This window comes from Colobus angolensis, unplaced genomic scaffold, assembly GCF_000951035.1.
Source record: "Colobus angolensis palliatus isolate OR3802 unplaced genomic scaffold, Cang.pa_1.0 Scaffold7, whole genome shotgun sequence".
NCBI classification, from domain to species: Eukaryota; Metazoa; Chordata; class Mammalia; order Primates; family Cercopithecidae; genus Colobus; species Colobus angolensis.
In genome coordinates, this window is record NW_012120709.1 from 24,630,333 (window position 1) to 24,736,020 (window position 105,688).

General features: G+C 42.5%; 3 protein-coding genes and 2 pseudogenes across 8 annotated transcripts; 1 reads left to right on the forward strand and 4 right to left on the reverse strand.

The window, feature by feature from the left end:
* The first annotated feature begins 10,374 nt into the window (after positions 1-10,374).
* Positions 10,375-10,823, forward strand: LOC105501086 (annotated as a pseudogene). Its single transcript, XR_001000133.1, has one exon. The product of XR_001000133.1 is annotated as a 40S ribosomal protein S15a pseudogene (transcript).
* A 2,926-nt stretch (positions 10,824-13,749) lies between these two features.
* Positions 13,750-47,810, reverse strand: AMICA1 (adhesion molecule, interacts with CXADR antigen 1). 3 transcript variants are annotated; one of them, XM_011926873.1, is made up of 10 exons: positions 47,657-47,810; positions 34,945-35,007; positions 32,212-32,366; positions 30,295-30,520; positions 25,823-25,932; positions 23,212-23,449; positions 20,227-20,365; positions 17,794-17,887; positions 16,529-16,615; positions 13,750-14,210 (listed from the first exon to the last, which is right to left on the reverse strand). In XM_011926873.1, the coding sequence occupies exons 2-10, from the start codon at positions 34,985-34,987 to the stop codon at positions 14,118-14,120; spliced, it is 1,185 nt and encodes a 394-aa protein (XP_011782263.1). In that variant the 5' UTR covers positions 34,988-35,007; positions 47,657-47,810; the 3' UTR covers positions 13,750-14,117. The 3 variants fall into 3 exon arrangements, with proteins under 3 accessions (XP_011782263.1, XP_011782264.1, XP_011782266.1); XM_011926874.1 differs by lacking the exon at positions 34,945-35,007; XM_011926876.1 differs by lacking the exons at positions 34,945-35,007; positions 47,657-47,810 and adding an exon at positions 32,710-33,165.
* Positions 47,811-49,404: 1,594 nt separating this feature from the next.
* MPZL3 (myelin protein zero-like 3) lies at positions 49,405-75,739 on the reverse strand. Of its 2 annotated transcripts, none has more exons than XM_011926878.1 (6): positions 75,593-75,739; positions 64,459-64,589; positions 60,986-61,196; positions 59,360-59,525; positions 57,100-57,163; positions 49,405-52,633 (listed from the first exon to the last, which is right to left on the reverse strand). In XM_011926878.1, the coding sequence occupies exons 1-6, from the start codon at positions 75,663-75,665 to the stop codon at positions 52,607-52,609; spliced, it is 672 nt and encodes a 223-aa protein (XP_011782268.1). In that variant the 5' UTR covers positions 75,666-75,739; the 3' UTR covers positions 49,405-52,606. The 2 variants fall into 2 exon arrangements, with proteins under 2 accessions (XP_011782268.1, XP_011782267.1); XM_011926877.1 differs by having other exon boundaries at positions 64,459-64,625.
* On the reverse strand, positions 54,034-54,911 carry LOC105501088 (annotated as a pseudogene). The gene has a single exon (XR_001000134.1). The product of XR_001000134.1 is annotated as a superoxide dismutase [Cu-Zn] pseudogene (transcript).
* Positions 75,740-77,747: 2,008 nt separating the features above from the next.
* MPZL2 (myelin protein zero-like 2) lies at positions 77,748-87,968 on the reverse strand. Its single transcript, XM_011926879.1, has 6 exons — positions 87,535-87,968; positions 86,367-86,533; positions 85,873-86,083; positions 83,520-83,667; positions 80,626-80,701; positions 77,748-78,620 (listed from the first exon to the last, which is right to left on the reverse strand). The coding sequence occupies exons 1-5, from the start codon at positions 87,590-87,592 to the stop codon at positions 80,638-80,640; spliced, it is 648 nt and encodes a 215-aa protein (XP_011782269.1). The 5' UTR covers positions 87,593-87,968; the 3' UTR covers positions 77,748-78,620; positions 80,626-80,637.
* Positions 87,969-105,688: the final 17,720 nt, after the last annotated feature.

Consider the following 105,688-nt stretch of genomic DNA (forward strand, 5'->3'; position numbering starts at 1 on the left):
TTCAAACTGAGGTCTTCATGAAACCCTGGGTGTCTCCAGCATCCCACACTGCTTAGCACCAAGGGAAGGAGACATGGAGCTACCCCCAGGTTGTCTAGAAAGGCACCGGGAAGAGAAGACCAGCAAGACATATGAAGCAGTTAGCCTCTGCAGGTGACATAAAAGCAAGGGCTAAGAGGCAGGCTATGGAGGAAGAGTGAGGATCCAGCACAGTGCCTGGCTCAGGGCAGAAACTCCATCAGCAGGCGGTGAGTGACTGCACAGGGGCACACCTGAATGAATTAATGAATCTGGAGAGGGAAGGGGGAAAGTCGACATTGTGGAGGAAATGAAATCCTGCCACAGCCTCTCAAGCTATTCTGGGCTGGGGAGGAGCAAGGGGGCCAGGGCTTTGAGGCACTGTTGCCAGAAGGCAGAAGGGTGGGTAGTCTAAAAGTCCTTTATGGTTGTCCCTGCCCAGATCACTCACAGACTTTGTCCCCAAGTGCCTCTGTCCCATCCCTAGGGTCTGGCTCTGGCTGGCCCATTCACAGAACACAGGGCCCACAGGGCAGAATTGCAGGGAAGGAGAGGTGGGGCAGCATGGGAAGAAAAGTGGCCTTCAGTGGCCACACCTGGCCCCATCCCCAGTGCCCTCCGGCCTTGAGGTCCACCCCGCTGTCAGCAGCTCACAGCTGTGCCCCGAGGGGTGGACTGACACAAGCCGGGCCGCAGCTCCCGCTTCGGCGTGCACTGCCAAGTCCTACTCTGCAGCACAGCCATCCATGCTGCCGCAGACACATGTCAGCCCTGCCCTGTTGCCAGAAATTTTTGGTTTGACGTAGCCGGCCTCCTCTTTTTTTCTTAATGCAGCAGAGGGTGCCCGTGAGGCCCAGAAACTGAAGGAAGCTGCTTGCCTGTCTCACTTGGTCTCACATTAGCTCCAGAAGCTTCTATTTTGGAGGCATCTGAGGCAAGAAGTGGATCCAGAAGATCTGTTTCTATCCAGAATTCAGCAAAGAGAAACTAGATGTCCAGACTTAGAACAGTCTTCATCCAACTCAGCTCCCCAGGACCAAGGGTCAGGAAGAGCCAGATCAAGGGCGAGGGGCAGTAGCAGGCAGAGCCAAGGGGGGAGAGGAGGAGAGCTACCTCGGAACTTCCCCACAACCCATTTGGGCCTCCAGACGCCCATTTGCTCCGAAAGAGTAAGCCTGCCCGAGGAGCCAGTGAAAGTCTGGGAAGCAGCAGCTCTAAGCGGTGTTTTGCCGAATGAAGACACCAGTGTCAAAGATGCACTTTTTTAGGAGTGAAACCCTGTGGTTTTGGCATTTGTGCCCAGGGTTATTTATCAGTGAAGGTTTTATTAGACAGCACTCAGTTACCTACCCTGTTGGCAGAAGCAGTGTTACAAATAAATCAAAGAAAAGTAGTTTCCTTTTACCTTTGGAATGCCTCGTTGAGGCTATAGAGAGCCTCCTTAGTTATTTACCGTAGAGCCTTACTTTTCAAAGTGTGGTCCCCAGGCCAGCATCATGGGTGTCACCTGGAAGTTTGTGAGAAAGGCAGCACTACAGGCCCCACCCTAGTCCTGAGGAATCCAAATCTGCACTTTTTTTTTTTTTTTTGAGACAGAGTCTGCGTCTGTCGCCCAGGCTGGAGTGTAGTGGCGCAATCTGAACTACAGGCGACCGCCACCACGCCTGGCTAATTTTTTTGCGTTTTTAGTAGAGACCGGGTTTCACCGTGTTAGCCAAGATGGTCTCGATCTCCTGACCTCGTGATCTGCCTGCCTCGGCCTCCCAAAGTGCTGGGATTACAGGTGTGAGCCACTACGACTGCCCCGAATCTACACTTTTAACAAGATCTCCAGGTGATTCTTGAGCATATTAAAGCTTGAGAAGCACTGCCTTCAGCCAATATCAAAAGGTTTGCATACCATGAGCAAGGGGCCATGAGAAGCCAGGTTTGGGGGTTCAGGGAGAGGGGAGTAGGAAGCAGGAACAAGCCTCGGATGAAATGCTGGCCTCGGTGATCTGCAGAGCACTCCGCAGTCTGTTCATGAGCTACGAGGTAGGGATCCATGTCACTCACCTTTCTTCTCTGCCCCACACGCCTCTGAAGCCCTTCCTTAACAGGCAAGGTTTCTCTAACCCCGCATGCACCTCACATCTCTGTATTTGCCTTCACCATTTTCTCTTATAGGAATGCCCTTTGTCTCCTGCCTGCAAGCTCATGGTCTCTCTTTAAAAGTGTGCTCCAAAGTCACCTACTCCTGCTCTTCTAAATACCTCTTCTCTCTGCTCCTGTGACCCTGGGTACATTCACTCATTTGTCAATCAGATCTCTCAGTGAACAAACTCATATATCTATGGAACAGCCCCTATATGCTAGACACTCAGCTAGGAACTAGAGACCAAGACATGAATGAGATACAGCTCGCCCTTAGAGAGTTCACATTCTAGATAGGGAGATAAATGCATACACTCGCAATACAGCATGGTGAGTGCAGTCCCATCTACCGGAGACATGGGGACCTAGGGACACCTTATATTGAACTAACGGGAGTCAAAGAGTACTTTTATTAGTTACTTACCCATCTGACCTCCCCAACTAGACTGTAGTTCTTTAAGTACTGAGATTGCATCTTATTCTTCTGAGTATGCACTGGGCCTCTACTGGTCCTTGAGCAGATGAAAATGAGTGAATATCTACTTCACATGTGGGGAAGGGGCAGAAATTCCATCAGCCTGACCTCCCCAGTCAAGGTATGGTAGAACTGGGAAAGGGAGCCAGGTCCAGCTGCTCCCTGCGCATGCTGTTCCCCTCCACTCCCTAGGAATTTCATTCGACAAGGGATTGTCCTCCTTGGGGTCAAATGCTACAAGGATCACAGAAAAGACCTAAAGCAGAATTTTTTTTCCCCCTCAAACAGGGTCTCACTCTGTCGCGCAGGCTGGAGTGCAGTGGCGAGATCACGGTTTACTGCAACCTTCACCTCCCAGGCTCAAGTGATTCTTATGCCTCAGCCTCCAGGGTAGCTGAGACTACAGGTCTGTGCCACCACGCCTGACTAATTTTTGTATTTTTAGTGGAGACAGGATTTCACTATGTTGGCCAGGCTGTTCTCAATCTCCTGGCCTCAAGTGATCCCCCTGCATCGGCCTCCCACAGCGTTGGGATTACAGGCATGAGCCACCGTGCCTGGCCTAAAGCAGAATTTCTAAGAGTTTGAGATTTCTAAGAGAAAATGAAGTATCACACCCATGAAACAATTAGAAGACAAGGAAAGACAATAGTAGATCAAGTGCAGAGACATCTAGGAAGAGCTGAGAAGTAGATCACCCAGGTGGATGATCTAAAGCAGGGCCCTGAAGGAATGTTGATGTAGGGAGGCAAGAAGGAAAGGAAAGGGGCATCCCAGGCGAGAGTACACCAACAGCAGGAAAGACAACAATGCATGGAGCACAGGGTTCCTGTTATGGAAAAAAATGAGGGATGCAACATCACTAATCATCAGGGAAATGAGATATGAGAAACCACAATGAGATATCACCTTACTCCTGCAAGAATGGCCTTAATTAAAAACTTAAAAAACAGTAGATATTGGTGTGAACGCAGTGAAAAGGGAATACTTTTACACTGCTGGTGGGAATATAAATTAGTACAACCACTATAGAAAACAGTGTGGATATTCCTTAAAGAACTAAAAGTAGGCCGCGTGCAGTGGCTCACACCTGTAATCCTAGCACTTTGGGAGGCCGAGGCATGTGGATCACCGGGGGTCAGGAGTTCAAGTCCAGCCTGCCCAGCATGGCAAAACCCCATTTCTACTAAAAATACAAAAAATTAGCCAAGCGTGGTGACAGGCACCTGTAATCCCAGCTACTCAAGAGTCTGAGGCAGGAGAATCGCTTGAACCCAGGAGGCGGAGGTTGCAGTGAGTCAAGATCATGCCACTGCACTTCAGTCTGGGTGACAAGAGTGGAACTCCGTCTCAAAAAAAAAAAAAAAACAAGAACTAAAAGTAGAACTACCGTTCAATCCAGCATCCCACTGCTGGATATCTACCCAAAGGAAAGGAAATCATTATATGGAAAAGACACATGAACATGTATGTTTATAGTAGCACAATTCACAACTGCAAAGATACAGAACCAACAGCAGTGCCCATCCACCAATGAGTGGATAAAGAAAATGTGGTGTATATATACACCATGGAATACTACTCAGCCATAGAAAGGGACGAAATAATGTCTTTTGCAGCAACTTGGATGGAGCTGGAGGCCGTTATTCTAACTGAAGTAACTCAGGAATGGAAAACCAAACATGGTATGCTCTCCCTTATAAGAGGGAGCTAAGCTATGAGGACTCAAAGGTGTAGAAGTGATGTAATGGACTTTGGGCACTCCGGAGGGAGGCTGTGAGGAGGTGGAGGATAAAAGACTGCATGCTGGATACAGTGTACACTGCTCAGGTGATGGGTGCACTAAAATCTCAGAAATCACTGCTAAATAACTTATCCATGTAACCGAAAACCACTTCTTCCACAAAATCTATTGAAATAAAAAATATATATATCATTAAAACTTTTTTTTTTTTTGAGATGGAGTTTCACTCTTGTTGCCCAGGCTGGAGTGCAATGGCATGCCCTCAGCTTTCTGCAACCTCTGCCTCCCAGGTTCAAGCAACTCTCCTGCCTCAGCCTCCAGAGTAGCTGGGATTACAGTCGCTCACCATCATGCCCAACTAATTTTTTGTATTTTTATTAGAGACGGGGGGGTTTCACCATGTTGGCCAGGCTGGTCTCGAATTCCTGACCTCAGGTGATCCACCAGCCTGGGCTTCCCAAATTGCTGGGATTACAGGCATGAGCCACTGCACCTGGCCTAAAACTTTTTTTTTAATGAAGTATAGATGGGCAGACAAGATGGCACCAACACACAGAATGCCATGAACATACAAGGCAGAGTTCATCCAGCTTTGAAAGTTCTCAGATGGGTAAATCACTATGGCTCGCACCATCTATGAAATGAGAAAGGTCTCAGCTTTCTGAGAAAACTTTAAGTTCCCTTATTTTTTGAAGAAGAGATGTTTTGGTAGTTGGGTTTTACAGAAGTGGTCATGGATTGCCTGACCTCCCTAGACCACATCTGCAAACTAGCTGGCCAGAACATAAGGTCAGTGGTCCTGGGAAACTTTGTTTATGCTGAATTAAGAGGATAACTGCAACCTAAGGTTCTGCAGCTCTAAATAACTGAGCTAACTCAGTGGCTGCCTCCAACCACACACACAGAGAGCTAGTGTTTTATGAAGGAAAATGGCCAATTACCAACAGACAGGTGAGAATACCGACTAGTCAAAAGGGAGAAAAGAACACTGGTGGAGGACAAACCAGGAACAGATAACTAAAGGTCTGGCAGAAGGCTGCAGCCCTTTTATTTATTTATTTATTTATTTAGAGACTGAGTTTTGCTATTGTTGCCCAGGCTGAAGTACAACGGCGCAATCTCAGCTCACCACAACCTCTGCCTCGAAAGTTAAAGCAATTCTTCTGCCTCAGTCTCCCAAGTGGCTGGGATTACAGGCATGCGCCACCACGCCCAGCTAATTTTGTATTTTTAGTAGAGATGGGGTTTCTCCATGTTGGTCAGGCTGGTCTCGAACTCCCAACCCCAGTGATCCTCCCGCCTCAGCCTCCCAAAGTGCTGGGATTACAGGCGTGAGCCACCACGCCTTGCCAACAAAAGGCTGCAGCCTTTTAAAGGAGACTTAGCTCATCTTCTACCAATCCCCAGTGGACAGGCAGAACTGTTTTCAGTCGCAATAGCCAAATTCTGAAGTTGCTAGGTTCTCCATTATTCATGAGTAGCTCCACTCCCTCCACCCTTGGGGCTGCTTTCTGTTGGCAAAGGCCTGTGTACTTCTGCAAACCTTCAAATAGGAGAGCATCTGGTGTTCCAGGGATCTAAAATACTGCAAAGTCAGGTAACAAAACTGCTTTCCAAAGACTCTACTACAAGGATCTTCAGTAGCTTTATGATCCTTCAAAATCTGTCTCCTCAGAGCTATACAAAGCCTTGGCCTAAGCTCAGCTTCCTAACTCAGTCTTTCTTTGAATAGGAAGAGGGATTTAGGGATTTTGGTAAAGGGTCTTTTGCCCATAGAAATCAAAATTAAGAGATGGGGACTGAATCACCAGAAGATATTGTCATCCCTACTGTTAATTGTGTTATTAAGATTGAATAGCAAAGACTGACTAGCATTAAATAGAAGATAAAAGAACCCATTGCTGAGTGGGTTATTCCTTTCTGAGTGATGTTAAGAAGATACGTCTACCTGGGAAAACACATTTGAAGGAGATGAAGGGCTCAGGCCAGGCACTATCCCCTATACTAACTCATTCAGTCCTTGCAAAAACAAACAAACCTCGGTGAGTCTCCATTTTACATACTGGGAAAACAGCCTCAAAGGATTTAAATACACTTTGCAATACTGAAGAGTAACAGGCAGCCAGGATTTGAACCAGAATTATTTGATATTGAAGCCCATTCCCTACACAATTTCCCTTCATGTTCCTGGGTGTAACGGACAAACCACCTCTAGCAGAAGGGGTGAGAGAGAAGCAGGTCTCTTTCCCAGTCCCCTGTAAGGCTGCTTTGGCTTTAGGTGAAATTAGTGTTTGACAGTTGTGGACTTCCACCCTCGACCTTGGCTCCATGCCTGTGGAGAAGAAGGTTTATGGGGAAGAAGCCTTGGAGCAGAGATGTGGGCTTCCTCTTCCTCCCCCTCAGCCACAACTGCCGAACCCGGAATGGAAGCCAAACTCTGAATGAATCAAATGTGAATTTGGGCACACCTACACTTTCGCTGTCCAAGTGCCTGCTGGGGATCACATGGATAAGTTGTCCAGCCCACCCTCCTGCTCTTATCCGAATTATTTTCTTAGACCCTGATCAACAGATGTAAAATCACCATCCACCCACCTAACTCTGTATCCTGAAGTCCATCTTCCAAAGCACACAATATTTGAGGAAGTGGAAAAGGGTCCCTTATTCCAGGAGAGAATGTTACTTAATAGCTCAGAAATGAAACCACTTCCTCTCCATGAACACTCCGGATATAAGAGAGCCCTCTTCCCCCTCTACTCGTCTCACCAATCTGCGTCCCTAGTATGTCTGGGACAGGATACTGCCTTCAATACCCATATGGAAAACCCTGACATACTCCTCCTCGAGAGCTGGCAGATAGGAAGGAAGCATTTAATGATGCTTATTCATTTCTAAACTAGAACATAATGGGTGTGTTATGAGAGGATCCTAATATTTGGATAGTTGGGGGAATCATTAAAAAATGTAGCCTCACCACGCGCAGTGGCTCACACTTGTAATCCTAGCACTTTGGGAGGCCGAGGCGGGTGGATTGCCTGAGCTCGGGAGTTCAAGACCAGCCTGGGGAGCATGGTGAAACCCCATCTCTACTAAAAATACAAAAAACATTAGCCAGGCATGGCAGCGTGCACCTGTAATCCCTGTAATCACCTGTAATACTTGGGAGGCTGAAACAAGAGGATCGCTTGAACCCAGGAGGCGTACGTTGCAGTGAGCCGTAGTAGCGCCATTGCATTCCAGCCTGGGCAACAGAGCGAGACTCCGTCTCAAAAAAAGAAAAAAAAAAGTAACCCCATTTAAGACTGGATCAGAAATCAGAAAAACAGAAAAGACCTCCTCTTTATCTGGCCCTGCATGGATAAATGAGAAGAAAGGTTTGCAGAGTATGAGAAAGGGTCTGTGGCAGTCAAGGAAAGGAGACCGGAGCTGAACCCAGGCTGATCCCCAGAGGCTGGAAGTTGTTCAGAACCAAAGGATTTTCTTTTGTTTCTTCTTTTCCTTCCTCTTCCCTTTCCCTTCCTTTCCTCTCTTATTTTGAGACAGGATCTCAGCTTGTTGCCCAGGCCAGAGTGGAGTGCAGTGGTGCAATCATATCTCAGTGTAGCTTCTAACTCCTGGGCTCGAGCAATCTTCCTACCTCAGCCTTCGGAGTAGCTGGGACCAAAGGAATGCACCTCCACACCTAGCTAATCGATTTTATTTATTTTATTGAGATGGGGTCTCACTATGTTGCCCAGACTGGTCTTGAACTCCTGGCCTCAAGTGATCCTCCCCTCAGCCTCCCAAAGTGCTGGGATTACAAGCATGAGACACTGCAACCAACCCCAAAGGATTTTTTTTTTTCAATAGGTTTTTGGGGAACAGGTGGTGTTTGGTTACATGAATAAGTTCTTCAGTGGGGATTTCTGAGATACTGATGCACCCATCACCTGAGCAGCGTACACTGTACCCAGTGTGTAGTCTTTTATCCCTCACCTCTCCACCCTTTCTGAGCCCCCAGAGTTTATTGTATCATTCTTATGCCTTTGCATCCTCATAGCTTAGCTCCCACTTATAAGTGAGAACATACGATGTTTAGTTTTCCATTCCTGAGTTACTTGACTTAGAATAGTGTTCTCCAGTTCCATCCAGGTTGCTGCAAATGGCATTATTTCATTCCTTTTCATGGCTGAGTAGTATTCCATGGCGTACATATATATATATACACATATATACTATATTTATTTACTTTATCCACTCATTGATTGATGGCCAATTGGGCTGATTCCATGTCTTTGCAATTGCGAATTGTGCTGCTATAAACATGCATGTGCAGGTATCTTTTCTTTCTTTTTCTTTTTTCAAGACAGAGTCTTGATCTGGTACCCAGGCTGGGGTGCAGTGGTGCGATCTCAGATCACAGCCTCCATCTGCCAGGTTCAAGCAATTCTCCTGCCTCAGCCTCTCGAGTAGCTAGGATTACAGGCATGGGCCACCAGCTAATTTTTGTATTTTTAGTAGAGACAGGGTTTCACCATGTTGGCCAGGCTGGTCTTGAACTCCTGACCTCGTGATCCACCTGCCTCAGCCTCCCAAAATGCTGAGATTACAGGCATGAGCCACCATGCCCAGCCTATCTTTTTCGTATAATGACTTCTTTTCCTCTGGGTAAATACCCAGCAGTAGGATTGCTCGATCAAATGGTAAATCTATTTTTAGTTCTTTAAGGAATCTCCACACTGTTTTCCATCGTGATTGTACTAGTTTGCATTCCCACCAACCGTGTAAAAATGTTCCCTTTTCACCACATTCATGCCAACAACTATTTTTAAAAAAATTTTTTTTATTGTGGCTGTTCTTGCAGGAGTGAGGTGGTATTGCACTGTGGTTTTGATTTGCATTTCCTGATAATTAGTGATGCTGAGCATTTTTACATATGTTTCTCGGCCATTTGTGTATCTTCTTTTGAGAATTGTCTATTCATGTCCTTAGCCCACCTACTTATGGGATTGTTTTATTCTTGCTGATTTATTTGAGTTCCTTGTAGATTCTGGATATTACAATAGTCCTTTGTCAGATATATAGATTGCAAAGATTTTCTCCCACTCTGTGGGTTGTCTGTTTACTCTGCTGATTATTTCTTTTGCTGTGCAAAAGCTTTTTAGTTTAATTAAATCTCATCTATTTATCTTTGTTTTTGTTGCATTTGCTTTTGGGTTCTTGAGCATGACGTCTTTGCCTAACCCAATGTCTAGAAGGGTTTTTCCAATGTTACCTTCTAGAATTTTTATGGTGTCAGGTCTTAGATTTAAGTCTTTGATCTATCTGAAGTTGATTTTTGTATAGAGGAGAGATGAGGATCCAGCTTCATTCATTCATGTGGCTTGCCATTTATCCCAGCACCATTTGTTGAATAGGGTGTCCTTTCCCCACTTTATATGTTTGTTTGCTTTATCAAACATCAGTTGACTTGTAAGTATTTGGCTTTATTTCTGGGTTTTCTATTCTGTTCCCTTGGTCTACATGCCTATTTGTATACTGGTACCATGCTGTTTTGGTGACTGACTTTATAGTATAGTTTGAAGTCCGGGAATGTAATGCCTCCAGATTTGCTCTTTTTGCTTACTCTTGCTTTGGCTATGCAAGCTCTTTTTTGGTTTCATATGAATTTGGGGATTTTTTTTATTTCTATGAAGAAGGGTGGTGGTATCTTGACGGGAGCTGCATTGAATTTGTAGATTGCTCTTGGCAGTGGTATTGTTTGGCTCTGTGTACCCACCCAAATCTCATCTTGAATCGTACTCCCATAATTCCCACATGTTGCGTGAGGGACGCAGTGAAAGCTAATTTGAATTGTGGGGGCAGTTTCCCCCATACTGTTCTCATGGTAGTGAATAAATCTCATGAGATCTGATGGTTGTATCAGGGGTTTCTGCTCTTGCAACTTCCTCATTTCCCCTTGCTGTCCCCATGTAAGAAGTGCCTTTTGATAACTCCGTGCGCTCTCCCCTCCCGTTCTCTTTCTGCCATCTTTCTGCGCTGCCACAATGGTGCGCACGAATGTCCTGGCTGATGCTCTCAAGAGCATCAACAATGCCGAAAAGAGAGGCAAACACCAGGTGCTTATTAGGCCGTGCTCCAAAGTCATCGTCCGGTTTCTCACTGTGATGATGAAGCATGGTTACACTGGCGAATTTGAAATCATTGATGATCACAGAGCTGGGAAAATTGTTGTGAACCTTACAGGCAGGCTAAACAAGTGTGGAGTGATCAGCCCAAGATTTGATGTGCAACTCAAAGATCTAGAAAAATGGCAGAATAACCTGCTTCCATCCCGCCAGTTTGGTTTCATTGTACTGACAACCTCAGCTGGCATCATGGACCATGAAGAAGCAAGATGAAAACACACACGAGGGAAAATCCTGGGATTCTTTTTCTAGGGATGTAATACATACATTTACAAATAAAATGCCTCATGGAAAAAAAAAAAAAGAAGTGCCTTTTGCCTCCCATCATGATTCTGAGGCCTTTCCAGCCATGTGGAACTGTAGCTTCGATCTTTCTTCCCAGTCTCAGGTATGTCTTTATCAGCAGTGTGAAAACAAACTAATACAGTAAACTGGTACCAGTAGAGGGGGGCATTGCTGAAAAGATACCCAAAAAGCAACTTTGGAACTTGGTAACAGGCAGAGTTGGAAACACTTTGGAGGGCTCAGAAGAAGACAGGAAAATGTGGGAAAGTTTGGAACTTCCTAGAGACTTGTTGAATGGCTTTGACCAAAAACCTGATAACAATATGGACAGTAAGGTCCAGGCTGAGGTCGTCTCAGATGGAGATGAGGAACTTGTTGGGAACCGGGGCAAAGATGACTCTTGTTATGTTTTAGCAAACAGACTGGTGGCATTTTGCCCCTGCCCTAGAGATTTGTGGAACTTTGAACTTAAGAGAGGTGATTTAGGGCATCTGGCAGAAGAAATTTCTAAGCAGCAAAGCATTCAAGACGTGACTTGGGTGCTGCTAAAGGTATTAGTTTTGTAGGGGAAGCAGAGCATAAAAGTTCAGAAAATTTGCAGCCTGATAATATGATAGAAAAGAAAAACCCATTTTCTGAGAAGAAATTCAAGCTGGCTGCAGAAATCTGCATAAGTCACAAGGAGCTGAATGTTAATCCCTAAGACAATGGGGAAAATGTCTCCAGGGCATGTCAGAGGTCTTCATGGCAGCCCCTCCCATCACAGGCCAGGAGACCTAGGAGAAAATGGTTTCGTGGGCCAGGCCCAGTGTCCCTCTTCTGTGTGCCGCCTAGGGACTTGGAGCCCTGCATCCCAGCCACTCCAGCCATGGCTGAATGGGGCCAACATAGAGCTCAGGCCATGACTTCAGAGGTTGCAAGCCCCAAGCTTTGGCAACTTCCACGTGGTGTTGAGCCTGCGAGTGCACAGAAGTCAAGAACTGGGGTTTGGAAACCTCTGACTAGATTTTAGAAGATGTGTGGAAATGCCTGGATGCCCAGGCAAAAGTTTGCTACAGGGGTGGGGCCTTCATGGAGAACCTTTGCTAGAGCAGTGCAGAAAGGAAACGTGGGGTCAGAATCCCCACACAGAGTCCCTACTGGGGCACTGCCTAGTGGAGCTGTGAGAAGAGAGCTACCGTCCTCCAGACCCCAGAATGGTAGATCCACCAACAGCTTGCACCGTTCGCCTGGAAAAGCTGCAAACACTCAATGCCAGCCCATGAAAACAGCCAGGAAGGAAGCTGTACCCTGCAAAGCCACGGGGCAGAGCTGCCCAAGACCATGGGAACCCACTTCTTGCGTCAGTGTGACCTGGATGTGAGACCTGGAATCAAAGGACATCATTTTTGGAGCTCTAAATTTTGACTGCCTCACTGGATTTCAGATTTGCATGGGTCCTGTAACCACTTTGTTTTGGCTTTGGCCAATTTTTCCCATTTGGAATGGCTGTATTTACCCAATACCTGTACCCCCATTGTATGTAGGAAGTAACCAGCTTGCTTTTGATTTTACAGGCTCATAAGTGGAAGGGGTTTGCCTGGTCTCAGATGAGACTTTGGACTGTGGACTTTTGGGTTAATGCTGAAATGAGTTAAGACTTTGGGGGGCTATTGGGAAGGCATGATTTGTTTTGAAATGTAAGGATATGAGATTTGGAGGGGCCAGAGGTGGAATTATATGGTTTGGTTCTGTGTCCGCACCCAAATATCATCTTAAATTGTACTCCCAAAATTCCCACATATTGTGGGAGGGACCCAGTGGGAGATAATTTGAATCATTGAGGCAGTTTCCCCCATACTGTTCTCATGGTAGTGAATAAGTCTCATGAGATTTGATGGTTTTATCAGGGGTTTCTACTTTTGCATCTTCCTCATTTTCTCTTGCCACCACCATGGAAGAAGTGCCTTTCACCTCCTGCCATGATTCTGAGACCTCCCCAGCCATGTGGAACTGTAAGTCCAATTAAACCTCTTTTTCTTCCCAGTCTCAGATATGTCTTTATCAGGAACAGGAAAACAAACTAAATACAGGTAGTACGGCCATTTTCACAATGTTGATTCTACCCGTGCATGAGCATGGGATGTGTTTCCATTTGTGCTGTCTATGATTTCTTTCAGCAGTGTTTTGTAGTTTTCATTGTAGAGGTATTTCACCTCCTTGGTTAAGTATATTCCTAAGTATTTTAATTTTTTTGCAGCTATTATAAAAGAGATTGAGTTCTTGATTTGATTCTCAGCTTGGTTGCTATTGGTATATAGCAAAGCTACTGATTTGTATACATTAATTTTGTATCCTGAAGCTTTGCTGAATTCATTTACCAGTTCTAGGAGCTTTTTGGATGAGTGTTTAGGGTTTTCAAAGTTTATGATTATGTCATCAGCAAACAGACAGTTTGACTTCCTAATTACCAACTCGGATGCTGCCCCCAAAGGATTTTTAAGACTAACTTTATCAAATCTTACAATAGCAACCAAAAGTATAGGAACTGCACATTTCAGACCAAGAATTAAATCTGTGACTGTCCATCGTGGCAACCCATCAGTATCAAGAAAGACAAATGCCTAAGCTTCACTGAGAAATTTCAAATTCGGAGGCCTGTGGTGAGGCCCTGTAAGGAGCCACCAGCAATGCCCAGCAGGAATGAAGAACCACTGAGTTAAATCCCAAAGCTGTATTCATACCCCACTTCCAACCCATTCACCGCAAACCTTTCCCAGGACCAAAACCAGCCTCTAGTGTGTTGGCATGGTTTGGCTTTCCTCCAGGAACTTCAGTTTTTCCAGAAGTTTCTAACTGTAAATTCCTCACCAGGACTTTACTTCCCCCATCAACCGAGGCATAAAAAAAGGACGATTTCCACAAACCACCCTTATTTAGAAATAATGTGCCAGAGGAATGATTTAGGTTGGTTTTTATCTCTGATTCTTCCCAGTAACTCATCCACTAAGAACACTGCCCACAGGAGGGTCTGATCCAGTGGGGGGCTTGAGGCCACTCAGCTCAGCCTGGTTCCTAGGGCCAGTGTCCCACTCTGGAGGCCAAGTCCATGCTCCCCTCCCCTCACCAGAGCCTGTTCCTCCAGAGCTGTCCAGTCTCTCTGCCAGGCTCCAAACTCTCCACCTTCAGTGCATTGACGAAACAACGAGACAGGAGGACAGCTGGGAGGGCGGGAGTCTGAAATCACTGGTAGAGTGGCCCAGGACACACAGGGGAGTCTCCACTGCTGCTGAGATGAAGGGACTCTCCATTCTTCTCAAAAGGTTTGTTGTGTTTTTGACATTCCCCCACCTGACTTTTTTTCAAGTGAGTTTTTCCGATCTGACCTCAGAGAAGGCCAAACTGGGTGCTGTTGGGGAAGGGCAGAAAGAAACAAAACATGCTTGTAAGAAGTAGTTCGTAATCATAGCAGCTGCCATTCATTGAGCTCTTCTCATGAGCCCAGCCCAATACTGAATTTCATATGCATCATCTCATGTGATCCTTACCACCAGGAGGTAGGTATTATGATTCCCATTCTAAGGATAAGGAAACTGAGGCTCAGACAGACCAAGTCACCTGCCCAAGACCATCTGGCTGCAACACAGAGTTAGAATTTGGACCCAGGTCTGTCCAACTCCACAGCTTGCAACCTTAACCACTGTGTGTACAGCCTCAGAAACAGAAAACAGCAAGGTGCCACTACATTTACATGAATTTCATCAATTCAACAACACAATACAAAGGCTCTTTGTTACCTCTGCTCCCTATCAGAGAACACCTTTATAAATGAAGTCTCAAACAAGTGGCCTGCAGTCCCAAATTCACCAACAGGCTTATTTAACTTGGCACACCATATTTTAAAATAACTTGACCGGCCCCTGCCGGCCTTTGAGTTTGCAGCCCAGGCCTCTCCTCTTACTCTATTGGATCTGGATCAAGAGGAGAGGAATGGTGTTTTCCACAAAATCGAAACCATAATCGCCTAGCATTAAACCTGGAGAAGGTAGCTGTGAAGACAATTGTTCCTCCTGCATCGTCTCCACCTCGGAGACTTTCTGCAAACAGTGCCACCCTGGCTGGTGACGCACTCAGCAGTAGCCACAAGGCAGCTATATCGGCAGGTCTCCAGGAGCCAGGATGAGGCCTCGCAAGTTACTGCAGCATCACATAACAAAATGGGAGAAAAATACAGGGGGAAAATGATTCCATTCAGCTGCAACTTCAGAGTGGAGTTAATGTTTCACTCGGTGGATCCAGGCCAGGCCTCTGATCTCACACTTCCCTGGCAGACCTCTCTCTGCTGCAGTCAGCTGGGAGTCATGTGTCCTCAGGGCTGGTGCGACAGGAACAAACAAAGCCCATCATTCCACAAGCAGAGGAGGCCAGCCTTCCCAAACCCAGCAGAACACTGCTCCTTAATGGGCTGGGTTCCTATAATTAGTCTACAAATAGCACCATGCTCATCGCCAGCTCACTCCTTTTGTTCCTACCCCTACTCACTGCACGCCCTGCAGTGCCTTTTCCAGGTGCTGTAGTTCTCTAAGGGCCTAAAGTCTAAGCAATGGGAAAGTAGGAATCAGACTCCAAAATATTGTATGAGATCCAGCATGTAGCCTGCCTGGCAGTTAGATTATGAGAAGGTACAATAAGTCACAAAATTAAGAAACAAAATCTAAGCAGTGGGAGGAACCCTACTTTGAGTTTTTGATAGCAAGGAAAACAACTCACTGCAACACGATACTTGACCACAATACTATTTGTCCTATTTTCTTTCTCTCTCTCTCTCTCTCTTTGATGGGAATCTCGCTCCATCTCCCAGGCTGGAGTGCAGTGGCGCGATCTTAGCTCACTGCAACCTCCACCTCCCAAGTTCAAGCAATTCTCCTGCCTCAGCCTCCCAAGTAGCTGGGATTACAAGTAGCCCGCCACCATGCTTGGCTAATTTTTTGTATTTTTAATAAGACAGGGTTTCACCATGTTGGCCAGGCTGGTCTCGAACTCCTGACCTCAAGTAATCCACCTGCCTCAGCCTCCCAAAGTGCTAGGATTACAGGTGTGAGCCACCGCACTCAGCCTTTCTTTTCTTTTTTTTTTTTTTTGAGACAGAGTCTCACTCTGTCGCCAAGACTGGAGCGTAGTGGTGGATCTCGGGTCACATAACCACCACCTCCTATGTTCAAGCAATTCTTGTGCCTCAGCCTCCCAAGTAGCTGGGATTACAGGCACACATCTCCACACCTGGCTAATTTCTGTATTTTTAGTAGAGAGGGGGTTTTGCCACATTGGCCAGGCTGGTCTTGAACTCCTGGCCTCAAGCAATCCACCCACCTCGGCCTCCCAAAGTGCTGGGATTTCAGGCATAAGCCACCACACCCAACCGTGTTTTCTTTATTAGATTGAACTGATGAGGCAAAAGACATTCTCCCTGCCCCCAGTAAAGGCCACTCTTCACTTCTTTTCACCACTAATATAAATAATTTCTGGTGATAATCTTTAATCCTTGAGCTTGGGTAAGAAAGTTTGATATCACTCTTCTATCCAGCAGAACTTCAGTTTCTCAGACTTTCCTGCTACTTAGAAAAATCACTGCCCTCAGCAGCCTCCCTGGGCAACCCAGCCACACCCACCACCACCACCACCTGAGCCTCTGACACCTGGCTCAGCCGGGGCCAGAATCATTCTCACCATGGTCATGTAGGTGGCCTCTGATTTTTCACTTGGTTCTTCTTCCTCGATCACCTCCCGTATAATTATTGAGGAGTAAATGTTTTTCTAGAGGGGGAAAATGGTACAAAAATTCCTAAAAATTAGATGAATCTTATACACCAGAGAAAAGGCCACCTATTCCTATTTGCTGGGCATCGACCACCCAAACTGGGAGGTTCAAAGGTTACTGAGAGCTAGAGAATTCCCAATAATGATAAGTCAGTCTTCAGTCTTCTTGAAAAATAACTGTCAAAGAACACAGTCTTAAGAACCAAAGTCTTTGCTTCAAAAGCCAAACATCTTTGTTTAGATGGATGTTTAGGTAGCAGCAGGGGTTCCTTATCTTGCTAAATTCCTTGTATTCTGGGGTTATTTCCTTCTAATTACCGTAAAGGCAGAATGGCATTAATCAACAGTGAATTGTTATCGTTTCCTTCAGAGGGTTTATGTGGCAGGGCCAGCCCTCATTGAGCCTCACAACTGTGCGGTTCATGGTCCTGTCACTCGTTGGGAAAGCAGTATCATCCAGTGGCCCATTCTTGGACTACTGTACTCTACTGGGAGAAAATCCTACTCTTGGGACAAAAACAGCCCAAAACAGAGAAAGGTAACTATTCAAAGAGCATTTTAAAAATTAAAGAAAGAAAAGAAAAGAAAATAGGAGTTAAAGAAAACCAATCCATTTCTCAGTCTCTAGAAGCAATTATTTATAACTTCATTACTAATCAATAAGGAGAGAAAAATCCTTCTTAATCCTTTCTTGCTAAGGTCTTAGACTATTTCATTTTAAGCATTAGAACTCCTTAACTCCTGAATGTATAACAATTCCCCATTAGACTTTAGATAAATAGCACCTCCTAGATTACAAAGCATTTGCATATCATCATCTTATGTGAACCTTACAACAACCCTGTCAAGCAGGCCGGGTAACTATAATATCTTTATCCTTATCCTCATTTTGCTGGTGAGACTAGGGGAGGTGGCAGAGCTTTCTGACTCCAAGCGCAGTGCTCTTTCCTCAGCCCAATACCAGAAACTGCTGCCCGAGGCTGGCCCAGCCAGCCCCATGCACTGTACTCCTCAGAGGCTCTTATTCTAGTAACAAAGGCTTCCTGAATCCCTGCTCTGTGCCAAGCACTGGCCTGCAAGCTGGGACATACAATGGGTAAGACATGGTTCCCGGGGGAATGAGAACGGCCCAGGCCTGCATCTGCTTAGTGTTTTAGGCTGAAGCGTGTGTTCACCTCCCCTTCACAGCTTTCAAAATAGCAGGGTTCTTCTTTTATCCCTGGATTAGTCTTCTTCGTGTTCTTCACCAAGACTGTAGAATTCACTAAACTGCAAGACATAAAGAGCATGTGGAATTAACCAGCTGGCATGGTTTATTCAAGGATCCCTACATGAGACCCCCTCTTGGCTTTGTGAAGAGAGAGACCCCAGAGAAGAAACCATTCTCTCTGGACTCCTACAGCCAGGGCTACCCGGCTCACCTGGAAACCTGAGAAGCGCATCTCTTCTAATGAAGAACAAGAAGCCGTTCTGGAGATAATTTAGGCTGAAAAACGGCTTCGACTTCTCTATTATCACTCAAGCCACTTTCAGTCCTTATGGGAGAGGTAATTTTAAGTGAATGAAGAGAGACAGGGGAGATAGGATTCCACTTGACCATCGTCTCTACATTTCTGAGGACCAGGGAGTGCCGCGGAACCAGCAGGGGGCAGCAGGAGCTCAGCAAGACGCCAATCCAAAGGGCTCCTGGCCTCTCCAGGGGGCGGAGCGGAATAATCCCCACAAACACCCCACCCAAGCCCCAAGCCCCACGCCCCAAGCCTGGAGCTCCGCGCCTGCCTTGTTGGGCCCAGCCCCTTGGCCTTTGATCTTATGACCATTTGCCTTCTGAATATACTTTCTTTTTTTCTATTTTGGCCCAAGGCAGAACTAAAAAAAAAAAAAAAAAAATCAAGGTTTAAGCTAAAAAAGAAACCATATGTTTTGGTCTCAGTGGAAATACTTTCTTTTTTTTTTTTTTTTTTTTTGAGACAGAGCCTCGATCTGTCGCCCAGCCTGGAGTGCAGTGGCCGGATCTCAGCTCACTGCAAGCTCCGCCTCCCGGGTTTACGCCATTCTCTTGCCTCAGCCTCCCGAGTAGCTGCTGGGACTACAGGCGCCAGCCACCTCGCCCGGCTAGGTTTTTCTTTTTTTTTTTTTTTAGTAGAGACGGGGTTTCCCCGGGTTAGCCAGGATGGTCTTGATCTCCTGACCTCGTGATCTGCCCGTCTCGGCCTCCCAAAGTGCTGGGATTACAGGCTTGAGCCACCGCGCCTGGCCGGAAATACTTTCATTGTATTTTCTGCTTTTAAAGTTGTATCTTCTCATTGTAAAATAATTCAGATAATACAGAAACGTAAACAGTTGGAAGTGGAAGTTCCCTGCAACCCCTCACCCCATGGGATCCACCTTCTCCTTCATCTCAAATTCCACGCCATTACCCACATTTTACAACTATCCTTCCCAGCCTCTCTCAGTGTAAGCATAAGCTCACATAAAATGTATTTAGTACATATGCTGCTGGAGTGAGCATCATATTATTTTCTCTTTTATAAAAATGAGGTAATACCATAAATTCTGCATTTTTACCCCTTGGATATCTTTCCATGTCATTACATAGAGGGATCTGGAGTATTTCATTGAGTGAAACACTGGTTCACTGAATCACTGCCTTTCTGACAGACACTGGCAATGATCCCTATTTTTAATTATAAGCATGACTGCAGTTTTGCACAAATCTCAGCATATCCATCTAATTATTTCTTTAGAATAAACGACTAGACATGGAAGTGCTACCTTTCCTTTGGGGGGGAAACTGAGGCTCAGACAGGAGAAGTAAGCTGAGAGTGGAACCCAGGTTGTCTAGCTCAGTGCTCCAAGCATGCCCAGAGCAAAGACCTTCAGAGAGGCCAGCCAAGTTCAAAACCAAATCAGGAAACCCTAGGGAGTGGAAGTGAAAACTTAGCAGGTACAAGTGTTTTCTGCACAATCAAAGACCCACTGGGAGAGAACACTCAAAAGTCAGGATTATTCATGAGGCCCTTTCCCACTGACACTATTTCAACAAGAGAGTCAATCTGCGCCCCTCATCGATAGTTGGATAAACTGAGGGGCATGGATCTGCCAAAGAGCCAGTGAAACACTAGTGTCCCTGTTGGAGCATCTGGGCACTTCTGAGACCCTGGGAGAACTACTAATGAAATCCAGGCCTTTGAAAGCACTTTTTTTTTTTTTAGACAGTCTTTTATCTTTTAGATAAAACCACTGGCAACCCTTAAGATCTTAGCTTCTATGCGGAACGTACAGTATGGATAATTTTAAAAGCATCTCTTAGGCAGTGAATGGTACCATGATAGTTCTTGTGTAAGATTTATGCTCTGAATTATGCCCTACTGAGACCCCCATTTCTAAGGGAATTTGTAGTCTTTACATAATACCAACGTGAATGAGGAGAGTGTAGGAACATTAAATTCTTTTCCAGGCACAGTGAGCAAAGTGGGCAGGGTTACCACAGTGGATTCCATTTAAAAATACCCCCTTCTGTAGGACCCTATCACCTCTTCCACTTTGGGTAGAGGCAGCCTTGCACCCCCAGCCTCCCAACCCAAGGGGCGGCGGCAGCCCTGTACCTCTTATTCCCACAGGTCCTCTTCACGATCAATATCAGAACAGGGAGCAGCAAGATTGTGGCGCAGACAGTTCCCACAATGATCACCAGCTGATTACCCCCCAGGACCAGAGGCCTCAGGGCTGCCGGGGTCACCAGTGCTGGGAAAGGAGAAAAGCAAGGAGAGGGTCTCAATAACTTTAGCAAAGAGCCAAGAGCCCCACAGCCCTGTACAAAGTAGCACCAGCCAGGCCAGGAAGTGGAGGGAAGGCCAGACTCTACCCCATATCTGGACACTAGGGACACTGTCTCTGTGAGATTGAGAACCAAAGTCTAACCCCCTTGTTTACCCTAAAATGTAGATTAAGGTGGGTGGGAGAAGAGGCTAGCACTTCACCTGTAGTAAAGTTTCCTTTCACGTCAACAATTTTGTTCTAAAATTTGGCTTAACAAGTGACTGAGAAATAACAGACATCTTAGAGGCTGCTGATCTTCCCCAGGGCAAGTGGTTCTCTTCAAAAGAACACATGCCGCAAGACTCAGCCCCACAGCGACGATACCAAGGAAAGCCTCCGGAGGTACTTCTGCCCATACGGTACCTTCTACTCATCTGCATGGTTCTTTCTAAATACATAAAGCAAGCACCTCCTCAGGGCCAGACAGCACTAGGTACAGGGGATTCAGAGACAAATGGATGTGTGGTCCCTACTTCCAAGGAAGGAGACAAACACATCAACAGAAAACCACAGGCTGCTGTAGGCGGTACAACAGAAGTCTGTATGGGGAACAGAGGGGCACAGAAAAAAGGGTGCCCAATTCTATGGGCAGCAAATGAGAATTTGCCAGCAAAAGTTCTAAAGTTTAACCTGAGACTTACAGGAAACATCCAGTTTCTTGGGCAGACAATCTGGGGAAGGACAGAGGGGATGTTCTGCACGGGATCTGAAGGCCTGACAGGATGGTGATTTTAGAAACTAGAAAGAGTTCAATGGGTCTGGCACAAAAGTGGCATCTGTGAGTGTGCTGGAGAATTTGGCTGGAGAGATGACAGGGTCCAACTCAAGAAGGACCTTGACTATCTCAACCAAGAATTGGGTATTTTTCTGCAGGCAATGAAAAAACCATTGAAAGATTATTAGCCGTGGAAGAGAAAGTTCTTAATGTGATTTAGAAAGATGGCACCAAGAGCCGTGTGAAGAATGAGGAGCAGTGGCTGAGAGAGAAAGCAGAGACTGGTTAGAGGCCTACAGTTCAAGACAGAGATGAAGACAGCCAGAACTAAGGTGGCAGTGACAGACTGGAAGGAAGACAACTTCAAGAGTCTGTAGTAGGAGTCAAGGACTTGTTGACCTGACCTGTTAGATTGGGGTCTAGGAAAGGGAAAGAATCAAGCACATCCCCAGGCATCTAGTTAGACAACTGAGGTTGGGGAGATGGGCTGAGGAGGGGTGTGCAGGAGTAGGTTAGACATGTCACATATGAAGGATTTGTGGAAAACTTGTGTAGAGTTTACTATGTATATCCATGAGTGTGTGTGGAATTGGGTCCAACATAGAGTGCATACAAAATATAGTGTCCAACGCTACTGAGGGAGAGAAGGCTAAGGATGGATAGTTGCAGTGCCATTGGTGGTCTAAGCTGGAGTAGAGGTAGAATAAGCCAGAATGCAGTGCACTGAAGAGTTAATGGGAGATGAGACAGTAGTATTCCAAACACAGACCTTTAGCAAGCTATTTGGCTATGTTGAGAAAGAAATACATGATTGTGGTGGTGGTTGTACAACTCTGAATGTACTAAAACCATTGAGCTGAACACTTTAAATGGGCAAATTGTATGGTATGTGAATTGTATCTCAGGAAAGCAATCTTAAGAAAAAGAAAGACATAGAATGGAGCTGAAGAAAAAAAGACATAGAAGGGAGTTGGAGTAGGTAAGTGGTAGAATTGAGCAAATTTGAATGGTAGAAGCCAACAGAAAGTGAGAGTTCAAAGAGCCATGATGTGAGGCTCCTGAGAAGGATGCCACCTGGGCACAGGGGGTTAGATAAGCCCAGAGCAGAAGGGACCCTCCTCTGTCTCAGGATGGCAGGGCAGAGATAAGGATGGGGAGACATAGATATGTTTGTGGGTAGAGAAGCTGCATGAGCCCCCATAATAGCTCGATTTTCTCTGTGAATTGGACTTCTGAGAAGGAAGCACACAGAGAGATGATGGTTCTTTAAGAAACCCATCTGCCCTGCTCCCCTCTCCAGCTGGAGACAAGGTGCCTCCACAGACTTAAATCTCTGGCCTGAGGTATGAGGTATGTTCCATCCTCACCCCATCTTCCCCACCCCCAGTCAACCACAACCAACTCCTGAAGGCCCTAGCAAGGGGCAAAGTCCACAGGCCACATCCTGATTGCTAACTGGGTTATGGTTTAACTTCAACCCCTCACTTATCAACCTCTCTCTGTCAACACAATCGAGTCTTTCCTCTCCTACACCCCACTGGCCTTGATGCACACTGTTTGCCAGAATCGAGAACCTCTGATCAGAAAACCCCTCCATTTTTGGTTCTAGTGCCTGCATGTTCCTCTCTGTTCCTGGCTGTCTCTCACTAGCTTAGGATCACTTCCTGCTCCACTCTAGTGCATACAGCACCTCCCTTGAAACCAAGGAAGCTGACTTTGGACATCAACGCAGATCCTTCCCTGAGCTTCTGTATCTTTACATCAATAGATGACCCTGGCAATGAGTGGGGTCTGGCAGAGGATTGGTATTCACTAAATTAGCTCCCCTGTCCTTGGCCTAGCAGTGGGGCCAGAACTAGGGTGAGGCAAGTCAGGCACCTGAGGAGCCACCTCTGAGGAGGCATCATTCTCAGGGTTGTGCAAGGCCAGAGTCAGCACCTGAGAGGGATGCCTCCTTCAATTTTGCATCCCAGGAACCTCTCCAGCCTCACTCTAGTCCTGGCCCCATGCACCAGCCAGGAGGTCCCTCAATGCCCCCCAGCCAAATGTTAGATACCTCGAGGCTCTTCTGGGCTGACATGCAGCACAATAGTTTTCTTGAACACCAGGTTCCCTAGGTGGATACTGCAGGTGTAGTTTCCTCCATCTGACTCCCTCACTCCTTGAAGCATGATGGAACCATCATTGCGGAAAATGTCCCCCACCAGGTTCACACGATTCTGGAAGTGGCCCCAGCTCTGGGAGTACCCCACGGACATCTTGAGTTTGTGGTAGTAACGAAACACAATCTCCTCCTAGAAGGGGAAGGCAAAAAGTATGAGATTGTGAGGACTGGAGTGGAGGGGGGAGCGGAGAAAATGGGGCAGGGAAGATCTCAGGACTCCCAAGGCCCTGCTAGCTGAAGGCAGTAAGGGTATTATCAGAAAGCTTTAAATAACACAAAGTCACGTACACACACGTACACATGTGCATGTGTCTGTGCTTGTGAAGGACATCACCAACCCATGAACAGTTGTTCCATCTGAACAGAAGGATGAGAAAAGGAGGACTTTCATTTTGTGTACCTTTCCAATAAAAAAAGCAAAAGTATACTTTTATTCTTGATGACATTTCTAGTTGGATTTCCAATAGGAACCCGAAACATGTCTAAAACGGAACTCTTCATCTTTCCCCCAAACCAGTTCTTTCCAGTCCATCCCATTTTGGTACATGGCAATGCCAGATACTCAGGCTAAAAATCTTGGAGTCATCCTTAATTTCTTTCTGGAAAAAATCACATCAAATCCCTCAGCAAATCCTATCACCTCAGCCTTCAAAATATATCCCCAATCCAGCCAGTCCTCACCTCCTCCACTGATACCATTCTGATCCAGCTCATCTCTCACCTGGGTTCCTGCAACAGCTTTCTTACTTGTCTCCCTGCTTATTCACTATGACAATCTATTTTCAGCAGATAAGCCTTTAAAAATATGAGTTAAATCATGTTACTCCTGTGCTCAAAACCCTTCATTGCCCGTACTCCCATTTATACCAAAATGCAAGGCCCTGCATGACCCAGCCCATCTCCCTTTTCCTCTGACTTCAACTTCTACTTGCTCTTCCCTCACCTACTTAGGTCACTGCACTCCAGCCACGTGGACCTCTTGGCTGCTCCTTGCATACTGGCTGCAGGGCCTTTGCACTTGCTACTGTCTATGACTGCAAGAACATTCTTCCCCCTACACACACGCAGGATTCACTCCCCGACTTCCTTCACACCTCTCCTCAAATGTCATCTCAGTATGGCCTCCCCAAGCACCCACATAACAAAAACCACAAAGTCCTGCTTCATTGTTCCCCATAGGCTCTTACTATTGCCTGATGTATTATATACTTCTTTATTATTTTATGTGTATCTCCCTCATCTTAGTTGTAAGTTTCCCATCAGGTCAGGGGTTTTGAGTATTCTTCATATAGCAGATGCTTTAAAAACAACTTGTTAAATGAATATTGGCATTTAAAGAAAAGGCATGTAGATTGCTTTTTTAAAGCTTTTAAGAAAAGTTAACGGGTATGTAGACACAAACGTGAATGAAGTGACCTGGCCCCTAACATTTGTCTCTCGTGATTCAAATTCAAAACCTCAAAATGTCAACTCTCATCCTATTTTCTCCTGTGAATCACTCAATGGATGACATCTAAATGCATGGCAAGCTCTCAGGGGTGAACCTGGGACCAGATGTAATTCCCCTTACTCCATCATGATGTCACCCACTGTGACCCACTCAGATAGTACAGAGGAATCAAGTGCAAATGACTTTGTTAGAGAGATGACCTGGAATATGTTTTAATTTATAAAAGTTAATCTTTAATAAATTTTGCACCTTAACTTTTATTAATAACAAGTTACTTGGGATATCCCCACAATACATGTTGACCCATAAATATACGACCACATCATGGTTGAGAGCTACTGGTCTAATGAATGAACTTGCTGTTTACTGCTTTATAGATCTCCCAAGAAATACCCCTCACCCTGGCCCCCAGGATCGATCAATCCCAGCACGTGAAGTACCCATGAAAACTCCTTCCATCACATAAATGGTGCAATGGAGCACAGATGAAAAGTCACAGAACTAACCCCAGTAAGAATAAAAGTGTAATCAGTTTTATGCCTAGCCCATTGCTTTCCTGGCTGGGCCACAAAAATCATCTCCCTCATTCTCCCACAGACTCTACACAAAGGAAAAGGGAGAAAGAAGGAAACTAAAATGTAGGGGCCAAGTCATGTACAAAATGCTTTACATGTACAATTTCACATTGGCATCTAAAAGTTAAGCTTCTTCTTCTCCTTCTCCTTCTCCTTCTCCTTCTCCTTCTCCTTCTCCTTCTCCTTCTCCTTCTCCTTCTCCTTCTCCTTCTTCTTCTTCTTCTTCTTCTTCTTCTTCTCCTTCTCCTTCTCCTTCTCCTTCTCCTTCTCCTTCTCCTTCTTCTTCTTCTTCTTCTTCTTCTTCTTCATTAGAGTTATCTTTCCCACCAGAAAGCTGAAATTGCTAGGAGAAGATCCAGTTCTGATAAGCCCCAAAGCCCAGGCTCTTGCAACACCTCCTCATGTGCCTGATTCTACCTCTGTCCTGACACCATTAGCCAGAGCCTTCTCTAACACAGTGATGTTTCCTCCTTGTTACCTTTGCGCGCCGTCCTGAAAATATCCATTCTACCTTGGTCACGTGTTTCACTTCTGTGCTCTGGAAAACACATCCCATCCGAATCATTTCACCCACGCGGACCATGAGCTCTGAGGATAAAATAGTAAATCAAGTCAGACTCAAGTTATAATCTATAGAAGTCAAAGACTTTCTAGAAGAGATCATGGTTAGCCAAAGACCCTCAGCAGCAAAAATCACTGTCACCACCAAACACTATATATATTCCCTCTGTAGATGATCCAGAGGATTCCATGTGGGCAAAGTACTCAGAGCCTCTTCCCTCAGACCAGCACAGTAGCATCCCCAAGATGAGAATACCCTCTAGCTGCCCACAGGTACCAAGCCTGAGAGTTTCTGCTGTCTCCATACCGCCATAAACACGTTCTGGTCCTCTTTAATTCCTTTCTCTTTCCCCTTTTTCAGAATTCCTCCCATGAACTCTAATTTCACATCAAGTTTGTACTAAAGGAAGTATGGAAAATCTCAAAGCCCCTACTTTATGTTCATCGTCTTAGATACCAACATCTGCTTAGCATAAACAGGAAGTGGAAAGTTATAGAACTCTCATTCTTATATTTAACCCACTGACTCTCCCAACTAAAAAAATGAACCATGGGTAACTTTCTTCAACTTCTTTTATTCTTTTTCTTTTATTCTAGGACCTAGTTCTGGCCTTGGTACAAGTCACAGGACTTCTTGCTAATTAGGCCAAGACAAAAGACAGCTTTCTCCTTGACTTTTCTTTCTGTTTTAATCCTGCTCTCTCCTGCCCCCACTGTCCCCTCTTCCCCTGCTTCTGGCTTTCCAACTCCTAGGCTCTTCCTTCTGCCTATTGTACAAGCAGCTGACCCACCATATGTTTATTACATAAGTCATTTTAAGTGGCCCGTGAAAAAGAAAAGAAGTGGAAAGATATTTCTGATTTTTCAGTAATGCTCTATACAAATCAACCACAAAGTTGATTAAGCAATGAAAGGCAGGGCGGTGTATAAGGAAGACACAAGTCTAGGTCTTAAGTGCACAGAATTCCTTCAAAAGAGTGTTAAGCAAAGATCACGAGGGAACAGAGTGCATAAGCCACCCTTTTATCCAAATTGTTTCCCTGGGAGAAGAGTAACTTCCTGCCCAGCAGGAGAAATGCACAATAGGAGGAAAGCAAAAGAAAATATTATGAACTCTAAAATCTATGGAAGGAATTATTTTGAAAGCGATAAAAAATTTACTCCAAAGAATACCAGCAAGGAAGCAAACTCCCTTTAAATCTATCAGCACATTAAGAATTAAACTCTATTTTTAAAATGCAATAATAACAACTGAACATTCTGAGTCATTTCAATGCACCAGCCATGTGCTAGACACCCTGTACGCGGTAGATCAGTTAGTCATTACAATATTTTGAGGTTTGTATGACTACTCTCCCATTTTACAGAGAAGGAAAGTAAAGGAGCCCAACGCCACATGGCCAGTAAAAGGTAAAGCCAACATTTAAGCTCAGGCCTTAGTGAAGGCAAAGCCCAAGTTTTCTCACTCACTCTACTGTGGCACGCCACATAAGTAGAAGGATGGCTGATTCTAGAGCAAAAGTAGAGGATATTAATCTAATTATTATTTTCATCTATAGTATTTAAATTAAGAACTATGAAAAAAAGAATTGAAGTGGTAGAATCATAGACTGTCAACTGAAGGGTAAACTTTGTAGAGAAAATTATAGATGACTGCAAAAAATGGAGTTGCCACGTTGGTGGACGCAACTTACGTAAAGCAAGTTGGAGCACTTTCCACTAGGCAAAATTGTTAGGGGTTGGATCTATTCCCATTCTAGCTGGAATTAAAAAAAAAAACACAAAAATACAGTTTGCTCCCCTAGCCACTGGGGAAATATCTGACTACCTCTAACATTGCCCTAGCCTGTTTCCATGGATTCCTCAGCTCTTGAAATTGACTCCTTGTAATACCAGCAATTTGGGGAGGCTGAGGCAGGAGGATCACTTGAGCCCAGGGATTTGAGACCAGCCTGGGCAAGGTAGGGAGACCCCGTCTCTACTTAAACAAACAAACAAAGTCAGGCATGTTGATGCATACCTATGGACCTAGCTACTAGGGAGATTGAGGCAGAAGGATCACTTGAACCCAGGAGTTCAAGACTATAGTGAGCCGTGATTGTACCACTGCAACTCCAGAGCCTGGGTGACAGAGCAAGACCCTACCTCAAAAAAAAAAAAAGAAGAAGAGAGAATCCTTGGGCACAGGCATCTGATTTGCTGCTTCTTCCAGGAGAACCAGAGCTTTGGAATTAAGAGAAAAATGACAATAAGGATAATTAGGAGAGGGGCCAGAGGCCACCTCCTACAACTCCATTTTTTAGAAATTGGATTCAAGCAAGGGATGCTAACTCAATAACTTCATTCATTCCACAAATGCTTATTAATTGCTTACTCTGTACCAGGGGCTGTGCCCAGGCAAGCAGGGAAGACACAAGTGAATGGGTGTGATGAGTGTCATAAGAGAGGAAGGAAGGGTGCACTGGAGGAGCTCATGAATAAAGCTGGGAGGCTAAGGACCTAAGATAGCTGCAGGTGGGAAATGGCCCCAGATTCTAGTTCCCTAACTACATTGCAAAGTTTCCTGGGGTCACAGACTGTTCCTTCTATTTCACAATCTTAAAGAATGCATCTAGTTCTGCAGCTTGCAAACTTTTACTTTCATTTATGTATTTTTATTTGTAAGTGTTTGTATCAATAAGCAAAACTAAATTTTAGAGACACTGGCTGACATTAGTTTGGATATCATTAGTTTATTATAAAAGAGAGACATGGAAATTATTTACACGATGAAAGATTTCAGAACTCCAGTGGAATGAGTGGCTTCACATGAGACTTTTTCAATAGTGATTTATTTCAATATATATGCTTTCCAAGAATCCACCATCTCTAAATAAGGAATGATCCCTGTCATCCAGAACTACTTTGGTGCCTCCATATTCTAGATTCTGGGGGAAGAATTTTATCTCCAGCTTTTGGGCTAACTGGTTGAATCTCTCCACCCTTTCCTTTGGAGCCCAATACAACAGCTTCTACAGTTGCTTGCAATACTTTCGAGATTTTTCTGGAAGCATAATGCCTCCTTTGGTTACAGTCTCAGCTGCATTCCTTTCAACTAATATCCAAAGAGGCAAAAAAAAAAACTTTCTAAATGACTCGGGCCACCGTAGCTTATACTCTCCCTTTCAAACTGCTTGAAAGCAGCAGAATCCTTATTCAAACTAAATCTTACCTGGTAGCTCAACGAATACAACAGGAAAAAGGAAAAGGACTTTGGTTGCAATGCAGGTGGGAGCCTGGGGTCCTATCTGAGCAGATATGTCTGCTACCAACCCCCTGCCCCACTTTTACCCTTCATGTTCTTTGGAACTTAAGGTTTTACAGAGCACAAATTTTAAAACCACCCATCTACCACTCCCTCCACTTATAAATGGAAAAATAAAGTGCAAAGAGTTAGAAAGATCTGTTCCTTTCTTCTTTTTTTTTTTTTCTTTTTTAAGAGTCAGGGTCTCAGCTCTGTCACCCAGGCTGGATTGCAGTGGTGCAATCACAGCTCACTGCAGCCTCCACCTACTGGGCTCCAGTGATCCTCTCACCACAGTCTCCCTAGTACCTGAAACCATCACAGTCATGTGCCATCACGCCCAGCTTTTTTTTTTTTTTTTTTTTTTTTTAGACATAGGGTCTCGCCCAAGCTAGTCTCAAACTGGCCTCAAGTGATCCTCCCACCTCAGGCTCAGGCTCCCAAAGTGTTAGGATTACAGGTGTGAGCCATCACACCCAGCCTTTTTTTTTTTTCTTTTTTTAAATAGAGTCTTGCTCTGTCACCCAGGCTAGAATGCAGAGGTAGCATCATAGCTCACTGCAGCCTTGAACCCCCGGGCTCAAGAAATCCTTCTGCCTCAGTCTCCCAAAATGCTAGGATTACAGGCATGAGCCACTGAGCCTGGCCTGCTCATTTCTTTTCTATCCTCCAGAACCCCTAACATAGGGTACCTATAAAATACAGATGTAGCATCAATGTGGATAACTGATGAAAGGTATTAGGGCATAGTAAAAAAGAACATGGACTCTGTTGTCAGAGATGCCAGGGATCAAGTACTAGTTATGCCATTTAATAAATATGTGTCCAAAACATATTTGGACACATATGTGAACAAAACATCCTTCACAGGGCTTTTGGGAGGGGGAAATGTGTTTAAAGTAATAATACAATAATTATCAATATTTTATTTAATAAAATAACTATATTTTTGTTGACTGAAATAATTATGATCATTTTTTGAAGATTCACTCTGTGGTAAGTACTTAGCCCAAAGGCTGGCATTTGCTCAAGATAATCAGTTTCCTTGCCTCTTGCACATGAAATCTCTTGCCCCTTGGCGCCTCTTTAAGTAAGCGTTTGCGTACCTTTAGGCTCCTCTGGTAGCACATGCAGTACCACCGCCTTCTTGAACACCTGGCTTTCCCCTTTGAGGCGGATTTCACAGGTATAGGTTCCCTGGTCAGCCTCTTGCACATCTTGGAGCAGGAGAGAGCCATCATTGCTTAAGATGTCCCCCAGCAACTGTACGCGGTTCTGGAAGCGCCCTATAGGCACACTGAGATTGGAGTAATAGTATAGCACATATTCATCCTGAAGGGCAAAACAGTGTTGGAGAAGATCAAAAGAGGTGCCAGACCGAGGATCCTGGATCCCAGAGACTCTGTTATGTGGGGGTAGCAGAGCTATCATCATGATCATGATCCAAAAGCATTTGGTACCCAGTTAATAAAAATAATGTGCCAGGCAACAGTCCAACTTGCACAAGCTCTGTGGCTCACTTTCTACAAGGACAAATGGAGAAATGTGGTCCACATTTTATTTCTTACAGTTTAAGGTAAAATATAGCACCCACTCTGAAGATCACTCTACGGTTTTAAACTTACAACTTTTGAAAACCATCTCTCATTTTCACCCTCGTCTCTACCACGGCCCCAGATTAGATGGCATTCAGATGCATGATCTATTTTCACTAGTGCTGTGGGTGGTGTTGGCGTGAGAATTCCAGGCATGGCCGGCTGGCTGCCACTTCTCTCATCTCTACCCTCCTCCCGGCAGCAGTATCGTAACACAAAAGGAGTCAACCACAGGCAATGGTTCCAGGCTGGGCCCTGGGGAATTCTTTTGTTTTTGGTTTTGGTTTCGTATTGTTTTCCTCCGTCACCCAGGCTGGAGTGCAGTGCACAATCACAGCTCACTGCAGCCTTCACCTCCTAGGCTCAGGTGATCCTCCCACCTCAGTCTCCCAAGTAGCTGGGACTACAGGTACATGCCACTGCAGCCAGCTAATTTTGTGTTTGTTTTTTTGTAGAGATGGGGTTTTGCCATGTTGCCCAGGCTGGTCTCGAACTCTTGAGCTCAAGTGATCCCCCGCCTCAGCCTCCCAAAGTGCTGGGATTACAGGCATGAGTTACCACACCCAGCAGAAATTCTTATTCTACTTACACCATGGACCTATCCCTCTTGTAAAAATAAAGGCCAATAAAAATTTGAGTGAGAGTAGTGTTATAGGGACAACAGGGACTGTGCTCTGAGCTACAAAAACAATATTTTATTTGCAAACATTGGGAGTTTCTTGTTAGTAACAAACTACTTGGGATGTTTTTCACAAATGATCCTGATGTACGAGTATCTATACAGACTCTCTGATGAGGCTTAATACACTGTTCCTCACTCCGAAGAGCTCCATGAAAGACCCTCACCCAGCCATGCTGCATCTGCTAATCCCAACACTTTAAGCAGCCACAAAGGAGAAAAGGATGATTCCCCAGCACATAAATGGAGCAGTGAAACACTGAAATAATCTGTCCTCCTCCCCACCCCAAAAAAGATCACTGTGGTATAGTTCTTATGCCTAGGTCAGAGCTCTCCTTTCTAGAACCTTGGAATTTACCCCTCTCACCCGCTTCTGCTACTTAACAAAGGGTAAAGATAAAGGAAGGAAACTAAAAGAATTTCATGTGCAAGAACAAGGAACCTCTCATTTCATGTGTGTGTCTCCCATTAGCCCCTTAACTACTTGAAAGGTAAGCATTACCATTATTGTAATTGCCTTCCTCTTCACAGCTCAGGAAGCTAAGATCAGCAAAGTTGAGTAACTTACTTACCCAGCTGATAACATAGCCAAGTTCCTGAGCTAGTGCGAGGCCCAGTTCTGATCATCTCCAAAGCCCTGGCTCTTGCAACACCTCCTGGTGGCACCTGATGCCTGACTCTCACACCACTCTGTCCTGACACCAGCAGTCAGGGGCTTCTATTACATAATGATGTTTCCCCCGCGTTACCTTGGCATGCTCTCCTGATGAGAGAATCCAGTCTATCTTGAATATGCATTTGTCTTCTGTGCTCTGGAAAACACATCCCATCAGAGCTGAATCACCCACATGGACTGTTAACTCAGCGGGGGAAACATTCAAGTCATTCAGGCCCAAGGAATAATCTATGGAAGTCAAAGGCAAGAGGACACATCATTTAGACAAATACTCTCAACAACAAAAATCAATTTCAATCATGGAGTATTAAACACCCCTCTCCCTGGATGATCCAACATAGACAAAGTCCTCAGAGGCGTGTTCAAAGGCAGCATGGCATCCCTGTCCTCTAGTTACCTGTATGGCTCATCAGAAGGGTTCTGCAATCTTCATACTACAACACATGCTGTCTGGTTCCCTCCTCCTATCTAGTCCCTTACGCTTTTCTGGAATTCTTCCTCCCAACCATTCTAAAGAAATAAGGGAAACCCTGGAAGTCTCTCCTTTCTGATCATCAATTTAGACACCCACCTCCACTCACCAGGAAATGGGATGTTCCTTGCTCTTAAGTCTCCCACTGGTCCCCTCACTGAAAAAAAGGACCTTTTGTCTACTTCCTCTTTGTCTTTTAGTTCCTTTACAAAAGCTTATTTCTGCATTTGCTGGCTGATTCTGGCTGTAGGGCAGGTCCTTATAATTAGGCCACCACAGAGCATAGCTTTCCTCCTGCATTTCCACTGTGTTTGTCCTCTCCCTGCCTCACCCCTCCAGCTTTGCCATCAGCTTTCCAGCCTCTAGGTGCTTCACACAGGGACCCCTGTCCATTATCTCTATGTTGCTCTAGCAATTTCAAGAGGTCACTACAAGAAAAAAACACTGCATGGATATTTCTGTTTTCACATGATATGCTCTATGCAAAGAGACAACAAAATCAAGAAAGATACATTTAGATGCTGCCCAGTTCATATCAGAGAAGAGCCAAGTGATGGAAATGAACAGAAAATGTGCCAGTCTTTTCATGCAAGCTGTTTCCCTGAGAGAAGAGTGTTAACTTCCTGCCCAGCAGCAGGCTCACACAGCAGCGAGGACACAAAAGAAAACATCAACTCTAAACCCTTCAGAGGGAACTATTTTGAAAGAAATCAAAATTAGCTCCAACAAATATTTGGAATTTTCCTGTAAGGAAGAATTGAGCAACTCCACGTGTGGTTGAAAGTGTAATAAGCGAATTTAATACTAAGAACACTGTGCGTAGAATTAAATGAAGAACCGCTAGGAAGCAACAACAGCAACCAAAGCAAACAGAAACTGATGTTTGAAGGGCAATCTTAGTAGAGAAACAGCTGAAGAAGATGAGATTTTCTGCAAGAAAAGAAAACCTCTCCACAAAAACTACAAAACCCCCAGTGCCACCAAGTCACCACATACAGGGGTTGCACTAGTGGCTTTCTGGATTGGAGGGCAAAAACCTGCAGGCTGCTCCACAGATCTCTGGGAAAATGTCTATATACCTTCTGAGATCATTATAACCCTGCTTCTTTGAGAAAAATTCTCTAATGGGCCAGGCGCGGTGGCTCAAGCCTATAATCCCAGAACTTTGGGAGGCCGAGACAGGCGGATCACGAGGTCAGGAGATCGAGACCATCCTGGCTTACACGGTGGAACCCCGTCTCTACTAAAAAATACAAAAACGAGCAGGGCGAGGTGGCGGGTGCCTGTAGTCCCAGCTACTCGGAGGGCTGAGGTAGGAGAATGGCCTAAACCCGGGAGGCGGAGCTTGCAGTGAGCTGAGATCCGGCCACTGCACTCCAGCCTGGGCAACAGAGCGAGACTCTGTCTCAAAAAAAAAAAAAAAAAGAAAAGAAAAATTCTCTAATGAACACCATTTTGGTGTGCGTGCATTTGTGCATGTTTGTACACACTCTGTATTGCCTAGAATAGGAACAAAGGCAACCCTGTTATATACTTTGCTGAGGCAGGGTTTACATCACTGTCCAAAGTTCAAAAAATGATGATAAAGAGAAAAAGAAAAGGCTATGAGAGCAAAGCACCTGATTAATTTCTTCTCCTTCCAGCACTACACCCATGGGATAAAGAAAAAAGCATGGGGGAAAGTATGAAAACCTGGAAACCAGTGGAGATGAGCAACAAGAAGCCCAGCACTTAGGTGGAGGCGTAAAGAGGAGACTAATCTGGTCCGAGGAGATGGCCAGGTCAGGCTCCTCAGAAGTAAGTGGAGCATAAGGGGAAACCTGAAGGGTAAGGAAGCCTTGGGCGGGCTTGCTAGAGTGAAGTGTTAGGAGGAAGGTTCCAGGCAAAGGAAACCACCACAAATTGGGAAAGAGCTCAGTGAATTTGAGGAACCACAAGAACCCTAGCATGGCTGTAGCATGAAAACAGCTCTGGGTCTCTCTTTGGTAATTTCAGTTCCTGATTCAAGGCAAACTGTGGTTTTAAAGAAAACAATTTAAAGTGCAGGAATGCCACAGAGAAACTTTCTTTTTGTCACGTAAGAGGGTCCCAGAACACCCTTTAGGACCCAAAGCCATTCTGTTTCTAATGGAAACAGGAAGATTCAGCTTCCCAAGAAACCATAAGCTAGCTGGCTTCAAAAACAGCTGCTTCAACAAAACTGTGAAGTTCCACATTAGGATTTCCATCTTCAAGAAACCCAGGGGAATTGAAAATATATAAAATTGGCTTTTAATAATGCACAGAACTTAGGAGAAATCAAATACCCCACACAGTCCCTTAGCTTCTACTTACCCAGTAACACTGGCAGCAGGATGAGTTTCAGTAGGCAAAACATGCTGCTCTCAACTTTCAGACCTTAAGATAAAAGAACAAAAATCAGAAAATCATGTCAAGAGAAGTTCATTAACTTAAAAAACCAATAGTGAAGGACTATATGGAGCAGCCTCTGTTTGAGACACTGGTATGCAGCATTGAACAAGAAAAACAAGACGAGGTCCCAGCTCATTTGCAGTTTGCTTGTAGCAGGAGGTGGGGAAAAAAGAAGCAAATGAATGAATGAATAAGAAAATACCAGATGTCAATAAGTGCTATGATGCAACAAAACAGAGTAGTGTTTGAAGAGTCACTTGGGGGCTGCTTTAGATTGGCCGTAAGGCAAGATTAGATGAAAGTTGCTTTTATAGAGGAAAAAAAAGCAAATGATTGCAGGATGCCCTTGAGATGACAACCCTAGACCTTCCACTACCCGTGTGTTTCACACAAACAAAAAATTACAGGATATCCAGTCTGAAATTTTCCCCCATCTCTCCACCTAAATTAGAATTACTGCTTTTTTGGGAGGAAGAGGTGGGGGGGCAGGAACAGAGTCTCACTGTGTTGCCCAGGCTGGGGTGCAGTGACGTGATCTCCAGGGCTCAAGCAACCTTCTTATCTCAGCCCCCCGAGTAGCTGGGACTACAGGCATGTTACACCACGCTTGCTAATTTTTTTTTTGTTGTTTTTTGTTTGTTTTTTTGTTTTCTTGTTAGCAGTAGAGAGGTCTCTCTGTGTTGCCCAAGCTGGTCTCAAACTCCTGGGCTTAAGTGATCCTCCACCTCAGCCTCCCAAAGTGTTGGGATTATAGGCATGGGCCACTGCGCCTGGCCCACGGTGAACTTTTTATCTTTTTTTTTTTTTAACTTTTTAAAGGCAGGGCAGTGTGGCTAGAATGAGAATTGGGCTGTGCATTGGACAAAAGTATGTGTTTTATATGCATGTTATCTCTGTAGTATTCATTTCATTGCATTCACCAGTCCCTGGAAAGGGATTCACCGTTCTACAAACTACCCCCAGATTTTCTCAGCTAAACAGAAGAACCCTGACTCTCAGGAGTTACAGTGCAACCAGTGTTCGCTTCCCACCTACTACTGCGCCTGGTCTCTGCCGCAGTCTTTACCCCCGGCCACCCGGCCACTGGCGAGATTCCACCTCAGGATCTGCTAAGAGGAACGATGTGTTTTTTGCAATAACAGCAAAGTACCCCGCCCAGCTCTGCTGGGACATCTGGCACATATGGTAGCCATTTTAATTAATAAAAATTGATTACTTAAGACCTTCCTTAATCGTATTTTCCAATCAACAAAATCCTCTACCTGGAAAATTAGAATTAAGTTATTCAAGGAAGTTCCTACCTTAGGTCCCACTTACACAGAGAGGTCAGCTGATCTTGCTGAACCTGTTTCCTTGCCATTAAAAAGGATTGATAACAAAAGGATCTAATAGGATAATGTAGATAACAGTGCTTTGAAAATGGGAAGCATTACCATGGAAGATTCTTTATATAGATAAGAGTCAGAAACAGAGTTTGTAGCTTTAGGGGAGATTTCAGGTTCTGAGCTTCTACCTTCTTAAGAATGGCAAATGATGAATCAGAATGAACTGAAAACTTAAGTTTCCATTTTTGAACCTTGTTGTAACAATGTGGATAATAATTACACTGAGCGAGATATACCAGGAGTCACATAGATTCCCCTAAACGAAAGAAGCTCTAATGAAAACACAGACCTCTCTCAACATAACCAAAACCCCATTCCTGCTCCATGCCACCCACCTTGCCCCATACATACATGGATGAGGGTCATAAGAGGCTTCCTTTATGGTATGTCCTAACGTTAGTTCATCACATCTGGGACATCTGTTGCCTTCCCCAGGGAGTTGGTTGTGCTCCCTCCTCTGCCCAGAAAACAGCACTTAGCAGTGGGACATTCCCCCAGCAGCTCACCAACTGCAAGGAGGAGTAATGATGAATTTATGTGTCTGCCACCAACTCAAGTCTGCAGACTCTAAAAGGTAGCACCATACATGCCTTGTTTATACGTGTATCCTGGTACCGTGTTACAGTGCCGGTAAAATGCCTGGCATATACTGAATAAATGCTCATAGCTGACAATGTGACCATTAAGTTGAAATCAACTTAAAGGCATCTTGCAGCAGCCCCCGCTCCACTCTATTCTAAGAGGAAGCCAGCGACTCTAAAAAGATTCTGAATCTCGGCACTAAACCTGAGTAACTCAGAGCCACACCCAAACCATCTTCAAACAAATTCTAAGAAACATAAGTATCATGAATAGAAGACACTCATTGTCAGTCCTACATACTCAAACGCACCATTAGAACTCGGTGAAGAGAGAAGCAATGATTTTAGCGGAAAAATTACTAAGAGTTTTTTTTAAACGCTCTTCTGGGCTCAGAACTTCCTTTAACTAACTCTTTGATCTTTGGGGAAATCACTGGGCCTTGTTTTCAATATTAAAAGATCAGACCTTTTTCTTATTAGAGCAGCACACTAGTAATCAGTAGTTGATATGTAATAAAGCAGAGAAGGTTAATGCCAGGCCCTGGGTGCTTTACACATTAACTGATTTAATCCTCACAACAACCCCATGAGGTTTTACAGATGAGGAAATGAGGCAGAGAATGGCAACGTGACTTGCCTGAGAACACAGAGCAAGTGGCAGAGCGAGGATTCAAACCCAGGCATCCTGGATCCGAGCCTGTGTCTTTGCTACACTATGCTGTTCCTCCACATTTGAGAAAGTAACCAATATTTTAGAGCAAAGCTTTTCTGAACTTTATTTGTCAAAAGAAGATTAATCTGTTCCGCCTGACTGAATGGTCTTCCAATCTGCCTTGCTCAGGCCTTCACCCAGTTAACACCTGCTCATCGCTCACATCTCAAGTTAAATGTCATCTCCTCGGGAAACCTCTCCTCAACCATCCATCCCAGGACGGGTCCCCAAGCCACATGTCTTTTTTTTTTTGAGATGGAGTTTCAGTTTGTTGCGTAGGCTGGAGTGCAATGGCGTGATCTGGGCTCACTGCAACCTCTGCCTTCCAGGTTCAAGTGATTCTTCTGCCTCAGCCTCCTGAGTAGCTGGGATTACAGGCATGTGCCACCATGCCCGGCTAACTTTGTATTTTTAGTAGAGACAGGGTTTCACCATGCTGGCCATGCTGGTCTCAAACTCTCCACCTCAGGTGATCTGCCCACCTCAACCTACCAAAGTGCTGGGACTACAGGTGTAAGCTACCACGCCCAGCAGCCACATGTCTTAATAGTACCTCTACCTTTCCTTTAGGGTATGAGCCACTATGTCTATTTATTTGGGTGCTCATTTAATTAAGACCTGCTCTCTACCTCCACTCCCAACACTATAAGCTCCATGAAGCCAAGAGCCATGCCCATGAGCCACCACCCTTCCAGGGCCAGCGTGGTGTGACGTACAGGGACATGCTCAGTAACTACTTGTCAAATGAGTTCATAACACCTTGGACATTTACCAAGAACACTATCTGAGTTTGAATTTCCTAGTTAGTTGACAGATATTTGCAAATTCCTCTCTATATATTCACCAACACACACAAATTCTGAATTTTTGTACACATTTAGCTGAATAACAAAATTCCGATTTCACATATAGATAAATAAAATGAATCTCCATTTTTTAAAAAATCCAGCAAAAATATTCAGAAGCACCTTAAGCATCTTGATAAGAGACATCATTGAAATTCTCAGCTTCTACCCTACTTCCTTCTCTTTCCAGATACTAATTTATCTCCTCAGCAGATGTTTTGAGATAATTCTCCATAGTAAGTTACCTCATCTGTTGGCCAAATATTTTGACCTGAGCTCATGGTTCTTTCACAATATAAATTCTGGCAAATACCTTCTGTCTTTCTAGGGGGTTATGACTATCAGGATCTTCTTTTCTATTACTAATAGTGTAGGGGGGTTAAAAATGGGCAAATGGTCTGAACAGACATTTCTCAAAAGAAGACATACAAATGGCCAACATATATATGAAAAAAAATTCTCAATATCAGTAATCACGGAAATGCAGATGAAACCCACAATGAGTTATCGTTTCACTCCAGTTAGGGTGGTTATTATCAAAAAGACAAACACACACACGCACACAAATGCTGGTGAGGATGCAGAGAAAAGGGGACTGTTACACATTGTTGGTAGGAATGCAAAGTAGCACAGCCACTATGGAGAACAGTATGTGTGTAGTCCTGATAAGTAAGCAACAATGAGGAGGGGCCCCGGTTCGGGGAGGGCCCAAGTGCAGAAGAACAATGAACGACTGTTCTGAGACACAGCTAATCAACCTGAGGGCATAATGACTTCTATGGGCAAAATGACCTCTTTCACAGGTAGCCCCCTCCAGCACCACCCTATAAAACTTCCCTTCAGCCTCTGCCTCTTTGCAGACAGCGCTTTCTCTGCTGTGCTGCCCATTACAACCTTGCAACGTATTTTCATACCTTCTCTAATAAATCTGCCTTCTTTCCTATGACTGTCTTGGTAAATACATTTGCTGCCAGTGACGTCGGCTCTAGCTAGTCACTACCCACAACATTTTGGTGATCCAAAAGGGGATTGCTTGGGGACCTCTCCCCTACTCTCTCCCTTGCCTCTCCTCCAACTCCAATGTCTCGGTGCACAGCATCCAAGTTTGGAGACAACTGAAGGTCCTGGCCAGGGCCACTCCCCAGTGGACCAGAAGGTCCTGGTGAGAAGTCGTCACCCAACCAGAGTTTGCTTTTCTTTTCAGTTTTCAATGGAAACAAACTCTAGTATCCCTCTGGCAACTTATGACAACTGGCCAGGGCCACTTCCTGGTGTGGCCTGAAGGCCAGGGGCTGAAGAGTCTTGTCTGCCTTGCCCGGGAGAGAGGAAAACCCTCTTCTACCTTTTCTGGTCAAAAGTCCCTCTATGTGTCACAATTGGCACACGTGGTTTGGGGGACTCACACCCCCCTCTTTCTCACTCTAAATTCTCACCCTGAAGACAGGCAGACCTCCTGCTCTGGATGTTCCCAAACTAGGTGAGCTCAAGCAACCTCAGAGCAGTGAGTCTCCCCATTCCCCTCCCGTCCTCATACCTGAACCAATCATCCGGTGCAAGGCCCCAGTGCCGAGAGGTCTTTCTGATAGCTGGGATGCCCTTTAGAAAGTGCACCCAAGTCCATCAGTGGATGTGAGTGGAACACGTTTCCTCAGCGAGAAGCCCCGAGAGAAAGCAGTTTGTGTCCCCAGCAGACACTAGCCCCCAGAGGCTGGCTGATCATTTTCCAGTCCCAGCATGGGACAAATCCCGCCTGTTCCTTCAGACTCACCTCTGCATTGCATCCTAAAACATTGAGACAAATTTAACCCTCAGACTCTCAAAAAGAAACACCTAACTTTCTTGTGTAATACAGCATGGCCCCTATGCAAAAAAATCCTCAACTTAGCCTCATCAGTCTTTTACAACCAAGAGCAGAATGAGGAGGGCAGGGCTAAGGAGAAAGAAAAATGCAGGGACGAAAGGCAGGCTCAATTGTTGGCTGATTTAGAAGCCCTTAGCCCCCTCCAGTTGCCCTAAGGACACTCCTCCAGGTAAGTGCCCTCAGTGCAGATGGCCAGGCCACTGGAAGGCAAACTGCCCCAGTGGGATACATGGGAAAAAGCCCTTCACAGCTTGCCCCCTCTGCCACAAGCTCAGCTGCTGAAAATGGGACTGTTCTGAGGGCTGAAAGGCCCTGAGGACAGAATTCTAGCCCCTGAAGGCCTTAAACTGAAGTGGGCTTGCTGCCCCGGCTGAATTCCAAATCACAACAAAACAAAGCCAAGGGTGACTCTGGAAGTGGCAAGTAAAATTGTCCATTTCCCCTTTGAGTTCAAGAGCTGCCTGACATGGAGACGCCTCCTCTCCCCCTTTCTGGGACTACCTTTTGCCTATATGGTAAAAATCTGGAAAATCACTATCTGGAGTTTAACAGGCTTTAAGACTGAGTCACTGTTGGAATTGAGTACAACATTTAAAGGAAAAGGCTAAATTAAAAGAAAGTGTGTAATAATATGGCTAGTCCTAGAAAGTTCTCTTGAGCAGTTAAAATTCTTTGCAAGCTTGTAAATGCTCTAAACTCCTCCTGGAAAAAACAACAGCAGTCACCTTGCACTATAGGTCACTGGTCCCCAATCTTTTTGGCACCAGGGACCCGTTTCATGGAAGACAATTTTTCCACAGACCAGGGAGGGTGGAGGATGATTTGGGGATGAAACTGTTCCACCTCAGATCACCAGGCATTAGATTATCATAAGAAGCATGAAACCTAGATCCCTCACATGTGCAGTTCAAAATAGGGTTCACACTCCTATGAGAATCTAATACCGTTGCTAATCTGAAAGGAGGCAGAGCTCAGGCAGTAATGCTTGCTTGTCTGCCTGCCACTTACCTCCTGCTAAGCGGTTCGGTTCCTAACAGGCCATGGACCAGTGCCAGTCTACTGCCCAGGGATTGGGGACCCCTGCTGTAGCTCAACTACTAGGGCTTTGCCCTCTCAGAGTGGTGCTCTGGGTTCAATTCCTGGCTTCAAAAGTGAGTCTTTTGTGGTTTAATCATTTATTGATTCTTTTCCCTTCCATGGACAGCAACTAATTTCCTGTCTTGAAATTTTTTTCTCTGAGTTACCTTTGGGGCAATTCTAGATCTCGTAAATTGCTTACCATCTCTTTGGAGACACCTTGTGTCTCCAGACATACATGGACCTTGTGTGTCCGTATTTAAGTTATCCCCTTACTTAAGGTTTATTAATTTCACATAGGAGGTTACCTTTAGGTAAAGATTCAAAAGCCAGAAATATTGGCCGTTTGTCTTGGCTAAAATCTGGTAACAAAAGATTTTTAAGAGATTTTTATTTTGAGAACTCCATAGTCAGAAATCAATTTAATTAAAGATGATATTTGGGCTGTATGTATACAGATATTGTTTTAAAAGCCCCTGCTAGCCAGGCACAGTGGCTCACGCCTATAATCCTAGCACTTTGAGAGGCCGAAGTGGACAGATCACTTGAGCCCAGGAGTTTGACACCAGCCTGGGCAACTTAGCGAAACCCCGTCTATATATATATATAAAAAAAATTAGCTGGGCATAGTGGCAGGCACCTGTAGTCCTAGCTACTCAGGAGGCTGAAGTGGGAGGATCACTTGAGCTCAGGAGGTTGAGGCTGCAGTGAGTTGTGATTGCACGACTGCATTCCAACCTGGCAACAGAGCAAGACTCCGTCTAAATAAACAAACAAAAAGCCCCTGCTCTCCCTCTAAGAACTTCTCAGTCAATGGAATTTTGTCTTGATTCTCCATTTCTGTCTGTGTGTTTATATGTGTTGTGTGTGTAGTATTTATATAAAAGAGCTCTAATTAATTGGTTTAAAGAAACTAAAATCAAACATACTATCAGAAAAAATTGAAGCTTTAATCCCTTTTAGGTCACATGACTCTAATGATTTTAAAAAATAAATACAGTGTAAATAAAGAATGTGTTTTGGTGGGAGGTTATTAATAAGTCATGTGAATAGGGTTTCTGTTAAAGAGAATGTAATTTTGTCTAGCTCAGAGGGTTTTAACTATTGGCCTCACCTAAAAGAGTAATGGGACAGCTGGGCATGGTGGCTCACGCCTGTAATGCCAGAACTTTGGGAGGCTGAGGTGGGCAGATCACTTGAGGTCAGGAGTTTGAGACCAGCCTGGCCAACATGGCAAAACCCCATCTCTACTAAAACTACAACAATTAGTCACGTGTGGTGTTGAGTGCCTGTAATCCCAGTTACTTGGGAGGCTGAGGCAGGAGAATCACTTGAACTTGGGAGGCAGAGGTTGCAGTGAGCTGAGATTGTGGCACTGCATGCCAGCCTAGGTGACGGAGTGAGACTCTGTCTCAAAAGAAAAAAAAAAAGAGTAATGGGACAAAACTGATGGTTTAAGCAAGTTGAAAAGGGTTTGTGAAGGGTTAATCTTGAGAAAAGTTCTGTAGGTACAAGCAAGTTGGCTAAGATTTAAAGGGGATTACATAGCTTTTCCGTAGGTCGAACACTGAAATAAAAGCACACTGATGTAGGGCCAGAATCTGGGCCCATGTGTCTGAATAATGGTTTTCCAGAGAATTTATTTGTTTAACAGGAAATTGTAAAGAATTATGAGAGGTGTGTGGACATTTTACCTTATGGTCAAACTAACTATGATTGTATAGATTTGTATATAAGGTTTTATTATGAATTGGATATAACATTAATAATATACTAATGCAAAGGTGAAATTTTGCTTTCTCTCTTAGACAAGATTTTTGCATAATATTTTAAAATAATGAGAGATTTTTGTTTACCTTTCAATAAACAACAGAAAAAGGAGGGGAGAGGAGACAGATTCAGTTGGTGTCATGCTGTCTTTATTGCGACCTGCTTGGAAAGTTGACTCTCCCCTCTATCAGCAAGTAAAGATTTTTGCCTTTTAGAAATTTTGGGGTTATCATTTTGGCTACATAAATGACTTGTAGTGACTCTATACTAATCTTCTCTGAGCAACTCTCCTCCAAATCCTGTTGGGTAATGAGAACAAGTGGCACCCCCCCCCAAAATCCATACCCCTTTATATTATTTAAGGGACCAATGACCAATCTCCCACCAGTCCCTGGTAATATCCAAATACCCCACACCCCTTTGGGGCAAAAATATCCTTTCCAAGATGGGTGCCTGCTTAATGTTTACCCAACTTGTGAATTCATCTTTCCCTCTAATATCCCCCTTTCTCCCAGGAAAGCTACCTAAATCTTTAACCAATAGCTTCAACCTGGATAGTCCTATCTCGGGGGTTTAAAAATAGCCCACACTTATACAGACACACCCTAGCAAGAAATTCAACCTAGAAATCTCTTGAGGGGGGATAATGTCCTCACATGTGGCCCCTTCACAGAACTTGCACAGCAACACACAGTATAAACCTTAACTTGCTAACAAAAGGAAAATTTTTTTTTGTCTAATTCAAAGATTACATATAGGCCAGACGTGGTAACTCACGCCCGTAATCCCAGCACTCTGGAAGGCCAAGGCATGTAGATCACCTGTGGTCAGGAGTTCAAGATCAGCCTGGCCAACATGGCAAAGCCCTGTCTCTACTAAAAAAATACAAAAATTAGCTGGGTGTGGTGGCACACACCTGTAGTCCCAGCTACTTGGGAGGCTGAGGCAGGAGAATCGCTTGAACCCACGAGGTGGAGATTGTAGTGAGCTAAGATGATGCCACTGCACTCTAGCCTGGATGATAGAGTGAGACTCCATCTCAAAAAAAAAAAAAGGTTACATATAAAACAAGGTAAAAGGAATGAGGAAATAAGAGAGACATAAAGCCAGTTATAAAGGTGAAGACCAGGTGTGGTGGCTCATGCCTGTAATCTTAGCACTTTGGGAGGCCAAGGTGGTGGGTCACTTGAGGTCAGGAGTTCAAGACAAGCCTGGTCAACAGGGTGAAACCCCATCTCTACTAAAAATACAAACATTAGCCAGGCATAGTGGCTTGTACCTGTAGTCCCAGCTACCTGGGAGGCTGAGGCACAAGAATCACTTGAACTCAGGAAGCAGAGGTTACAGTGAGCCGAGATCACACCACTGCACTCCAGCCTGGGTGATAGAGTGAGACTCTGTCTCAAAAAAATAAAAATAAAAATAATAAAACAAAAAAGAAAAAGAAAGTTATAAAGGTGAAGAGGTATTTTTGATAAGGAGAGTTATAAAGAAAGAAATTTTATATAAGAATGGATCTTGTGTGGTAAATTCTTGTCATAAAGTAAAATGACTGATTGTTAAGAAAGAGGGAAGTTTAGGACAAGTCAGAAAGTCCAAGCCTATCATAGATAGTCATGACCGGTGTAAGTCATGAGAAAATTCATGAAAGAAATTTATAAAAGGAATGTTGTATGTAATTAAGGTATAATAATCTGTCTAAAATCGGTTCCCTATGCTGTGTTTAAATTCAAACATTTTTTCATCAAGTAACTTCCAGGTTATCTAAATGGGCTTTCAATAAGGAAAAATAGTCAGACTGCAAAAGGTTTTTCTTCGCCTTTTCAGTAACTGGCTTAAGAAATAAAATTGTATCTTCTAAAATTCAGCAGTTTCACCTTCAAATGATGCTGTGAATGGGGTATCAGTCTCTCCCCAATGATGCCTGCTACCTTTACCAGTCTCCCCTGAATTCAGTTGGACACCAGTTTTGCCTTGACATGCTCCCCCTCTCTGATGAGACCCTTCCTCCAGCAAAATCCAATATCCTAGGTCCCACAATCCAGGATGGGTCTCTTGACAGATCAACAATCGTAGGTAGGGAGAACTCTATGCCCCTGGTCAGCAGGAAGTAGTTGGAAGAGGAGACCTCTGCCCAGTGCCAAAGATTTGTCATTGTTGTTCTGCCAAGGGTGGAATGTAGAGTCCTGATAAGCAAGCAACAATGAGGAAGGGGCCCCAAGTTGGGGAGGGTCCCAGGTGGGGAAGAACAATGAACAATTGTTCTGAGAGTAGCTAACCAAACTACCCAAGGGCACAATGACCTCTGTGGGCACAGTGACCTCATTCCACAGGTAGCCCCCTCCAGCACAACCCTATAAAACATCTCTCTAGTCCCTGCCTCTTTGCAGACAGCCCTTTCCCTGCTGTGCTGCCCAGCAACCTTGCAAGGTATTTTCATACCTTCTCTAATATGTCTGCCTTTCTTTACTTATGGCTGTCTTGGTAAATACCCTTACCACCCATGACACCAGCCCTGGCTAGTCACTAGCCAGGAAAATATGGAGGTCCCTCAAAAAACTACAAATAAACTACTATATGATCTAGCAATCCCACCACTGGACCTTTATCCAAAGGAAAGGAAATCAGTATATTGAAGAGACATCTGCACTCCTATGTTTATTGCAGCACTTATTACAATAGCCAAAATATAGAATCAATCTAGGTGTTCAACAATAGATAAATGGGTAAAGAAAATGTGATATATGTACACAATGAAATATTATTTGAGCATTAAAAAGAATGAAATCTATGATTCACAGTAACATAGATGGAACTGGAAGACATTCTGTAAAGTGAGATAAGCCGGGAACAGAAACTTAAACACTGAATGTATTCACTCATATGTAGAAGCTAAAAACATTGCTCTCACAGAAGTAAAAAGTAGAACAGAGGATACTAGAGGGGAAGGGACATAGGGAGAGATTTGTCAACAGAAACAAAATTACAGCTAGATAGGAAGAATAAATTCTAGTGTCCTATACCACTTTAAGATGGCTATGGTTAACAACAATGCATAGTTTCCAAGAGGTAGAAGGAGGATACTGAGTGTTCCTAACACAAATAAATGAAAAAAAGTTTGAGATGATGGATATGCTAATTAGTCTGATCCGATCACTATACACTGTATGTATCAAAACACCCCTGTGTACCCCATAAATATGTGTAATTATTATGTGTCAATTTTTAAAGTTACTAAACAGTGTAGGGGAATTGTTCTCCTTGGCAGTTACTACAGAAAAAACATCTTCGGAAAAGAGACATGCCACAATGAGACTACCATACAAGATGCCAAAGTTACCCCCCAAATGACAACATCATGAGACAAAATAAGGGAGAGCTGCGGTCTCTCAGTGTTTGTCCCTAGTAAGGACAACTAACCACTGAGCAAACAGACAACTGCACAGCCTTCTTTCACTCACAGAGTGTTGCCCACCTGCAGTGCCGAGTCCTCTCAATCCATCTGCATACTGCTGTGCACTTTTGGGTTCTCAGCTGTTTTTAGGTCTACAAATCTATATAACCACGCTAAGCCATGCCTCTTAAAATGTGCCCTCATTTTCCATTGTTAAGCCATTGAATACAGACTGGTAGGTCACATGGCTTCTGTAACACAGTCTAGGTCATATCGGTTAACTCTCTACACGAATGGGACCCTGGAGGTCCTTACTCCTGCTCCCTCCTTCAGAGTAGGTTATACCTAAACCATCCTGTATGAGCCTTTCCCAAGGTCAGGGCTGTGCTGAGGGTGTAACAAGTATGGACAGTAGTCTAGCTCTCTTGGGAGATTTAAGTCTCGGGCTTCTAAAGGTTAAATATTGGCATGTCTATAATGGGGAGAAGAAAAACAGTGGTTTAACTATGTAAAATGATGGATATATTAATCTGCTTCACCACAGTAAACTTTTTACTATCTACATGTATCCCACAACATCATGTTGTTTAACCTTAAATATACACAATGAAATTTGTTTAAAAATAAAATTAAAAACTGTCTTCTAAAAAGAAAAATAGTGAAGAAAGAGCTCTGCTGTGACCTCAAGAACAGCCAGTCACAGCTCTACCTAAACGCATGGGTGACTTAAAGCTGAAGCCTTGTCATCATCACTGTCACATACTCTTATTATGAGGAAACTTTGCTCCTCTTTTTGCTGAGGAGATTCACCTAAGTTACTCTACACGACAGTAACTGAAACAGCACCCACTAGACTACTTTATGACATCCCCCTCCAGAGATCAAGAGTTCTGCAATCACGGCTTCACAATCCTGAGAGACTACCAATTCAACCAGCCTTCAGGACTGGCACACTTCTGCATGAGAAAAGTTCAAATAATGGCTTAAGAAATTCAAAGCAACTGCTTACCCAAGATGAAGAGCACCCAGGAGAGGCAGTGCACTGAAATCTCCCCACAGCTGCAGTTCCCAAACTCAACTGAAAGACTGCTGCGAGCACTCTAGGTTAGGCTCAGAGCAAACCAAACACGTGCCTTCTGGAGTGGCTGCAGAGATGCAAACAGGAACCTCTAACTCAAGGTTCTCATTTCAGTCATCATTACCCAATTTTTATGTATACTTTCATTCTAAAAAGAGGTGACAAATTCAACCTACTGAAGTGAACCTCACACTCAGACTTCTTCAGGTGCCATCTTCCCTTTTAGATGACAAGCCCTCTGAGGGTAGGAGCTTGAATGGCACCAGGCAAGTAGGTGCTGAGAAAGAAATCCATTTCATGCAAACAAAATACAATAAATGTAATATTAACACAAAACATTCTGTCTTAAAGATATGCAACCTCTTTTATTTTTCCTCTCGAAACAGAGGTGCAACCTCGCCAGGCAATCACCCAATCCCTGCTTCCAAAGATATGCCTGCCCAGTCCTCCAACCTGCTACGTAGACATGAGTTTCCTCTGGCCGTGTGATATCAGCATTTCCAGAATACAGGCAGCCATTGATTCCCATAGAGAACCTCTTGGGTGACTTGGACATCCTAGATTAGAACTCAAGGTTTCTTCACTTCAAGATACCTCTCAGTCTTAGTCACCACTTCAAAAATAGATGTTCTCAATGTATGCACCTTCAACCTCGGCCAGATTGGCTTGACCTAGGCATGGGCAGACTCATCTTATGGAACTTGTCCTGTATCATCTGAAAAGCTGTTGAACGTTTGCTCCCAAGCACTATGCTGCATGGTACTTTAGAAGTGATGTGCTGGAGAGCCAGCAATCTCCACAGTATAAATATTCCCATCATGGCCTATTTCAAGCTACCAACAGTTTAACAACTGGCTCGCAAAATTCCTTAAAAATGTAATACAGGTTGAGTATCCCTTATCCAATATGCTTGGGACCAGAAGTGTTTCAGATTTCACATTTTTTTTCAGATTTTAGAATATTTGCCGAATACATACCAGTTGAACATCCCTAATCTGAAAATCCAAAATGCTCCAATCAGCATTTCTTTGGAGCATCATGTTGGCACTCAAAGTTTCAGATTTTGGAGTATTTCAGGTTTTGTATTTTCAGATTAGGGATACTCAGCCTGTAATCAGCTCTTGCTTATGTGAGCTGGTTCCAGCATACCACGGAATCTCTGCAGGTTCTTGCGGGGCTACAGCTCAGACATGACTGGTTGCACAATGCTGAAAACCACTGTTAAATCAAGTTCAGCCTAAGCTGCCTCCTTACATATCTTAAGTTTGGTCTAAAGGTTTCTCTGTACATCATGAACTATAACCTAAATGGAATAGTATACAGACTGTAGTCTACTCTTGTGCCAATCACTGAGTTTGGCCAATCAAAGATGACCAGTGATTCAAACTGTTCAAATAAGGCAAACACTGAGCTGTAACCAATCTGGCTGTTTCTGTACCTCACTTCTGTTTTCAGTACATCACTTTCCTTTTGCTATCCATAAATCTTCCATCACGTGGCTGCGCTGAGTCTCTGGGCCTACTCTGGCTCACGAGACTGCCCGATTCATGAATCATTCTGTGCTCAATTCAACTCTTTTAAATTTAATTCAGCTAAAGTTTCTCTTTTAACACCACAAACCGCCATCTTTTTCACATGACAATTCCCACCTTATATGTAGATATGCACACACCAAAAGGTAGCCAAAGGGTGCAAAGAAGTTTATTGACTATGATGCAGTAAAGACACCAAGAGTTACGATATCTGTGCATATGGCCCAACAGCGCCTACCCTCCTACAAAAAAACAAAAACAGAAAAAGTCAATGACGTGCAGCAGTTAACAGCCCAACAATGGAGTCAAAGGAATGGAGCTGCCTCTTCAGGCAGCAAAGTCTCAAGTTGTGCAATTAAATAATAGTCTTGGTCCACTCCTTGTGGGTCTTCTTATGGTTTCCCTTTAGAACCATAACTGAGTGACTTAGTAGAACATTCATATTCAGGATACGGCCTCCAGAAGTGGTGTTTTGTTTTGTTTTGAACAAAGACGTGCTACCTTCTCTCTTGAAGCACCAGTGCTGGGTTCAGGAGCTACAGAGGACTAAGATGTTCCCCAAGTAGCCTGAAGTAACAAAGTCACATGGAAAACACAAAGCAATTGTTAAGTTCACATTTTGTAATAGAATTAAGAGCCTAATGCATAAAACTTAAGGTCATGTAACCACAAGTAAAAACTTCAGCAGCTAAAGAAAAACTCTGGAAGGCTTTTAACCCCTTCTGAACTAAGTTCCCTTTCTAAATAAGGCTGGTTTCCATGGCTGTGACAAGAGCTCATGGGGTAGCAAAAAGAGAGAGAGAATAGCACCTTAGAAGTTACTCAAACAATAGGTGAAACAAACAAGTAAACAAACAAACAAAAAACACTTTATCTTCCTTTCATCCTTAAAGAAGGCAGGTGTCTGTATACTACTTCGTGATCCTTCAAAGAATAAAAAGCTGTAACCCAAATCTCAACATAAGGGATGAAGAAGGAAAATGATAGCAGCTGATGACTGGGATGTGACCACAAACCCATGAAGTAAACTATATTATCAATGTACTCCCCTTACCACAAAGGACACCATCCAGTCATTTAAAAAGGAAGGGACTAGTTCAAATCATGATTAAGGCTATAAAATAACATGACTGAGTATTCATAGAGCACCAATTACCTCAAGTTTAGACTAGGTGTCAATCTACAAACATAGCACCCTGCATTAATCTTCACAACACACCTGCAAGGACATTACAAGAAGGCCCAGCCAAAACTGGTTCCTCATTTAATGGGATGTGGCTTTCAGTGGGTTCCTGTAACACCATCTCTTTCGCGGAGAAATGAGGACCGACAAAATAGTCCCCCTCACAATTAGGTCTCTATCTTCAAATCTCTGACAGCCCAAATTATTTACTGTTATTGTTCAAGTTGCTTTCCTCTCTCTGTTGAGGTGTCAGAAATGGTCACGTTAGATTGGCCTCAGATAACAACATAAGTTAACAAGCAGCCCCCCAAAGTACCGTGAGGTTTAACCAGTGGAAATGTAAACTGCCGGTCCTGTCTTTGCCTCTTCTACTTCCTCGCATGACCACAGTCAAATCACAATGTCCTTCAGCTAACCAGATTCACTAATCTGTGGACTAGGTTAACAGAAGAGGTCATGCCAAATCTACGGTACAGATCTAACAACCCAAATTTTTAAAATTAGGTCTTTGCAAAAAAAAAAAAAAAATTGAGATAGAGAAAAATGATTTTTAAACTAACATATACAGTCTAAATTGCTGTAATATGGAAACTTCCTGACCAACTAATGAAAAACCATGATAAGGGATCAACCTATTGAAAGAATAGAGACAGGTGAGGGGATAATTTTTGTCTCTCATAATTGAGAAGTAAATCCAATCACTATTACAGAGGACTATTTATATATGCACTATCCATCTTTACTGATATGCTATACATATGCCTTAATGGCTTATAAAAACTCCTACATAAATTAACATTTGAAACAAGTTGTCATAGCAGAATGGAGTAACCTGCTGCAAGGCACTGAGAGAACAGAAAGGATAAGTATGTTATGCACAATCTCACTTCCTCATCTCAAATATTTTGTAAAAACCACTTGCAAATACCATAGTTACTCATAGTTGGTGCATTTTAGAAATCAACAAAGTTTTGAAAGACAATACAAGTGAAAAGATTATTTAACTGCAAAGAACTCCTGAAATACTCCATAAGCCCCCACTAAAAACCTGTAAAGAGTTTTTCTTGCCTCCGACCTGAAAAGTCAAGAAGAAAAGTTGTAGTCATAAGAAAATAAAACAACAGGCCAGGCACAGTGGCTCATGCCTGTAATCCCAACACTTTGGGAGGCCGAGGCGGGCAGATCATGAGGTCAGGGGATTGACACCATCCTGGCCAAAATGGTGAAACCCCGTCTCTACTAAAAATACAAAAATTAGCTGGGTGTGGTGGCGCATGCCTGTAATCCCAGCTACTCGGGAGGCTGAGGCATGAGAATTGCTTGAACCCAGGAGGCAGAGGTTGCAGCGAGCCAAGATCACACCACTGTACTCCAGCCTGGCGACAGAGTGAGACTCTGCCTTAAAAAAAAAAAAAAAGAAAAAGAAAAAGAAAGAAAATAACAAAGACTCCTTGGCCCAAATTGTACCAGCAAGACTAAATAAAATAATTTTTCTACTTCATGATTCCTTTCCTTAACTGTAAATTGATGACATTGTATTTAATACTTTAAAAACCCAGTCAGAGCAAATCAATGACTTGATCCTACCAAAACTCTAAGGAAACTAAGGCTATACACCCTAAATTATCCAAACACAACTGAGGTTGAGGTGATTAAACCAATGAGTATATGCCCTATACTAACTCACAGCTGAAAATGTACATGGAGCAAAAAACAAAGAACACCTATCCCAAGCAAACGTTTTGTCTGGTGACACTTCAGGAAATCATAAGCTCCACTTCATTTAAAAAATTATTTTGGCATCAGCAGTGTGGCAAACATTCAGGATTCTCCTTCAAACAGTTGGAAGAAAACATGTAATACATTCCAGAGCAAAGACAAATCAAAAAGTATCTTTTTGCTCAGGAAAATAATTTCTTCATTCAATTACAGCATAATTTATTGAAAGTGGAGTCATGAGTCTCTTATGAGAGTTCTTGAACAGTTTATAAATACAAGAACATTTCTTCAATAAATAAGTGGTTCCTAAAGTCTTTACTGATGATCTCCAGGATTGTCCATCACTATGGTCTAGGCCAGCTCCACTTCTCTGACAAGCATTAGCTGCCAGTGGAATGGGATGTTTCCTGTTATTAGGTGACTCTTCTTATGTAATACAGACTTTCATCAATATGTCTCTTCATAGTCTGAATCCTGGAGGGAGAAAAACAGTAGGTGTGAAACACAATTCCAGAGTCGGAATTTAGGCAAAGACCACATGTTAGGATCCTCCAGATGGAATCTGGCTTGGGGAGACAACCACAAGTGAAATGCCACTGACTCAATACACCTAAATTCCCCCATGGGGCTTCACGGGACCTCAACATAATTGGTGTCTATTGGGCGAATTTCTGCTTTGAAGCCCTAGTGGTTTCCTTTCCCTTGGTGAATATTTTTTAAAACCTCAACACACAAGAAAGGATGCCTGTCTACAGCATCGTTTCTTAGCAAAACAAGCGTTGGTGGAATCACCCCAGCAATCCTCTCCCCACTCTCTTGCAGAAATGTGCAAAATTGTGGTTAGGAATTTAGACTAGGTGTCAGTCTACCACTTATTTCTACCTCTTGCTGGCTGGCTGTGTGACCTTGGATAAAGTTATTAACTTTTCTAAGCCTCAGTTTCCTCATCTGTAAAATACGGATAATAAAAATACATCTCATAGAACTGTTAAGAGAATTGAATGAGGCAATACATGTAAATTACTTAGCACTACCTGGCACTTCGTAAGCACTCATTCAAGACTAGCTCCTGTTACCATTATTACTATTCATACTCATATTTATTACTTCTAACTTCAAGTGGGCCATTAGCACTATCTGGTATACCACATTTCTCTAGTCTATTCATTCTCCTTGACGACTATTTCATACCCTTCCCTCTTTCCCCAAACTTCTAACACCTCCTCTTCCCATCATTCTCAGCTGATGGCCTTGCTTTCTCCCATCACTGGGACTAAAGAAGCAATCAGTAGGGAATTTCCACAAGCTCTATCACATGTGGCCACTCATCTACATCTGGACCCATCTATTTGGCCTTCCCTATTGTTCTTATACACTCTCCCTGTCTCACTTTATGTAAGGTGAACATCTCCACTTACGCACTAGATCCTGGCATTACCCCAGCAATCCTCTTCTCTCTCTCTTGCAGCATCAATTTTTCCTTCTCTACTACATAATTCCCATCTGCATACAAATGTGCTCAATTTCTCCCATCTTAAAAAGAAAAGCCACTCATGACACTGCCCTCCACATATTGCCTGTCTCTCTGCATCCCTTCACAGCAAAACTCCTTGAAAGAGTTGTTTTAGCCACTGTCCCAATGCATCTTTCTGCAATCTTTCTTGACCCCACCCTAGACAGGTTTTCATTCCCAATATTCCACTGAAGCTCCTTTTGCCAAGGTCACCAATGACTTCCATATTCCAAAATCATCCAATAATCAATTATCAGCTCTCATTTTACTTCACCTGACTCCACAGCAAATGATACAGTTAATCACTCTCAAGATCACTATTTCCTAAAATACTTCTTTTTTTTTTTTTTTTTTTTTTTAGTTTGAACTTGGATTCTTTTAATAGGCTCAAAATGAGTGCCATACAGGGTTTTTATTCACAGGCTTGAATGAGAATTGAAGAAATTCTGACAAGTTTAATACCCATCTGTGATTAAGTCTGGCAAAATACAGGTCATTGAAACAGACATTTTAATTGAGTTTTATAAAACTATACAAATCTTCCAAGCGATCATAAATCAGTTTCTCATTACAGGTACTAAGCAAAAGTCACACAATTACACTTTTAAGATTACAGTGTTTAATGTTTATCAAGATACATTTCTACAGGTAGCAGGATAACAGATGAGTTAATGGGCCTCAGACTACATCCAAGGGAATGTTTATTGGGCGATCCCAATTACACCACAAGCCAGACGACTTCCAGCATTTCCTGTCTTTTTACTTTCTTCATTTCCACCTTTGCCCAAGTCATCTGCTTTTTCATGGACCACCAATGTGCAGCCAATGATGGAATGGTCTCCTGAGAGTGAGATCACAGAATCTTCAAAAGACACATTGGCCACACCATCTTTGCCAGCAGTCACATTGCCCAGGTCTCCAACATGCCTCTCTTCATCCTTTGGCCCACCATGTTGTCTGGATAGAGGATTAAAGTGAGGACCTGCACTGGTACAGCCTTATGTATTATCTCCAAACTGATGAACATGGAATCCATGCAGGCCTTCAGTCAATCCTGTAATGCTTCTCCACACCTTCACTGGTCCATTACTTTCCTTCTGCTCGAAATTGATGGTGCCCTGCACTGGGCTGTCGCCCTTCAACATGCACACGGCCTTCATCGCCATGACTTGCTAGGCCACGCCGGGGTCCTGCTTCCGAGTATTGCGAGACAGACCCCCAACGCTGCAGGAGACTACGCCGCCCTAAAATACTTCTTCACTTGATTCCCAGGATACCAAAATCTCCTGATTTTCTTCCTACCTCACTAGTTAATCTTTCTTAGCCTCTTTACTAATAAGTCCTCTTCATCTTCCCATACTAGAAATCTAGGAGGGCCCAAGCTCCCTCCTCTGACCCCTTTCCTATCTACATTCATTTCCCTGGAGGAAATGTCTCTATCAGTCCCTATCTGCTAATGGCTCCTAAATCTCTATCTTCAGTCTAGACCTCTCTTCTGAACTCCACACCCACAACTGCCTACTCCACACATCCACTTGGAAGTTTAGTAAGTATTTCAAACTTAATATGTCCAAACCCAACTTCTGATCTTCCTCCTAAAATCTGATTCACCCACAGACTTCCACATATTAGCAAATGGTAACTCTATTCTACCAGTTGCTCAAGTTAGAATCTTGGAACTATCCTTGAGTCCTCTCATTTTTTCATATATAAACGCAAAAGCAGTAAATCCTTCTGGCTTTACCTTCAAACTATAATCAGAATACAACCACTCCTCACCACCTCCACCACCACCACCCTGGTTCAAACTACCAGCATCTTCAGCTACCTGGATTAATGCAAATGCCTCCTAATTGGACTCTCTGATTCTGTCATTGTTCATTACCACCCATTCTCAACACAAAAGCCAGAGTAATACTTTTAAAATAGACATCAGTTGATAGTGCTTCTCTTCCCAAACCCTCCAATGGATTCCATTTCATTGAGTAGAAGTCCAGGTCATTACAATCATCTACAAAGTTCTTTAAGATGTAGCTGTTGCGTTACTTCTCTGATGTCAACAAATACTATTCTTTGCCTTGCTGTCTTCATTCCTGCCATACTGCCCTCTTGTTACTCCAAGAACATCCCAGTCATGGCCCCTCCTCAGAGCCTTTGCACCTGTCATTTCTTCTGCCTGAAAGGCTCCTCCACAATAGCCATATGGCTTGCTTCTCTCAGGTGTTTGCTCGAATATCTTCTCACTGAGGTTGTCCCTAACCTATTTAATGTCACACTCCCTATCCAGCCATCCCATCCCCCTTTTCTGCTTTTTTTCTCCATATCATTAAGTACTATCTCATATACTATATATTTTACTTATTTTTTAAAACTTTGTGAGTATTTGTACCCCAATTCAATGGAGTCTTAGAGGATGAGAAAGTTTTCCAGGCAAAGAACATTCAGTTCTCAGAGGGTAGGAATTTTTGTCGGTTTTGTTCACTGCTGGTTCCTAAGCACCTAGAACAGTACACATGGCATGTGACAGATGCTCAACAAATCACTGTTGAATGGATTAATATCTGAAATGTGGATAATAACCATATGAACATTAACTTATTTTGTGTTCTCAAAAATATCCGAGCCTCCAAAGGTTGGTATTAGGTCCTCTGCACTGGCAATACCAACCTTTCTCTCATCGTCCCTTTGATACTTAAGTGCATGAGACAAACAGAAACAAAAAACACTGCAATTAGTCATCAAGCCAAGTGTGAGCTTGGCAATAAGTAAACAGGAGGCAATGACAGGTATGTATCATACGGGATCAGAACTTCTTTATGACCTGTTTTCAACTGCACCACATCAGAGAGTCTTCCCTCCTGCTAGGATCCTAGGACACCCACCCCAGCCTCCTAACTGGACTCTCTGATTCTGTCATTAGTCACAGCGAGTACTAAAAGCAGGAGGGATGACAGCCTTTTGACATTTAAATCAAAACTTGGGCCTTCCGGGGTGGTATTTCTTATTGATAAAAGACATCAAGTTACCTAAAAGGTTATATCTCCCTAACTCCCTGAAAAATACTACGGCTCGGTGGAAAAGTTAAATTCAGGGTTGGGTCCAGCCAGTCGAAGTCTCCTAGTATGAATTCAGTGGCACAGGACACTCCTGTTTTGGGATTTTCTGTCAGTCAGTAGAAACTACTCTACGTGGCCCCCTTCACTAACCTAAGACCACCACTTTCTGCCCATGAGACATGAAACAAATCATGGTTAGAATTGGTAGGGGTCCCCTGAGTCCAAAATGCTTTGGGGGAAGATGCTGGCTCATATCTTGCTTGGACCTAACTGCATATCCTCTGCTGCGTCTGAGGGCATAGGATGGATCCTGTTAGGTAAGCAGGAAAGTGGGACATCAGCAGTAAGCAGAAGGAATGGCATGCACTTACCAGGCACTCAGCGCAACGGACACAGAGCCTCGCCATGCATGCATCTTCCTCCTCCTGATCAGTGCTGTAAAAAGAGGACAAACCACATCTGAATCACCACTATGCTCAATAGAGTAGAGCAGTTAAAAGTACAGGTGTTGAAATGAGACAGGTCTGGTTTTAGATTCCAGCTCTTCCACTCACGAGCTGGGTGACTGGGCAAATTATTTAAGCCCCAGAAGCCTGTTTCCTCATCTGTAAAATGCACATATTGGCCAGGCGCAGTGGTTCATGCCTGTAATCCCAGCACTTTGGGAGGATGAGGTGTGTGGATCAGCTGAAGTCAGGAGCTCGAGACCAGCCTGGCCAACATGACGAAACCCCATCTCTACTAAAAATACAAAAATTAGCTGGGCATTGTGGCACACACCTGTAATTCCACTTACTCAGGAGGCTAAGGTGCGAAATCACTTGAACCCAGAAGGCAGAGGTTGCAGTGAGCTGAGATTACACCACTGTACTCCAGCCTGGGCGATAGAGTGAGTGACACTCCCATCTCAAAAAACAAACAAACAAAAAAATGCACATATCACCACCCACCCTTAAAGCATAGTTGTTAGGAGTAAATAAAAAATAAATACATGTGAAACACATACCATAGTGCCTGGCACATAATAACTGCTCAATAAATAATCACTCATTCAGAAGTGTAGCGAGCACTGACAAAGTCTCAACATTGTGCTAGCCTAGAGGTAAAAAGATAAATAAAACTTGGGGCTGTAAAGAGCTCATGATGGGGGTGAAAGACCTGTTACAACTTAACAAATACGTTATAATGCAGTGTGATAAGTGTTTTAATAGAGTTAAGGTCAAACTGCTGCAGCAGCAAAGAGCGAGGAGTGACTAATTGTTCCCTGAGGACTCAGGGAAACTCAAGAGAAGGGGCTATTTCAGCTGGGTCTTGGAGGATAAGAAAGAGTTTCCAGGCAAACAAGAGAAGGAAGGAGGGCATTACCAGCAAGACAAAAGGCGGGGTCTTAGAGGATGAGAAAGAGTTAGGAAAAATATTTGACCTAAGTATAGTATGTTAGGGCAAATAAATAAGTTCATGGCAGCTGGGACGTGGGGAGATGTCAGGAAACAATGTGACTTAGAGTAAAATCATAAGGGGTTTTGGATACCATGCTTAGAAATAGACATTAGCATTTTTTACCAAGAGTTCTTTGCCTTTTTAGAGCCACAGATTCCTTGGAAAGGGCACAGGATGGTCTCTTATTATTGAATAAATGCACACACACACACACAGAGAATTCTGGACCTTCTCGATGTAAGACTCCCCTCCCCTGACATAGATAATGGAGAACAGGAGTTTTATGTAGATGTTTGTTTTGATTTCCTTTTACTACATTTATTTTTAGGGAATATACTAGATCGCGCCTGCTCACTGGCAGAATAATGTTGTTTTTTTTTTTTTTTTTTTTTTGAAGACGGAGTCTCGCTCTGTCGCCCAGGCTGGAGTGCAGTGGCTGGATCTCAGCTCACTGCAAGCTCCGCCTCCCGGGTTTACGCCATTCTCCTGCCTCAGCCTCCGGAGTAGCTGGGACTACAGGCGCCCGCCACCTCGCCCGGCTAGTTTTTTGTATTTTTCAGTAGAGACGGGGTTTCACTGTGTTAGCCAGGATGGTCTCGATCTCCTGACCTTGTGATCCGCCCGTCTTGGCCTCCCAAAGTGCTGGGATTACAGGCTTGAGCCACCGTGCCCGGCCCAGAATAATGTTTAATAAATCTTTTTGATAACCACAATCTATGTAGCCCCTCACTTCAGAACATATGCTGACCAAGAATAGATCTTGCTTATTCAAATTGCTTTTGCCCTCCACAGCTATTCTTAAAGCCTCTCTCATTGCTCAGGCATTTTCTATCAGGAAACATCATCAGCTCAGTGCCAAATACAAGCAGAAGGAAAAATAATTGACCTGGAATTGAAAGAATGAAACATCAACTTCAGAATTTATTCAGACCATGGCACTGTACAATCTGATTTCCAAAGCAGAAGACTAGGACCATATATCAACTCCCCCATCTCTCTCCAAATTAATATTCACATACTTCACTTCCAACCTTCCTTTTGGCAGCCCTTAGCAGAACTATTCTCTTTGAAAAGAAAGTTCACCAGCAGAACTAAACTCGGTCCAGAAGAAAGGAAGGTGTGGATGTGGGGGTCTGGGTAGGGCGCTAAGGAGGAAACAGGCTTGCTGCCCAGGGCTCCTGCTGGACTTACTCATCTGAAACCTCAATAGACGACTTCTTATAGCCAGACCTGCTCCTCTTCTTCAGCCCAGCAGCCTTCCTCCCCATTCTCACCAGCAGCAGAGCAACCACCACGGCTGAGGGCACAAAGACGAGGATGGAAAGAAGGGCCACAGAGGAAAGCATGGTGCCAAAACCTAGAGGTGGAGAAAGAGAAGGGAAAAGACAGGGACATGCAAATATGCCTCCTGTGACATGAGCAACTAGGTTCTACTTTTGCTCTTATATTTGTTCTGATTCCAAAAGTAATGAATCATTGTGTAAAAGGTAGAAAATACACAAAAGTACAATGAAGAATAAAAATGTACCCACGATCCCACTCCTAGGAAGAAGACTTTGGTATCTACCCACTTAATCGTCTTCCAGGGGTACTGGGTATGGGGTGCATGGGGGGAATATATATTTTTAAGTATGGATCATAAATTACATATTATTTTTAACCTCCTTTTTAACTTATTATATGATAAATAATTAACAATTCCTTCCAGAAGTGATGTGTAATGGCTGCATAGCATTCTATCATATTGAATAATTTATAGAACTAATCCTCTAATGCTGGACATTCAAGTTGTTGCAAATTCTTAGAATCTATGAGTCACATTCGGATGGCCAGGCTTGTACATAAATCTTCATCTTTAGCTCTAATTCCTTAAGATGAAATTTACAATGGAATTACTAGATCAAAGGGCCTAAAGTTTTAAGGCACCTGATTCATACTGCCAAACTGCCTTCCAGCAAAACTGTACCATTTTCTTCTTCTGCCAGGAGTATGAATGTGCTCATCTTTGAAACCTACAAGTTATTCCCTTTAAAAGAAAAGAGGTAAGAAAGTGAGAGAGACAGAAAGCAAGAAAGGGAAAGAGAAGGAAGAAATGAGAGAGGGAGAGAGGAAGGGAAGGAGAAAAGAAGGGAAGTGGGGAAGGAAGAAGGAAGGAAGGGAGGGAGAGAAGGAGCGAAAAAGGGAGGGAGAGAAACTTGAAAAAGACTTGAGAAATGATGATGAATCTATAATGACCCATAATGTGCCTCTAAATCTTTGGCTCAAATCCAGTTAAGGACTAGAATGACCACTTAATCGTCATCAGGGAATAACGTAGAAAAAAAAAATCAGTACTTAATCTACTCTCCTCCTGTTTCACGGTAAAGGGAAACTACTGTTCTTTGCAACGTAAAAGAAAAGCACTACCTCTCATGGTTAGGGGGGTACCCTTTCAAGACACAGGCAAGAACACTATCTCATAACTGGGAGTATGAACATGCTAGGAGAACTGGAATACTTCCATTTCACAAAGATAACAACCCTATATTTGCTCAGGGGTTTTCTATGCATTCCATAAGAACTTTGGTTTTAAAACTTAAAAAAAGGGTAATGGAGAAACTATGACAACATCTGAAGAGAAAATTCAGTTTTTAAAATAAAGATTAAAAATTCACCCCAACATACATATTGGGATGGCAGAAAAATTACTTTGACTCAATGATTTAATGACCCAACTGGCTTACAAAGATAGACAGCTTTGTTTATCATCGAGCTCTCCAGAAAGCACCACCGCAGTCACAGAGCACTGCAGAAGAAGGTTGGTGGCAATGAGCTTACCCCTTTCTGTGACTGTTAGCTCTGTCATGGGAATATTATGGTGCACATCTGGGGGATTCTTCACAGCACAGCTGAATGTCCCATTGTCCTTTATGGTAGGGTTGCTTATACTTATAGATGCATCCCCTTTGTATACATTTCCAACCCAGGAAATCCGATCCCGAAATGTGCCTGCTGTGGTTGGGTACTGGAAAGACTGATAATGAAATATCTAAGAAAGCAACACCACGAGAGAAAAAGTTAACTTGGAAAATGCAATGAAAATATAAACCTCAGTAGGTCCAAAATAAAATACAACTGTATAATGGTGTGGGTTTTTTTTTTTTTTCAGTTGGGCAACTTTTTATGCTTTTTTTTTAACCTCCATCCTATAGGTTCACAAAACTGATCAGAAAAAGGCCCGATGAGAGACTTCTGGGATCCTAATCCTTGAATCGCTTCTAAATTCTCCCTGGAACCCTAAAGTAATAGTTCTCAACCAGAGGCAATTTCACCCTCCAAGAGATATTGGCAATATCTGAAGACATTTTCAATTGTCACAACTGGGGATATGCTACTGGCATCTAGTGGGTAGAAGCCAGGGATGCTAGTAAATATCCTACAATGCGCAGGACAGCAGCCACAATAAAGAATCATCTGGCTCAAAATGTCAACAGGGCCAAAGTTGGGAAACTTGGTTCTAAAGTAGCGTCTCATATTTGAATAGCACTCTACAGTTTGCCAATAATTGCCACACATTTACTCACTTGAGCCTCACAACTACATTGAACTACATGAGGCAGGTATAATTATCCCAAACGTATAAAAAGGAAAACAGGCTGGGCATGGTGGCTCATGCCTGTAATTCCAGCACTTTGGGAGGCCGAGGTGAGCGCATCACTTGAGCTCAGGAGTTCAGGACCAGCCTGGCCAACATGGTGAAACCCCATCTCTACTAAAAATACAAAAATTAGCCGAGTGTGGTGGCATACACCTATAATCCCAGCTGCTTGGGAGGCTGAGACATGAAAATTGCCTGAACCCAGGAGGCAGAGATTGCAGTGAGCCAAGATTGTGCCATTGCACTCCAGCCTGGGCAATGGAGCTAGACTCTGCCTCAAAAAAAAAAAAAAAAAAAAAGGAAAGAAAGGAAGAAAACAAAGCCAAACAAAAGACTAAGTGAGTTGCTCTAAGGTATACAACTAGCAGGTGACAAAAGGGAGATTTTTGCTTATTCTCAAAGGAGGAGGGTGTAATATAATTCAGCCTCTCTCAAGTTATCTACCTTGACAATTAATATAATCCCTAAGTCTAATACGTGATAAGTACTCAATGAATATATGTTGAATTAAAACAATGCTGCCTAGGACTTGATCAGACATTTCATCACCAAAAGTCTAATTATCAGACACTTATCAAAAGCCTTGATTAGACACTTCATCACCAAAAGCCTAATTATACCTGGGGCAGGCCAGGCAGGTATTACAATACAATATGACTTATGCAATATGGCTTATGCAAAATACAGGCTTTCCTCTTTCTTTGTTACTTGGTACCTTCCCATTTAGGAACCTGGGTATTTACACCACTGAATTGCCCAATTTTGAAAGGCAACTTCCCAGAAAAGATGCTGACTCACTTCTTTGTTCATTTGTTCATGCATTTATTCAACAAATATTTGGTGCAGATTTCTTTCTTTTTTTTTTTTTTTTTTGAGACGGAGTCTCGCTCTGTCACCCAGGCTGGAGTGCTGTGGCCGGATCTCAGCTCACTGCAAGCTCCGCCTCCTGGGTTCACGCCATTCTACTGCCTCAGCCTCCCGGGTAGCTGGGACTACAGGTGCCGCCACCTCACCCGGCTAGTTTTTTGTATTTTTTAGTAGAGACGGGGTTTCACCGTGTTAGCCAGGATGGTCTCGATCTCCTGACCTCGCGATCCACCCATCTCGGCCTCCCAAAGTGCTGGGATTACAGGCTTGAGCCACCGCGCCCGGCCTGCTGCAGATTTCTAATGTGCTAGGCATTGTTAAGCAAAAGGATACGGTGGGAGCCACACAGGCATAGTTCCTACTCTCATGGAACTTACATTTAGTGATAAAGACAGATAATGAGAAATAATAACTGTGTTGAACATTTCAAAGGGGGAGGTAAAGAATCCTTACCACTAATTATCAGCATCAGTGTAAAAGAGTTTGGAACTCCTTATTGACAAAACACGGCCCATTGTATATCCTCGAGATTAGTCTAGCTCGTAAATTCAATGTTAAGTTCATGAAACTCATATCCTTGCTTATTGATTAATCTGACACAATCTTGACTGACTCATTCCATGACTGCAACATCATGTTACGTAACTTTAATTCCAACTTGTATGAGTTTGCCGATTTTCTGACCAGTCTCGCAGAGGGCAGCACTAGAAGAGAGCTGCTGTTTCTCATCCAGGAAGCTCCCCATTGCTTGCTCTGTCCTACTTTTGACCAAGGAGGCAGAGCCAAATAAGGCCAGCCCCAGTTTCCTGATCACTCGGAATCAAGTGAACTATTTCAAGTCTGAAAAAAAAGTGGGAGGGGAGCATGAATACAGCCCAGCTTCTTTCACTGGAGTCACCTGCCTAGCCTCAAGCTATGTGGCATTCTACAATGGCTCCTAACACAGAATGCAAAGCTTATTTACACAAAGTCAAAGAGGACATTTTTCCAGTGAAGGAAACGGGATAAATAAATTAACAATACTTAAAAAAATACAATCTTCCATACAGCTATGACATTCACATTCTTGAATAACATCTATCCTGAGCTAAGGATACTGCTGGAAGCTTAAAGAGAAAAAAATTTTATAGCATTTTAATCTTCAGTTAGACACCTACAATGCAACTTGGACCATAAATGTGTTTTATATGTGTGACAAAGGTTTATTGCTTCCAATATTGCAAGACCATCTGTCACCAACATCTGTCACCAACACGAGGTGCCACCATTTCCTTCAAAGGCAGCCATATAAATCAATGCAGATGTTTATACACTGGAAAAAAAGTGTCAAGATAAATCCACAAAGCACAAATATGCAAAGAGATACACCCACTGAGACAACTTAATATGACAGAAAATGAGCAGCCTTAAGAGAAAGGACGTCTGTGACTGGACCCGTAGTATATTTCTATTCAATTGTCCTGAAGGTACTCTTCTCAGTACATTAAATCTGAAAATGAAGCTATGAAGTAATGCAAAAAGAAACAACAAAGAGGAAAAAAAATTAAACCACATTTCCTCTGAGTTTCTGACAGTTTTTTTTCCTGCAGCTTATTTACAGAATTCTTACACAGGGCCCTACATGACCAAATGAATGTCATATAGGATAAAAGTTCATCTATCTCTATTAAAGTAGAAGCCCATCTTCTACTCTGAGATGAGATGGCCTCAGGCATGCCTGTGATGTGCAGTAAAACAATTCCAAACCCGTTGACCAAAGGAACGCTCCAAAAAAGTACACACTTACTGATACTGTGCGGCTGCTGCTGGGAGGGCGATATGTCCAGTCTATGGTAAGCTTGTCAGTGACATCTGAAGTTGACTTGAAAGTGCATTTCAGCTTGATCTTTTCTCCAACATAACCTCGGACATGGGCATCTGCGTGAATCTCCAAGGAAAGGACGATATAAACACCTAATCAAAGCAAACCCAAACACTTAAAATGCATTCATGTGGGTGGAATCTACAGATGTAAGTGAACAATTATTTTTAGAGCCCCCATCAAAAAGCCAGGGCAATAAATATGAATAAATATATTCTCAGGCAAGCCCACAAGGGACAAGGAATTGATAGTTGCATTAATCAAAGATAGTATTTTTCAATCATTTTCTAATCTTAAATCATAACCTAAGGCTTGTGTAAAAATTTAAAATCTGGTCACACCAGCATTTTCCCAGATACAGGCTTGTGGTTCAGTTAACTACAAACAATGGGTCTGCCCATGGCTGGCTAAAAGGCAACATCACCCATCCCCTTCCATCCCCCACAGACACACACACACACACACACACACACACACACACACACACACACACTCTGGGAATATGACAGTTTTTGTGGTCTAAGGGACTTACTCCAAGTATAGCATGGTTGCATCATGAAGCTACCATTGCCTCATCAACAGCAAAATGAGAATAGGAAGTAAGAATGGGAACATTTATTTCGAATACTTTTCTGAAACTGCCCCCAAGGTACTATCTAGTTTTTCCCTTTTTCTTAAAGCTAGCTGAGGAATCACACGTCCATTAAAAGTAAATCATGGGGAAGAAAACAGAATAGGTGAATGCATTCTAGCAAGTAAAAATAAAGTATCATTTTAAAACCCACTAGAGACTTATTTTTCCCAAAACCACTCATGTATGTACCCAAATCTGACACTTTATCTCCCTGAAAAGGGCTGGCACTTTATTCTAACCAGTTCCTTCTGCTTTCAGAGAACAAAAACTTATCTTTCCCTACAGAGCCATATTTTAGGAAATTACATTGCCAGTACTTTGTTCTTCCTGCTTCCTTATCTACCTCGAGAAGCCATGAATCTTCTGGTGGCCAAGACAAACAGAGCAGCAAGATTTCAGAAAAGTGCAAACCCACACGCTGTCCTGAAAATCAGCAGTGCTTCCAGTACAGACAGAACGGTGTAGTGATTGAGCACGCAGGTCACGGCTCCTACGCCAGAGGGTCTGGGTTCAAATCCTGGCACTGTTACCTGCTGGGTCTGCAACCTTAGCAAGTTACCGTACTGCTTCAGTCTCCTCACCCTCATGGGAATGGTGATAATAGTACTTACCTCAGAAGGCCACTGGGAGGATTAAAAGAGTTAAAACACATACCACACTAAGAAGCCTACTCAAACCAGAGTAAGTGCTCAGTGCGTGTTAGACAGTGTCACTGTCATTACTGCCACCTCTTCAGTCCTGCCCACACACTCTCAACCTTTCCTGTCACAGTTATGAGTCATCAGTTCCACTGCCTTTACCTCTGCCAGCTTTGAGTCATTTTTCTTGCTCCTCTCTAGACAATCCAGTCTGTTGACATTCCTTTTAAAAGGAGGAGACCAAAACTGAACCCACTAATAAGAACTCGTAAGAATATGACCCATCCCAAAGATGAAGATTACTTCTGGTATGCCTATGGCACCCTTTCTGACTTTGCCAGGCTAAACCTGTCCTGCCTTCTGTGCCTTTGCAAACGCTGTCCCTCTGCTGGAAAGCTTTTATCCCTCAGTCCCCACTCTCTTAGGCCTGCAATCCTGACCCATCCCTGTAAGAAAATCCTTATTCATCACTCAAGATCTAACTCTAAAAACTGGGAGGTGGAAATGAACGGACAATCTACACTCTCCCCATGTCTATTCCTTTATCCTAAAACATAAGTATAGTATAGAGATTTAAAATACAGATTGAGAATTAGCCAGACGTGTACTTGAGTTCTAGCTCAGCTACTTTCTGGTTATGAGACCTTGATCTCAGTTACCTAACCAGTTCAAGCTTCAATGTCTTCACTTGGTAAATGGGAATAATAACAAGATCTACTTCACTGGATCACTCTGAAGAGCGACCATAATCGAAAAAGATAACTTTTTATTTTGATCATGTTGTTCATTTCACAACATGAAATGCTTGGCACAGCATCTGGAATAAAGACTTTAATAAATGTTGGCTATTATTATTAAAATGAACACCACACATATTCAAAAACGTTCAATAATTTCCTATTGGGCTACAAAATAAAATTCAAACAGTGGCAATCTAGCCCCACACTTCTGTCACTGCATCCCATCTACTTTCCCAATCCCTTCATCATTACTTGAACGTCCTGCCATTTCCCACATGTAGTGTCCTTTCAAGTCACTGAGCCTCTCTTTGAACAGCTCTCTGTCTGAAAGGCTCTCCCCACCTCTAACAATCCTGCCTGGGTTGTTCCCCACCACGCCACATCCCCAACATTCACACACCTTCAAATTCCAGCTCAAATATCGGCACCCTTTGTGGTGCCTTCCAAATTCCCTGATGCGGTTCATCGCCCTTTCTCCTCCTAACACTAGGTACATAATCCTGCACAGGCACAGATGCCATGGATTGCACCTAGTTACAAAGGCTATTCCTCTATCAAATGTTAGCACCTTCAGGGCAAAAATTCAGAGCAAGGGGAGCAGGCAGAGAGACACTGAGAGAAACAGGCGGACAGGTCACCAGAAATTCTAGTATAGGAACAAAGCATGCTTGTAAATCACCCACTTTATTCCTATCACCTTTTTTATAGTACATTCAATACTCTTAACTCCCCTACACTCCTATCTTTCCATTGCACCCTTTCAGGAAAAGCTCAGCTCTAGATGACCACAACTAGACTGGGCTAGTATACCCTGAACAAGAAAAATCACACAACTGGACAATTACCATAAGAAATGTGTTAATGTCACCCACAGCTGAGTCCTCAACGAGGCCTGGCAAACCTTTAACTGACCTTGGTTAGCTTCCCATTCCATGATTCCTCAAGCCCTTGGCATTCTTCCTCAGTCCTCCATGCAACCTCCAAACCCCTCATTCTCAGAAGAAAATGTTACCTCTTACATCGTCATGAAACTTGAGGCCATATAAACGGCCCAGGTACACACATTCCTGCATCTGCTCCCATCCTTACTTCCAACTGAAAGGATGTGGTGTCCCTTTTCCTATGCAAGGCCAGGTCCTCTGCTCTGCCTGGATTCATCCCCTCTATTCCCTGCTTTAGCAGGAAAACCCTCTTTAGGCCGGGCATAGTGGTTCACGCCTATAGTCCCAGCACTTTGGGAGGCCGAGGCAGGCGGATCATATGAGGCCAGGAGTTCAAGAGCAGCCTGGGCAACACAGTGAAACCCTGTCTCTACTAAAAATACAAAAGAAATTAGCCGGACATGGTGGCACACGCTTGTAGTCCCAGCTACTCAGGAAGCTGAGGCAGGAGAATCGCTTGAAACTGGGAGGCAGAGATTGCAGTGAGATGAGATCACACCACTGCACTCCAGCCTGGGTGACTGAGCAAGACTCTGTCTCAAAAAAAAAAAAAAAAAGAAAAAACCCTTTCTACTGCCTTCAACCCCTCCCCTTCAGCCTCTAAATACACAGGTTTCTCCCATCCTTAGAAACAAATAGCAATTTTAAAAAATCTTTTCTTAACACTGTAATATTACTCTAGTTACCAACTACTGCCCTTTCTCTCCCTTCTAAGCCAAGTTTGTGAAAGAGTAGCCTATACATGAGGTCTCCATTTCCTCCTTCCCATTCACTTATGGACTTTATGGTACAACTGAACTCCACTACCACTTGTGGTAAAAGGCATCATATATCTTAAAATTGTAAAATCCGAGGGATAAAAACTCCAGTAGACACTTTTCTATCCTTATTTTACTGGATCCTCTACCAGTGACTAATGAACTTCTCTATCCCAAAGCTTGCATGTCAATTACCTCATTCATTCACTCATTCTTCAAACATACATTTATTGAGCATCTGTTTTGTGCCATCCTCTGGGTTTGGAATTAAATGCAAGCAAAATAAACACACTCCCTTGTATACTTGAAACACAGTAGAAGTTTGATACATTAATTAACTAATCATGAAGACAAATGCATAATTACAAACTCGGATAACTACTATAAAGGAAGGAAAAAGAAAGTGGCTACAGGTACGGCCCCTGTTATGTTGGGGGAGAGGAGAGTGGTTAATGAAAGCTTCCCTGAAAGTTACTCTTGAGCTAAGATCTGAAGGAAGAGGTAACAAGATGAGGAGAGGGAGGGCATTCCAGGCAGAGGACACAGCACATGCAAAGGTCCTGCACCAGGAAGGAGCTTAGTCAGTCAAGGGGCTGAAAAGGAGTGTGACTGCAACACAAAAAATACGACAGGGAGAGAAAATAGAATGAGATGTGGTTGGGAAGTAAACAAAAACCAGACCAGGCAGGACATTAGAGATTTGGGTCCTTATCCTTAGAGTAATAGGAAGCCATGGAAAGTACTTAACTGTGGGACCGAACAAGAAGAGACCTGATGAAATTTGCATTCTTAAAAGATCACTTCAGAGAAGACACTTACTTACAAGGAATCAAGAGTGAATATGGGGAAATTGAGCATGTTGGGAGGCCCAGGCGGGTGGATCACCTGAGGTCAAGAGTTCGAGACCAGCCCAGCCAACATGGTGAAACGCCGTCTCTACCAAAAATGCAAAAATTAGCTAGGTGTGGTGGTGGGAGGTGGAGGTTGCACTGAGCCAAGATCGCACCACTGCACTCCAGCCTGGGTGATAGAGTGAGACTTCCTTCGTCTCTTAAAGAAAAAAAAATTGTGAATGAGTGAATATAGGGAAATTACTGAGGAGGTTACTATGGTAGTCAAGAAAGAAAGAAGGGAAGTTTGAACTAAGTATGGCTGTGGAATATTAGGGAAAGGGAGATATGAAGGATGACTCCCAGGTTTCTGACTTCCTGATGCCATTCACTGAGAAGGGAAGACTAGAAAAGTACTAGGCTTGGCAGGGGAACAGGAGTTTGATTCTGGATGCATTTAAGGTGCCTCTGAGATATCCAAGGGATAATTTATGTCAAGGGAGTGGTTGGTTTAGGGCAAAGGTCAGCAAATTATGGCCCACGAGCTAAATAGAAGCAAATGGATCTAGTAGAAAGGGAACAAACTAAAAATAACCAGCAACTGACCTGACTGCCAGCTCTGGGTGTGACCAGATTGGCCTAAATCAATTATGACATCCAATGGTCTTTTGGTAAACAGCTAAAAAAAATTTACAATGTCTTTTAAAATAAACTTTTATTAGAACACAGCCATGTTCATTTGTTGATGTATTTATCTGTGGCTGCATTTTTTGCAGAATTGAATAGTTGCCACCAGAGACCATGTAGCCCACAAAGTCTAAAATACTCTCTGGCCCTTTACAGAAAATGTTTGTCAACCCTTGGTTTAGAACAAAGAGACATGGATTACAATTTAAAATCAGAATCTCTTTAGTTTCCCTCCAACCAACTCCACCACTGATTGTGTTACACATACACACACACAGGTACTCACTCACTCTCTCTCTGTCTCCCCACATCTCTGACAGTATGTATCAAATATCTAAGGCTGTTATTTTCTTATCCATCCTTTAAACACTGGTGTTCCTTAGAGATCTAGCCTGAATATACAGTCATTCAACATATTCTCCTTGGACAATCCTATTCACTTGTAGATTTAACAACCACTAATAGGATAATGATTTCCCAATCTATATTACTAGCCATGACCTGCCTCTGAGTGTTCAAGTGTTACCGGATATACTCTCTTGAATATCACCACCACACGACCTCAAATCGAATGTAATAAACATTTGTTTGTTGCCAGCTCAACATCCACTTCCCCTGATCTCCTAATAATATCCCTTTTTTTTTTTTTGATACCTACCTTTTCCCACATAGCCTATTATAGCCTATGAGCTAGGAGGAAGATGACACTATCCGTCAGGATCCAGGCAGGAAACGGAAGGCACAATCAGTTGAGGTTGTGAAAAGTGTATGGGCCACTTTTCTTTTTTCTTTTCTTTTCTTTTTTCAAGACAGGGTCTCACTCTATTGCCCAGGCTACAGTGCAGTGGCGAGATCTCAGTTCATTGCAACCTCTGCCTCCCAGGTTCAAGTGATCCCCCACTTCAGCCTCCCAAATAGCTGAGACCACAGGTGTGTGTCACCACACCTGGCTAATTTTTTGTATTTTTGGTAGAGACGGGGTTTCGCCATGGTTGCCTGGGCTGGACTCAAACTCCCGAGCTCAGGCAATCCTCCCACCTCAACCTCCCAAAGTGCTGGGATTACAGGCATGAGCCACCATGCTCAGCCTAGGTCACTTTTCGAAGGGACTTTTCCCAAGGTTAAGGAAGCTGACAACAGCCCAAAGCCTTTACCATCCCCAGGTCTGAAGGGCAAAGGGAGGAAATGGTGTTACTAGATCCTGATAAGAGTGGGAGCTGTGGGCTACCTGACAGTGGCTGTTGTTAGAGGGATACAGGCACTGTGGATCATGGCACCAAGAGAGGGAGGGAGCAGGAAATAAATATCCTGATCTTCTCTCTCCTGCCCTCCGATCTCCTGCCAAAGCCTCCCATTGGCCAAATCTAACTGGAAACCAGAGGAAGAGAGCCTGAATGATGTACTCTATACAGTCAGCTTTCCAAAGAGTAGAGTAGAGCAGAGAATGAGTCTGGTGGGAGGGGAGAAAACTAAAAGTAAACAGTAACTGACTTTACTGCCAGCTGAGGCTGACTCGGATTTACTTAAACCAATCATTATATCTAGTGGTGTACTGGTAAACAGCAAAACATTTTTACAAAAAATAAAAAGCGCCAGATACATAGGGTTGGACAATTTCTGTGGTGCAAACACTCCTATCATGGTCAATTTCAAGCTACACATGTTAAGTCCCCAATGCTGACATAGGAAGAGATGTATTAATATTAATACACCCCAATCATATCCTCCCAATCACAAAGATAGGTTTTGGGTCAATATGTGATCTAAGTTAATCCAATCAAAGTAAGTTTCAGAAAACCTGCTTTGAAAGTTATTTAATGCCCTCCACCCCATGCCTGCCTTGTTTATTTTTTGTTTTTTTTTTTTTGAGATGGGGTCTCGCTATGTTGCCCAGGCTGATCTTGAATTCCTGGGCTCAAGTGATCCTCCCATCTTGGCCTCACAAAGTGCCAAGATTACAGTCATGAGCCACCATGCCCAGTCCTCCATGCCTTGTTTATGCTCCTCTCTACATCTCAAATTTTCTTCACTCCCTATCTCTAACAAACTTATTCCTCTTTCAAGATTTAACTTCACCTCCAGGAAACCTTTCCTTTATTCTCATGCCAGATCAAAGCATCTCTTCTCCATCCTCATGGTTTCTAATGCATTTATTTCTTAGTATCAGACTCCAAAATCATCTATTGACTTATGTCTTCTCCAGTAGATCCTGAGCCCATCAAAACAGAGCCTAGCGTACTGTGGATGTCTAGTAATATTTATTCAACTAGACCAAACCAACAACGGTTTTCTTTTTTTTTTTTTTGAGACAGAGTCTCACTCTGTCCCGCAGGCTGGAGTGCAGTGGCGCAATCCTGGCTCACTGCATCCTCCACCTCCTGGGTTCAAATGATTCTTCTGTATTTTTAGTAGAGACAGGGTTTCACCATATTGGCCAGGATGGTCTCGAACTCCTGACCTCGTGATCCGCCCGCCTCGGCCTGCCAAAGTGCTGGGATTACAAGCATGAGCCACCACGCCCAGCGTACTTTCCTTTTTATAAAACAAAAATTATTACAAAATAAGCATTAAAATTATACATTCTGGTTACTAAATTATAGTAAATTTTGGTTACTAAACCAAATTTTGTTTGCTAAATTATAGTAAGTACACCATCAATAAACCCACCTACCTACCAGTTTTTTCCTTGTTAATATATCTGAATTCCATATTTATTAGCATGATTTTGCCACAAAGTTATCAACATTTAAAGTCACTTTGTTGAAATCTAAATACTGGATATGTGGGATCTTAATTGTATAGTTAAAGAAAAATAAGAAAAGTAATAGTTTATCCATGGATGAACTAAAATTCAGGGCTGGTGAAAAAAAATCAACTCCAAATGATGATAATTTTGTACAGTCCTACATAAAACTCTGAGAACTAGAAGAAATCACTACCTTTTTTCTTTTTCTTGATTTTTTTTTTTTTTTTGGTTCTAATTCACTTGTTTATTTTGGGGAAGGAAGACTTTGGTATGGAGCAAAGAAATATCAAAACTACTTTAAATGGAACAAAACCAACTTTATTCTTTTTCTCCCCCGTACTGGTAGATAAAGCAAACTTTATAAGTGGACTGTTGAAAGAAAAGTGCCTTTTAAAAGTGTTTACTTTCCCAGTGTCTTTCCAAGTTTAAGATACAGAAGCATTTGTTCAAAGGACAGAAAACATCTAAAAGTTTAGGCTCAGGATCAATCTTTACAGACTGATATTTTCAGTTTTTTGTTTGTTTGTTTTTTGAGACAGAGTCTCACTCTGTCACCCAGGCTGGAGTGCAGTGGCCGGATCTCAGCTCACTGCAAGCTCCGCCTCCCGGGTTTACACCATTCTCCTGCCTCAGCCTCCTAAGTAGCTGGGACTACAGGCGCCCACCACCTCGCCCGGCTAGTTTTTTGTATTTTTAGTAGAGACGGGGTTTCACCGTGTTAGCCAGGATGATCACGATCTCCTGACCTCGTGATCCGCCCGTCTCGGCCTCCCAAAGTGCTGGGATTACAGGCTTGAGCCACCGCGCCCGGCCAACCACAAAAGATTTAAAAGACCAAACAAATCGATGAACCTTGAAAACATGCAAAGTGAAAAAAGCCAGTCACCAAAAGCACATATTGTGTAATTCCATTTACTTTATTTATTTATTTATTTTTTTAAGGCAGGGTCTCACTCCATCACTCACACTGGAATGCAGTGGTGCAATCCCAGATCACTGCAACTCCCACCTCCCACGTTCAAGTGATTCTTCTGCTTCAGCCTCCCAAGAATCTGGGATAACAGGGGCATGCCACCACACTCAGCTAATTTTTTTTTTTTTTTTTTTTTTTTGGTAGAGACGGGATTTTACCATGTTGGCCAGGCTGGTCTCAAACTTCTGACCTCAAATGATCCACACACCTTGGCCTCTCAAAGTGCTGGGATTACAGACATTATTCTATTTATATGAAATGTCCAGAATAGGCAAATCAATAGATACAAAAAAATAGACTGGTGGTTGCCAGGGGCAAAGAGAAATGGGGAATGAGATGTGATTTTTAATGGGTATCAGGTTTCTCTTTGGGGTGATGAAAATGTTCTAAAATTGATCATAGTAATGATTGCATAACTGTGAATATACTAAAAACCATTCAGTTATGCCCCTTAAGAGAGTAAATTGTATGGCATGTGAATGATATGATAAACCAGTTGTTTCTTTTTTGTTTTTGTTTTTTGAGACGGAGTTTCGCTCTTGTCACCCAGGCTAGAGTGCAATGGTGAGATCTCAGCTCACTGCAACCTCTGCCTTCTGGGTTCAAGCAATTCTGTCTCGGCCTCCCAAGTAGCTGGGATTGCAGGCACCCGCCACCACACCTAGCTAATTTTTTTTGTATTTTTTAGTAGAGACGGAGTTTCACCATGTTGGTCAGGCTGGTCTTGAACTCCTGACATCAGGTGATTCAGCTGCCTCAGTCTCCCAAAGTGCTGGGATTACAGGCAAGAGCCATACACCCTACCACCAGTTATTTTTTAAAAGGCAAAATATCTATTCCACAAGTACACAGAGATTGTAAAATCAACTTTTAATGTTTCATTGAATTATATGATCTACTGGACTTGACACATGCTCTTCAAAGCAAAATGACATTAGATTTAAGAAAACACCATTTCTAGATTTTTTTTCTCAATAAGACAATATTTCAGTATTTCTTGTGTGTGTGAGTGTGTGAAAGATAGAGAGAGAGAGTGGACTGGGTGTATTAGGAGTGACAGTAGGCCAGCCTAAATACCATATGGCAAAGTAATTTAGCTAAAAAAACTGGAGACTTATGATGACATAGGCAGCTGGGAGGGATCACGGGGTGTGCTGGCAACATGAATATTAGTCACCACTTAAAATAAAAACTTTCCAGCCTTATCTGCTAAGATTTAGGACACCTGAAGTCTTTACGTTATTTATATTTATATAATATTAAATATCTCTTTCAGAAATCCCATTACCCTCAAGGAAATTTTATAAAGCTAGCAATTCACTCTAATGCTAGATATACTAATATTTTATTTCCCAGGAAGACACACATACATAAAATCCAGGAAATAGTTGTACCTTAAAATGAAGGTAATTACGTTGAACTGACATTTATGCAATTTGAAAATTATATGAAAGCAAAACTCACCTAAATTTTAAGATGTGAATGTCAGTGTAAATACCCTACTTCTGATACTACTTAATAGATTAAATTTTAACAGAATTAAATGCTCTTTCTTGTATTAAAAGTTATTAAAATGCTAAAGTAGTTGATTTTCATCAATATGCTTCTCCATAATGAATCACATCACATCTCTTCTGTGACTAACAAATATTTCATTTTACAGACCACAATAATCAGCTACAAAAAATAAAATTACCAACTGTCATGATTTTGTTTCCCAAAACTACTGGGACAAACTACTGAATGCTAGAACTGTCATTTTTCTAATCAGGGTATACAGCGCCCAAACCACAGCAGTCAACCTCATCACAAAATAACACCAGGTGCTCCCAAAGCCAGAGCGCTTTGTGGTTCCATCAAGTATGCCATCACCAAACTACAACGACAGGTCACGCAAGGTGGAAAAGCTCCCAAGGCTCAGACAAGGACTGACAAAATACCAGTTACCCTCAACGGTGTGGTGATGACATCGTCCCAACGTCCCGCTCCCTCCTTCCCTCCCAGAGCTATGCCGGGGCTTTTCGGAGACCCTCCCCACCCGGAACCGGAAAAGCGACCATCTTCCCTAACCCCCCAAGCCGGAAGTGGAGCGTAGCCAGCCGGAGCACTCACCCTGGAAGAACAGGACGCCCAGCAGAGGGAAGAGAGCGTAGCCACGGCCTCCTGCTGCTCCGCTCTGCTGCATCCCGGCAGCTCTCCAGATGCTTGCACACCTTGTTTACAGCTCCCAGTAACGACACAGGTAACGCCGGAAGTGACGTCAGGGCAGGGGGCCGAGAGACAACTTAAATGGCGATCCGAAGTTACCATAGGAACCTGGCTTCTTTCCAGAACCACACCTGGTTTCACTGACCAGCGATTCATTAACTTTCAGGCGGGAGCTAATTGCTCTATTTTGCTTGAAAATGAAGTAGGCTACAGACTTTAAATATTTACAAGTTTGTTTTTGTGGAATTCTGCAGAAGTAAGTAATTTTGATGCTCTGCATATCAGACATCGTTTTTTACGTCTCAAGATTTAGTTGAAGGTTCTCAGAATACACTCCTGTAAATTTAGAGTTCAGAAACACCTGGGAGATCATACAGCATAGATAAATATATATTAGGCGCTTGTAGTGATATGTGCCACAAGCCTCATTGGTTGTTGTCCTTTTTAGGGTAGCTATCACAGCATCCAAAATTAGGGGTTTATTAAATTACTTTTGGCAGTGACAATGATGATCAAATCATTACAGTCTGTATTAGAGGAAAAGGAGAACTGGGATTTGTGTGTCTTTGGTTGGAAAAGTAAGAAAGTTATGTCATCACAGTACTTGAAATAAGATGGCGTCACATACTTCTGAAAAAGAGATGGTACAATAAGTACACTGCTGTAATAATCAGTAAGCCTCTTCCCTGGAAACAGCCACGTGTCAATGAAAGCAGGAGGAGAATAAAAGTATGCTTTCGCCTTGGGAAAGAATTAAGTTTCCATTTTTCAGTTTTCATTCCTTTACTGGACTCGAAAGCCAGTAGTTTTCCCTATTAAAAATGTAATGCAAAGTACTAAATATAATCTTTGATACTTTTCTTTGAAAGAACGCTCAAACTAAGTAGTGTTGTTATGCCCAATTCCCAGCTATCCAAAGCAATGTGAAAATTCTGTGGAAATCTGTATACTTCTGTTTACCCAGTAGAAACTAATTGTATCCATTATTGACTTGCAGGTTGTCTCTACTAAGAAAACTTTTCAGTAAAGATAAAATATATATCCATCTGTTTTCCCTGCGGTGTAGAACTTTTAGATATGTATATACACAAATTATATAAATGACAATTCTTTATTACTAAAGGTTTATTTACATAGTGTTTAAGGCATAATAAAAAATAAATTACAATACAAAAGTGCTCTTTAGGAAGGAGACACTAAACAACAGGCCCATATTACCCCTTGACTATTTAGCCAAGACATAAGCTGCAAATTTTGCTGAAAAAACTGTCCATACATTTTTAACTACTTCTTCATTATTCTTATGGACCATCATCTAGGACATCTGTTTGAAGAAATATCCAGTTATAATATTTTCAAAGGTTAGAATTGTGAAGAAAAAATATAAAATGTGTTTAAAGGATATATAGCCTTCAGATGTAATTTACAGTTTTAAAATTGCACTTTAAAACTTTGCTTTTTTAGACAGTATAAAAGGCAGAATGAAACAGATATGTAATGAATTTCAGAATTGAGGCTCATATGTAAATCAAACAATTTTTTAAAAAATAGTATTGGAAAAATATCAAGGTCCATACATTTAAATGCAGATAATGTTTGAAAATTCCAGTTTGTTAAAAGAAATAACATCTGCAGCCCAGTCAATTAAAAACTGAAAATATCAGTCTGTAAACATTGATCTTGAGCCTAAACTTTTAGATGTTTTCTATCCTTTGAACAAATACTTCTGTATCTTAGGCTTGGAAAAGATGCTAGGAAACTAAACACTTTTAAAAGGCACTTTTCTTTCAATAGCCCACTTATGAAGTTTGCTTTATCTACCAGTATAGGGGAAAGAAAGAATAAAATTATTTTTTTTCCATTTAAAGTAGTTTTGGTATTTCTGTGCTCCATATCAAAGCCTTCCTCCCCCAAAATAAACAAGTGAATTAGAATTTAAAAAAAAAAAAAGTTAACAATTTCTTCTAGTTCTCAGAGGTTTTATATAAAACTGTACAAAATTATCATCATTTAGAGTTGATTTTTTTCACCAGCTCTGAATTTTCAAACTTGTAATATACTGTTTCACAATATTTTTATTAAACTGCTTAATGATTCCAGTCTGCAAATGAGCATAGGCTTTGCTCTGTTATTATAGATCATTGAACTGGGGGGCAACGTAGTAAGCTAAACAGTCCGTCACTGCTCATGAAAGACCCACATTGTTGATTATTTTTCCCAGCACAGAAGAAAAGTGACAGGTGATTCATCCTGCAATGGCATCTACCAATCTTTTCATATCCATGCAACCTTTTGTAGTTACTGTGTGATTTAGCGTTGTGCTTTTGTAAATCTTGGTTGGATTAATTAACAAAACAACAACAAAAATCTATCACCTAGAATATTGAAAGAAATTCAATAAAACAAGATGTGTCTCCTAGTTAAGGAGAGACATAAAAATCAAAATATTATTTAACAGTTTGAATTTACGATTTACTGTTAGTCAAAAACACCAAGGAGGCTTAGCTCACCTTTTAATTGAGAATATGGGAAGGAAAGAGAGTAAACACATTAACTTTAGTGGCAGAAGTGCTGCTAAAAGAAATACATGAAAGGAAATATGATAGACAAATTGGCTTTTATCCCCTTTGATACCAATATATGTGTATACAAGTCATAACACTATAAGTAGTGTCTTAAGGGCAAAAATGTAGCTTCTTGTTTGTGAAACCTAATGAGCACTTGAAAACATTTACACTCTGAAATTAAATAAGACCTTAATAATGAGGCTGTGTATGACTGGTGATATGGACGAGCACTGTGCTGGCTCCAGAGGGATGTTGCTTGTATATGCGGTAGAACTGGTTGGAAAACAGGTCACAACTGGAAAAGCCAAAGAAAAGTTTCCATTCAAGAAATACTAGGGTTCTTGTTCTTGGAAATCATCAGCTTCCTAAAACACAAAACAAAAGTTTAAATGGATAACATATTTGAGAAGAGTGCAATAGGAATACTTGACATTATGAATTACATATATGTTATTAGAAAGAAAATATTCTGAGGGAAAATATTCATATTCTCCCCCAATTTAATTTTTAAAAGAAGTTTCCTAATCCTTATTACATAATTTTCAGAGTTAGTATCCTTAAATCATAGCCTCTAAGTACCTTGCATGGACACTTGGATGACCCACAACTTGCTCACACACATACATTCCATATTCTCCCCACTTCTCACTCTCATTACAAACAAAATCAGACATACAGAAAAGTAGAGAAGAGAGTGTGTGGAATTTACCCATCCCTTAAATTCATTAATTCATTCTTTTCTTTTCTTACCTCATCTCCCCCGTCACCTAATTCTGAAGCCTTTTTTGTTTTATTTGCTTTTTTCCTATGCTTTTAAAGCAAATTGCTGACATTTACCCCTAAATACTCCAGTAAGCGTTTTTCAAAATAGGTACATTTTCTTTATAACTACAATACCATCACTATACTTAATGCAAACTAAAAATAATTCCTTAATATTATCCATGTATTTAACATTTTCATATTCAAGACTTTCCCAATTGTCCCTCTAAGCTTTTTGTTTTACAACTAGCTTGTTCACACTATTATTCATCCAGTTGGGGATCACACATTGCACTTTGATTGTGTTCATCTCTTAAGTTTCTTTTGATCTAAAACATCTCCCATATTTATTTTCCATGACCCCAACTTGTTAGATAATCCCCTTAATTTTAAAAAGACAATAACCGTTGATTGGTAAAAACTCCCTGATGTTAATTTTGGTTTTCTGGTTTTACAATACAATCATTTTTCTGCCTATTCTATTTTATAAATCCTTGAGGTCTTTCACTGGAACTTTAGCCTATAAAAATGTGACCCTCTTTGCAACTAATAATGGTCTATAAAAATTTTCTCCCATGTAAGAGAGCCAGAGTTTTACAGGATAAAGTCATTAATATCAAGAACTTTCTTATGAGTGTAAAATTTAAGTTTGCATGTCTGGATTTATAACATCTAGAAATTAAATGTGTGGACCTATTTCAGAGAATGGGAGAAATTCTGAGCATATGAAAAATAAATTGGCCGGGTGCAGTGGCTCACGCCTGTAATCCCAACACTTTGGGAGGCTGAGGCAGGTGGATCGCTTGAGCTCAAGTGAGACAAGCCTAGGCAACATAGCGAAACCCCATCTCTACAAAAAGTACAAAAATTAGCTGGGTGTAGTGGCTCGCACCCATGGTCCCAGCTACTTTGGAAGCTAAGGTGGGAGGATCACTTGAGCCTGGGAGGGAGAAGTTGCAGTGACCTGAGATCGCACCACTATACTCCAGCCTGGGCAACAGATTGAGATCCTGTCTCAAAAACAAAGAAAATAAAAATAAATTATCCTACTTTTTAAGTCTGATGAACCTGAAAACTGGAAAAATAAAATTATACACTACTAAAACTGGATTCATTTCATGTAATTATTAGTGCCAATAACTAAATGAGAAGAGTTGAAATCAATTCCAAATAGTACAAAAGCTCTCCTGTAAAAACTGCCAGATACATCTGTTGAGTCACTCTCTTAATACAATAATTGGTTTACAATTTAAAAACAAAAACAGAATAAGCAGATACTAATCTTTTGATTTAAAAAAGATTTATTTACTTGTTGAATATTTATTGGTAGTAGTAGTAATAAATACAACCCCGAAGCCACAAATAACCTTAGAATTCTCTCAGCTTTAATGGCAGTAGAGTCCAGCTTCTTAATCTTTTGCACAAAATACACTTGAAGGAGGAGCTATCTATAAGACTAAGAGAAGACTTTTGTCTCCCTGACCCAGCTCCTCTAATTTCATATGGGAGACACCTAACAGCCATAAAGTGATCTGGGAGTCCTCGTTAGAGATGGGCTGGACACGTCAGAAAGCTGAGGAAAGAAATCAACCTATTTGTGAACCTTACCGTCTAAAAATGTTAGTCTGTGTCTTCTAAATAAACAGAGACCTTTTTCTCTTGGTTGAGCCTTTCCTCTTCTTTTCTGTAACAAAGAAGCAGAAACCGAATGTCAGGTGAACAAGACAAGAAGCAAGTAGGCAAATCCCACAGAAGCTTCAGGTAAAGTATTTTCCCCCCATATTTTTGGAAGAATTACATGCACTTGGGAGTCGATTGAAGTTTACACAGAGCTAAACTGGTGCCATCTAATTAATAATATTCACACCTCTGAACTTAGAGACTTTTCAGAATATAAAGGAATACAGTTTGGATTCTGATTCGGGAACTCCAGAGTTTTAAAGCAGACACCAAATTATTTTACCATGAGTATCCCACCTTTAATTTATATTTGTTATTCCAAAAGAAAAAAAAAAGTTTTGTGTTGACCTAAGTCATCTTTATTGATTCTATTCAAACTAGAACTTCAGAGTTGAGTTTGTTTAGGCTTCTTAAAATCAGTTCTGTTTGGTCGGGCGTGGTGGCTCATGCCTGTAATCCCAACACTTTGGAAGGCTGAGGCAGGCAGATCACTTGAGATCAGGAGTTCAAGACCAGCCTGACGAACATGGTGAAACCCTCTCTCTACTAAAAATACAAAAGTAGCTGGGCGTGGTGGTGCATGCCTGTAATCCCAGCTACTTGGGAGGCTGAGGCAAGAGAATCACTGAATGCAGGAGGCGGAGGTTGCAGTGAGCCAAAATCGTGCCATTGCACTCCAGCCTGGGCAACCAGAGCAAAACTCTGTCTCAAAAAAAAAAAACAAAAAAGGTCTGTTTATTTCAGTAATTACTTATTAAGGAAATGAAATAAATGTCGCTGGAACAACTAGATATCCACATGCAAAAAAGTGAATTTGCACTTCTGTCTCAGCAATATACAAAAACGAACTCAAAATAAAACTCAAAAGATATAAATGTAAAAATTAAGACTATAAAACTCTTAGAGGAAAACATAGCCATAGATCTTCATGGTCTTGGGGATTAGGCAATGATTTTTTAGATGAGACTCAAAAGCATTAGCAGCAAAAGAGAAAAAATAGATAAATTGGACTTCATCAAAATTTAACTTTTGTTCTTCAAAGGACATGTTTCATGAAGAACATGAAAAGACAACCCACAGAATGGGAAAAAATGATTGCAAATTGTATTTCTGATAAGGAATTAGTATCCCTTAAAGAACTCTTACAGCTCAACAAGAATAAGTGAAATAATGTACCCCATATTAAAATGGGCAAACTCTGAATATATGCATCTCCAAATGTCCAATAAGAACATGGGATATACAAATGGCCAATAAGAACATGGGAAGATGCTCAACATCAAGTCATTAGGAAAATGCAAATCAAAACCTCAATGAGATACCACTTCACATCCACTAGATGGCTTGATATAGTTTGGATATTTGTCCCCGCCCAAATCTCATGTTGAATTGTAATCTCCATTGCTAGAGGTGGGACCTGTTGGAGGGTGTTTGGGTCATGGGGGCAGATCCCGTCATGGCTTGGTGCCGTCTTCAGTAGTGAGTGAGTTCTCACAAAACCTGGTCCTATAAAACTATGTGGCACCTCCCCCAACTCTCTCACTTTCTCCTGCTCTCACCATGTGAAATGCCTGCTCCCATTGTGCCTTCTGCCATCGGTAAAAGCTCCCTGAGGCCTCCCCAGGAGCAAACCAACGTTGGCGCCATGCTTCTACATCCTACAGAACCGTGAGCCAATTAAATCTCCTCTTTATAAATTACCCAGTCTTAGGTTTGTTTGTTTGTTTGTTTTATAGCAATGCAAGAACGGCCTAATACATGGTTATGACAAAAAAAAAAAAGACAATAATGAGTGTTGAGGAGGATGTGGAGAAATCAGAACCCTCATATATTGCTGATAGGAATGCAAAATAGTCCAGCTGTTTAGAGACAGTCTGGCAGTTCCTCCAAAAACTAAACAGAGTTACCATATGACCCAACAATTCCACTTTTAGGAGAATTAAAAACATATGATCTACACAAAAGTTTGTAAATGAATGTTTATAGCAGCGTTAGTCACGGTAGCCAACAAGTAGAGAAAACCTAAATGCCCATCAATTGAATGGACAAACAACATGTGGTATATTCATACAATGGAATATTATGCAGTCATAAAAAGGAAAGAAACACTAATACATACTACAACAAGGATGAGCCTTGAAAGCATTATGCTAAGTGAAAGAAGCTGGGCATAAAAGGCCACATATTGTATGATTCTATTTAAATGAAATGTCCAGAATAAGTAAATCCATAGAGACAGAAAGTAGATGAGTAGTTGTCAGGGGCTGGTGGGAGGGGATAATAGGGAGTGATAGCTAGGGATATGGGGTTTCTTTAGGGGAGGAAGCTTAAAAAGGTTCTGTAATTAGTGATGATTGCTGCACAACCTTGTCAACATGAAAAGGGTGAATTTTACAGTAGGTAAATTTTATCTCAATTTTAAAATACGTTTAATGAACACCTGCTATCAGCACAACAGACTTTCCTAGGCACTGACTCATAGTGGCCCTGCTGACTGCCTAGCCCAGTGGGTTTTACAAATGTATGCTTCACTTTAAACATAAGGGATTTTTAAGAAAAGCTTTACATACCAGATTTTAATAAAATCAACCCCCCCCCACACCATAGTAAAGAAATCTCATAAGGAAATATTTTGTAAAATCGAGAAAACTTTTGTAAAGTTACTAGTTCATACCTAATTTATCTGTCCTGCAAATGTGAATTCTTTTATGTAGGATTTACTTGAAGGGAAAAACATCTGTTCAGCAACTGTTTAGCCCATTGAAAAATACCAAGAGTCACCATTAGAGTGTTAGAACTTTCCCAGAACTGCCCAGCCTTACGATTTTATCTCCACCACTTTATGAGCTCTTTCAGCCCATCGCTTTTTCCGGTAATGCTGGAAGAGGACCACTACAATTACTATTATGATCATCAGTGCACAGGCAGAGCCAATGGCCAGAGCCAGGAAGTGGATCTCAGAGAACCGTACTGTAAGGAGAAAAAGATTAAGTTAGGATTCTAAAAAGAAGAGGACTACAATGAAATCTAATGACATAATAGGGATGCGTTTAATCAATAGATGGAATCTTCCTTTCTCCTATCTTTATGCATAAAATACTATATTACCTTGTAAATCCTACTAGCAACAGGAAAACCATACACATACTTTAGTGGTTCTCAAAGTGTGGTCTTCGAAGTAACAGCAACAATATCACTTGAGAACCTGGAAATCTTAGGCCCCACCCCAGACCGGCTGAATTAGAAACACTAGGGGTGGGGCTGAGCAATCTGTTTTAACATGTCCTCCAGGTGATTCTGATGCAGCTTTGAAAACCACTGGGTGGGTTGAACTACCTATGGGGTAAGGTTTTTGCTAACCTCATCAAACCTAGTGCCCGACTCATTTCTCCCTGACTTCTCAGCACTTTCACTCAGTCATTTATTCAGATTTATTGAGGGCCTGCTACGTTCCTGGCACTGTGATAGAAATGCAGAGCCAAAAAAGACATCACCTTCAAGGAGCTCATGCCACTGAGAGGATAGGAAAGTTAATCAGAAGCTACAGTCTAGTGGATAAATGATGGAAAAGGGAAACCAGAGGGAAGGTCCCCTAAGCCACACTTGTCCTTTAGCTTGATTTCTGATTATACTTCCATAAGCCCTCAGAGCCAGAAAGGACATTAGAGAATGTCTAGTCCAGGATTCCCAGCCTTGACTCCGTGAAGGAGGGTGGGTAAGAAGGATGGAAGGTAGTCTGCAAGCCCACACAATCCATGTCTCATTGTGTATGTCTCCATTGTTTTATGGGAAGCAGGGCCATGGCTTTCATTCTCAAAGAATAGTTACCCACATATGTTTAAGAACCACTGATTTTTTGTTTGTTTAACCTGTTCATTTTGCAGATGAAGAAACTGAAGTCCCAAACCATTACATTATTTCTTTCAATACTCAAATGACTTCTGCAAGGTCACACAGTCTTCTGTTGGTGGGGCATTGAGAAATGGTTTCAAACTGTGCTATGAATGAAAGGAAATCATACCACTTCTCAGGCTTATATGTTTGGGGTAGTGTTGGTTAAGAGCACACACCAGAGAACACTAGGTTGAAATACCTAGCTGTGTGATTTGAAGTAATTAACTTCTTTGAGCCTCAGTTTCCTCATGTATAAAACAGAGATAATGATATTCATCTGTTGAGTTCTTAATAAAAAATAAAATAATTCATGTAAGTTGTTCCATGCTGTGCCTGTACAAAATAAATACTCAGTGTATGGTAGCTATTAAGTACAATTCAGAGGTGGGGACATATTCACATTTATTATCTCATTTTATCCTCATCATGATCCTCACTGTGTTACTCTCACTTTACAGATGAGGAAAATAAGACTTATTGATAGCTGGTAAATGGTAGCAATGACTCAAACCCAGATCTACAACTTGTAAGTTTTGTGTATTTTGCTCTTTGTTGCTTGGCATGGTTTTCCAGATTGTCCTTTATAGGGATACAGACAATACAATGCACCAGTTTAGAACACAGTTTTAGATTCAGAGTTGATTGGGTTTGAGTCCTAAGTTACTCCATTTATCAGCTACATGACTCAGGGCAAGTGACTTAACCTCTGTGAGCCTTGTTTCCCCATTGGCAAGATGGGAGGCATTAGATGCACAATAAACTGATGAGATATGTAAAGATTAAACAAAATGTGTCATGTAAAGCCCCTGACATTTGGGAAGTACTCAGTAAGTGTTAGCTACCATTATTAGTACTTGCCTCCTAGAGTAGTGTGGAGGTTCAATGAGATAGTGTATGTCATGCACTTTTGACAGTGCCTAGCATTGGAGTAGGTACTCAGTAAGTGTCTTGAATAAACAGACCTATGGTAAGCCTTTTATCAAAGAATTGCTCCCTCTCCCTTTCACAATCTCAATGCCATTTTTGTAACGGATTCTCTGAGTTCCTTTGCTTTACTTTCTGTTTCTTTCCACGGCCAAACAAAGCCTTTCTCTTTTTACCCCAGAACTCTTCAGTCTCCCTCTGAGGGAGAGCCTCTGAGGCTCCCAGTTCTGAAGGGCTAGTCCCTCTCTCTATCCATCACAAAAGATTGTCCCTCTCTCTCACCCTTAACAATGATTGCCCCTTTCTTTTCTACAAGCTCTCATCCTTTCCAAAACCACTGTTCCCTGAATAACCTACCAGTGTGCACGACGCTGAGCCGGATCTCCCCTATCACCCCATCAACATCAGGTGGGTTCTTCACCTGGCAGGTGTATGTCCCATTGTCGTCGAACTGCAGTTTCCAGAGAAAGATGGAGGCATCATACCGCTCAGGGTTCCCGTCCCAAGATACCCGGTCCTTAAACCGCCCACTCATGGGTTGGAAGGGATCTATGTGGTAGTAGAATACCTAGAGAGGGGAAATGGCAAAAGGTCTTCTTACTCAGCACCCCAGGCAAGGAGACCAAGATGGTGGGAGCAGAACTGAAACACCAGCAAACCCAACTGTCCTGTCTGCAGCTCTGTCACTTGCTTTCCCCTTCAACAGCCTCTCAGTCTCTGTCCCAGGAATTGTTTCCCAGCTTAACCTTGTGCTTGCTGCTAAGAAAAATACTGGAAGGGAAAGGAGAAATGGACTGGCTTATTATTTCCCTAACCAAGAGTACCCTGGAAAATGACAAAAATCTGCTTACAAACTGCTCAGGTCCCCCATCTAGAGGACGAAAATTCCAGGTCACTGTTAGAGCATCACCCACAGGGGCAAAGCTGGAGAAAGTGCATTTTAACCGAGCATCTGTCCCATTAACAGCCTCCAGCACCCGGGAGGTATAAATTTCCACAGCTGCTATAGGCCAAAGAGCTGCAATGAAAAAGAAGAAAAAGAAGGGTTAACAGGGGATATAGTATTGTGAGAACTTCTGCTGACACTTCCAAAATAAATATCTGAGTAGGACTTAAAGTGAAGTGAAACTGAGATGCCCCAGCTCCCAAACTTACTTCACCCAGAATCTACATACTCCTACCCATATGCAATCTGGACCCTCCCATTCCATGTGATAACTAAACTACCACACAGCAAGCCTTCATAATGCTCTTGCTTTCTGCACAGCTTGATAGCCTCGCCTCGTGGTACTGACTTCAAAACTGTTATAACAAACTACAAACATCCGCAAATAGAATTGAAAGCAGAAACAAAAAAATTAAAACGAATCATAACATTGATTAGACATTACATTATGTATTAAGGTTAAGTATTATGTATTGTTTGTAAAGTGGTCTCCTAGCAGGTAAGTTTTCCAGACAGGTCCTTATGTGGATGTCGTACAGTTACTAGTCTGTTGCAGAAACCGAATGAATCAACTCCAGACAGCTTATGTTTGCCTGCACCCCTGGAACCTTTATACCACGTGGCATTTTTTTTTTACCTTGATATTTACATTTAGAATGTGTGTGTTGGGGCACTTTCAAAACCACGGTAGGTCTCTCTCTAACAATCTCCACTTTCCTGGTGTTGCTGAGAGTCACAGACAAGACCCACACACAGAAATCCAAATGCCAAGTCCTGCCAGCAGTGGGAGGTTGAGAACAGCCACACACACAAAAATGGCATGTAACCTGAGATTAGAAAGCCCTCTCTGTGCCTGAATCACTGGCAGCTGAACACACCTAAACCTGTTTGTCCGAGAGCAATTCTTCAAAAACAGTCCACCAACTTTGGTTTCAGTAAAATCCAAAGTAAAACAAACTGTATCTGTGGCTCAGACTCCCAAACAAAAGTCTTACAACTTCTAAGACAATTAGCTAACTTTATAGAGTGAGTAGTGAAGGAGGAAACGCTGAGAGAAGCCCGCCGGCTCTTACCTGTGAGCTGTATGCCAAGGAGAAGAAGCACCGCACGAGTAGCGCTCTTGCCATACATGAGGGAAACCCAGCCTTGGCCCCAGAGACCAGACCGGGCAGACCGAGGGCTCCAACACCCTGCCAAGGCCACTCCGGGAGGAGCAAGCACCGCGTTTTCCCAAAGAGAGGAGTTTGAGTTGAGTTCCTCACCTGTGCCTGTGACTCAGCCCTCTCTGCCTGTGCACTTTTCTGAAATGAAAGGAGGGGCCTCAGCTCCCAATGCCCTCCTTCCTTTCCTCTCTCCCGCCCTCTACTCTAACGAGCATGAGCACGTCTGCACAAAGGTCCCAAACTCCCGCAGTCCTCTCTTTACTTTCATTTAATCTGACTGGGCTCTGGCCTCTAAATGGCCTCGGAAACAGCCAGAGGAGGTGTCTGAAATGTCCCAGACTGTTATGGGTTTGGCCCCCACACGCCCTTTTAAAACAGGCTTTAGGGGTGCCTGGGAAGTGAATGTTGAAACTGTCCTGCAGTGATTCCACTTCTCGAAGCACCACCCCAGGGCCACATTCCCCTGGGACTGGATTCGATACAATTTCAAAACGGGAGTCGGAATTCCTTAAGACCCTTTGTGGACCAAAAGCTGATACCCTTGTTACCACAAGAATTTCTGTGCTTCTTCTAGTTTGTAGCTTTCCAGGAGACCTGGCAGAAACAAACCAAATCAAATCTCCACGTTTAACAATCCTTTACCTTTGAAGAATTTAAAGACAAATCAGGACACCATCCCTGCTCGTTCACCCTACCATCCCAGTGCAATCTACAAAGTGCTGTCCTGCTGATTGTTTCATCTCCACAACGCCCCGTGAAGCATTCCCATTCGACCAGTGAGGATGCTAAGAACCCGAGGAGGTAAATGATTTGTCCAAGGTTGCACAGCTACCATGTGGCAAAACCAGAACTTTTCTTAAAAATCTGGTCCTCTTTCCACCAAATATCAGCTAATATGAGCAATCAATCAGACACGGGGCTCTCAAGGAAAAGGTTTTCATGATAACTTTGTTGTGCCTCGGATTTCATCTGCCATTTTTAGAATAGTAAATGACTGAGAAGTCTAAAGAGCTGAGGAATCTAAACAAGAAAAGATGTCTCCTTGTCTGGAAAGAGGGTGGGTCATCGTCACAGATTAATGAAGCGGCACAGAAACATCGGTAGGAGGGGGATGAAGCTTACACATGCAGTTAAGAAGTAGGCTGGACTGGGAATCTCACCCTGAAAAGAGACAGATTGCCCTTATCCGTGGATTAGCAGTCTAGAAACTCTTCAGTCACTCATAAAATCTCCTAGTTGAAACCAGAGCAAAAAAGGGTGGCAGGAACAAGAGAAGGCAGCAGGGTAAGTAGAAAAAAAAAAAAAAAATCATAAAGAGGGAAGAAAGGAGAAAATTCTACCAAAAGAGAGGAGAATACAGAAGTGCAGAAAACAGCAACAGGAGAAAGATGACATGGGCATGGAGCAAAAACAGGTAGACAACTACAAAAATCTATTGTGTTGGAACTCAGAAAACAGAGGCTGCCCCAAATGCAGACCAGCTGTGTGCTAGTGAAAATCTGTTAGCATGGGGAGAGTTTCTGAAAACTGTGTGGCGCCTTTGTCAGCTTCTAGGTCATAAAGGGACCTAAAATCAGTCTGCTGTGGGAACCTTTCAAATGGTGGTGAGGAAGGATAAGATACAGCCTTTCAGGTATGTAGGTCAGAAGAGTTCAGCTCCAGGACCCTGAAAGAAAAAGAATTAAGGAAACTTGATCTTGGTTGGCTTCCAACTTTGCAGGGAAATACAGCTACAGAGGAAGGAGAGGTAGAGCCAGGATTTTGAAGTCTACAGCAAATTGCAAAATCTAGTGAGAGGTAGAGTTACCAAACAGCTCAGGGATGCAGTGAAAAGCAACAGGAGAAGAATCAGGGCAGGAAGAACTGAACAAACTGCCTGTTGTCAGGAGCAGAAATCCCTCCCCCAGGTAGCCAAATCCCCATGAGCTGGTTGCCAGCCTTGCTCTGAGGGGCAGGAGTTATCCAGATCCCACTTCTCTGCTGAGTTCAAGTTCCTGGCTTAGTGCCTGGCAACACCCAATTGCTTCCAGTTAGCAGGAGTGGCTTCACCGTCAACCACTTCACCTCGCTGGGCAAGGAAGAGGCTAAGGGTAGAAGGTTAAGAAGAGAAAATGCTAAAGAAAAAGAATGTTTGCCCCTCACAGTTTTCTGGACGTCAGTCAGCCAGACTTAGACCAAAACTGAAGGCAGCTACATAAGGCCTAAGTTATGTTTGTGTCTAGGCAAATGGAAGGAAAGGAAGAGGAGTTCTAGAAATTAAAAAGAAAAGTTTTCAGAGACACCATTTTCTTTCTAAACTTTTCCAGAGAAAGATCCTGATTGTCATTTAAAATTGTGACATACCAATAGTTTTTGAAAGAATCTCATCTGTCCCATCCCTCTACACATTTACCAGAAAATGATTTCTAGTGAGTATCTAGACCTTAGCCAGCAGGAGACTCACTGGGGGCACAGGAGACCGAAGGGACAGTGGGCCTGTATCAATATTTGTAAAAGTTATCTTTTTTTCACCTGAAAAGAAAAAGAAAATCTTTTTTTCACCTAAGATGAAACTAGCATTCTGTGAAGCAAAGAAAACAAATAATTTAGCTCTTAGGGTGATCAAATAAAGCATTCGTTTACTCAAAAGTTTCTGTTCATGTGTTTTTAGTAGAAAAAATTCAGACATACATAGAATATTTCTACCTGGGAGGGAATCATATAAGATAGGAAGGTGAAGTAAACAAATAATTACCACATTCTTGATTTTTAAATTCAATCCTTAAAGGATGAATAGGAATTCTGGAAAGAGGAGAAACAAAGGTCTTCCTATTGGAACAAATGGGTGGGAATGTGGTACCCACAGGGACTAGCATGCAATTCCTCAAACCTAGAGCACAGGGAGGAGTGGCAGGCCAGGTGAGAGGCTAGGTCCACCTGGACAGTGCCCTCATCCACCATCCTAAGGAGTGTGGACTTGATCCTGACAAATATAACCATTGGGGATGGCTAATATGTGACCCGAGAAGAGCATCTCTAGAAGTAGAATTACTTTGGTATTTCCTAGAACCATTAAAAACGAGAAGGGAAGTCTTGGGACACCAACCACCACTTACTCTCCTGGCTTTTGTTTTGGCTCCTGGCTTATGAGCCAGAATGAAAGTGTAGACCTAACATCTGTTTTCCGAAGACTCATGGACTCCCAGCCTTCCCCAACCAACAACTCCAATCTCTAGCATCCTTTTTCAAAACTTCCCCTGGTTTAGAGAGCTTTTCAAAGATGAGAGAGGGAGGCTAGGCTGTCAAGAGTCATAGATGAGAGGTGGGCACTTAGCCCAAAAGAATCGTTGTGTTCCCTGTGGCCCTCCTTCTTGCCTCAAGTTTCCTAGAGATATTCCAAAACAGGTCTGGGCCTGAGACTGAGCCTCTATGAGTTTAGAAAAATCGTGGGAGGGAACGCTCTCCTGCCCCACCTCATTACAGCTGATACGCACCTCTCCAATAAGCCTCAGGCTCCTCTGGTAATTATAGAGGAGAGGCATCATGCCCTTATTAACCAGTCCAAAGAAGAGACTCTGAAGTGGTTTAACGCTTCACTTATTCTCAGGGGAAGCTACGTAGATTGTGCAGGGCTACAGAGATGGGGCATTTTTGAAGATAACTTTGAGGAACCTCTCAGGAGGATAAAGGGACCTTGATAAATGAATTTATCTACCTCCCTGTTAACCATGCACACCACCTCTAAATGGTGGTGAGAATTTACATTATATTGTGTTTATTGATGAACACAGCATCTCTTGTTATTATTGTTCCAGTTATCTCTTGTTAAAATTGGTTACCATGACCAATTTCTTATTCTTAGGAAGTTAATTAATTTCCTGAGAAAAGAAATAGTCGCTTTTTTTTTTTTTTTGCTACTATATTCTAGGAGGCATGAGGTATAGGAGCTAGAGTCCAACCTGCCTGGATCCAGATCCAAGCTCAGCTGCTTACTAGCCATGTGACCTTGGTCAGTTATTTAACTCTCTGTGCCTCAGTTATCTCATATGTAAAATGGGAACAATAACATTTACCCCATAGTCTGGATGTAATCAAGTGAAATACATTAACTAAAGCTCTGTGCTCAGCACCCACAGAAAACATTCAATAAATTTTAGTTGTTTGTGACTGTACTTACTTAAGATGTTTGGGAAAAGGGCAGTTTCTTATTAATCTAAATACTCAGCCACCCTGGCAATTCCACTCCAAGATGAATGAAATTATATATACAGAAATATATTTGTAGGAGAATAATCATGGAAGCTTTATTCATAATAGCCCAAAACTGGAACAGCCCAGGGGTCCATCAACAGAAAAATGGATCTTCTGTAGAATAATCATATTGTGAATCCTACTCAGCAATAAAAAGGAACAAATCACTGATACATATCACCACAATGAACCTCGAAAGTAAGTTCAGCAAATTAGCCAGACACAAAGTAGTATAAACTCTTTGATTCCATTTATATGAAGTTCAGGAACTGGCAAAACTACCTTGTCATAAAAAAAAGTATAAAAGTAGTGTTTGCCCCTGGGGGAATGGGGGCAGGGATTGACTAGAGGGGCATGAGAGAACATTCTAGAGTGATATTAATGTTCTGCATCTTGACAGGGGTTTGAGTTACGCACTTGCCAGAACTCTTTGAATGGTATACTCTTAAGACTTGTACGTTTCATTGAATGTAAGTTTTACTTCCGTAAAAGAATTGTAAACAAATTCTAAACTCTCATTAATGCTGAAGTATTTACAGGGAAGCATCCTGATGTCTGCGATTTAATTTAAAAATGCATAAAAAAATAAGACTCATTGATAAATGGATAACTGGAGGGAAGGAAGGATGGGTTGATAAATGGATGAATGGAAGGAAGGAAGGGTGGGTGGGTGGGTGGATGGATGGATGGATGGATAGATAGATATGTGATCAAGTATAGTAAAATGTCAATTGAAGAACCTAGGTGGGATACACAGGTATTTACTGTATAATTCTTTAAATTTTTCTGCATGTTTGAAATTTTTCATAATAAAATGTTGAGGGGAAATTTGCTTCCACATTCACCAAGTTTCTTCAGCATTAAGTAAATGACAACACAAATTCAGTAATAAAGTGTTGGAGAATCATTACATTTTATCATTCTAATTTAGACATACCTTAGAATACTGGTAGATTTTAACAAATAAAAATTACCCTTAATGATTTTAAATTACTATTTTTCAAGTGCCTACTATGTACCCAGCACTGTGGTAGGCATATTGCATATATTAGTTCTGATCTCCATAACTGTAAGATGATACCTAGATATCTCCATTTTATAGATGAGGAATTGAGACTCAGAGAGATTGATTCATTCTAATACCTATTGAGCCCTGTTGCTAGAAATTGTGCTAGATGCCAGACAAGAAATTAGTGTGTACCCTCAAGTTGCTAACTATATCTTGGGAAACACAGTCAAATAAGTAGACAATTACAATGCAATGTGACAAATAAGTTGTGATCAGAGAAACACAGAGGCCAGGGTCCTTCAACCTAGAGGTTGAACAATACCTAAGGGACAAGGGGAAGAGGAGATGTCTAAAGTCACTGAATAAGTGTGTCCAGAAGAAAGGGAGAGAGAATTACCAGGAGAGAGTGGTCACAGAAACCAAGGGAGAAAGGTATTTAAATAATAAGTGAATATTGGGGCCAGGCATGGTGGTTCACACCTGTACTCCTAGCACTTTATGAGGCCAAGGCAGGCAGATCATGAGGTCTGGCCCACCTGGTGAAACCCCCAGCTCTAATAAAAATACAAAAATTAGCTGGATGTGGTGGCACACACCTGTAGTCCCAGCTACTTGGGAGGCTGAGGCAGAAGAATTGCTTGAACCTGGGAGGTGGAGGTTGCAGTGAGCCAGGATCGCACCACTGCGCTCCAGCCTGGTGACAGAGCAAGACTCCATCAAAAAAATCGATTAATAAGAAGAGCGAATACACAAAATATCAAATGCTGCTAAAGTCAAAAAAAAACAAGGACTGAAAATGTCTACAAGATTCCCCAGTTGGTGATTTTGGTGGAAGCAGTTTCATCAGAAAAGTTGTGAAGCAGAGCCCATTTTGCAGTAGATTGAGGAATCACGGTAGACTAGGATGTAGTTTACTTTTCAAAGGACAGAGCTTATAAAGGGGGCAGAGACAGAGGCAGCTGGAAAGAAATAGGAGTAGAAAGAAGTTTTCAGATCTTGATTTATTTGTTGGTTTTAACTTTAGCATGTTAAAATGCTGTTACGACTGAGGCCAAAGACACGAGGAAGTGTACCTCTTGCATTGTTAAGAAGAAGTAAAGAATGTTCTGGCTGCTTAAATGAGCCCTGGCTCATACCTCTTATTCCACTGTAATAATTAACTGTACACCTTTTACGCTGTGTGTTACAGTTTGGAAGAAAATTTATATGGTCAATCTAGATAAAGGGGAGCCCCCAGATGGGGCACAGGTACAGTTAACTTTGAAGGTAAAAAGGATTGGGACAGAAAGTTGAAGGAGTTTTTGAGCTGGGCGTGTGTGTGTGTGTGTGTGTGTGTGTGTGTGTGTGATATTACAGAGTTTTTTCTCCTCTGTAAGGGAGTTATCATCCAGTGATCTCTACTTTCCTTGTGTAATAGAGAAGGAAAGTCACTGTCCTAGAGTAGAGGAGATGGAGAGGCAGAAGTCTTGAAGGCAGAGGTGATCCAACGGTTTTTTGACAGGAATAAGAGAGGAAATTGGCCTAAGGCTGCGACTTAGAGATCAAGTAGTGCAACCAGGGTCACCCAGCTAGTGATATAGTCAGACTCACAACAAGACCTGCCTAACTCACAGGTCAACTCCAGAGACAACTTTAACTCCTTCTTCAACATCAGTCTCCCTTCCTCATTAGAATCGACCAAACACATCAACAGTCAACTCTCAGTCGTATGTACCAACCACTCTTTGACCAGTAGTACCTTCCTTCCCTCCCCATAACTGTACCTCCACGATTCTGGAAGACTTTTGAAGCAAAAGCAAATGAAATAAACAGTAGGTATCCTTTTCTCAGCATCTCTCCTGAAAGAAAAAGTCGATGGGAAAATACTTGGAATTTTTGTCTACAATGAGGTTAGGATTGTGCAAAATCTCATTTTGTACCATTTGCCTCTTCCATTTGCCTCCTATTACTTTAAAAAAAAGAAAGTTTTTAGCAACTACCAAGTGTCAGGCACCATCCTCAGGAATTCAAGGGTGAAAATGATAAGATCTTAGCCCTCAAGGAGTTCTCAGGTTAAAGAAAAAAAAAAAATTAGTCACAATACAGGGTGACGTCAATAATAAAGGAAATGCCACATTCAAATGATAGCACAGGAAGAACAAGCTCTGCCTGGAAGCACAAGGGAAGCTGTCCCTGAAAAGGCTAACCATACATGGCATCCTTTAGCCAAGACCAGTTGACAAAAGAACGGGGGGCTGGGTTACAGTGAAATAGCATGGCTCATACAGGAGCTTCAAGTCAGAGGCCAGCTTGTGGGAATCGCAATAACTACCATTTGTTAAATAATTTTCTTTCTTTTTTTTATTTTTGAGACATAGTCTCACTCTGTCACCCAGGCTAGAGTGCTGTGGCTCTATCACAGCTCACTGCAGCCTCCACCTCCTGGGGCTCAAGCGATCCTCCTGCCTCAGCCACCCAAGTAGCTGGGACCTCAGGCATGCGCCACGATGTCCACACTTGTATTCTTTGTAGAAATGGGATCTTGCCATGCTGCCCAGGCTAGTCTTGAACTCCTGGGCTCAAGCAATCCTCCCACCTTGTCCTCTCCAAGTGCTGGGATTACAGGCGCAAGCCACCGCACCCAGGCAGTAATTTTCTTTTAATATCTTTACATCTCACAACAACCCTAGAAAGTACTTTATTAATCTCCTCATTTCACAGAGGAGGAAAATGACAATAGGACATTTAGTAACTTGCCCAAGTTCACATAGCTGGGAAGTAGTACAACTGGGCTTTAATTCCAAACTCTATGATCCTTTCTCCACAAAACAAGCTTAAGACAGAAGAGGCAGAGCAGCAGGAAAGGAGCTGTCAAAGGTGAGAGTCGTTTGTCTCCAGTTTAGTCCAAGGGTTTTTCACTGAAGTCTGATGATGTCAGGGAAATTCTAAGAAGTGATGAGTATTTTAAATAAATGTGAAAGAGAAAGGCAACAGAGACTTGTCAGTAATGCTAAAGAAGTTTTACCTTTTTTCTAAAAATAATAGGCATTATTAATGGGTTTTGTACGCATATAAGGATTTAAGCATAGGTATGCAAAAGTGGTTGCATGGAGCACTCACTGAATCAGAATAGGAAGAGGGGTAGAGGAAAATCTGAAGGTTAGGTGGAGTCTCCGCAAGAGGTACACCGTGCCCGGCAGAGTGGAAAAAGGCTCCACCTTTTCCAACACCATTAAACATTTTTTTTTTTTTTTTTTTTGAGGCAGAGTCTTGCTCTGTCGCCCAGGCTGGAGTGCAGTGGCGGGATCTCAGCTCACTGCAAGCTCCGCCTCCCGGGTTTACGCCATTCTCCTGCCTCAGCCTCCCGAGTAGCTGGGACTACAGGCGCCTGCCACCTCGCCCGGCTAGTTTTTTGTATTTTTTAGTAGAGACGGGGTTTCACCGTGTTAGCCAGGATGGTCTCGATCTCCTGACCTCGTGATCCGCCCGTCTCGGCCTCCCAAAGTGCTGGGATTACAGGCTTGAGCCACCGCGCCCGGCCCATTAAACATTTTGATCCATCAACACCACTGAGACAGTGAGCTTACGTTTGAAAACAGACATCAGCTTTTTGGAGGAAAGCTGATCTTGCAAGTAGCCTACTTGAATAACAGCAAGTGGAACCTTAGAAGCTCATGGCAAGACCTGACTTGTAATCCCCACCAGTAATTCTTGTTTTCCCTGGCCTCAGCCTCAGCAACTTTCTGTCCGGGGTCCTTGACTTACTGTAACTCCACCTCTTGTTCTTTGCTCTTTTCACAACAGCCATCTCAGGGGAGAAAAGAGGGGCAGCAGTCGTGTTTTGTTTGAGATAATGTCGTAAGCAGGGAGGAGTATGGAATCAATAACTCAAGCAATGGGAAGAGTTTACCTGTTTAAAACTCAGAATTGCAAGAAGCCTTGGAGACCTATTACACTAACATCTCCTAGATTGGCATCTGGACAAGACACTACTCCTCAAGATATCAGTAGGTATTGAACAACAGAAAAGATTCTGTACATAAGGGAAAATGCTAGATTAAACTAATGAAACAGAATTTTGTTTTGGTTTGGTTTTAGCTACAGTACTCCTCAGGGCTTTCAATATGCTAACACGGGACCAGATTCTTTTACACCTTACCTATTCATCTTTCCAGAACTTTCTGTTCACTGAAAAAAATTGGGACAATGCATCTCAAAGTGTAGCCTGCAGACCACCTGGAAACTGTCACTGGTCCTTAAGGAGATAAATACAAAACCTGAGAGTAAGTATTTAAAGTTATTACAAGTAATTTGACATTGTCACAACATCCAAGGCTGTGATCAGAGGACTCACTGGACAGGTTATAGAACAGTGCAGGTGTTGCAAACTGTATGGCAGGAGGCATCATCATAGATCCGCCAAATGCTGAAAAGCAGCAAAGATGCTGAGTTAGCTAAGGCGTTTCAGCCTTTCTACCTTCCGCTCCATTTCCCATTGAGGCCTGAAGCTTCAAGAGAACAAGCAGGTTGGACTTGTCAGTTGAGAAGCCTTTCTGGGTAGAAAGGGCAGCCAGCTGCTTGTCCAGGCAGACAGGGTGTGAGTCTTCTCAGGTGAGTCAGAGCTAAAGAGGGAAGGCCTTCCTGCCTAGCTTGGTGAGAAGGTCCACCCTTAGCTTTGGAAAGCTCAGGAAAAAGTCTCAGCAACATCGCTCTTTTCTTGTAGTTTGCTCCAATGTTATATGCTCTCTTGAGTGTCAATATCTGCTGAGCTACGTTAGCAGTAACCAAGAGGAAAGGAGACTTTTAAAGCCAAAGAAAAATTGTCATTTAAAGTTGTCACCTTGGGTACAAGCTTTTATTCTAATGATGCTGACATTATTCCAAATATTTCTAGAACATTTTAAGAATTGCAGTAGGAGTTTGAATCATAATATTTTTCGATTTTTTTTTTTTTTTTAAACCAGGGTCTTGCTCTGTTGCGCAGGCTGGAGTGCAGTAGCACAGTCTTGGCTCGCTGCAACCTCTGTCTCCTAGGCTCAAGCGATTCTCCCACCTCAGCCTCCCTAGTAGCTGGGACTACAGGCACGTGCCACCATGCCCACTTAATTATGTATTTTATTTGTATTTTTAGAAGAGACAGGATTTCACCATGTTGGCCAGGCTAGTCTCGAACTCTTGACCTCAAGTGATCCATCCACCATAGCCTCCCAAAGTGCTGGAATTACAGACATGAGCCACTGCGCCCAGCCTTGAGATTTTTAATGATGGCAAATCTTCATGCTTTTGAGAATGGGCTTGATTTTTGGACACATTTAAAAGTCATGTAGATCAAATCCAAAGAAAGTGAGAAAGTGAATGACCAAACTAGGCACTGAGTATAAAATCATAAATATGATGACTTGTGAAGTGCATAAATGGCCCCTGAGGATTCTTTAAAAGACAAAATTCTCTTTAAAAGCTCTTTAGGCCAGGATTGGTGGCTCACACCTGTAATCCCAGCACTTTGGGAGGCCGAGGTGGGCAGAGCGTTAGATCAGGAGATCGAGGCCATCCTGGCCAACATGGTGAAACCCAGTCTCTACTAAAAATACAAAAATTAGCTGGGTGTGGTGGTGCGCGCCTGTAGTCCCAGCTACTCAGGAGGCTGACACAGGAGAATCGCTTGAACCCAGGAGACGGAGGTTGCAGTGAGCCGAGATTGTGCCACTGCACTCCAGCCTGGGCAACAGAGTAAGACTCTGTCTCAAAAAACAAAACAAAACAAAACAAAAAAACTCTTTAAAAACTGTTCTGTGCATAACTATAATAAAGGTATAATTTTCCATTTACTTTAAGGTCTCTTATCTTATTGAGCTGGATGTATACATTAACTGGCTCTTCTTAATTCACAGATTAAGGCCTTTCATGATCTGCCCCTGTCAACTAACCAGCCCCTCTTTCCCCATTTTCCAGGCTCCTTAAGCCTTATTCATCACTATGGCAAACTAATCACATGCTTGTTCTTACCTCCACATATGTATTTGTACATATGTTCTGTCTACTTTATCCAGCTGATCAACTCTTATTTGCCTTTCAAAATTAAGCTCACATTCCATGAAGCCTTCCCTGTCCCCTGGACCTGGAGTTAATAGTTCCCTTAGCACCTTGGGACACCTTTATTATAGCCCTTGCTGCACTGTGTGGTCATTACTTGTTTACACATCTGCCTCTACTGTAGACTGAGTCCCTTCAGGGCAGGGTTCATGTCTCTATATCCCCAACATCTAACTGTTAGGCACATAATAGATGCTCGATATGCACTTGCTGGATGAGTGAATGCATTCTTACTGAAGCATCTGTGTGCCCCACACCGCAGTGATGCTAAGCAGTATGGAGCTCCCTCTGTTGGAACCTAAAGAAGTTTACTAAAGAAGTGGAGTGGCAACCTAAAACTCAGTCCCAGCTTTAACTTGGCTTATCTTTATATCTAAGTGAAGATCATCTCTAAGACTGGGATATCTACACTGAACAAGGGCTTCCCACCTTTCTCTGTTTTCAGCCTAGGAGCAACCATGAAAGGAAAGGACCAAATGTAATCTGTATGATAATAGATTCTATTTGAACATGATTAAATTAAAGCTAATGAATAATGTTGATTAAATAATAAACACTAATTAAATACTGATTGTCAAAATGTGTCTCCTACTTTTATTCACTCTTTATAAGTTTTAATTACTAAGTTAATGATCAAGAATGGCACTATGTTGGGCTGAAACCTAGGATTTGGAATACACCCATTCATTCATCTACCAAATAATGTTTAAATTGAATTTAAAAACTGAAGCTGAATAATTATAGAGCACCTGTTATATGTCCAACACTGTGCTGAAAAAAATATATGAAGATGCCATATTTAGCTTCATGGAAGTCACAGCCCGGATAATAGAACCTTCCATCTGCAAAGCTCTTTGCAAAGCATTTGAATACGTTGTATCATTTAATTCTCACTATTCTATTTTACCCAATTTTCCTCATCTTCTTTAGATGAGGGAAATGAGGATGACAGAGATGAAGCAGTTTACCCAGCTACTCAGCTCACTCTGGCTAGAAAATAAATGGAAAAATTAGGGCTCAATTTGGCAGTTCTATCTCTAAATCCAAAGCTTTTCTCATGAGCTCACACAAAGTCAATAATTTTTTTTTTTTTTTTGCCTTTTACTGTGGAACATTTCAAACATATACAAATGTAGATAAAATAACATAACAAACCCCATGTCCTATCCACCCAGCACTTATTATCAGCAACCCATGGTCAACTTTTTTTTCATTTGTGTCTTTATCCACCCACCCTATATTATTTTGAAGCAAATTGAAGATACCATATCATTTTGTTCATAAATATACCTTCTGTTAAAAGACAAACTTTGGCACACATTGAAACTTTGAAGAATTTATTTGAGCAAACAGCAATTCATTGATTGGGCTGCTCCAAACTGGAAATGGTTCGGGCTTTGAGGACAGAGCAAGAGGGGAAGGCTCTAATAGGGTAAATGCAGAAGCTGAGCAAAGAAATTATTTGATTGGTTAAACTTTCAGTAATTGCCTTATTTGGACTATCCAATAGGAAGTTAAAGACGACATAACTAATGCCCAGTTGGCCTTCTGTGATTGGCTAAGTTTCTTTTAAATTAACTGCTTACGGGAAATGAAACTGAGTTAGGTTTTAGCTTGCTTAGTGGGAACTTAGTTACAGCCACCTCAGTCTAATGGCCCCCCATTTAATTATTTAAATACTTCAACACTATTATCATATTTTATTTTATTTTATTTTATATTTTTAGAGACAGAGTCATGCTCTGTCACCCAGGCTGGAGTACTGTGATGCAATCAATTATGTTGCCTCAGCCTCCCAAGTAGCTGGGACCGCAGGAGTGCACCACCATCCCTGGCTAATTTTTTTTTAATCTCATAGTAGAGACAATCTGTCTATGTTGCCCAGGCTGGTCTTGAACTCTTGGCCTCAAGCAATCCTCCTGCCTCGCCCTCCTAAAGCGCTGGGAATACTGGCCTGAGCCACCACACCCAGTCTCCGTTATCATAATCTAAGAGAATTAACATTTCCTAAATATCAAATAGCCAGTGTTACAATTTCTAGTTATCTCATAAATGTTATAACATGTTTTTACAATTTGTTTATTTGAATTAAGGTCCAAATAAAGTCTAAAATTTGCAATTGGTCTTTATGTTTCCTAGATCTCTCTTAATCTATGGGTTCCTTATTATCTTTTATTATTATTCCTTATTATTTTTTATTTCCTTGCAATTTACATTTAAAGAAACTGAGTCATTTGTCTGATGGTTTCCCACAGCATGTATTTTTTTTTTTTTTTTGCCTGCATCACCAGAGTATTGTTTAATATGTTCCTCTGTATTTCATATAAATTGGTATTGTATTTAAAGCAGTAGTTTTCCATTTTTAGTGAGCATCAGAATCACCTGAACGATTTGCTACAACAGGTTGCTGGGCCCCACCTTCAGAGTTTCGGATTCTGGTCTAGGAAAGTCCCAAAAGTATGCATTTCCGGCAACTTCCTGTGTGATTAATGCTGACCACTCCTTGAAAACTATTGATGTGGACTGAACTAAGGCTCAATCAGATTGAAATTTGACTTTTTTAAAGCAAGACTACCTCACAGGCAGTGTTGTGGTCTTCCTTCAGGAAGAATATAGTATGTGGTTGTCTCTTTTGTGTATTTGATGTCCATAGCCTTTGATGCTCGATGCCTAGATCCATTCATTCATTTGGTGTGCAAAGTGATGATCTTCTAATTATATTGTCCCTACTTTATTTATTAGCTAGACTATTTCTAGAAAGAGAAACTCCCTCATCTACTAAGTGACTACTCACTGGGATTGTTCATATAGAAAAGATCAATTTTGAGCACAATGCATTGGTTCACTAGCGTCTTCCAATGATTAGCAATGAGAGTTTTTTGTTTTTAGCGTTATAATGCATAATGACATTGTGACATAATGACTGGCCATTCCCCAGTCTCTCTCCCTCTTCACAGGCCTCCCGATTCTCTGAGACACATGATATTGAAATTAGGTCAATAAACCCTACAGAGGCCTCTAAGTGTTCAAGTGAAAGGTAGTTAACACGCCTCTCACTTTAAATTGAAAGCTAAACATAGCATTAAAAACATTTGATATGTTTCAAACCTCATCATTATTATTCTTATTGATCCTCAAATTATCTCATCTTTGGCCATCGGGAGCCTCTTCAGGTTGGAAGAAGGTCTTCCAGCTTCAAGTGCATCCTTGTAAGGTGTGTTTGCTGTATTCTTTATGAATGTTGAAGTCTGCCACAGAAAGTAAGCGAAGGAAACAAATATGGAGACTAGATGGAATTAAGTGTAGAAGCAAGTGGCGTGTAAGACATATTATACCTTGGTAAGTAGAGCAGATTTTGCTGATGTACAAAGGGATGGAATGGACAGACCAAGTAGACACAAGACACATGAAACACCAGATATTTATGAGGCACTGAATATTCACAAAGTTATAAACCAGCCATCCCTTAGTGACACCCATTCTGGCAATCTGCATCCTCTGCCTGAAATATGCAGATAAAACCCATAGCTGGCCAACTGGGTAATTGGCAAGCTAGAGCTGTAGCCAAGGATTCTTGCCCTCGCCTTCCTACAATAGAACAAGATTGTTTGGGGTCCAACCCCAGTCAACCTGCTGAGTCCTCTTGCTTATCACAACACATAGGGTGCTTCGTCCACCCTGTGCTAAGGGTGTTTACCTTCCTCATCTCTTTACCATTGCTTCTTACTAAACATTTTAATTGAGTTGATAAACCAAGTGATTCAGGATTATAATTTTGTCTGTGAGCCATTCTGTTCTGTGACCTCTGGGATAGCTTGTTATGTAATATGTTAGAAGGTTATCATTGTATCAAGGTAATTCCTCATGTGACAGTCCTTTTGACCCACATGACAAGATGTTCCAGGCCCATCTTGAACACTTCTTGCCATAGACTTAAAATCATCCGCAATTCTTCAAGGATCCCTGATTCCTTTTAGTGGGAAATGGTGTTTGAGCCTACAATCTGGGCATTAAGGATACACTGCCACAAGGTTGTTAAATGATTTTTGTGACTCATCTGCTGCTTTATGTTATACAGGCAGACCTCATTTTATTGCACTTCACTTTACTGCACTTTGCAGATATTGTGTTTTTTACAAATTGAAGGTTTGTAACAACCCCATGTAGAGCAAATCATTTTCCAACAGCATGTGCTCACTTTGTGTCTCTGTGTCATGTTTTAGTAATTCTAACAACATTTCTAGCTTGTCCAAGATGTTATTACTGTAACATGAAAGATTCGTTTTGGGACACAACAAACCATGCCCATACATGATGGCAAACTTAATCAGAAAATGTTGTGCGTGTTCTGACTGCTCCACAGACCAGCCAGTCCCCAATCTCTCTCCCTCTTCTCAGGCCTCCCTATTGCCTGAGACACAACAATATTGAAATCAGGCCAAGTGAACCCTACAATGGCCTCTAAGTGTTCAAGTGAAAGGCAGTCACATGTCTCTCACTTTAAATCAAAAACTAGACATGATTAAGCTTAGTGAGGAAGGCATATGGAAAGCAGAGATAGGCAGAAAGCTAGGCCTCTTGCACCAAAGAACTAAACAAGTTGTCAATGCAAAGGAAAAGTTTTTAAAAGAAATTGAAAGTGCTACTCGAATGAATACATGAATGATAAGAAAGCAAAACAGCTTTATTGCTGATATGGAGAAAGTGTGAGTGGTCTGGATAGAAGATCAAACCAGCCACAACCTTTCCTTAAGCCAAAGCCTAATCCAGGGCAGGGCCCTAACTCTGTTCAATTCTATGAAGCCTGAGAGAGGTGAGGAAGCTGCAGAAGAAAAGTTCGCAGCTAGCAGAGGTTGGTTCATGAGGTTTAAGGAAAGAAGCCATCTCTATAACATAAAAGTACAGGGTAGGCCAACAAGTGCTGATGTAGAAGCTGCAGCAAGTTATTCAGTAGATCTAGGTAAGACAATTGATGAAAGTGGCTACACTAAACAACAGATTTTCAATGTAGTTGGGTGCAGGGGTTCACACCTGTAATCCCAGCACTTTGAGAGGCTGAAGTGGGAGGATGACTTAAGGCCAGGAGTTCAAGAACAGCCTGGGCAACACAGTGAGACCCCATCTCTACAAAAAAATAAAAAATTAGCTGGGCATGGTGACGTATAGCTGTAGTCCCAGCTACTCGAGAGACTGAGGCAGGAGAATCGCTTGAACCCAGGAGTCCCAGGAGGCTGCAATGAGCTATGATCATGCCACTGCACTCCAGCCTGGGCAACAGAGTGAGATCCCATCTTAAAAAAGAAAAAAAAAGAAAAAACGAGAAAGAAAACTGGGCATGGTGGTGCACATCTGTAGTCCAAGCTACTCAGAAGGCTGGGATGGCAGGATCACTTGAGCCCAGGAGTTTGAGGATGCAGCCAACTATGATTGTGCCACTGCACTCCAGTATAGGCAAGAAAGCAAGATCCTGTCTCAAATTTATTATTATTATTATTATTTTTTTTTTTTTTGAGACAGAGTCTCATTCTGTCGTCCAGACTGGAGTGCAGTGGCACAATCTTGGCTCACTGCAACCTCCACCTCCCAGGTTCAAGCAATTCTCCTGCCTCAGCCTCCCGAGTGCCAGGCCTCTGAGCCCAAGCCAAGCCATCGCATCCCCTGTGACGTGCACATATACACCCAGATGGCCTGAAGTAACTGAAGAATCACAAAAGAAGTGAAAATGCCCTGCCCTGCCTTAACTGATGACATTCCACCACAAAAGAAGTGAAAATGGCCGGTCCTTGCCTTAAGTGATGACATTACCTTCTGAAATTCCCTTTCCTGGCTCATCCTAGCTCAAAAAGCTCCCCCACTGAGCACCTTGTGACCCCCACTGCTGCCCACCAGAGAACAACCTCCCTTTGACTGTAATTTTCCTTTACCTACCCAAATCCTATAAAACGGCCCCACCCTTATGTCCCTTTGCTGACTCTTTTCAGACTCAGCCTTCCTGCATCCAGGTGATTAAAAAGCTTTATTACTCACACAAAGCCTGTTTGGTGGTCTCTTCACGTGGATGTGCATGACACCGAGTAGCTGGGATTATAGGCACGCACCACCATGCTCGGCTAATTTTTTTTTTTTTTTTTTTGGTATTTTTAGTAGTCAGAGTTTCACCATGTTGGCCAGGCTGGTCTCGAACTCCTGACCTCAGGTGACCTGCCTGCCTCAGCCTCCCAGTGTGCTTGGATTACAGGCATGAGCTACCATGCCCAGCCATAAAATCTGTTTAAGTTAAAAAAAAATTTTTAATGTAGACAAAACAGTCTTACATTGGAAGAAGATGTCATCTAGGACTTTCATAGCTCTAGAGAAGTCAATACCTGGCTTCAAAGCTTCAAAGACAGGCTGAGTCTTGTTAGTGGCTAATGCAGCTGGTGACTTATTTATCATTTACCATTCTAAAAACCCTGGGGCCCTTAAGAATGATGTTAAATCTACTCTGCCTGAACTCTATAAATGGAACAACAAAGCCTGGATGACAGCACATCTGTTTCTAGCATGGTTTACTGAATTTTTTTTTCTTTTTCTTTTCTTTCTTCTTTTTTTTTTCTTTTTTTCTTTTTTTGAGACAGAGTGTTGCTCTGTCGCCCAAGCTGGAGTGCAGTGGCAAGATCTCAGCTCACTGAAATCTCCGCCTCCTGGGTTCATGCCATTCTCCTGCCTCAGCCTCCCAAGTAGCTGGGACTACAGGCACCCGCCACCACGTTC

Coding starts and splice junctions, on each gene's coding strand:
- MPZL2 (XM_011926879.1), bottom strand. CDS start 87,592: ATGTATGGCAAGAGCGCTACTCGTGCGGTGCTTCTTCTCCTTGGCATA. Junction 86,534..87,534: donor CCTTGGCATACAGCTCACAG/GTAAGAGCCGGC, acceptor TTTTCATTGCAG/CTCTTTGGCCTATAGCAGCT. Junction 80,702..83,519: donor AAAGTGGTGGAGATAAAATC/GTAAGGCTGGGC, acceptor TCTTTGTTACAG/AAAAGAAGAGGAAAGGCTCA.
- MPZL3 (XM_011926877.1), bottom strand. CDS start 75,665: ATGCAGCAGAGCGGAGCAGCAGGAGGCCGTGGCTACGCTCTCTTCCCT. Junction 64,626..75,592: donor GGGCGTCCTGTTCTTCCAGG/GTGAGTGCTCCG, acceptor TGCTTTGATTAG/GTGTTTATATCGTCCTTTCC. Junction 61,197..64,458: donor GCAGCAGCCGCACAGTATCA/GTAAGTGTGTAC, acceptor TTGCTTTCTTAG/ATATTTCATTATCAGTCTTT.
- AMICA1 (XM_011926873.1), bottom strand. CDS start 34,987: ATGTTTTGCCTACTGAAACTCATCCTGCTGCCAGTGTTACTGG. Junction 20,366..23,211: donor CAGCCCAGAAGAGCCTCGAG/GTATCTAACATT, acceptor CTCCTTTCCCAG/CACTGGTGACCCCGGCAGCC. Junction 16,616..17,793: donor TTGAAAGCTGTGAAGGGGAG/GTGAACACACGC, acceptor TTCCCCCTCTAG/AAAAACATTTACTCCTCAAT.